Consider the following 121,896-nt stretch of genomic DNA (forward strand, 5'->3'; position numbering starts at 1 on the left):
TTGCCGCCAGACTTATCTTCTTAAACTTCCAATGTTTCCGCACTGCCTACAACAGCGGTTCTCAACCTGTGGGTCGAATGACCCTTTCACAGGGGTCGCCTAAGACCATCGGAAAACACATATATAATTACATATTATTTTTGTGATTCATCACTACGCTTTAAGTATGTTCAATTTGTAACAATGAAATTGGGGGTCACCACAACATGAGGAATTGTATTAAAGAGTCGTGGCATTAGGAAGGTTGAGAACCACTGGCCTACAAGCTAAAGACCCTTCACATCTGGCTTAGTCTTGCCTTTTGAATTGCAGTTCATTTTATGTCTCTAAATCAGGTGTTTTTAACATGTAGGCTTCGGAGGGGAGGGCTGCAATGATCTTGTCTTATACAAACTGCTGAAATGCTTGCCGAGAACAGTGATAACAATAATGACATTCAGGGGAAGAAGGCTGATTAACGAGGACTGGGTGAGAAGCACAAACCGAAGCATCAAGTACATTTTGAAGGTGTGAAATATTACTAAACTCAGAGCTCAGACACCTGGTAAAAACGGAGCACTCAAGGGCCAGTGTAGAGAGCTTTGAGAAAGTTTGCAGACAACGGCCACATTTTCAGAAACAGGAACATTCTAGACAGCATTCAGGAAAAATTCCTCACCAGAAACAACTAAAGGGGTGATGCCCAGGTGTATGGGAAAGAGAAAGTGGTAACGGCACCAGCTTTGGGGCAAGCTACACAGAAGATTCAAATTTCAACTCCATCACACCCAGCTGTTACTGCAAGTACAGTGGGGCCTTGACTTACGAGTTTAATTCGTTCTGAGACCGAGCTCGTTAACTCAATTTACTCTGTCAACTCAATGCAAAAAATCAGCCAAGAGACAGCTGGTATCTCAAAAAACTCATTAGTCGGGACACTTGTAAGTCAAGGCCCCTCTGTGCCTGGGTCTTCTCATTGGTATCTACCTAAGGCAGTGGTTCTCAACCTTGGCTGCACATTAGAATCACCTGGGAATCTTTTTAAAATCCTGATTTCTGGGCCTCATCCTCCGGAAATTCTGTTTCTTTGTTATGGGGTGGGGCCACAACATTAGTAACAAAGAAACAGAATTTCCGGAGGATGAGGCCCAGAAATCAGGATTTTAAAAAGATTCCCAGGTGATTCTAATGGGCAGCCAAGGTTGAGAACCACTGACCTAAGGAGTGGTGTGATGATTAAATAAAATACGTGCAAAACGCTTAGGTCAGTGTCTTATTTTCAAGGGATTCTTTAATTGTTTCTTTTATTTAGTAGGAGGAGAGATTAGGAAAGGACCCTGCACTGAGATGGGTGGTCCTTGGGAGAGATTTTCACGAAAAGAAAAGAAGCCGCCACAAAGAGCAGATTCCCAAAGGGAGTTGGAGGAAAGAACATTTCCAGGGGGGTGTCTGCGGGCCCTCAAAACGGGAGGAAGAGCAAGCCCCGAGAACAGGGTCAGACCAAGGTCACACCCTGCGGCGTTCAGCAGGGCCTCCAATAACGTGGTGCGGCTCAACCTGGTTTGGGTGATGAGATGCCCTCGGGATGTTGCTTGTTTCGATCAGCCTACGATAAATGACTCTCCTGACACTAGTTCTGCCTAAAGTCGCAGAAACTATCCACGATACTGAGGCTTTACCGTAGATACGAGAAGCCAGTGACTATGCGTAAGAAACGCTTACCCGAAAGGGCTCACCTCCCGGGGGAACCCTGAGCGCTGGGCGCGGCCTGATTTGGGGAGGAGAGGCCCACAGTCTGTGACCCAGAGGCCGGCTGGGGAGGGAGTTGGGGGAAAGGTAGAAAGAAAGTGCCCGCGCGGCCTCTGTCCAGCCAGAGCTCCGTCACTTACTGTAAATTGCAGGTAAACGCCCTTCCTGGGCCGGCTCCAGCCCGGCCCGATGGTGCTGAGGAACCAGAGCAGCGAGCGCCCCCGCCACTGCGGAGCCCGACGCCGGACCACGAGGTAATGAGCGGGGTGGGCGGGGCGGGGCCTCCGCGCATGCGCGCAATGCCAGCGGCCGGAAATGTCCCGCCCACGACACAGATAGGGGCGGGGCCCACGTGGCTCTTCCGGCGCAGGGCGCATGGCTTACAGCCCGGCCTAGCCCGGCCTGTGGGCGCGGGCTTGGCTTAATGTCTGGGGTTTGACTCGTTGCTCAGCGTTTCCGCGTACATCGCCCAGAACCTCAGATCGTGGGGCCAAATTTTATAAGTGTCAACAAATGGCAGCATTTTCCCGGGATTTGTTGATTTCATTTCAGGTTCTGTTACAGATTGTGGCCACGGGGCATAGTTTTCCGGGATTTGTTTTTTGGTAGATTAATTTGCCCAGATTTGATACCAGTACAATATTGAGGCCGTCTGGTAATGTGGTTATTGCTCCATGGATTGGAATCTTCCCTTGTTTATTCATGTGAAGTCTTCCAGTTTTCTTGCTGTTCTGCGCATTTTCCTTTAGGTTTTTACCTACCAGCTTTTGTTGCTGTTTTAGTTTACTCTTTGTAATGGACCCTAGGATAATTTGTGTTTTGGTATGTTGATCTCTCTGGTCGTTCGGCTGAACCAATTCTTTTGGATTTTATAGGTAAGAATTCATCTATCTGTAAATACCAATTTTGGCTTTCCCCCTAAATTCAGTACCACTGTATAGTGGCCTCGGGTAGTTCTTTCCAGAAGTTATTTGGATTGCATATTACATGTTGCTCATGTTTTTTGAAGGTTTCTGGTAGATAACCTTTTTTAAAAAAATAGGCAGTAGGTGTAAGTAGTTAGGAATAATTTTAAAAAGTTATCTGGGGGTCATATTGGCAGAACTGGGTGGGTGACTGGATGGAGACAGTGAGGGAGGAATCTAGAACAGTGTCCAAACTTCTCATTTGGATGGTGATGTCATTATCTGGGGTAGAATACACAGAGGATTCAGGTTGGCGGTGGTGGAGAGTGGGAAGATTTCCAGTTCAGTTTTAGTAAAGCTGACTTTAAAGTCCCTGTAGGACTTCTGAGTTTAGATGATCAGTGCGTACTTGGATATAGGAGTCTGCAGCTTAAGCAAAGGCCAGGGTCAGAGATACAGACAGAGGAGGGAGCAGCATGGGGGTAGATAATGATTCAAGAGTCAGCTGTGGGTGCACAGGGAACACTACTGTTCTCAGGGTGGCATTTGGTCCTACGGACATTCCTTTCCCATCTCCCTTGTACTTCCCTTACCTCTGAACATGCCTTCTCCAACCATTTTCTAAAAGAAAAAAGGTAGTCGGCATCGGCAGTGTCAATGGATTGTCTGAGGGACCACACAAAAGGTTGGTATCTCCTGTTTACTTGCATCCAAGGCTGGCCCTATGAGTTGAACTTGGCTGTGACTATTTCTTCTTTCTCTGAACACAGGATATTTGAAAATCTGGGTTTTGAACTCAGATCTGTTAATATGCATTAATATGACCCCACTTCCACACCCTACTTCAATCCTGCACATATATTTCTCAAGGTTAATGCCCCTTTTGTGCCTAGTGTATTGTTTTTTCTTCACCAGAAATTGTTATAAAATAAAAATGTAAATAAAATTGGAATCTTATTGACATAGATTAAAATGATTTCATATTGTAAAAGAGGAAAAAATATTTTACATGGATCTGCCTCTTTAAAACAAAAATTATAACTCTTATTTTGTAGGAAAGGAGGGCTTTTTACTCTAGAATACCTCACTTTGTGATCAGTTTCAATGATGAAGGGATTACGAATTGGTAAGCAAAACATGCCATCACTTATACTTTTTATGTGGAGAAGTTGGATAAAACACAAAACTAGTATTTTAATAAATTCACTTTAAAATGTTTTTCACATCATCTACTCAGTTGCATGAGAACGAATTAGGGCTCAGGCAAACTGGGTATTTTTTTGTTAACCTCAGGTCTATCAAGAGTCAGTAGGACTCAACCTTGACTTGAATATACACCTTCAGACCCATACAGAAAAATGATAAGAACATAATCACTTCTGTTCTTCACAGAATACTTAGGATTGCAACAAGAACAGTCACAAGTTTATATAAATACCCATTTCCATACCAATCTATGAAATAAAAATTTTCTCAAGAAGAATGGGAGAACTGTTTTTAGCAATCAGTTTTGGATGGTAGTGCTTCTGACACCCATGGGAAATTGTAATGATGTCTTCCCTAGGTTTTAAATTCCTCATTCATTTATGACATTTTCTCCATCATATACTAAATTCTGCCCATCCTCACATTAATTTACTGTTATTACCCAAATACTTTTAAGTTATTTGTATACATATACATACACATAGATACATTAAGTTGAACCTTATTAAACTCTTAATATTTGTTTTTGATCTATAAAAACAGTTTTCCATATGGTTGACCCTAACAAAATCTGGACGTTAGTTGGATGTTTATATCTCCTTTTTTATATGCCATGTGGTACTTTCTTCTTTATTTCAGCAGGGAGAATGAAGATGCCTACTCTTGTCACCACTTATGCAGCCTTCAAAAATTGTGTCTGCTGACTACTGGTGACTTTCATGAAAATATGTAGAGGTGTAGTAATTCAGGATCTGACTCAAAAATGTCTGTTCCAACTGGACATACTGTCTTGTAATTACACCATCCATCTACTGATCTGGAACAGTCCACCTTAGAAGACGGCTTTTGTAGGCATATGGTCAAGTCTAGAACCAGCAGACCAAATACCAAGCATTTTCAACTGGGAATTCTACACCTGTGTCCTCACTGACATTTAACATAGAGTGCCTACCCTCACACCCCATGCTAAGCACCAGCAAAAAAGAGATGTCCCAGACCTTGCTTTCAATAAACTTTCAAGAGATTAAAAAAATATAAATAAGAGGATATCCTAAGTACTTTAACTTTCAAACTGGGAAAGAGTTAAATGTAAAAAGAAGACAGCACTTAGAAAGTTTTAAACTGACTTCAAACGCTAAGGGCAAAGGCCAAATACAAATGTGGACTGAGTTGAAATTCAGTCACCGCGCTAAACAAAGATTTCCTCCACGGTCCTGGGCCCAAGAACGCCTCGTATCCCCCCAGAAACAGTGCCTAGAGCTCCTCCAGGTCAGTTAAATCCACTGCCACTTTCAAGAAGACGGTGTCATCTTTAATGTAGGTGTTCTTGGCATTCTCCAAAGTGGAGTGAGCCACGAAGCGCGGACAGCCGGAGGCAATGTTCATCTCCCCGTCGGGGCGTTTAAAGCTGCTGCTATTGGGGTCAGCCTTGAAGGTCTCCATAATGTGGTTCTTTTTGCCACTCTGGTCCAAAAGCATCAGGGTGACCCTCTGCCGGAACGGCCACTGCAACAGGGAGTCAAACTCCCCTCGCATCACCACAAAGTACAGCGACAGGTGCGTCCCCTTCCCAGACCCGTCCCCATTCAGGTAGGCTCTGGCGCAGAGGCGGTAGCCACACCGGCTGGTGTAGAAGGGCTGGCTGAAGATGGACACCGTGTGCCCGTCCAGCGCCTCCCTCTTCTTCATCGCATAGTCAGTCACCTTCCAGATGAGCTTTCCATTGTAGCAGGCGCCTTCCAGCAGTTTGAATCGCTCTTCATTTTTATTCAGCTGTGCTTTGTGAATATTAATGTGGGCGTCGTGCTTGTTCGTCTCCCCTTCCAGAACAACTGCAAAGAAAAACAAACAAACAGATGCTGTAGGCCTGAGTTGTTTTTAGAATTTGCCCAAAGTGGAATTTTTCTATCTGAAAAGAGCCGATAAAATTCTGACATCCTAAAGATGAAGTGAATTCGATGTCCGCCAGTGGACCACTTGTATTACTAATAGCAACTCCGTGAATCTCATGTCTTGGCAAGAGTGGCGCCAAGCAAACTTGCTTGTATCCTCTTGACCTGAAACTCACCCGCGTGTAGAGAAGACACTCAGCATTCAACTAACGTGTGTGAGCCTGTGAGCCCCCCCGTTTTCAAACCGGGATGCTTTTAAACAACCAAACCCTCTTATGTTTCTCTGTACAACGCTGCCTCGAGCAAGTCTATCAGCACGGCACCAATTTCTCAGCAGCATTTGCTCACTTCCTATCTCTGTGTCACATTTTGGGAATTCTGGCAATATATCCAATGTTTTCATTACATTTGTGATGGTGACCTGTGATCAGCGATCTTTGATGTTACTAGGGGAAGAGCCTTCACCCAGCAAAACGATGACGACTCACGGAAGCCTCAGATGACAGCATTTCTTGGTGATAAAGTGTTATTTAATTAAGGCGTGTACGTTATTTTTTTTTTCAGACAACTCTATTGCACACTCAATAGACTACAGTATAGTGTAAATGTAACTTTTATATGTACTGGGAAACCAGAACATCTGTGGCTCACTTCATTGCGATACCTGCTTTATTGCAGTGGTCTGGAATCAAACCCGCAGTATCTCCAAGGTATGCTTCCACTTTAAACAGTGTTCCGACCACATGTTTTTCTTAGCTTTCTCATTACTTTCCACTCTCAATTAAAAGCCATCATTCCCTTGTTCCTGGCATTTCCTGGCCTTTTTCTACCCTTTGCCTCTTTCGGCCCCCATTTTGGCTCTTCATGATTTTTGCCTGAGTAGCCAGAATATCATGCTGCTCTGTTTCGCAAATACCAGATTCAACCAGTTTATCTGGGACAACTGTGACTCTGTTTGGCCAGGTGTTTGCTTGTTTCATGAACACATGCAGACAAGAGAGTCATCAAAAGGGAAGTATAAAATATTAGACATACCTAATCTTTGATCATTGCTTTCTAGCAGGGTAATTTTCTCTTTCACTGTATCAATTGCTTCCACCAAAGGCCTCAGATCGAATTTATTTTGTTGCTGGTTTGCCATCTGTAATAATTGACGCACCTGAGCTTCTAGCCAAGCCGACTTGTCAATGTGACTGGCAAGAACCTTTCAGTACAAAATGGACATTAATATCTTAGTCAATTGATAGCTTAGTAATTCATCAAGATGCAATTTTCAATTCAAACATTTCATATTAATCAATTAATGAAATGAAAACTACATAGTCCAAACAGAAAATTCAATGAGGATGCAGAGAGATTAACCACCTATATCTTCCTCGTCCTCCTCCTCTCTACCCCAGCTCCTGTTCCAAATCTTTAAATTTCTCACCTGATTTTTACTCCTCTCTCAATTTCTCTCCACTTAGTTATCTAACCTCTCTTTAGCTCTCTGGTCTCATGTTGTCTCTTCTCTTACCTATCACTGCCTTCTTAGAAGCTACCCTCTGGATTCACTTCTGTTCTGCGAGAAGGCAGCGAAGGAGCTGGAAGTCAGCCACCTGTTTTGGCCTGAGCACTATAGGTGTGTACACAAGTGCCCTGAGATGAGGCCTGGCCTTCCGATTGCTCTCTTTAAACGGAAGAGGTTAAATACAACTAAAACTATAGTTCCCCTCCCCAATGCTTGAATTCTGACTTCTCACTGTGTTAGAAAAAGAATTTAAATGGTAACATATAATGCATTTCCTTTTCTCTACACACACACACACAGTGTGCTGACAAAGTATGCAAACTATATGGCCTGCATCTTCTTGGATCCAAATTTCAAAACTATTGCCCATACCACATGTCTTTTTCACTATAAATGTTATTATTTTATAATCACAATAAAGACATTATTCATTAGGAATTTGTTTATGGTTATTTCACATTCATGATTTACAAATAATTTTGCTATATCTGAGTGGTATTTAAAGCATTTTCTACCCAAGAGAATTAATAGTTTCACTTTGTTGACTATAAAATGCAGAACTATAGATGTTCTCAATGAACCAAGTGACTAATATTGGCCCAACACTAATTAAAATCCTAAATGCCATAAATGACATAAAAGAATTAATGTTAAATTTACTGATGTTGCTAAATGTACTGGGGTTCTGTAAAAGATCTTTATTCTTACAAAATACATACTAACGTATGAGGGGTAAAATGCCACAATATATGCAGCTTATTCTCAACTGGTTTGAAAAGAACAAAGGGGGAGGCCTGACTGGCATGCACAGTGGTTAGAGAATCGGCCTGCGGACCAAAGGGTCGCAGGTTCGACTTTCGGTCAAGGACACATACCTGGGTTGCAGGTTTGATCTCTGGTCCCAGTCAGGACGTGTGCGGGAGGCAACCAATCGATGTGTCTCTCTCACATCAAAGTTTCTTTCTCTCTCTCTTTCTTTCCCTCCTCCCTCCCTCTCTTCCACTCTCTCTAAAAATCAATGGGAAAAATATCCTTGGGTGAGGATTAACAACAAAAAAACTGATAGAGAAACCCTCACTGCCAATTAATTGAAGTCTAAATCTTGGCTATGAGTAGCAAGGTCATTTCTCACCTGGATGTTTGAGAGGAAGTTTCCATTTTTGCCAAACAGCTGTGTGAACTGCTTGAACTCCTTTTCGAATTTCTTTACAGTTTCTGCTAGCTGCTGGATTTTACTTTCTTTCCGTTCTAGGCTCTTATACAAGTCAGAAATCTAGTAACAGGAATGTGAATGAGGTCATTTAAATGCAGGCATACATATTAAATATACTTCTAGGAAAATATTGCAGGTAAGAAAGTGTTTTGAGGAAAACTATATATATATCTGTGTGTGTGTGTGTGTGTATGTATATATTTCTAGGAAAATATTTACAGGTAGAGTCCTATATAATTCTAGGAAAATATTTGCAGGAGATTTGAAAAAGACCTGATCCACAGATTCCTCATCAGCTTTTTCTATGCCTAACCCGCTATGATGGTTCATCTAGTGATAGTGACATCACCTGGCTGAATTACTGAACTGGTTCTCTTCATTCACTCATTTACAGACGACAAAACAGAGGAACAGAGAGTTTAAGTAATCTGCCCAGCACAGAGCTAGCCAGTGGTAGGCAAAATGCACTACTCTCTCAGAATTCATAATCTATTTGAAAGAAATAACCAAAAATCTAAGAGTGACCTAGACAACTCTTCTCTCACTCTCATATCCATTCATTCAGCAATACTTGCCAACTTAAATTCCTAACACACAACAAAACAAACAAAACATCCATTTCTCATTTCATCTCAACTTGTTTCAGCCTTGATAACTTCCCACAGGACTGTTACAATGGCGGCCTAATTGGTCCTACAATCTCCCTCACACATGCGCCAAAAGGGTGTCTATGGGAGCCGGGACTGGCATGGATCCCATGGCCACTGTAACCCCAGCAACAGGCCTGGCATCAGTAGGTGCCTGATAAATATTTGTTGAATGAGTGAATGAATGCTTCTTGTCTTTAATCTTTTTCTCCAACGCATAGTCCATATGGTGTCCACAATAATATGAAGAGACAGATCCGGTCTTGTCACCCCCACTTACCTATCTCTAGTGGCCTTTTACAGGCCATCCAGGGCCCTACAGTCTTCCCTGGCTGCCTTTTCAGCCTCATGCCCATTCACATTTCACATGCGCCCTGCACAGTGACACTACACAACTTCTATTTCCCATCAAGCCTTGGTCTCTCAGACACTTCCTCCTCTATCTAGAAAGTACTGCTTTCTCAGCCTCCACTTAAGAGCATATCCTCTCAGAACTACATTTCCTTACTAGGACCACCTACCCAGGCCACCTCACAAGTTCCATGACACCCTGACCATAATCTAGTGTATAACTTACCTTCATTACTCTTACTGCTTTTTGTTGTTATTGCTGTTGTTATTTAGGTTTTTTTTTCTTCATTAAATTGTTGGTGCTACATCTCATTTTTTTATCCCCAAAGACTCACAAAGTGCCTGGCACACAGAAGGCATTATGAATGAATGCACAAATACCTTACAACAACCATCTGATCTCTGACCCAGAATCTACTAAGATCCAGAGAGCTGACTTCCACCTATGCACCAGGCTTATCTCCCTGAACAAGAGCAAACTCAGGAGTCTCCCCACCCTCACATCTAACCTGCTCCTGACCACTACCATGTTCCTTGCCTTCTAAGCTTGCAGGATCCCAACCCAATCTCTGAATGTTTCCCAATACCCTCTTCCTATCCCCACTGACACAGCCTTGATCAATCCTTCCCCATCACCTCACCTCTTCCAGCATCTTGTCTCCACCTAACATTGAAATGCTGTGCTAAGAGCTTAAATACATTACCTCTTAACCCTCACCACAACCCCATTTTACAAATGAGGAAATTGGGGAAGAGAGAGGTTAAGTAGCATCCTCAAACTCATGGGACTAGTGGGGAACCAGTCCTGGAACCCAGGCATTCTGGCACAGAGCTCTTGCTCATCAATTTCTGGCTCTACTGCTACACTGTCTAGTTTATTGCAACCCCTTCTGCCTGATCCCGCTGTCCTCATTCTCTTCTCTTCTCTCCCTCTGTCTATCCTCCATGCAACTGCCAGCTGTCTTACTTTTTAAATCCAAACAAACAATTAGCTGGCCAAGTATTACATTTTTCCAATGTAAAAGCCTCCATTAGTTCCCTATTACTGACAAACATAGTTCACATTTTTGGCGCTCAGATCCTTTCTAGTATTAGCAGAATATTAATGAGTGAAAAAATAACTGAATGCATCAGTTCAAACATGTCTTGGCTCACGTGGAAGGCCACTGCAATCTGGATCCAACAGACCAGACTTCCGGCCATTCCCTGTCTCTCACTCGGGTATCCTTCCACCCCAAAAGCACATTTCCTTGAACCATCAGCCTCTCTCATGCCTCCCCGTGTTGGCACAATCTTTCCCTTCTGGGATGTCCTCTTTCCACAACATTTTAACCGACAGACCTTCTCTTCCTTCGAGATGTAACTCTGATGTCCTTTCCCAACGCCCCTGGAGTATACTGAGGCAGCCTCTGAACCCAGACACAGGGCACCCCCACAGCATGTCCTGTGAGGCTCGGCAACTTGCCTGTCTACATTTCTGTGAGTTCTTCCTCAACTCAGTGTTCTTAGCAGCTAACACTGTATCTGACTTGTGGGAGGTGTTTGTTAAATGAATGGATGGATGAATGAGGCAATGATACAGGAAGAACTTGGGAATGGCTATAGGCAGCATGGTTTCTACCAAAGTTACAGTTTGATCAGTCTTTCTAATTTTCTCCGGGATCTGACCCTAGAACTCACACACCTACTTTAATCTGAACTCAGACATCATAAAATAATTGATAAGAGAAAATCCAGCTCCCTGTCTGCAATAGATGGTGTTCTTCCCTATGTGAGCTTGTCAAGTCTGATCCTCTGAGATGTGCTAATAAGATAATTAACTCTTACAACTCTTACAATAATTACTCAATAAAATCATCATCTGCACACATACTTTCACTTGATAATCGCAACTCAGTGAACTAAATATGTACGTGGGCATTTATCAGGTTGCAAAGCTTCTCAAAGGGAGGAGTTAGGACTTACTACAAAATATATAAACCCATAGTGCCTAGAAGAGATTGTCAATTGCTATTTCACAGTAATATAGGCTTCATTTAAAACATCAGACACCTCCTAGGTGCCAGGTATCATTAACTAAAAGGTGTGTGGAGAGGCTGCAGACAGGACTATGGGACATGGGTTTGAGATCGAATCCTGACACAAGTTACAAACACATCAAACTTTGAGTTACTTCCTCTCTTGAATGAGGATCTCAAAGGCATCTTCCACTTCTCATGTTCTACCATCCTATGACTCTGTCTGGCCACTTCATAGAAAAAGACCTACCTCCGGTCGACTTACACTGAACCAGAATATAAGAACACCAAGAATTGCAAATCCCAGCAATTCTGCTGCCCGCCTTTCATAGTTGAACCCTTGAATATTCATTTACCTGTTCTTCTAATTGGAAGTTCTTTTCTAAAATGAGAAGCATGTGGTCCCGTAAGGCCGAGTGCTCATGCTGCTTCAGGTTCCACGGTTTACCCTTCAACATGAAGAGAAAAATAAGGCAGGTTGTGGAAAGTGTCCCCAGACGAGGAGGGACAGAACTTCGACGACGTTGCTTACTTGTCTCAAGGTGGGTTGCAGGGGAAATGGCCCTCCAGTCCCCTTTCCAGCGTTAAGATTCTACAGTACCCATGAGACAATTTTAAACTTACAGGGGCAGAGAATCAGGCCGCTATCAAAACTCTCAATGCTGATTTCCTTCCTTGCCCTGAGAATAAAGGGTGGGGCAAAGTAGGTTTACAGTTGTGAGTACGAGAAACACTGAGTTTATGCTTGTATTATGTAAGATAAAGTTTTAGCGATCACGATTGCTAAAGGCTTCCTATTTATTGTATATCCGCAGGAGTATTAATGGGAGCTGAGGCTGGGAGTTTCCACCCTTAGGGGCATAATTTCTCATGTTAATTTTATTTTGAGATTTGTAGAGTCTAAACAAAATTTCTAGGGATATTGTGTAGGGGGTTGAAGTTTGTGTGCTGCTTGTGGGTCAGCTCCAAGGGGATGTCACTTTCTGAGTCATCTCAAACTCTCTTATCTGTTTCGTTTCTCTCCCCGGCTGCCTAATACAGCCATGAGGACTGAGAGCGCTAGGCGACCAACCTTTACGTGCACATCCCCACATGAGTCAATTATTAACTTTTGTTCTTAATCCTCACTCAGGGATATTCTTCCATTGATTTTTAGAGAGGGTGGAAGGGAGAGGGAGAAACACACAGAGAGAAACATCAATGTGAGAGACATCAATTGGTTGCCTCCTGCACGCCCCTGATTAAGGCCGGGATCAAGCCTGCAACTGAGGTACGTGCCCTTGACTGGAATTGAGCTTGGGGACCCTTCAGTGCCCAGGCTGACGCTCTATCCACTGAGTCAAACTGGCTAGGGCAGGAGTTAGTTATTTAATTACAGTTGAATTGGACTTCCCTATGGGGCTCCTGTACATCGTGAGGGATACCTCTGATACCTCTACAGAGATTCTTAGTTGCCTAAGAATACCCAAGATTAGAGCTGGAGAAGGATGTGCCTCTTATCTTTGGAGCCAAATAAGTTCAGGTTCTCATTTACCCAGCAAAGGTTTTGTTCAGACCTTCAGAAAGCAATTCCAATTGAAAAACCAGCCACCCCGCCCCTCATCATTATACTGACCCTTTTCTTTAGCCTAAGTTCTCTCAACCCTTAACCTTTAGCTCCACCTTGAGGATTTCACAAAACAGCTCAAAGAAAGTCAGCCAGCCTCTAACCTTAAAACAGGGAAGTCTGGATTTCCAAAGAAAACTCACTCAAGTCCACCATTGCAAAGCGAGGAGGCAATGGGGCACAACAGGCCCCTGTTTGTACCTAGAACAGTCCAGGTCTGCAAGGTGGCCCTGGATGGGATCCTCTGGAATCCCGCCGCACTACACCATAATAAGACAATCCGTGTATTGGTAAGGGTATCTGAGTTACGGCACCATCATGTTGGTGGTGAAAATGGCACCAGAATGTTACCAATGACGGGACCTTGGTTCAGCAACTTCAGTCCTTGAATTCTGGCCAAGGAAGAATTCAGAGCCAAGACTCAAACTATAAGGAAGAATTTATTTAGAAAGCCACAGAGGTAGAAGAAATGGGCTCAGGAAACAAGAGACAGAGACAAAAGAAGGGCCCTTTGAGCTTAGTAGAAAGAGAGAGGTCAGGAAAATGTACTTGGGGGAAAGGAGGTGGGGAAGGCGTAAGTGTGCTCCATAGAGAGAGCTGCTATTCTTATATTCTTATTTATTAATTATTGTATTCTTTGCCATACGAACAACTGTAAACCTACTTTTGCCCCACCCTCCATATGACTGTGGGCTAAGTGTAATTATTATCACCTTTCAACTCTTCCCATAGAAAACCTATCTTCTAGTTGAACTAGCTCCCGACCAGTTCTAAGCTAGGTTAGTTCTCCCTCCTGCTAAGCACATTTCCATTCTTCTATCACCATCCTGCTATCTATCACAGGCTGAAGGTATGCAACCTAATTATAATTCCAGCCCAAGCAAATTTATTGCCCTCACAATCATTGCAAAGTGCCTCTATTACCAATGAAAGCAAATCTTAGGGATTCTGGGTGATCCATGAATTCGAAGCAAACATTTGTCATCGATTTCCCTTCTGTTTAGGGTTGGCCCCTTGGCTGGAGAATAAATCCCTTCCCCAGCTTTGGTACTGATGTAAATTCTAGAATACAACCCAATTGGAAGTTTGGGCCTAACTATAAAGACGATTTCTTTCAGAGCTGGAAAGCAATTCTGTATTTCATGTACTGGAAAGGTAAAGGTAAACCCTACCCCTTATAGCAAAGACAAATATATACACACAAATATAAATATATATACAAATATATATTTACATATATAGTATATAAATATATATTATACATATTTAAGTATATATTACATATCTCCTGTTGGTTCTAGGTCTCTGGAGAACCATGACAAATACAATTCCCAGTCTTAAAGTTCTCATAAGTGAATGTCCTTTTGCATCCTGGACGGAACCGAAGAGTACAAGGAACTCACCCAATGAATTACACAGCAGAATGTAGAGGCAGAAACAGAGAGGCGCTCCATACCTTTACAGGACAGCCATAGTGCTTGAAAGGACAGTCTTGTTCCGCTTCAGGACACACAGCCAGGTGTTTATCCACCTACGAAAGGGACAGCCTCACGTTACAGAAATTCACCGGCCATTCTCCAACTGTCTGGTGCAACTGCAGCAAGCAGGGAGCCAAGGGAGACTTGGGAAGAAGGGCGGGAACAGGAGCAGGAAAAGGCGATGCTGAGGCTTGCTTGGTGGAGGGAGCGCTATGGTGAAAACGGAGGAGAATTCTCGGGAAATGGGAGGGGAAGACAGAGACATGGTTATCATGGGTGTCGTTTAAGCCTGGGGCCTTCGCGTAGGCGATTTTGTCAGACACACCCCATCCTGACTGCTAAAACTTTATCTTACATGAAATCTACTGAGAGAATTATTTACAATTACCTCAGCTCTGGGAATCATCTGCACACACTTGTTGGGACAAGGTACTGGGTACTCGGGGCACACGCTTTCTTCATGATTCTGAAACAGAAGAAGAGTGATGAGACAAAGCCACCTTCGCTTTCAAGGGTTCCCTTTTATGCCCTCAGAGTGTTTATACACATGTCTCTTTGGGAATCTATGTATGTGGCTCACCATCAGGAAGGTATGGCCTACTTCCAGAAAGGATTGCTTATAGACGGCCGCTTTCTTGTTATAAAGCAGCGGTTCTCAACCTGTGGGTCGCGACCCCTTTGGCGGTCGAACGAACCTTTCACAGGGGTTGCCTAAGACCATCCTGCATATCAGATATTTACATGATGATTCATAACAGTAGCAACATTACAGTTATGAAGGAGCAACGAAAATAATTTTATGGTTGGGTCACAACATGAGGAACTGTATTTAAAGGGCCAGAAGGTTGAGAACCACTGGTATAAAGGAATTCAGTTCCATTAAATTTCCCAGTTATTCCGAAAGAAAGTCGGAGGGCACAGGACACCAGAGAGCAGGCTGTGGGAGTCATCAGCGCGGCTCCTCTGGCACAGGTGAAAGGTACCCATGATCTTGTTTTATGCCCACAGCCAACCTCCCCGGTCAGACCACAGCATCCTGAGGACAGACAGTACCGCCACCTCCTTGGGACCCATCTCTAGCGTCCCTCCTTGCACACTCATCCTCAGCAGGTGTTCAAACAATATTTTTGCCCATGATAAACGAGTACAGTCCTATCACCAAGAGGGCTTTTGTTTCCTACACAACTTCTCTCACATAAAGTTATTCTTTAGACCTAGTATTTCTGTACAAAAATAAATCCAGAAAGGTGGGCTTCTGGTAGCCCATCTGATTCCCGGTGATCACTCAAGCAGAATTTACCCCCTAAAGGTGAGGAATTTTTTTTTTTTTTACCTGTAGATTGATGACTACCACCTCCTTTTTGCAATAGAGGCATTTTTCCTCTCGAAATTGGCAGTCTGCGCTCAAGTGCTCTTTCAGATCTTTCCGAAGGACTGCCTGCCGACAGCTCTCATTGGAACACTGCACAGCTTGAAATAAGCACTGTTGAAGGTGTTCCTGCGACAAACACATAACAGGGCGGTGGGAAGGGAGGCGCTGAAAGGCCTAGTGGGAGCGCTAGGGGGCGCTGGGGGGAAGGACAGCTGTGCCTGCAGGCTCTGAGTGCTGAACAGAGGGCTGCTTGGGCCCAGGCTCTGAAAGCCAGCCTTGCGAGGTGGGAATTAGGAGGAGGGGCGAAGGTGGGGGAAGAAGGAGCAATAACGAGTTTTAGTTTAGATTACCTAGGAACGTGCTCATATTCTCAGGTTAGTTCTTGAATATTTCCTTAAGGCTTGCCAATGAATTGACCAGACCTCAAGAATAGTTTTTATTTCTTTTGTGCACTTTTTACCCCCACCCCTAGCACCAGGCACTATTTGCAGATGGTAAAAGCCAGGACAGAGGGGGGAAAGGGGAAGAAAAGAAGGGATTAAAGGAAGAAAAGGGAGGGAGAGGAAGCTGGTCCAGAAGTGGTCAAGAAAAGGAGGTAGAGGACATATAGGATCCACAGGCCAAGGAGGAGCTGGGAATGGCCAGTCTTACAAGGTCAGGAAACGTTTTCAACTGGAATATAGGAGACTAATGACATTAACAGTGTTCATTCCAGTTGTCTTCACATTAGAGATTTATGAAAACAGGCATATTTTAATAGGACCTTTGAATGACTGTAAGTTACTGTCATTCTGACAAGTTATCAAAATCCTAAGAAGGTTGTCTGCCTGAAAAATCCTTTAAAACAGGGTCGGAAAGCTACGGGCCTGGGGCCAACCTGGCCTGCCACTTGTGTTTGTAAATAAAGTTTTATTGGAGAATAGCCACATGCCTATCTATTTGTTCTCAGATGATCTATCCTCTAAAATGGGAAAGTTGAGCAGTTGCGACAGAGCCTGCAAAGCCTGAAATATTTACTGTCTGGCTCTCGGCAGAAACAGTGTGCTGACTCCTTCTCTGAAGGAAAAAAGAGCAGAGAGTTTATCTAGGGGAGATCAATAAATACACCTTTTTTCCTCTGCCTCTGCTAGTAAGAAACAAATGGTGATGACAACTGAAATCCACATCTTGTCCAAAATTCACTGACGTTACCCTCAACGTATCAAAACAGTCAGCATTCATCAAGACTCTGCTATCTGTGAGCTCCCCCTCCCCCCTCCCCCGTCACACAAGGTGGGGAGAACAGTGAATGAGGGGAAATACGAAAGAAAGAGGTGAAAAGAAACCAGCCACTGTTCTCTAGAAGCTGATGATCTGGTCGCTAAAGCTGATCCCTGGTCCATTTGAGCCTCGTTTCCCTTTCAGGCTTAGCGACAACCCACAGTTGGAAAGAGGCCCCGCTTGGGGACCTGACTATCTGACTATCGGAACCAGTGGCCAGGGGCTGTCATGGGAAAAACACAACCAAGTTCCGTGAGCCTCCAAAGAACTCCCTGGGCTAACAAGGAAATCATTTGCACATTTATAAGCTCAGTGCCTGCGGGGTCTGGAGGACTGACGGAGAAAAAAAAATCACCTGAAACATATTCCAAAATGTGTGGGCGGGAGTGGAAACTCTCAGCAGCCCCCGAGCATTCCCTGGAAGCTTGGGATGCCTGAGCCTTATTCATTCGTCATGTGATCAAACCTGCTAGGGGCCTGCCATGGCGGAGCCACATTCCCAGCCTGCATTTCACAAGCTTCCCTCCCGCTGGATGGAAGAGCCGGATAGCAGTTTCATTCCATAGGAAGTGTGGCTCTTCCACAAAATACCACGTGCGGGCACGCACGTACAGTGCGATTGAAACTTTGTGGCCCATGCACAGAAGTCGGTATTTTTTATTTTATTTTTTATTAAATATATTTTATTGATTTTTTACAGAAAGGAGGGGAGAGGGATAGAGAGTTAGAAACATCAATGAGAGAGAAACATCCATCAGCTGCCTCCTGCACACCTCCTACTGGGGATGTGCCCACAACCAAGGTACATGCCCTTGACCGGAATCAAACCTGGACCCTTCAGTCCGCAGGCCGACGCTCTATCCACTGAGCCAAACCGGTTAGGGCAGAAGTCGGTATTTTGTGGAAGAGCCGGTATTTTGTGGAAAAGCCACACTCAAGGAGCCAAAGAGCCGCATGTGGCTGGTGAGCCCCGGTTTGCCGAGCCGCAGTTTGCCGGCCACTGCCCTAGACCTTTTGTTTGCATCTCCTAACAATGCTTCACCTTTAAATTCCATCCTATCTCTGTTCTGATCTGTTTTCTGCCTTAGATCATAAATTCTAAGAGGCCAGGGCCCACAGCTGCTGGGAAGCAACCACTCTGGCATCTACAAATGCCTCTGGGCACTCATACCCTGGCTACCACCCTGGGGACACCAAATCCTTCACTGTTCCCCCCAAAGGATATGTCCTTGCTTAAGCGTTCCTTTTGCCCAGCATATCTCACATCTTCACTTTTGGATCAATGCCCCTAACCCACAATGTAAGGCCTAGTTCAGGTAGCACGTCCTCCATGCCTTCCAGGTAGAACAAACCTCTTCACTCACATCTTAGCCCTTTGCATGCTGTGGGGCAGAATTTCTAGGTAGGAATTCTCTGAGGGCAGCCCAAAGCCCACCCCCACCCCCATGCTTAGCCCAGTAACTATCACCAAAAAAAGGTGTTCAATGGACGTCACTGGAAATTGGCGAAGGCAAATGTTGTTTGTAATACCAACCTGGTATCGTCCCAGAATAATCTTGGCATTACACCCAGGAGCATTTTTGCAATATACATATAAATTGAGGACTTCCCTTTTGCAGCAATTGTCTTTAAACACCTAAAAGATAAACATGATAGGTCTCATACCAAAGCTTTAGAGCAGCAAGAATTATTATTAACACGGTCTTCAGGTTCATCTCAGAAGGCGGGTGGAAACTTCCAGACAGTGGTTGGAATGGAAATAGCAGATTCAGCATCATAAAAGGAAAAGCTGTCTCAGATACATACGTCTGACAGGCCGCTGAACATGCAAGGCAGGTAATCAATGTCCAGCGCAGTAGGCTGCAGCTGGGAGAAGCTCCTGGTGCATTTGACCCCATATGCTTGAAGGTCAGGAGGTGGGGCTGTGGCTGAGGGTGATGCTTTCAGCTTCCTGTCCCAGCAGGTGGGTTTGTATTAGTCATCAAGTAGCGTCACTGAAGCGGTGCTGCCTTGCTATTTCAGCACAAACCAGGGGTTGGCAAACTTTCTCCATAAACGGTGAAAGTAAATATTTTCAGCTCGGTGGGCCACGCTTCAATGGTCTCTGTTGCAACTATTCAACTTCACCATATACAATACTTAAATAAAGGGGCATCAGCTGTGTTCTAATAAAACATTATTTATGAACACTGAAATATAATTTTCACATGATGCATAACATTATTCTTTTTTAAAAAATATTTTTATTGATTTCAGAGAGGGAGAGAGAGATAGAAACATCAATGATGAGAGAGAATCACTGGGGATACAGCCCGCAACTCAGGCATGTACCCTTGACTGGAATCGAACCTGGGGCCATTCAGTCCGCAGGCCAATGCTCTATCCGCTGAGCAAAACCGGCTAGGACCATAACATTATTCTTTCTTTTATTAAAAATTTTTATTTTGAAATAGTTTAAGACTCACAATAAGTTGCAAAAATAGTACAGAGTTCCTGCCCTAACCAGTTTGGCTCAGTGGATAGAGCGTCGGCCTGCAGACTGAAGGGTCCCAGGTTCAATTCCGGTCAAGGGCATGTACCTTGGTGGCGGGCACATCCCCAGTAGGAGGTGTGCAGGAGGCAGCTGATGGATGTTTCTCTCCCATCGATGTTTCTAACTCTCTATCCCTCTCCCTTCCTCTCTGTAAAAAATCAATAAAATATATATTTTTAAAAAGTACAGAGTTCCTAGTGCACTTCTGATTTTTTCCAATGATTTAAAAATATAAAAAGTGTTATTAGCTCACAGGCCATACAAAAACAAGTGGCTGGATTTGTCCCAACAAATCCCAAGCTGCCATATGCCACCCCCTGGCCCAGTGTTGAGGCAGGCACAAGGACAGCACTGCCCTATGCTCGGCCTTTCAGAAGGCATCATAAGAGCATAGAGAAGGAACGTGTATCAGACAGGTGTTCAGGTCGGGGAGAAAACTGCCCAGATGGTGTGGTTCAATGGTTGAGCGTTAACCCATGAACAAAGAGGTCACCAGTTCAATTCCAGTCAGGGCACATGCTCAGGTTGTGGGCTTGATCCCCAGTAGGAAGTGTGTTTCTCTCTCATTGATGTTTCTATCTCTCTCACTTCCTCTCTCTCTAAAATCAATAAAAACAAATTAAAAAAAAAATAAAGGAAGAAAACTGAGCATGGCCATGGCTTAGATACAACTAAGAGAACACGCAACCAAACAAACAAAATACAAAGAAGGCTTCGTCAAAATGCAAAACTTGTGCTTCAAAGGAAGCCATCAAGAAAGTGAAAAGTTGACCCACAAAATGGGAGAAAAATATTTGCAAGTGATGTATCTGATCAGAGGCTTGTATCCAGAATATATGAAGAACTCTTAGAACTCAACAATAAGAGACAAATAACCCACTGAGAAAATGAGCAAGGGAACTGAATGGGCATTTTTACAAAGGACATATACAGATGGCAAACCATAGGAAAAGACGTTCAACACCATTAACCATTAGAGAAATGCAAATCAAAACCACAAGATATATCTTCATACCCACAAGGAAGGCCATAATAAAGAAGTCGGACAATAACAAGTCCTGGCAAGGACCAGGAGAAGTTAGAACTCTCAGACATTGCTGGCAGGAATGCAAAATGGTGCAGCTGTTTTGGAAAACACCTCAGAGTGTTAAACATAGTCACCATCTGACCCAGTAATTCCACCCCTAGGTATATACCCAAGAAACATGGACACGTTACAAGAAGATTTTAAGACATGTGAATTCTAGCTCGATAAGGCTGCTGTTAGACGTAATAACCAAAGGAAGTATTCGAGATTAACCAGATGAGATAGTGGATTCCAGGAAACAGGATGTTTCATTTCTCCAAGTGACTCAGGAAAGCTGGAGCCGGGATAGGAAGGAGGGAAGGAAGAAGCAGGAGAAGAAACGTGGGGAGTCAATAAAGACCCAAACAAGCCTCTCAGACAGCGTCAGGAGTGGGGTCCAACCTGAGCCCTCAGCAGAGGAATATGGACCCCAGGGAAGGCCCCCTCCCGCTCTCCTGCTCCAACCTCGATGCCCAACCAGGACACTGGCTTCTCTATCAACTAGAGACTTGCTAACCCAAAGCAGTGGTTTTCTTACCTCATGAGATTTGATGACCTCCTTATCCACAGGGCAGAGCGGCACTGCATTTAATTCTCTGGAGAGAAAAATAAAAATAGAGACAGAATTAAGAGTTGATCTTGACAGCTCTTCAGCACTTCGGCCATGCTCGGCCCCCTGACGTTCCCCGGAGCAGCCCAGGCCTGTTTTGACTCATGCTGTTCCCTCTCCTAGAAGGCCCCCAGCGCCCCAATTCCAGCACCTCTTCAGTCTGAAAAAAAAACTCCCCTTCATTCCCAGGACGCAAATCAAATAGTGAGTCCCCCGGACAGAGCTGAATGCCCTCTCCAGTCCTTTGCTTATCACACTGTACCGCCGCCTGCCTGTCTGCTTCAATGGACTGGAACGTTCTAGAAGGCAGAGACCGGGTCCTGTTCCACACTGGACCTCAGCTCTCCAACTCTGGATACTGGAGCTTAGTTTATCAAGGTGCCTGGAACACACGGGCACTGAATGAACGAGCCCATGAATGAATGGGCGTGTGCTGTAATAACCCCCTTTCTCAGCTGGGCAGGACACAACTTCCTTCTTGCCCCTCGATAAGCCCTAAATGCCCGCTTCTCTGTCTCTCCTGGTCCGCTCCCTCAACAGGGCATGAGCCAGGCTTTACCGCCACCCTGGAGTGAACAGCCCCCATGCCTGAGAGATTCCGTGAAGTCACCACTGCCTTAGGCAAGGAAGGCCAGGGTGTCTGCAGGCCCTGGGAGAAACGCAGACTGGGCTTCTAGGTTTGTCCTCACATGCAAAGCAGGCGTGGTCTGGATTTTAACGAAAAGTGAGAATCAGTCAGCGAGTGGCGAAAAACGAAGATGGCTCCTCAGGGTCTCACAGGAGGGGCCTAGGAGAGCCCCTCCTCAGATTGATGGTTCTGTGGCCAACCACAGCCATCCCAGAACCACAATGACAGCTGAGAGGCCACACTTGGCATCTAGAGCTCACTTACCTCAGGGCTAGGATGCAGTGCTGGCAGAAACGGTGCCCACATCCCGTCTGGTGGGGGTTGTGAAGCACCGAGTGACAGAAGGCACATTTGTATCGCTCTTCTAATTGCTCCACAAACCGGTACTCAGTGTGGGGCTCGAAGTCCAAGGAAACAGAGTTGCCGGAATTCTGGCGGAGGAAACCACAGGGGACACCTCCTTGCTCCTCGGGATAAGCCATTCTGGGGGTCAGGGGGACAGAAGGAAAACTGAGTGTGCATATACCCAAACATCTCCAGCACCAGTTCTACGTACTGAGCATCGCCCACGTGGTCACTCTGCTATGACCTTGTGGCCACAGTGACAACCGCCTGCCACTGGAGGGCTCCTGCAGAGGGTGAGCAGGTGGGAGCCTGGACCAGGTGTCTTCCGGCGAGATTCTAGAAGATTCAGCCCTTTACCCATCCTCCTTTTTACAGGAACGCTAAATTATACTGTCAGTTTGGCCACATGCTTGCACACCATCTAGCCAGGTGTTAACTACATTCTAAGCAAACTCCTGTTATGAATTCTCTTCCATTCAGTTGAGAGAATTGAAACAAACGTTTTGTTGACTTTTTTTTTTTTTTTCAGAATCAAGAACCACACACACCAACACATTGCTTGCAGTGTACAGTTAAGTCCTCACATAACGTCATCGAACGCTTCTCGGAACTGCCACAAAACAACGGATCACAAAACCAACTTTACCATAGAGCAACTGATATAAACAAGAGTTAAGTTCTTACAGCATCTCATCAATATTATAACAAAATGATGCTGTTATTCGAGGACCTGCTATAAGTAGATAAAGCACCACCACCAACCCACATCATTTCTCCCCTGAACCCATTAACTGCTTTCCCCGCCAATCCCTTCTCCATACAAAAGCCAGGGTGATAGTTTCAAAATGCAAGTGTGATTGCTGGTTATCTCCCCTCCACGTTCAGTGGGTTCCAGGGGAAAAACCTTAATGCTGAGCAGTCTACAGGGGTGCATCCTCCCCACCCACCAGCATTCTGGGCTTCTGCCTCCCTCCTTTCTGCATTCTAGCCACAGGTATTCTTTTAGTTCTTCTATTACATCATGCTGTCTCTTGCCACAGGGCCTTTGCACAAGCTAGTGCCTCTGTCTAGAGCAGCCGTGGGCAAACTACGGCACGCGGACCGAATCCGGCCCGTTTGAAATGAATAAAACTAAAAAAAAAAGACCGTACCCTTTTATGTAATGATGTTTACTTTGAATTTATATTAGTTCACACAAACACTCCATCCATGCTTTTGTTCCGGCCCTCCGGTCCAGTTTAAGAACCCATTGTGGCCCTCGAGTCAAAAAGTTTGCCCACCCCTGGTCTAGAGTATTTTCCACATTTCTTTCTAGTCCCCTTCACTTAGTTAACTCACATGCATGCTTCAAATTTCATTTCAAGCTTCATATTCTCAAGTAAGCTTGCTCTTCTCTCCCTGGCCTAACAGCAAGAGGCCACTCACCAGCCTGGAGAACATGCATGGCCCCCAGGGAGTGGCTAGGGGCTAGGGTGGGTGGGTGGTGTCACTGTATAATTCTTTTGAAAATTTTTTAACATGAGTGCATTACCTATTCAAAAATAAACGAACATATAAAAATAAAAATTAAACATCCACTGTTATATCTGTCATAAAACCAGGTTTCTTTCCTTCATAGCAAGACATGATTTGAAATTTGATACGTGTGTGTGTGTGTGTGTGTGTGTGTGTGTGTGTTTGATTTGTATCTGTGTTCCTCAATGGCACACCGATGGCATCTGGCCTTGTTCATTGTTGCATCTCCAGCTCTTAGCACTGAGCCAGGCTTGGAGAACCACAGAGCTATTTTTTTTGAATTGATGTTATTTAATTGATGTTATTTTGAAAACCCTCAACAGAGCGGCTGTAGTGACTGTTGACCTCTAACATAGTGGTTCTTAACCCTTTTTTGAGAAAGAACTTCCCCTTGCCTTTGAACATTCGATAAAAACTCTAGGCCTTCTCCCTGTACCATAGCACACACGCCTGATGTCTGGACCTTTAGGGGCCCTCTGAACCCACCAGTGTCCCCCAGGAATGCTGTTCCTTCGGGCACGGTGCCAGGAGCAGGGTCTGAAGATGTGTCTGGCAAATGGCTAATGAATGGGAAGCCATCTGGGTTGGTCCCTGGGGGCGATGTACTTCCACAGGCTGGGGTACAGGAAGGCTTGGCCTCGGCCTCGCTTCCTTTGGCTTGCTCTTGGGATTCCTCATGATGCTCTTGCAGCTGATGAGGTCAACTGGGTCAGGCAGCAGCTGTGTGGCCTGATCTGAAGGCGGCCCCATTCAACCCTCAGCTCTGCTCAGGCCAGCTGCCGGCCTCTCTCACTGCCGGAGGGGTCTGCGTCTGGGGTGTGGCCCAGGTGCAGGGAGCAGAGGAAGCAACTGGCCTCTCTCAGCAAACAACACTTTCTCTCCGGAGGAGTCCAGCAGGCCTGGGGATATATTTATTTTTGTTCTGGGGTTTGAGACTAAAGCCCCTCCTTTTCTCCTCTGCGTGTGTTTCCTGCAGAACGTAGAGGGTGGTAGGTGATCAGTACAAGAGGGGACTGTTCCCCTTTTTAACATGGTTTACTCTTGAGATTTAACATGTTAGTTATGAAGACCAGCAGGCAGGCATAGCCCTGGAGTTACCTGCGCCACCCTGACAACCAAGACCCGCCTTCCTCTCAGAGAAGTGCAAGACCAGTTCCAAAGGGCCCCTCTGCCCTGTGTTCTCTAGTCGGAGGGAGGTGGACAATCCACGCCCTATACCCGCCCCCCTCAGAGTCTCTCTCTCTCTCCCTCTCCCTCTCTCTCTCTCTTTCACTCTCTCTCTCGGAGTCTCTCCTGAAGCCAGGCTCACGTCTGTGTCACATGGCCTCTAAATTTGGACTCAGAGATGCACCCTAAAGCAGCAGGGTGTTCGGCCCCCAGAACAAGGCAGTTGGATGTACAAAACTCAGTTCGGGTTCCCCTCCGCTACACTCTATCCTCTTTCCTATCATAAGAATTTAATGCACTCGTCTCTGTGTCTGTCCATCTTTCTCTACAACAGCAATTCTCAAACATTTCTCTTAGGACCCCCCCCCCCCCCTTTAGACTCTTAATAATGAAGGAGCCAAAGACCCAGAAAAACCAGCTCAATAATAAAGAAGTAGAACAAAACTGGAGGATTGACACTACCTTAATTCAAGACTTTCTATAAAGCTACAATAATCAAGACAGTGTGTACTGGTAAGAGAACAGACAAGTAAGTCAATGGAGGAGAATAGAGAGCCCAGAAATAGACCCGTGTAAATATAGTCACCTGATGTCTGACAAAGGAGCAAAGGCAACGCAATACGCAAAGACAGTCTTTTCACAAATGGTACTGCAACAACTGTAAGTTCACAGAAAAATGAGTCTAGACACAGACTTCACAGCATTCACAAAAATTCACTCAAAATGGATCACAGACCTAAATGTAAAACGCAAAACTATTAAACGCCTAGAAAACAACAGTGGAAAAAACTTGAGTTTGGCAATGACTTCTTAGATACAACACCAAAGGCACAATCTATATAAAAATTAGTAAGCTGGACTTCATTAACATTAAACATTTCTGCTCTGTGAAAGATACCATCAAGAAAATGAGAAGATATGCCAGAGATTGGGAGAAAATATTTGCAAAAGATACGTAGGGTAAAGAAATGTTATCCAAAATATACCTTACCAAAGAAGATATACAGGTGGCAAATTAGTATATGAAAAGATGCTCCATAATCATATGTCATCATGGAAATGCAAACTAAAACGACAATGCATACCAGTACTCGAATGGCCAAAATCCAGAACACTGGTGAGGACGTGTAGCAACAGGCACTCTTGTACACCGCTGGTAGGAATGTAACACTTTAGAAGACAGGGTGGCAGTTTCTTACAAAACTAAACCTATTCTTACATCTGATCCAGCAATCATACTCCTCGGTATTTGCCCAAGAGGATTGGAAACTTATGTCCATCTAAAACCCTGCACACGAATGTTTATAGGAGCTGTATTTACAATCGCCAAAACTTAGAAGCAATCTAGATGTCCTTTAGTAGGTGAATGAATAAAGTGTGGTACATACATTCAGACAGTGCAATATTATTCTGCACTAAAAAAGAAATGAACTATCAAGCCATGAAAAAACATGGAGGAATCTTCCATGCATGTTACTAAGTGAAAGAAGCCGATCGAAAAGGCTACATACATACTGTAGGACTCTCGCTATATGACACTCTGGAAAAGACAAAACTATGGAGGCAGTAAAAAGACCAATGGTTGCCAGGGGTGAGAATGGAGGGAGGGGGAGATGAAGAGGGGGAGCGCTATGGGTTTTTAGGGTCATGAAACTACTCTGTATGATACTACAATGGTGGACACATGCCACTATACAATTGTCCAATACCATAGAACAGTGATTTTCAATTTTTTTTTATCTCATGCTACACATAAACTAATTACTAAAATTCTGCGGCACACCAAAAAATATATTTATTGTTGATCTGACCAAAAAATAGGTATAATTTTCATTTATTCACATCAGATGGCTATTGTGTTGGCTTTGTCATTTTTTTTTTTATTTGACAAACTCTGGGAAAAGAGGTTAGTGCCCTGACTATGTAGTTAGGTATTGCATGTTTTAAAAATTATTGTGGCACACCAGCATGCCTCTTGCCGCACACCGGTTGAAAATTGGTGCCACATAATGGCAAGCGTGAACCCTAATGTAAACTATGGACTTTGAGTGATAATGATGTGTTGAATGAAGGGTAGTGGAATGTGCCACCCCAAAATAGATCTGTAGAAGTTCAGGACATGCCACCCCAAAATATGCTGCATGGGTATGTTGATCATTTTGAACTGTAGACACTTGAAAAATAATAGCAAATGCAGGAAGCAGCTTTCTCTGAATACCTTATCTGCTTAAAGACAGGCCCTCCAAGAATAGGAACTCAGTTATCACAAATCTCCGTTCTGAGAGTTTCATCAACCAGGGAAGATTGACTCATCACAGAAGAAGAAACTAGAAGTAGACACCCAGACAAACTTTGTTACACACTCTCATCTCCCATGTGTTCTTTTAAGGGCCCATTCATCTTTCCTAAAAATCATTTGCTCTCCCCCAAAAGGTCTACACAGACGTACCCTTTCCTTATTAAAATGGTGTTCAAGCCTGAGTTCTAAGCCACCTTGGAGAGTTCTTCTTCTTTCCCTAGGTATCTCCCATGCATAAGAGGTATATAAAGTTCCATTTGGTTTTCTCTTGTTAATCTGTCGTTCATTACACAGGTCTCAGCTAAGAACTCAGAAGGGTAGAGGGAAAATTATTTTCCTCCCTTACACAATGTAGGTTCATAAACTGTAACAAATGTACCACTCTGGTAGGGATGTTGCCAATGCGGGAGGCTGTGCATATGAGGGGACAGGTAGTGTATGGGAAATCTCTGTACTTTCCACTCAATTTTGCTGTGAACCTAAAACTGCTCTAAAAAAATTTAAGAACACCAAAGAGTGTTTATGTGGGCTATATCTACCAATAGATATATCAAATTTGAGATTAGAATTGAGATATTTTAAAGAATATGTTATTAATTCACTTTAGATAATAATGAGCCAGTTATCCTATATAACAAAAGCCTAATATGCAAATCAACTGAATGGCAGAATGACCTGCAGAACAACCAGTCACTATAATGTGCACTGACCACCAGGGGTCAGACATTCAACACAGGAGCCAGGCCCACAGCTGGCGAGCACAGCAGTGGTGGTGGGAGCCTCTCCTGCCTCCATGGCAGCACTAGGGAGCAGCGAGCCGAGTGGTAAGGAACAGTCAGCAGGCAGGCGGTAAGGCTCAAGGGGTCCCGGACTGCGAGAGGGCACAGGCTGGGCTGAGGAACAACCGCCCCCCCCCCCCCCATGCACAAATTTCGTGCACTGGGCCTCTAGTATGTTAAATAAAATTTTAATGGAAAATGACCATCTTCCAAAACAACAAAAATTAGTGAGAAGAGTGTGGCGTTGTTTTAGATTTCTGCACATCTGTGGGCTGAATAGAAGGTAGCTGGATTTTTGTATCTACTCCTGCATTCAGTCTGTTGCAGTAGCACAGTAGCTTCTGGAAAACACCACCACTGCATGCTCATGAAAGGAGAGTAAAAATGGCAAACAGTAGCTTAGAATTATTATGAAGATAGTTTTACCCATGCAGATCCCCTGAAAGGGCCTCAGGGAGCCCCAGGTAGTGGTGGTAGTAAACATTTAACAATCTGCTTTGTTGGAGGAAAGCTCCAGTTTGCAAAATTTGTCAATTTCCACACCTGAACATACCTGACCTAAGTAAGAGCTCACTAACTAGCTGCCTTCCTGCTCAGAGCTGCTCCAGCACCCCCACAGCCCCTGACACACACTTTGGGAACCACTGCTCTCAGGCTGCTGGTGGGCCTGGGTCTTGTCAGTCTTTGTACTGTCAGGGCCCAGCGCACGTGACACTCACAGACAGACTCCTGCTCCTGGTAAAGGACCAGCTGAGGCCTAAGGACCAACACGCCACCCCTCTCCCCTCTGCCTTCCACTGTGTGCCTTGTCCTGCCCTGGTCAGCATGCCTAAGTCTTCCACTGACCTTGTTCATCCTCTAATCTGTTGCCTTGCTCAGTATTTGCTTCTATGAAACTGAGTTTTTATTTAATCAGACATTTTTTTTAAAGCACTTTTGTTCTGCTATACAATATGGACTTCGGGAGTTTCAGGGTGGTGTTCTTTATATAAACCCAGCCGAGCAGGGTCTATCTCCTTCCTCTGAAGTTCTTCAGGTCCAGGACCCGGCTCCAAAAATGGAACCAATTCACTGTGCGCATTGACGTGAGACAGCCCCGATAATAGCACTGCACAGGCTGACATTTCCCTGCCTAACAAACACATTTCTCTAATTAACTCAACATTGGAAGCTGGCAGACTGTCACTCCCAGGCAGTTATTTAGTGGAAATGAGTAACAGTTCCATTTTATTAAAATAGTTCTCCTTTGGGGATAATAGCTTATGTAACAGGAACAGCAAGAGCTCAGGTTTTGCAAAAAAAAAGAAAACAAAGCCATCATAATTACTAATAGAGCTTGTTATCGCCTTACTGCCTATTCCTGCCGCTGATGGAACGTGCAATGTGGTCCGGCTGAGGACCACAAGAGAAAATCACATGTCATCTGTCAGAAACACCTTTAAGGGCTTCTGTGAGATGCGGGTGTGGGGAGAGAGGGAGGAGCACAGCGTGAGGAGTCCTGAAAGTGTGCCACCGTCGGGAATTCCAAAGTTTCCCACGGCTTTGATCTCTTTAGGGATGATAAACAGAGAGGACCACGCAGGGAGTTTAGGGGAAGAGGCTGCCACACAGAACAGAGGAGAGCGGGGGCCTGACCTAAGGCAGCAGCCAGGAGAGGTCACGTCTGTGAGGCTCCGAGGCAAAATGATGGATTTAGAAATGACTTTGGTGGAAGGGCTGAGGGAGGGGACGTGGAAGATGACCCCTAGGTTCCAGTCCGGAAGGCTGGGCCAGCCATGGCAGCATGGAGAGGATGAGGGAGAGATGCAGAGTCAGGGAAGGATGCTCGTCAGAGACGTATCCAGGCAGGTGCCTTCGGGACAGTCCAGGGGCGTGGGGGTGAGTCAGAGCAGCTGACATCTGATAGCGCTCCCAGAATAAACCACACAATTCCCAGGAATGGCCTCGTTTCCTTTGTGGTATCAATGATTACTTTAAAACCGCCCGGGGCATTACAATGTTTTCCACTTTACAAATCATCTGGTGGTTTTTTAAAGTGGCGTCTGACATAATCGGTTTAGTTCTATATGTCAGGAAAGTAAGAAGAGATAAGGCAACCCAGAGAGAGAGAGAGAGCGATGGAAAATCTCGAAGGCAGGACTGCAGCAGCCGCTGCAGCACGGCCCTGGCCCTGTGTGACTCCCTACTTGGAAATTAACCTGCGGGGTGCTGCTTCCCCAAAGTAATCCCCATTCAGCCTGGTGTGACACACCACTCCCCCACTCACCCCCCACCCCCCCAGAGCCCCAGCCTGAGATCCCTACTGCCAATCACTGGATGAGACAAAAACTCTTAGGGTCCAGGGGCTGCAGGGAAATGCACGCAGCACCTGGGAGGAGCTTGAGGACTATGGCCTCTTTTCAGCTCTGCTCAGGCCCTGCCAGGAACATAAGAAGCCAACTCCCGCCCTAACTGGTTTGGCTCAGTGGATAGAGCCTCGGCCTGCGGACTCAAGGGTCCCAGGTTCGATTCTGGTCAAGGACATGTACCTTGGTTGCAGGCACATCCCCAGTAGGGGGCGTGCAAGAGGCAGCTGATCGATGTTTCTCTCTCATCGATGTTTCTAGCTCTCTATCCCTCTCCCCTCCTCTCTGTAAAAAATCAATAAAATATATTTAAAAAAAAAAAAAAAAGAAGAAGACAACTCCCTGATGCTCACTTGGGATCACGACGGCTGGGTACAAACCCATTATTCCCCAAAGCCACCCGAGACCCACTGAAGGAGCCTGGGCTTAAATGAAAGGAGAGGTGGTGGTTAGTGATGAGGAAGATGCAAGTCCCAAGATGCAGTGACCCAGGGAGACCCTGGCATCCACGCCCTGGGCAGCACCGGATAAGGGCACAGCCCAGCTCGGGTACCAGGCGCTCACCTGCTAGGAAGATGGGCAGTGCCCTCCCTGGGAGCTGCTTCTGGCCCTTGAATTCTCAGATCCTGCTCTTCCAGGGAGAACACTTACGACCAGGAAAGAAGGAGAAGAGGCAGAGCAGGGGTGGCACAAAGGAGAACTGATGGGCTCGAAGTCCTTACAAAGCCTCGTCTGCACGGGCCCCGAAAGATCCGCCCACTGAAGAAGAAACCCCGCAGACAGCAGCTGGGCCTCTGCTCCAACCCCTGCCCTTCTCCTCCTCTCCGCTAACCCCAGAGCTTAACACAACAACCCCGACACCACCACAGGGCGGCCTCTGGGAGAAACAGGTTCTCCTGCGTGAACCTTTAACCATGCGGGTTGGACAAGGAGAAGGGGCCTTGGAGAAATGCAGAGGGAACAAGCCCACTTTCCATCAGGGCTAACGTGACCAGGCGGCCACGCAGGGACTGGGGGACACTCCCACAGCCAGCCAACAAGTGACAGGAGCCCACCAACCCACGGTCCTGTCCACAGAGCAGCTGGCTTTGGTGTCTCCAGAAGCTGGCTGTGTTCTTTTCTTTTCCTTAGACCTTCGCAGAAGAGCGTTTCTTGGACACAGGACAGAGTGGTGTGGCTCTGAGCTTAATTCCTTTGAAGAGAAGTGTGATTTCTCCCCAAGTTGTCAGGAAACCTCTGGTTCCTCTTTTAGCGAGAGTGCAGCAAAGCACAGTGGTGAAGGGGCAGGGCTCAAGGGCTGCCGGGCTTCCCCACCTCCCTCCCGGGCCCTGCACTGCGCCCTAACTCTAACTCCGGTCTCACTCTGAGGGAAGCCTTGAATGGACTCTCCCTCTTGCTCAGACCAGCCAGAGTCTGTCTGGCTCCCAGCAAGGCTGCAGGAGACCCTTCAGATTTGTCTTCAGAATTTAGACCAAGAGAACAAAATACAATGCTGCTGATCTTCCCACACAAGGACTCCTTCCTCTTTAGGAAGCTTTGACTCCACGACTCTCAGCCCCACTTTCAGCCCCAACTCTATCCCAGTCCCCACTGCCTTCCAGGGCCTGCTCCGCGGGCTCCTTGAGGGAGGGGCTGTCCTCATTCCCCCCGCCCAGGTCCTCAGAGCCAGCCTCTGCCTGGCGCAGGACACCCAACCAGTATTTGGTAAATCAGCAGGGAATTCAGAATTAACGTGCGGCCTCGGTGGCAAAGGGCTGCTGGAAGCAGGGCCATGAAAACAACGCAGGACAAATCTGAATTAGGCAGACAGAGGGCAGGGCGGATGATACAAAAAAGCTGTGAATGAAACCTAAGGGCTGGAACAGGACCCGGGCCAGGATTACAGTTACCGAGTCTGTGTCCAGGTTCAGCATCAGCTAATTCTCAGGCATTGGCTCATTTGCGTTCTGACAGCAACCATGTGAGGTTGGACAGGCCCTCTGGCCAGGAAGCAGTGGAGGCCCTCAGGGGACAAGGAGGAACTGGGGATGCTCCCTGCTTCTCCACAGCCTGCCAAGAGCCGTGTGTATGGCAGTCACCCCTGTGACTCTGGAGTGGCCCTGGCTGGGCACCAATCCTGGTTCTATTGCTGAATTAGCCACGTGACCTCAGGCAAGCTACTTACTCTCTATGCTTCTCAGTTTCTTCACCTGCAAATGGTGACAATGGTATCAGTAGTTACCTTACAGAACTTTTGAAGATTAAACAAGTCAATACTATACACCAGGGGTCGGCCAGCCCACTATTTGTTTTTATAAATAAAGTTTTATCAGAATGCAGCCACGCTCATTTGTTTGCAAATGGTCTATGACTGTTTTTGACTATCCTGGGGGAGATGGGCAGTTGCACCTACAGACCATATGGCCCGTAAAGCCTCAACTATTTATTATCTGGTTTTCTACAGAAAAAGACTGCTCACATCCCCCCCTCCCCATACACCCATACACACACACACACACACACACACACACACACACGGGTGCTCGCATGAAGAGCTTATGACGGTGGTAAATTGTAAGTCAGTGATGGCAAACCTATGACACGCGTGGAACTCATTTTTTGGTTGATTTTTCTTTGTTAAATGGCATTTAAATATATAAAATAAATATCAAAAATATAAGTCTTTGTTTTACTATGGTTGCAAATATCAAAAAATTTCTACATGTGACATAGCACCAGAGTTAAGTTAGGGTTTTACAAAATGCTGACACGCCGAGCTCAAAAGGTTCGCCATCACTGTTATAAATGCTTTGGGGCCATTATTATGAATAGCATTTGCCCCAGAGTTCATGGTTATATTGGACTACTTCCCACTAAACATTTATTCCTTCAGTTACTCACTAATTCCTTTGCTGAGAACCTACCCCGTGCAGACACCGGTGGGGAAACAGAAACCCAGCACAGTGGGCTGGGTTCCTCACCATCCTTACCAGCAACATGCCCACCGGCCACTCTCTCCCTCCCCTCCCTTCTCCCCGGCTCCAGAGCTGGGCCTGCAGACCTGTGCCCCTCATCAGATGCCACTGGCTCCTCCCGGCAGCCTTCCCTCCTCTCCCAAGTTCATCTGTACCCTGCCTTTGAACAGGCTGGGGTGCCCGAATCACCTGAGTGTTGGGGTTTGTGTGTGAGGCCCTATGTAGTTTGGAAAATCATATTCTATTAGTTCGGCTACCTTAACTGAAATCATATAATCAGGCTTGTCAACTAGTCTCCCCTCAATTGCTGCCCTCACGCCCTTCATATGGCATTTGGTACTTCCTTCTAGAAACTCCCTGATCCTTTGGCCCTGGGGACACTGAACTTTTTAGTTCTCCTCTCACCCCTGACTATACCCACAAGAGGCTCTCTGTGGGGCTCCTGAGGCTGGGTCAGCCCGCTGCCCTTCATTCTTGCCAAGACACCCACCTCTTCTTCGCATGTGAAAGGCTCCCTCATTCCCGCCCTATTTCTGAATGCAGTGTGTCCCCCTCCATCACCATCATCTCAGACTCACAGTTCCCTCCCCCTCCCTTCCTAACCACCCCCTGCTCTCACACAGACAGGTGGACATCTTGGAAGGTGATGGAGATTCCAGTGGCCCCGCAAGCAGACGGGGTTGGGAGCTCAGATACTCAGCCAACAGACCCCAGTTTGGGTTTAGTTTGAAATTCGGAAGCACTTCTAAGGATGACTAGGCAGGGCCTTTGCCTGCTCCCACTCTCCATGGCCTTAGGGTGCTCTGAGGAAAGGGGAGAGATCTGAGACCACCCACAGAACAGACGTGTCGCGGAGGACTCAGAAACCTTGGCTTGACCTTTCGGTGACTTTAGCTCCCAAAGGCCAGCATCATTCTAGCTGCGCTTCATCCTCCCCCAGATGCTCATGCTACCCTGTGTTAGATTCATGTCTCCAAGCTGACCACAGACATGTGACATGCTGTCCCTGCCAGCTTCCCAGAGCTGGGAGAGTCCGAGGCTGGGGCATGAGTTGGTGTTCCCTGGGAGACCGACGGGTCAATCCCCTCCTCACCCAGGCCTGAGCGGAGAAGCTTCCAGAACTCCGCCACCCCAGGCACACTCCAAAATGCCCTGCCCACGCATGGGCAGCCTTCCTGGAGTCCCGTTGTAGGGTCTCCTGACAATGCCGGATGCTTGGGACTGGCAGGCTGGGTCAGGACAAAGGAAGAGAGAGAGCAGGAGGGGAGCCCAGAGAGGGGACCCGAGAGAAGCAGAAACAGTGGGAAAGGGTGACATTCCCTCACACCCGAGACAGTCAACTGTGGGAAGACTGAAGGGATCAACTAGCCAAGAGTTTCAGTTTGTGGAGAAACCAAGATGGCGGCATAGGTAAACACCGGAAATTGCTGCCTCTCACTACCACTTCAAAAATACAACTAAAAGACAAAACGGACATCATCCAGAACCACAGGAAGGCTGGCTGAGTGGAAATTCTACAACTAGAAGGAAAGAGAAAAGCACACTGAGACTCAGAGGAGGTGCGGAAGTAAAGTGCAGAGGTACGGAGGCGCACGCGGAAAGGGCTGGCAATTGAGGACGCGGTTGTCTTTTTCAATCAGGAGGGAGTCTCAAGCTACTGACTGCTCTGAACTCTAGTTTCAGGCGAGTCTCTGGGGACCCAGACTCATATGGGAAGAAACTGGACTGTCTGGCATCGGTCAGAACTCGAGGGCAGCTTTCTCTCAGAGGTACTTGCAGCGATTACCGGGACACTGGGATGTGGGGCCTCTTAGGGTAGGACTGAGGAGAAGCCATAGCTGCTTTCTCCGCCCTGTTGATCCCCTGAGACCCCGCCCCACCCAAGCTGTGCGCAGAGGCTTTTGCATATGAAAGGCCTGGCCCTTTGCAATCTGAAAATTACCTAATAAACTGCAGCTGGGTCAGAGAGACCCAGAACTTCCAAAAGAAGGCCCAAGGCCCCACAGCAGCTTGCATTGCTTCACAGCTGGGCCTCATCTAGGCACCTCCAAACCCCAAACAAAGAAGAGGAATCTGCAGATCTCTCCATAGCTCCTGCTGGGTAGCCTCAGGCAGAGGCTAAATTAGCACCTCCTTAGAGATTCAAGAGCCAGTGTACCCAGTGGTCAGAGTGGGACCATCCAGATTACAACTCCTCAGATCCATAAGGGACACACTCAGGGGGCAGACTCAGTGAGCACCAAAGCCCCACTGAAGCAAGTCTTGCCCCAGAAGGGTGTCTCCAGCACAGAAGTTCTCCCACTGTAGACACAGCTGATTCTCACAGCCAATTGGCCTGGAGGTCAATTCCTCCCAGTGATACCTACAACAATCAAGGCTTAACTACAACAAGACTGTACACAAAGCCCACAAAGGGGTGCACCAAGAGTGTCCACCTCAGGTAATTGGGGAGGCTGAGCCACTGGGCCCTATAAGACACCTAGCACAGAAAGCCACTCGATCAACACAGGGAAGCATAAAAAATGCGGAGACAAAGAAACAGGTCACAAATGACAGAAATGGAGGAAAGCAAACTACTGGATATAGAGTTCAAAACCACACTTTTAAGGTTTTTCAAGAATTTCTAGAAACCGCCGATAAATTTAGTGAGACCCTCAAGAAATCTAGTGAAACCCTCAAGGTTATAAAAAAGGGCCAAGCAGAAATTAAGCATACACTGACTAAAATAAACAATACTATACAGAGTTCCAACAGCAAACTAGAGGATTGCAAGAATCAAGTCAAAGATTTGAAATACAAAGAAGCAAAAAACACCTAACCGAAAAAACAAAAAGAAAAAAGAATCCAAAAATATGAAGATAGTGTAAGGAGCCTCTGGGACAACTTCAAGCGTACCAACATCTGAATTATGGGGATGCCAGAAGAAGAGAGAGAGCAAGATATTGAAAACCTATTTGAAGAAATAATGACAGAAAACTTCCCCTACCTGATGAAAGAAATAGACTTACAAGTCCAGGAAGTGCAGAGAACCCCAAACAAAAGGAATCCAAAGAGGACCACACCAAGACACATCATAATTAAAATGCCAAGAGCAGCCAAACCGGTTTGGCTCAGTGGATAGAGCATTGGCCTGCGGACTGAAAGGTCCCAGGTTTGATTCCAGTCAAGGTCATGTACTTTGGTTTCGGGCACATCCCCAGTAGGAGGTGTGCAGGAGGCAGGTGGTCAATGTTTCTAACTCTCTATCCCTCTCCCTTCCTCTCTGTAAAAAAATCAATAAAATATATTTAAAATAAATAAATAAAATGCCAAGAGCAAAAGACAAAGAGAGAATCTTAAAGGCAGCAAGAGAAAAACAGTTAGTTACCTACAAGGGAGTACCCATATGACTGTCAGCTGATTTCTCAACAGAAACTATGCAGGCCAGAAGGGAGTGGCAAGAAATATTCAAAGTGATGAATAGCAAGAACCTACAACCAAGATTACTTTACCCAGCAAAGCTATCATTCAGAACTGAAGGTCAGATAAAGAGCTTCACAGATAAGAAAAAGCTAAAGGAGTTCATCACCACCAAACCAGTATTATATGAAATGCTGAAAGGTATCCTTTAAGAAGAGGAAGAAGAAGAAAAAGGTAAAGGTACAAATTATGAACAACAAATACACATCTATCAACAAGTGAATCTAAAAATCAAGTGAATAAATAATCTGATGAACAGAATAAACTGGTGAATAAAATAGAATCAGGGACATGGAAAGGGAGTGGACTGACTATTCTTGGAGGGGAAAGGGGTGTGGGGGGTGCGGGAAGAGACTGGACAAAAATCGTACACCTATGGATGAGGACAGTGGGCCGGGGGGGTGGGGGTAAGGGCAGAGGGTGGGGTGGGAACTGGGTGGAGGGGAGCTATGGGGGAAAAAAAGAGGAACAACTGTAATAAGCTGAACAATAAAGATTTAATTAAAAAAAAATAACCACTGCTTTCGATCTTCAACTCCAAAAAAAAAAAAAGTTTCAGTTTCTTGCAAACAGTGAAACTCATCAAACCAAATCTCACGCAGAAGCATCAGGGGAAAAAGAGGGTATACAGAGGGACTGGCTGACGCAAGGCCTGTTGAGTTTCCTCAGCTCTACCACACCCTGGCGGGGGGGGGGGGGGGGGGGGCGGCTCTCTGGGTCATCACAGGGGCTCCACAGCTTGATCTTCCAAGATGCTGCTGATGCTGGGATGGTGATGATGAGAATAACAGTGATACCACCTTACACGTACTAGTTCTTTGCAGTTGGTGTTTTTTCCATACAATATCATACCCAGTCCTCAAACTAAGCCTGTGGCAATATTTCCATCATCACATTTCCAGTGAGGTAATGAGCCCACTTTCCATCAGGGCTAGCGTGGACAGGCAACCACGCAGGGACTGGGGGACACCACCACAGCCAGCCAACATGTGACAACAGCCCACCAACCCACGGTCCTGTCCACAGAACAGCTGGCTTTGGTGTCTCCAGGGCAGAAGCTGGCTGTGTTCTCTCTTCTTTTCCTTCGACTTTCGCAGAAGAGCGTTTTCTGAGTTGTTAAGTGACTTGCCTCCTATCACATGGCTAGCACATGGCAGGGCAGGAACTTGGATCTAGGCTTTCTGACTCCAAGTCCAGTGCTCTTTGGTCTGTGACATGGCTAGGGAGAAATATGCTACATCCCAACCAGCACCAAAGGGACTCTTCATGAGAGGCAGCACAGCCTAGACACCAGCTCAGGAACCAGACCTCTGGGGTTCAGCCCCTTCTGCCATTTATTTACCTGTGGCATCTTCCCCTCATTTAGAAAATGGGACAATACTAGGACCTGCCCCTAGGCTCAGAGTTAAGATTACATGTGCTAATCCATGCAAATGACTGGCACAGGGTGCCTGACATATAACTAAGCATTGAATGTCCATGCATGTCTATCCTTCAGACCAGCCAGCTTTTATTCAGTGCCCACTGCATTCAGAGGCCTGTGTCTCATCCTATTGTGTGTGTGGGGGGCTGGGAGGGGTTTGAAGTGGGACAGGACCCCAAATTACCAGTCAGTTCCCAGTCCAGGGGGGATCATGCCTATGCCCAAAGGACAGGAACAGTTTCCAGAGTGGTTGGGTCCTAAGAGTGTGCCCTGGAGCATGATAAAAATATTCTTAGGCCCCTTACCCCAGAAAAACATACCTCTGTTTTGGGACCCTATTTGTTACAATAGCTTAGCCTACCCTGGTCAATAGGTTTCAGAGTGAGGATCTCTCAGGAGCAGCTAGGAGGCTGCTTTCTAACACGCTCCTGGGCTAGATTCTGTAGCCCATTGGCATGGGAAAGGCACTGAGCTAGACCATCACGCAAGCTTCCAGGTCACCTTCTCCTCCTCACAGCCACTCCTTATTTCCCCATCTCTCTGAACACCCAGGCTGCTGCTGGACCTCTTTGCTCTTCCATCTACACTCATTCTCCCGGTGAGTTCATCTCAGCTCCTACCTTTAATGTCCCCTAAAGCTGACAATGTCCCAATTTCTACCTGCAATCGGGACCTCTACCCTCAAAGGAAGTCATTCCAATCGCCTAGCCCACACTCCATGTTTGTTTACTAGGCATCTCAAGGTAACACATCCAGGCCCGCCCAACCAGCCCCTCCCACAGCCTTCCTCTCCCTCAGTGAAATGGACCCCAGCCTCTGGAGCCCTACTTGGCTTACCCTCCATCACACAGAACCAACCCCTGTGGGCTCTGTCCAGGCATATCTAAGCACTGCTCACCACCTCCAGCACAACCTCCCTGGTCCGTCATCTCCCCACTGGTTACAGCATTAGTCTCCTGCCTCTGCCTCCGCCCCTTCTAGTCTATTCATAACCCAGCAGCCAGAGTCATTCTTTTAAACAGTGATCCTTCCAGACATGTCACTCCTCGGCTCCTATGGCCCCATCTCATTCAGATTAAATGTCAGTGTCCTTAGAGCCGAAAGCAATCTGGCCTCCATTCTCTCTGTCCTCATTCCCTAGCTGCTAGCATCTTCCTCATTCACACGCTCCAGCCACACCGGCCTTGCTTTTTCTTGACTAGTAGAAGAGCCTTCTGTTTGCTGCCCGGAACAGTCTTCTCCCTGACACGTGGATGGCTTTTTCCTCACTTCAGGTATCTGCTCAAACGTCACCTCACACGCGAGGCCTTTGTTGACCCGCATGGAAACTCAACATCCCTGGCCACCCTGTCGCCGGCTGCATTTTTCTCCAAAGCGCTTAATACCATCTAGCATCTTGTGTGTTTCCTTGGTTACTGCCTGCCTTCCAGGCCACAACCAAGCTCCGTGAGGGCAGGGGTGTTTCTTCTGAGGTCCCAATACGTAGGCCAGCGCACCTGACAGGTGCTCAGTAAGTACTGACGGACAGTCTGAATGGCTGCCTAACGGTGTTCTGCAGAAAGCTGGACAGCCTCTCTCCCTCTGAGCGTGCCTCCAGTGCCCACGCTTTCCATCTCAACGCTTTGAAAGGTCCTGAAATTCCACCAGTTACAGTACAGAAAGCAAAGCCGGGAATGATGGCTGACTTGGGGAGGGCAGTGAGTGGCAGGAGGGGGAGCACCCAGACTCTGGGGCTGGAAAGTAGGGCTTGACCAGTGTCTTTACTCCTGTGAACTAGCTCCTGAGGTGCCATTGTGGGGAGCCAGGTACCTGGGAGGCAGGGGGTACCTGAGGAGGACTCAAAGGTAGACAAGCCAACACCTCAACCCCATAAGCATGTATGGGGTCCTTACCTAGGTGCCCACAGGTACTAGAGATCAAGTCACCTCTACTGGGGTCTTTTTCTGGAGACTTCGTTTCATCAATGGGTAAGAGAGGGCAGGGCCAGGTTTTGCCCTGTCAGCTCACTCTCTTGTTTTTAATATCTACTTCAAATGTTTCTCGTCTCCACAAACCTTGACCACTCCCTCCAGTCTTACCACGAAACTTCACTTCCTACTTAGAAAAAAATAGACGTCTTCAGACCAGAACTACCTCCATTTCCTGCCACCAGACCTCCGTGTCTACCTGCACAGGGCCCCTGCTCTACCCTTCCTCTCCCAGGGCCGGGGAAGAGGTCACCTCTGAATCAGGCTGGACTGTCCACCTCAGGGGTCTTTTGATGTCGATTATCACCCACCCCACCTGCTTCATCGTCTAGCTCTCCCTTTCAGCTGGGTCCTCCCATCAGCCCTCAAATGAGCCCAAGTCTCTCTAAGATTAAAGCAACACAAAATATTCTCCTATTTCTCGAGCATTTCTCCCACTCACAGCCAAATTTCTTGACTTAACCTTATTCTCACACAGTGGGGCGGCTATCTCCATGGGCCCTTCTTCTATCCAATCCTCAGCCCACTCTGGCCTGGCTGACACCCATCAAGGCACCCAAACTGCCCTCACCAAGGTCCCAATGACTCCTGGGTCACTAATGCCATGGTCAATTCTCAGTCTCATCTCCCCTGGCCTCTGTGCAACATCTGACATTGTTGATGCCCCCTTTTCTCCCCCTCTGCCCCTCCCCCGCCCGCCCCGCCTCCCGGAAAACACACTTTAAAATTCTCTCTCCCTCTAGCTCCCTGGAACCACACTGTCCCGGCAGGAAAGACTGTGCATGAACTAACAACTCCCATTGTCTCCCTCCTCTGCATCTAGACACACACACACTATGGCCTACTAGTGTCTGCCTCTGACTCCAAAGCCAGCATATCCAAAACTGAACCCATTTGCCTCTCCTAAGTTGCTGTCTCTCCAGAGCTGGCTCTTGAAGACCAACCCTTTATCTTGCTTTGTCATCAGACAATGAGCATCATTCTTGGTGATGCCTTCTCTCTTCTCCCCCACATCCAATCAGCTACTGAGCTCCCCTGAATGTACCTCATGGACACATCCCACCGAATTCTCCACCCGCCCCCCTTCAATTCAAGCCACATCCCCTCTCACCTGGGCCACGGCAACAGCCTTCTGTAATTGTTCTCTCTTCCTATAGTTGATCCCCCTCTCATCTTCCTGTCCCCTCTTCCTCCCCCAAGGCATTCTCCACACAGCAGCTTGATTTAGCTTTTGAAAATGCCAAGCTACTGTCACTCACACAGTCTCCCATTGCTCTTCCAGTTCCAAATCCCTAACCTGCCCACATCTCCAGCGTCATCTGTGAGCTCTCTCCCTCCCACCCCTAGTTCTCCAGCCTCTCTGGTCTTCCTGCTGTTCCTCATATGAGTGCAGAAACTTCCCTCCTTACAGCCTGCGTCCTAAGGCTGTTCTCCCTTTGCTCTAGCTGTTGTCTCTGCTGCAAACTTCCCTCTCGTCCGTCTTCCCCCTTCTCACTGAGCTAGGCTCACCCAAGCCCAGCTGAAGCTCACATACTCAGCTAAGCCTCACGTGCACCTTAGATCCATTTTCCTCATCATGTGCCCTTTGTCACCTTGAACTTCTTCTTTGTAGCACTTATGATTACAACTCGTTTTTTAAAATATTTTTTAATTGATTTCAGAGAGAGGAAAGGAGAGGGAGGGAGAGATAGAAACATCAATGATGAGAGAGAATCATCAATCGGCTGCCTCCTGCATGCCCCATACTGGGGACTGAGCCTGGAACCCGGGCATGTGCCCTGACCAGGAATCGAACTGTGACCTCCTGGTTCATGGGTTGAGGCCCACACCAGCCGGGCTACAATTCCTTTTTTATGTAATGATCTTTTCAATATTAATCTGCACCAGCAAATAGAAGGGAACTGTGTCTCTCTTTTTCAAGGTGCTGGCACAGAGCAAGCACTCAAGTATCTCAGTGAATTAATCACTGCCTACAATGTGCTAGGAGCTTTACATGGTTGTTTCACTCACTCTGCACAGCAAACCAATGAGGCATGGGTACTAATTTTATCATTCCCATTCACACTTTACGCATCGGGTCCTGAAGCTCAGGGGAATTATATAGTGTGTTTGAGGTAACAGAGCTGGTAAGTGCTGGTAAGGACGCAATCTCAGGCTTGTGTCCCATCAAAGCCACAACATTGCATGTCCCCTCTGCACTCCCCACGGTGCTCACGCACTCACTCACCTTAGACTCAGTGGGTGCTCCACCAAGAGGGTGGACACTATGTCATCTTGCTTGGTCCTCATGGTCACCTTTAAGGTCTACAAACAAGAATTACAATTCTTTCCTAAGTGAGGGAGGAGAATGGAATTTAAGGGGTTCACCTGGCAGTAGGTAACCATGCTGAGCTGGAACCCATGTCTTCTGGCTCCTTCTCTGGGGTGATTCTCTCTACCACACAACTACAGTGAGGCTCTGACAGGTGGGATTATGCAGGAAAGCTGTGCAGTAGAGTTAACACAGCAGGCCCAAGACTGCTAGCCTGAGAGATGTCTGCTCACAAGGATGGCCCCTGGCTGATGTCTGAGGAGGTAGATTTGGGGAAGGTTCCCCTAACCGACATGGGGGTGCTCACTGTACCTAAACCGTCTGCAAACAATGTGGTTTATGCTGAGCGCTAGGTTTTCTTCTGGAAGTCTGGAAACTGGGTATATGTTGGGCAGAGGGTGCCTACACGATCAGTCCTCGATAAACACCTGGGCACTGAGTCTCTAATGAGCTTCCCGGTGGACAACATTGTCACACATGTTGTCACGGTCCAGTGCTGGAGGAGTTCAGCATGTCCTGTGTGATGTCCCTGGGGAGACTCTTGGAAGTTTCTGCCTGGTTGCCTCTAGACCAGCGGTTCGCAACCTTCTGGCCCTTTAAATACAGCTCCTCATGTTGTGACCCAACCATAAAATTATTTTCGTTGCTACTTCATAACTGTAATGTTGCTACTGTTATGAATCGTCATGTAAATATCTGATATGCAGGATGGTCTTAGGCAACCCCTGTGAAAGGGTCATTCGACTGCCAAAGGGGTCGCGACCCACAGGTTGAGAACCGCTGCTCTAGACTTTGCCTCGTGTGCCTTTTCCCTTTGCCTATAGAGCTTTGAATCTTTTCACTGGAATAAATCATCACGGTATGACCAGATGCTGAACCCAGCGAGTCCTCCCGGCAAATCTTCAAACCAGGGCATGGTCGTGGGGACCCCCAACACAGAAACTTTCATGAGTTTCTTCTTTGAAGGGTTATTTTTTTAATTTGTAGATTAAATCAGGAGGCATTCTGGGCAGAAGAAATGATGTGGAGAAAGTTCAGAGCAGACAAGGCAGGTGTAGAGGCCCCACAGCTCTGCAATGTGACCTAAACAGAGTGGATGCTGAGAACATCGAGCGTTACAGCTAAGACCCAGAAGAGATGGGAGCTGCAGAGGTCACACTTGTGAGAAAGATCTAGGGTCCGTGACGTGAAGTCATACACACGGAACTGCTAGTACCAAGGAAGGACTGAAAGAATTCAGTGTCTGGCTGTCCACAGCTAATATCTGGCACTGCACTTCTAAAAAGGTCCGGGGAGTGCCATTTGGAGGTTGAAGTAACATCCCAAATGATTCCTCAACATCAGGAAACTAATCTGCTCCACAATAATCTACTTCCCTTTAATTCAAGGCAATGACTTGACTTTTTCCTTTATCCCTTTGAAATGCCTTTGCCCACAGTCCAATGTCCCCTCCTATCCCTCCTGTCCACCGCTCTTCACGCCTCAGGAATAACCCCAATCACCTGTTTAATCGCTTCTTTTATTCTGCGGCTACTTAGACATAAGCTCCAGTTATTCTCCCTTTAACCTGGGGGAGCCTGGTAAGTTTTCCCAGGTTGCATCAAGGCATCTGCCCAGCCGCTTCCTCAGATTCCCAACATCATAAAGGCAGAAGAGGAACTTTCATGTCCTGCTTAGCTTCACCCCACCCCCTGCCTCCATCCTCGAGCATCAAAGGGCCCTCGGAGCACGGCCTGCTGTTCCAAGCCATCCCCCTTAGTAAAAGGGAACAGAAAGGGCTCTGGCCAGCAGCCTTGCATCAAGTCAGCCTCACTCCTTATCCTGCTCTGACTTCATAGCTGGAAGCCACTAAAGCAGGGGTGGAGAACCTTTGTTTTGCCAATGGCCATCTGGATACCTATAACATCATTTGAGGGCCAAAGTTATCAACTTAAAAATTAGCCTGCTATATTTGGTCAAACAGTTAATTAACTCAACCCTAATGCCTTGGCAGGGCCAGACCAAATGATATAAGCTCACCTACCCTGGCTCCTGAGGTAGGGCTGCTCCAGAGATTGCCAAGTGGCAACAATAGACTAGTTAAATGATGGCCTACCCTGGCAGGGGGGCAGTTCTCTTGCTTGTCTGTTTTTAATTTAAATTCGAATGCCTTTAGGCTAGACATACATTTTCCAGCTCCCCAGAGGCCCCACAATTCCCTATTGCTATCAAACTCAAGGAAGAAGAAAACCAACTTTACCCAATACCCTCCAGACACTAGACTGTGTGTGCGTGTGTGTGTGTGTGTGTGTGCACGCGCGCGCACGCTCCTTTAATCCTTCCAGCAACCCCCAAGTGGGTGACATGACTATCTCTGTTTACCAGTGGGAATACAGAAGTTTGCCAAAGTTGGGCAACTTGCTCAGACCATACAACTACAACCAGCAAGTCACAAATCCAGAACCGAGCCCAGGCCTGCCAGCTTCTGAAGTCCACGCTATTTCCAGGGTGCTACGCGTGAAGGCAGTAGGTCTTGATTAGGCTATGCATGAAGGAGGCCCCTCTGCAGCAGTGGGAGAGAATCTGGAGGGGCAGGAAGGGGAGTGAATGCAGCTCAGGGAAGAAGGGGGGCGAACTTGAACTCAGGTAGCAGCCCCGGGGATAGACAGATCAGGATGGGCTGAGGGAGACAGGCTGGGGTGACTGAGGGCAGCAGCGATCTCTGGTTAGGGAGAACACAGGGGAAGTGGGGGCTTGGGACAAGGATCTAAGGGGCTCCTCAACCATCACAGGGAAGATTTTGTGTTTCACAAATCAGAGTGGCCAAGAAGAGAGCTGGGTGAGAGACCTGCTCCCCCTTTCCTGTCCTTCAGTGGTTCACCTTCGGAGCAGAGGGGAGCTCCGGGGAGAGGAGCCCAGGGAATAGCAAGCCAGCTAAGGACCCAGCCCCACGTGGGCACTTGCAGGGCGGGAGGAGGATGAAAAGCTCGAGGTCACGGAAGGGCATGGCGGTGGGGACAGTGTGGCACCCTCCAGGGAGATGGGCAGCAGCTGCGGAGCAGGCTGGCGACAGAGGATTACCAGGCCCTGGAAGCCAGAGCCCAGCAGCGCAGCAGGTGTACGCACAGGTGCAAGGCTGGCTGCTACTCTAGAAGCGTGTCAGTGAGGGATCGGACCGGGGCTGGGGACACATGGGGCCTTATGCTTAACAGAGGCAGAGCATGTGTGTGTGGGGGACCCGTTTTAAGAGAGCAATGGCAGGAACTGTCTTGTGTCTTGTGTCAGAGGGAGGAGAGTGCTGAATCAGGCATACACGTGGAGAAGGGCTGTCTGTTGGTGGGTGCTCAGAGCAGGAGAGAAAAAAGCTGTGGGGATGCTCTGAGTTGATGAGAGGGGCAGCTGGTGGAGCACATGACAAAAATCGAGGCTGAGGATCTGCAGAAAGCAAGGTGGGTTCCCTCCCCACACACCCCAGGAGGGATGCCCACTAGCTGTCATTTAACCCTGGGCCCGAATGGAGGTGGGAGGAGGTTGAAATGGTAAAGGGGAGATAAATGGTGGTGGGAGGAGACTTGACTTGGGGTGGTGAACACAATACAGTACACTGATGATGTATTCTAGAACTGTACGCCTGGAACCTATGTAATTTTATTAACCAGTCACCCCAATGCGTTCAATAAATAAAACTGTAAAAAGCACTGGGCCCACAGACCCCGCCCCCATCTGCGGGTGTACCTGTTTCTTGCTACAGCGCCGTCCGCGCACCACCACCTACCTGCTCCAGACAACAACATGCAGCGTGTGCTCAGCACTGTCGCTGCAAGTGGACTTGACATTTTCTGTCAGGAGTGAGGAGTATTTTCACTTCTATTTTTCTCCCTGGTCCTCCAGCCACTTCCTCACAAGACAGGGCTTGCGGGGACCGTATGAGTCAAATACTGTCTGACCCTCCAAATAAATCAGTCCTCTGGGCAAAGTGGCAAACTCCCTGGGGTCCAACCCCGGCCTCAGCAGTGGCAGGAGCCCACCAGCCCCGGGGATGGCTTCTGCCCCGTGGCGTGTTCCCCGCCACCCCCGACACACACAGAGACCCACCTACTACACTCCGCCGGGGTGAGAGCTCCTGCCCCAGAGAAACCGCAGAAAAGTCACCACCTGCGCAGGAAAAGCTCCTCCGAGACTGGGCTGGCCGCGGCTCCCCCTTCCCCTGGGCTGTCAGCTCTTAAAGAGCCCACCAGTGACAAAACATCAGGCAGCCTTTTATGAATGCTGCTCTGGTTCCCTCACCCCGCTCCTGCCCTCAATCTCGTCTTCCTTCAGCCCAAGTACAGGAATTGGAATCAGCAGACGAGGGCCAGGGCTCTGGCCGGTCCCTGCATGCCATGACATCTTGCAAGTCACTTCTGAGCGCCAGCTGGCAGCCAGGGAAGAAACAGCATGCGCCGCTCCCTTCTCTCAGGAAGGCAGTGAGCTCAGGTGAGACAGGTTATTTGGAAACTGTGCTATTCTGAGCTCTGGGATCTAAGCCAGTCCTGCTGGCAGCTCAGCTCTCTCCGCAGAGTCCCACCCAGCACATGTTCCCAGCCACTAGTCCCTGGCAGCTCAGAGCCCGTGGGAGACACATCTCAAATGAATGCCACGCAAACGTTTATTTAGGCCTACTCTGTGCCAGGTTCCACAATACCAACAGGAACAGACACAGAGCTGCCCCCGGCATGCCCGGCTGGCAGGGCTAGCAGAGCGGCTGTCTGTCCCTGCGGTGGCCAGGGCATCTGCAGAAGAACCTGCTCCATGGTGAAGAGGCAGGACACACAGGCACTGCCAGAGTCAGGGTCCCCTTGCTGACCCCTGGGACTGGGGAGCGGTGGGCAGATTCAACTCTCTGAGAAACCAGGGTGAGGGGCCTGGAGCAGAGGAACCAGACACCTCTCAGAGCCCGGCCTGGCCCAGCGGTGAAGCCTAACGGCCTATTGCACTCTGTGCTGCTCCGTCACCATCTGGAAGAGGTGGAGAAGAGGCCTGCTTTGGCCTGACTCATAAGGGCATCATGGAGGGCAAAATGAGAACAAGAGGACACGAGCAATGAGAAAATGCTTTAAAAGGGGAAAGGCTTTACAAGCAAGAAATGATCATTTTTTCCTCAGGGTCCTCCCCAGTCAAGCTGAGATCATCACCGAAGGCCTGTGCAAACGCTGCCGAGCCCTGCCCATGGCCAGCCTATCAGGACCGACTGGGAGGCTTCCATCCCGGCGCCACCACTCCGAAAACCGTGGCCACTGGACTAGCCAAGCCGCCACAGTCAGTCCTTCCAGGGGAGGGGGCCCCACCTCCTTGCCATATTCTTCCCACTGCCCTGCCTCCCACAGCCAGGGTACCCCGGTTGAGGCTTGCGGACAGACTGAAACACTGACCATCCTGTCCCCTCGGCCCCAGACCTCGGCCCAGAGGACCTGAGAAAGTCAACTCCTCCATCACCTCGCCTCCAGCAGGACTTGCAGAAGCTGCCTCAGACAGGAGCCTGTCTCCTGCCTATGCCCAGACCCAGAGAAGGGGACTCCAGGATCGGAGACCCAAACCATTCCCCTGAGTTCAAAACAAACAAGAACAAAAACATGTTTAGAGAAGGTAGACATCTTCTATCTCACAGTCATTTCCTGCAGCAACTTCTGTCTCTTGGATTCAAATTAGAGTCGGGAGTGGGAGTGTATCAGTGGTTCTCAACCTTCCTAATGCCGCGACCCTTTAATACAGTTCCTCATGTTGTGGTGACCTCAAACCATAAAATTATTTTCGTTGCTACTTCATAACTGTAATTTTGCTACTGTTATGAATCGTCATGTAAATATCTGATATGCTATATGTGTTTTCCGATGGTCGCGACCCACAGGTTGAGAACCGCTGGTTTAGATGATAAGGTTCTCACCCAAACCGTCAATTGTGCCAACAGTCCAGTCCCTGGCTGTGTGTCTAAGGCAGGGTGGGCGGCTGTACTCTGGATTGGAGAAGGCCCAGCCAGCCTTTCCCTGCCTAAAACTCTTTCACACACACCCAGCACGGATCTGTTCCCAGGAGGACTTCAACCCATTTTTTGGCGTGTGATGTCTTCCTGGGCCCTTTTAAAATGCAAATGTCTCTGAAGGAAGGAAGCATATTTCACTGGCCCAAGCCCAGTTCCCACACAACACCTGTGCCCAAATGTGTACTGAATTAAATCGGTTACTGGATGCCTGTCCTCACAGGCACGGGTCAGAGCCCAAGGGCCGTGGAGGGTAGGGGGTGCAGAGGGGCAGCCTGGACATGGAGTCAGGCCTCATTTCACCAACCTCAGGGGGGCCCAGAGCAGGCCGGCCTGCCGCAGCGAGATAAGTGAGTTCCGATGAAAGTAAATCTGAAATAGCCAAATAAGGAAACTCTGCAGGAGGGTGCAGAACCCGCTGAGAAAGCCTGCAGTGGGGTGAGCAGTCAAGACCGTGCTCCCAGCCCTGGCCGGGTTGGTTAGAGCGTGGGCCTGGGAACCCGAGGGTGGCAGCTTAGATTTCTGGTCAAGGGCACATACCGTGGTTGCAGGTTGGATCCCTGGCCCAGGTCTGGCGCGTGTGGAAGGCAACCTCTCTCCACTCCCCTCCCTTCCACTCTCTCTGAAAAAAGAAAAAAGAAAAAAAATGGGAAAATATCCTCAGGTGAGGATTTTGAAAAAAAGAACTTGGCCCCACTATTCACTGAACATTCTCAGAACTGCCAAAACCCCGCAGAACAGTAACAAGGGGGCGGCAATGTGGTGTGGAAAACCCGGATGGCACCAATTCTCTGCGTGTCCCTGGGAAACCCATGCACCTCTGAGTCTTGGTTTCCCTCCAAGACACCTTCCTCTGAGGGGTGTGTGTGTGTGTGTGTGTGTGTGTGTGTGTGTGTGTGTGTTGCGTGTCTAAATGCGAGGTTTCCATTCATTCCAATATTAAAGTTTCATTTCATTCTGGAATGCTCTGGTTGGAAAGTCTTGCAAAAGTGGAGGGGATGCCTAAGGGTACAGAGAAGGATCCAGGGGGTTGGGGTGCGGATGTGCAAATGCTCCCCAACTCGAACCTGGCCCCTCCAGCCCACAACCGCGCTCTAGCGCAGCTCCCCAGCCCGGGACCCCAGTGTCCGTCCTCGCCACACCCCTGTCTGCTAAGCCAGCCTCTCCGAGCCCCCACCCCGCACCCGCTGGCCTTCCTGCGCCAGGCGGGGACTCGCCCGGGACCCCAGCAGCGCGGGGCGCGGGGCGGGGGGCCTGGGGCTCACGCCGCCGCGGCACTTTCGGTTTCCAAGTTCACGGGACGAGCCGAAAGCGCTCCCGAGTCCCCCCACCCCAGCCCCACAGCCCAGGGAGCTTCGCCCCGGGCCGGGCCGGGCCTGCCGGGACTCACTTGAGGCTGGGCGCGCGGGGCTCCGTCGGCGCGCCCGTCCGCTGGCAGGCGCTCCGGGCAGCAGGCACCGGCGCGGCGGGCGAGGCCGGGCGCTCTCAGCCCCCGAGCCCAGCGCAGGGCCCCGCCCTCGGAGGAGGAGGGCCGGCCGAGACCGGGGGGCGGGGCCCAGGGCGGGGCCCCAGGGAGCAGTTGGAGAGGTGGGTGCAGGATCCAGATCCGCGGATGCACTGGACTGGAAGGTGGTGGGCAGGAGGCCCTGAGTTACCCCGGACAGATAGAACTTTTTAAAAATACATATTTTTAAATTGATTTCAGAGAGGAAGGGAGAGGGGGAGAGAGAGAGAAACATCAATGATGAGAGAGAATCATTGATCGGCTGCCTCCTGCACCCCTGACACTGGGGATTGAGCCTGCAACCCCCTGGCATATGCCCCCTGGGGGAATCCGACCGTGACCTCCTGGTTCATAGGTCAACGCTCAGCCACTGAACCAGGCTGGCTGGGCGGGCAGACAGAACTTTAACCCACCGTCTCTAGAATCATTAATACCTACAAATAAGACGCCTCTGATTTCTCTCAAGTGGGTTTGAACCATACACCAGGGGTAACCTCCTGCCAGGGATAACCAGGCTCGGCCAATCCAATCACATTTGACCCTTTAGCCGAGGTCTGAGGTCTGGCTCAAGCGGTCCTTCCCCACCTTCCTTCGGGGTGAAAATAGCACTACCCACAGTACGACAGACACTACTGTCACAGTTAGTGTTCACTGCCCTCCTCCTTGCTGCTGGCCTGGCAATCCCTCAGAGGTGTAGAGCTCGCCGCGTGCCAAGAGCTTCCCAGCGTCTCTTTCGATCCTCCGAACAGCCTTGTGAAGTAGACCTGGACGTCCCCTTTTGCAGACGAGCTCCCTGAGGCCCAGAGAAGTGACATGAAGTGACGTACTGAGAGCCAGGCGTTCAGCAAGTGCTATAGCCACAACTTGAATGCAGGTCTCCCAACTCCTAAATGTTCTGAATGAGGTGTGAGTCTATATAAATCTCCTCTGTGAAAATGGATGGCACGTGAAGAGCACAGACTTTGGATGGAAATGGACCAAAATTTCAATTCTAGCTTCTTCAGTCTCAGTTTGGCAGCCAAGGGGAAGCTATTTACCTGCCCTGGGCTTCAATTACTGAGCAGTAAAAGGGGAAATAATGATCTAGCCAACTCAGATGTGCATAGGAGCCAGGCAGGGAACACACAGCAGGGAGGTGGGGGTTGTAATCCTGGGGAAGGGGGCCACATTGGTGCATTTAAGAGCACTTATGGGGTCTCAGGGAGCAGCCAGGCTCAGTGCCAGCCTGTCTTTATTTTTCAACAAGAGCCAGAAATTCAGATGCAAACCTTTTGGTTGGTGAGCCAGACTAGCCACTCCATTCCAAAACGGGGCCTGCCGGCATCGCCCTGGGACTCTAGATCCACCTCACTATCTTGTGAGAATTAAATGAGATGATGACATTCCTGTTCTCCGGACACAGCGCAGATGTTCTATGAACTTCAGTATCTCTCTCTGTTCCCCACACAGTATACCTTCCTCTTCCTTTCTCATTACCCATCCCCACCCCAGGACACTCTAAGGCAGTGGTTCTCAACCTTGGCTGCACATTAGAATCACCTGGGAATCTTTTTAAAATCCTGATTTCTGGGCCTCATCCTCCGGAAATTCTGGTTCTTTGTTACTAATGTTGTGGCCCTACCCCATAACAAAGAAACAGAATTTCCAAAGGATGAGGCCCAGAAATCAGGATTTTAAAAAGATTCCCAGGTGATTCTAATGCGCAGCCAAGGTTGAGAACCACTGCTATAAGGTGATGTGTTTTGTAAAGATATATCCCCTTTTACTGGCTAGAAACAGGAAGGTCTAGTATGCATATATGCAGGTATGCTCAGGGCCCTTGGTACCAGCACGGACTGTGATTCATCTGTTTCTCCCTGCCCCTCTTCTCTGTCCACTGAATAAAGCAGTCAATTTGTTTCAAGAATAATATCCAAGCTTTAAATGTGATGGGATCAGATGCTGGAGTAGACAGTGAATCACAGAGGTGGCCAGTACGGGCCACATGACCCCAGGGCTAGGAGTCTAAGTAGCAAGGTAGAGGGATTTGAGATGGCTGTTACTAGGGAGTCAAGAACATCTTCCCAGGTCCCCTTGTAAATCGCAGAATCCTAGGCGGGGTGTCTGGAAGAACCGAAAAAACAAACCCTGGGACCTGGCCTAATCTGATGGAGAAGACGTGATCACTTTTCTGAAGGATCTTGAAGATGGGTGGGAAGAAGAGGAACAGGACATATAATACAAATATTAAATACTTGCAGTTATAGCTATGATTTATTGTCTTATTACGCACCACGTAATTCGCTCAGTGCTTTATCCATATTAACCCATAGAATCATCAGGTCTACGTTATAGATGAGAAAACTCATCTCTGGGACCACTTGCCCCAAATTGCCAATTTTTTAGTTTGGGAGAGGTGGGATTTGAACCTGGGAAGTTTGATTTTGGTGCTCTTAGCCACGATACCACCCTGCCCCTCAAAGAAATGGTTGGTGTGAATTCAAATAAAATAACTCTAAGAAGGAAATAAACTTTAGCAGTTTGAGCGTTTTCAAAATATTTGCAATAAACAGAATCCAGTGTTGAAACGGAATTCATCTACTAAAATAAGGGCAGGATTGGACTACTGTATACACTAAATTTTTACACAGAAGAAAAGGGCTAAATTTTTATAGGTTTGTTCTAAACACCCTAAGATTATCCTGACGTTAGAAAGACATAGCTTTCAGCTGTGTGGCTGGATAGATCAAAGGGGTAAAAGATTGCAGCGCTGGCTGGCAAAGAAGAGATGGTGCAGATGGAGAGAGCAGGGTGCCACCTACTGGAACAGTAGATGGATGCATTCTCTTCCTCAGGCTGCCTGCCCTTCCATGACAAGACTGATCAATGTAGGGGGTTAGTTAAAACAGGGTAAAAGGTCCTATCTTCCATCGTTTAGAGATGAGTGAGGTCAGGCAAGGAGGAAAAATCCTCTCCTTGGGTCTTAGCTTGCACCTCTAACTTCCATTGCAAGTTATAATGGAAAGTCTCTGCATGTAATGGAAAATATGATAGAGCAGGAACCACTGTCAGGCAAAAAGCACAGCCTCCGGGCCCTGAGCACATAGAATGCTCACTGGCTCACTAGCTCGGTCCTGCATTGAGCAATTAATGAATGCATGTCTGTGGATTTTCGGTATTTAACTTCTTGACCCAGGGATACGTGGCACCTTAGCTTTCATCAAATAACCTTTTCCCAGGTGTCAGTGTGCTGATCACACCACAAGAAGAGAGGCAGGGAGTGCTGAGGTGGGGGCAGGGCGAGCTTCTCCCAGGACTGATGTAATTTTTTTTTGAAAAGGCTTCTTTTTCAAAGACTCTTTTTCCAAGGATACATCTATGAACGTACCACAGTTTATTCATCCATTCATCTACTGAAGGACATCTTGGTTGCTTCCACATTTTGCAATTGTAAATAAAGCTGCCATAAACATTTCTGTGCGGGTTTTGGTGTGGACATACATCCCCTATATATGTGCACCCAGCAGCTGCTCTTTTAGCTTAAGAGCTCAAGAAAGACTGTGTGTGTTTTTCTGTTTGTTTGTTTTGTGTGTGTTTTTTTCCTATTTGCGTGTCACTCTATTCTTATCTATTATGTATAGGCTCTGCACCCATTTGAAAAGGCTTATGCTGTACCCGTATTTGTTCCAGGGGATTCCTCCACACAATACATACATTCACCCCTCCCATTCTCCATTCACGGTTTGATTGTCTGATTGTCAGCCTTTTTGTTGGACAAATGAGATTTTTATTGTTTTAAAATTAGACCTGCTGTCTTCATTTGCACCACTTAGCTAGATGAGGAGTCTGTCCATTTTGACAGTTTCTTTATTGCAATTCCCATCAGCGCTTGGAAAACATTTTAACATATTAATTCTGCAGAGTCACTGCCAAGCATTCAAATACAGATTTTAAAGTGATTATTTAGCCTTGGGAGCCATGAAGTAAGATTTGATTGGCACAATTTGGGTTTGTTAGACTTTGTAATAGGTTGAGAACAAGGAAGACCATTTATTGGTATTTCTTCTTTTTGAGAATGGTGCCTACACTATGTGGAGAGATTGTAAACAATCTATATATATAAAAGGCTAAGTGATCAACTGACCATCCGACCAACCGACTGACCAACCGGCACATATGATGTACACTGGCAATTTAAAAATAAATGTTGACTTGTGCATGTGTGATACATATAAAGCTCTCGCTGGTGCCAATTGCACATATGTGTTCCGATCTGTCATTGTCGATCGTGAATTTGGTTGTTTTTGTTGACATTCTGAAGCTGAAAGAAAGCAGCTTTGTCGACAGAATATGTCTGAAGACCAACTACTGGCACAACATACCTCTGAAGATATTAAAATATTTCTTCTAATTAATTTCCTTTCAATGTGCACAAATCCATGCACCGGGCCACTACTGGTCTTATAACGCTGGTTAGCCACAGCTTCCCTTTCACAGCAAACAGGACAGAAGGAAAGGCATAGGCTCAGGAAGGGCTTAGTCTGAGAAAAAAACAAAAAACAAACACCTGCCAAATAAATGTCTTTGACTCCAACACACCCAGTATTCCACAACCTTGCCCCTCTATCCTGGGAATTTCCATGTGAACTTCTATAGGCACAATGAGGGCCTCTCCTGTGATACCTACCCCATATGGAGCTGCTGCATCGGTTGCACATACTTTTGTTTCATGTTTTTCCCCCCTTTTTAAACAACTTTACTGTTTTACTTTCAATACCACAAAATTCACCCAACCAATGACTTATAGTAAATGTACACAGCTGTGCAACCATAACCACAATGAAATGTTAGAACGAACTCATCTCCCCTTGTGTCCTTTCGCAGTCAAACCCCCCACTCCCAACCCTGGACTCCGGCAAGAGAGGATCTGCTTCCTGTCTCTATAGCTTTGTATTTTCTGAAACGTTTATATAAATAAATATGGAGTATTTTGTATCGATTACCATAATGTTTTTGAGGTTCATTGGTTCATTGGTTTTGTTGTATATATCAGTAGTTTCTTCTTTTTTATTGTTGCATAATATGCCACTGTATGGATATACCAGATTTTGTTTATCCACTCCCCAGCAATTAGACATGTAGATTATTTCCAGTTTGGGGCTATTATAAATAATGTGGCTTATGAACATGTCAATACATACCTTTGTGTGGACATACATGTTCATTTCTCTTTAGATTGATTCCTAGGAGTAAAACTACTGGGTCTTATTGTACATGCACATTGAATCTGTTAGAAATAGTCAGTTTTCCAAAGTGGCTGTATCACTGTATCATATTACATTTCTACCGACCTTATGAGAGGGTCACAATTTCTTTAAAACCCTGAAAACAGTTGGTATTGCCAGTCTTTGAAAGTATTAGTCATTCTAGTGGGTGTCATAGGTACTTCATTGTGGTTTTACTTTGCATTTCCCTTATGACTAATGATGTGACATCTTTCCATACATTCAGTCAGCATTTGTAATATCTTCATTGGCAAATGTCTGTTCAAATTTTACGCTTATTTAAATGTTTTTTTGTCCTTTTATTATTGCCTTGTAAGAGTTGTTGAATTCTAAGAGTTTATTATATAGTGTGGATACAAATTGTATCTCAGATATATGTTTTGCAAATATTTTTTCCTGGTCAATGACTTGCCTTTTTATTTTTTTGTGTGCTGCATTTTTCAAAAAAAGATTTTAAAAACTTTTTATGAAATCCAATTTATCAATTTTTTTTTCTATTATGGGTCATGCCTTTGGTGACATATTTTTCCCATATTTTCTTCTAGAAGTTTATAGTTTTAGTTCTTACATCTAGGCCTGTATTCCATTTCAAGTTAATTTTTGTGCCTGGTATGAAGTAAGGATTTTTTAGAAATCTTTTTTTTTTTAACTTATTGGGGTGATACTGGTTCACAAAATTATACAGGTTCTGGGAGCACAATTCTACAACTCATCTTCTGTACACTGTCCATTAGCGTACCCCCCCTCATACCCTCTTCCACCTCCTCCACTCAGTGCCCCAGCCAGCTGTCAGCCTGCTCTCTATCTATGAGTCTGTCTCCATTTTGCTTGTTAGTTCATGTTGTTCACTAGTTTTCACATGTGAGTAAAATCATATGCTATTTGTCTTTCTTTGACTGGCTTATTTCACGTAGCAAAATGCTCTCCAAGTCTACCATGCTGGTCACAAAAGGTAAGATTTCCTCCTTTCTTTTTATGGCCAAGTAGCATGTCATTGTGTAAATGTACCATAGCATTTTTATTTCGATGAATACTTGGGGTGCTTCCAAATCTTGGGAATTGTGAATAATGCTGCAATGAACATAGGGGTGCACATATTCTATAGAATTTGTGTTTCGGGTTTCTTTGGGTAAATTCCCAGAAGTGAAATTGCCAGGTCATAAAACAGTTCTATTTTTAATTTTTTGATGTGACTACATACTACATTTCACAGTGGCTGCACCAATCTGCATTCCCACCAGCAGTACACAAGGGTTCCCTATTCTCCACATCCTTACCAACACTTGTTTGTTGATTTACTGATAATAGCCATTCTAACGTGTGTGAAGTGCTAGCTCATTGTGGTTTTAATTTGCATTTTTCTGACAATTAGTGACATGGAGCATCTTTTCATATGTCTATTAGCCACCTGTATGTCCTCTTTGGAGAAGTGTCTATTCAAGTCCTTTGCCCATTTTTAAATTGGATTGTATGTTTTTTTGGTGTTCAGTTTCATAAGTTCTTTATACATTTTGGATATTAACCCCTTATCGGGTGTATTGGCAAGTATGTTCTCCCACTCAGTGAGTGGGATGTCATTTTATTTTGTTGATGGTTTCCTTTGCTGTGCTAAAAGTTTTTAGTTTGATGTAATCACATTTGTTTATTTTTTTCCTTTGTTTCCCTTGCCCGAGGAGATACATCATAAAAAACATTGAGACTAAAAAATGTCTGAGATTTTATTGCTTGTGTTTTCTTCTAGGATTTTTGTGGTTTCTAGTCTAACATTTAAGTCTTTAATCCATTTTGAGTTAATTCTTGTGTGTGGTGTAAGAAAGTGGTCTAGTTTGATATTTTTTACACATATTTGTCCAATATTCCCCATAGAATTTAATGAATAGACTATCTTTACATCATTTTATGTTTTTGCCTATTTTGTCAGATATTAATTGACTGTAAAGGTGTGAATTTGTGTCTGGGCTCTCTATTCTGTTCCATTGACCTATATGTCTGTGTTTATGCCAGTTCTAGGCTATTTTGATTACTACAGCCTTGTAGTATAGCTTGATATCAGGTAGTATGAGTTCTCCAACTTTGTTTTTTCTCAAGATTGCTGTTATTATTAGGGGTCTTTTGTGGTTCCATATAAATTTTTGGAATATTTGTTATAGTTCTGTGAAATATGCCATTTGTACCTTGTTAGGAATTGCACCGAACCTATAGATTGCTTGGGTAGTATGAACATTTTAATGATGTGAATTCTTCCTATCCATGAACATGATATGTGTTTCCATTTATTTGCGTCTTCTCTAATTTCTTTCTTCAGTATCTTATAATTTTCCAAATACAGGTCTTTTGCATCCTTGGTTAAATTTATTCCTAGGTATTTTATTCTTTTTGGAGTAATTGTGAATGGGATTGCTTTCTTAGTTTCCCTTTCTGGTAATTCATTACTGGTGTATAGAAATGTAACTGATTTCTGGATATTTATTTTGTATTTTGCTTCTTTTTTTTTTTTTTTTTAAATATATTTTATTGATTTTTCACAGAGAGGAAGGGAGAGAGATAGAGAGCCAGAAACATCGATGAGAGAGAAGCATCGATCAGCTGCCCCCCGCACACCCTCCACTGGGGACGTGCCCGCAACCAAGGCACACGCCCCCGACCGGAACCGAACCCGGGACCCCTCAGTCCGCAGGCCGACGCTCCACCCACTGAGCCAAACCGGTCTCGGCTGTATTTTGCTTCTTTATTGAATTCACTTATCAGTTCTAGTAGTTTTTTGGTTCATTATATTCCATAAATGAGTGAGATCATGTGATATTTATCTTTCTCTGACTGGCTTATTTTGCTTAGCATAATGCTCTCCAGTTCCATCCATGCTGTTGCAAATGGTTAAGAACTCCTTCTTTTCTACCACAGCGTAGTATTCCATTGTGTAGATGTACCACAGTTTTCTAATCCACTCATCTGCTGATGGGCACTTAGGCTGTTTCCAAATCTTAGCTATAGTAAATTGTGCTGCTATGAACATAGGGGTGCATATATCCTTTCTAATTGGTGTTTCTAATTTCTTGGGATATACTCCTAGAAGTGGGATCACTGGGTCAAATGGGAGTTCCACTTTTAGTTTTTTGAGGAAACTCCATACTGTTCTCCACAGTGGCTGCACCAGTCTGCATTCCCACCAGCAGTGCACGAGGGTTCCTTTTTCTCCACATCCTCACCAGCACTTGTCATTTGTTGATTTGTTGATGATAGCCATTCTGACAGGTGTGAGATGGTACCTCATTGTTGTTTTGATTTGCATCTCTCGGATGATTAGTGACTTTGAGCATGTTTTCATATGTCTCTTGGCCTTTCTTCTGTCTTCTTTCGAAAAGTATTTAGGTCTGTTGCCCATTTTTTGATTGGGTTGTTTATCTTCCTTTTGTTAAGTTGTATGAGTTCCCTGTAAATGTTGGAGATTAAACCCTTATTGGTGATAACATTTGCAAATATGTTCTCCCATGCAGTGGGCTTTCTTGTTTTGTTGGTTTCTTTCACTGTGCAAAAGCTTTTTATTTTGATGTAGTCCCATTTGTTTATTTTCTCTTTCGTTTCCATTGTCCTAGGAGCAGTATCAGTGAAGAAATTGCTTCGGCATATGTCTGAGATTTTGCTGCCTGTGGATTCCTCTAGTATTTTTATGGTTTCCCATCTTAAGTCCTTTATCCATTTTGAGTTTATTTTTTGTGTATGGTGTAAGTTGGTGGTCTAGTTTCATTTTTTTGCATGTATCTGTCCAATTTCCCCAACACCATTTATTGAAGAGGCTGTCTTGACCAATTACCCCCAAACTTACTCCAAACACTCATTACTTCATAGTGTCTGTGGTGTTAAGAAATCTGACCACAGCTTAGCTGAGTTCTCTGCTTCACAGTCTCTCATAGCCTGCAATTGAGGTGTTGGCTCTCTAGTCATCGTAAGGCCCAAATGGGGAAGAACCCGTTTCTAAGCACGCTGTTGTTGGCAGGATTTAGTTCCTGGCAGGTTGTTATTCGAAGGACGCGAGTTCTTTGCTGGTTATTGGTAGGGGACTGGCCTCCTACCCTTGCTACATGGACCTAACATTGCAGCTTGCTTCATCAGGCATGCAAGCAAAGACAATGGAAAATCTATCCACAAAAGTCATAATCTTTTAACCTAACCACAGACATCCCATCACCTTTGCTGTATTCTATTGGTCAGAATCAAGTCACTAAGTCCAGCCCACACACAAAGGTTGAATACCAGGAAGCAGGAACCCAATTTGTTTTATTCCCAAACTCTGTTGTTACTAAAGTTTATTGCTGTAGAATATTCCTTCACTAAGGCAATTAAAGTTATGATAAAAATTTAAGTTGGGAGGAGTTACATGTGACCTATTTTTCCTAAGAGAAAACTGTTTATGTATTCCCATAAATGCTGTTAGAAAAATGAAAATTTCCTAAAGACATTTTATTATATAGCATGGTTCCTCAAACTTCATTATTAGATTCTTTCTGTATTCACTTATTGATACCTTCTTATGAGTATCTATAACAGATTACTAACTTAAAAAAACTAATACACATGTTTCTCTTTCTCACATTTCCTGTAATCAGAATGTATTCATTACTCATTTTGGGGAAGCACAAAGAGAAAGATCCTGATTTGAACTGTAAGTCATATTATTCTCTTTGAGGAGACCCTGATAAGTGATCAGATAAGACCCATGTTAAGTGATCAGCAGTTATTGACATTTATGGGTAATATATCTTTGGGTAGCAGGAAGAAACATTAAAATACAACATATTTATTAACTAAACTTGGCCCTGTGACCAAAGTATTTGCAACATTAATATTTTTGAAAATCATTACATTTTTTGCTTGTTCCCTACACATATTTCTATTAAGATAGAATTTTATATTCTTTCATCATTTTACTCACTTTATTGTAGGATTAAGAAAAAGTTTTGATCATAACTTACCTTTACCTCTACCCATACTAAACTGGAATTATAGAAAAAAATATTTTTTCATTAATATTGCCAGATGCATCAATAGTGTGATTTATTTTTAGTTGTGTAATGAAAAAAATACTTGGGTGATTTTTCAAAAATGATAACCTTGAAATTAATAACATGGTCATTAAAAGATTTCTAGGTTTTGCTATTTTTATAAAATATTTAGAATTTCACAGTGAAGAGGTCCCAAATTCCTCATACAACATGAAATTATATAAAAATAGAAGACATAGACATCTTTAACTCTTTAATCCTTTGATTAAGCAGCAAGCATATCACTCTTCCAGGCCAAACACTGCTTAAACAAAAAAGAAAAAGAATGACGTGCAAAATATTTACAAAATATGCAAAGCACACAATAAAGACATCGCACTATGTACATGTGTCATATTACTAATGAAGCTAAGATTTTTCCACTGTGTGCTCTAGTGTACATAAATCAAATCACAGCACATCCCTCAGATACAGCACTTTGGCCTGTGGCTGGGATAGAACAGATTTTAAATGAATCACAATATACTTAACAGCTGGACAGATGCTGGTGCTGACCAACTTGACTGACATATGCCACATATTGCATACTGAAGGCCTACTGACAAGACAAGACAATAAAAGCTGTATAGTATGCACATATGCAAGACAATCTAAATACTTTAGGCTTTAGATATCTTTTGTCCCCATGGCTCTTAAAGTAAAAATAAGTATAAATTCTTGAATATTAAATATTTTAAATTAGATTTTATCTGGTTACAGTCCAGGGGAAGAACTATTTAAGATGATCCAATGAGAATGACAGACACATCCTGGAAAAAGTTTTTGATTATGCTAGAACTTAAGGTCCTTAATGGAAAGAAGTGGTCTAAATGTCAAAATTAAAACTAATCAATGGACTTGAATCTAGAGCTCTTTAAGACTTTAGAGCAGTGGTTCTCAACCTGTGGGTCGTGACCCCTTTGGTGGTCGAACGACTCTTTCACAGGGGTGATAAGAGTGATCAGTTTATGTTGTTCATTATATTTCATAAATGAGTGAGATCATGTGATATTTATCTTTCTCTGACCATCCTGCATATCAGATATTTACATTACGATTCATAACAGTAGCAACATTACAGTTATGAAGTAGCAACAAAAATAATTTTATGGTTGGGTCACAACATGAGGAACTGTATTTAAAGGGCCAGAAGGTTGAGAACCACTGCTTTAGAGCCAATGATAGGGACTATCTTCCCAATAATTTGGGAATATACGACCTCTCAAATAATAAATTAGGCCCTTGGATGTTGACCATTTTGTGAAGTAGTTCTAAATATGATGAGAATGTGAATGTGCAAACATTTAGCCTTATGTTCCACTAGTATAGCAATCTGAGCAATCTGTCCTTTTGCACAAGTCATGATTCCAATATGAAATCATCATATCAAAAATATTAGTAACACATTGTTGAAATACTATCACTTTTAAAATATTCTTTGTAAGTGCTTAATGATTATGTGTTGAATTAAGAAGACCTGAAATGTTTTTTTGTTTCTTTATAAAAAGGGGTCTCAGCATTTTAAGTTAACAGCACAATTGGGACAATATACCGATATATCTTAGGTAACACAGAAGAAATCCTTAAATTTATTTTATAAAATAATGTTGATGATTTAATCCTAAACCAAACCCAGTCATACACGTTGGCTGCAAGAAATACACAAATGTATCCAAAAAGTACAATAGAGATTTATCAAGAAACCATCATTTATATTAAATGCAGACCATATTAAGTATTAGGGCAGTTTTAAGTTCAGAACCTAAACACAAAAAGGGTATTGTAATAAATGCTTCCATTACCACTATCTCCACATAACTAACAAAATATAATTTGCTTCTAACATCCCTAGATGTAGGCAACTACTAGTTAAAAGCAGACAGCATTTAGAAACATTAAAAAAAAAAATCAAAATTAACTTCATTTTCAAGGAACTTTAAGACATTGTCCTTTAACAAATTAACTCCTCATTCGTATGTATTATTACTCTGATCTTCTTCTTACTGACAGATGACAGGTCAATGACCTTTAAGCAAGGACTTTGCACTAGGACCCTAAGCTCATTTTAAATGGTTAGTAGGTTCAGTACATTCTTTCTGGTTTCATATAATTGCTTTGCAATTGATTAAATTGCTTTCTTTGAAAGGAACATATTAATATTCCTTTAGAAAAGAAAGCAAGATTTTTTTTTAAAAAAGGGATATGCGGCTATAATTTCTTAAATATGCATTAAATGAACAGATGCCAAAATATGAAATGCAGGCTACTTATTCTTACACTCCTAACATAGGAAAATGTTAAAATTAAATTAAAGAAAAAAAAAGTCAAACATCCTTATCTTGAGAAACTTAAGGAGTTTTCACAATTCCTAAGTCAATATTCTTGTACTAAGAGCCTTGACTATGAAGAGGCAGGAATATAAAGAAATCTCAATAAAATAAATACAGTAAAAACAAAAACCCCTTGGTATATAGAATACTTAATCTTTTTTTTTTTCCTTTTATGAGAGCATGTTGCTGAACATATACTCTAGAAAGGAGCCTAACTGTAGGCTTCTTCTTATACAACATCTCAGTTGTGTGAACTAAAAAATCTCTTAGACATCCACTACGCTAGCCCACTGCCTCAGTTCCAGCCTCAGTATCTAGGAAGGATTAGTCGTTCCTCGTTCTTGCTGGTCAGATGAGCATTGGTATGTGGTGTGGGAAAAGTTACTGCAGCTCTGTCCAACTTAATTTTAGTGCAGTGAGGACTGTGAGTCTGTCTGAATTCCAATAAGTGATGGTGGCTGCTGACCACCAACTGTGGACAACACTGGTCTTGGGTTTAGACGGGGTGGCATAGAGTTAGCAGGGCGAATGAGAGGTGGTGGAGGCTGATTTAGAGTTGGCCGAGGCTGGATGAACCGAGCCTGCTGCTGGAGCGGAGGAGGCTGCCGGTGAAGAGCAGGGGCAGCAGGCAGTGTTGGACGAAGAAGTGGTGGAGGCTGGTTCAGAGTGGCAATGGGGGCTGTTGGTGTTGGAGTGGATGGTGGGGCAGGAGGTGATGGACCCAGAGTCCGAGGAGCCTGTGGGGTCTGTGCCTAGAGGTGAGGAAACAAAAATACATGTATGAGATGATGGTTCCTAAGGAGCTTCACACAATATAGTTTGGGCTGTCACAGGAAAAGCAAAACAAATCAAAACAAAACCAAAACATAACACCAGTATATTTTGGAAGCACAAGCTTCTTTTATTTTAAACAAAACAAAACAAAACAAAACAAAAACCCAAAACTGAAAAAGCAACGAAGCTACCAAACAGGCATCTTTATTAGTAAATAGCTTAACACTGGAAATAAAAATAAGACTATGAAAGAACAATACACTCTCCATTCTTCTAGGATCAGATCTTAGCATGTCATTATGACTTAAGAGTCACGAGAGATGCACCACTGAGTAAGTGTATTGTCAACCTTTCATGCTCATTTAGCTAGTCCTCTGACCAATTAACCTTACAGACCACCACACAACATGGTGATTCCTCGACTCATATTAGCTCAAATTCCATACACAAACACACCTCCTCTTCTTCATCAGTGCTCTTCCCTGATGGCACATTAGAAGCACTTTTTGTCTCCTCCCCTAAAGTAGAAGCATCACCATTAGAAGCCTGGGTTCCTTGTTCTGCTTCCCACTCCTGCAATACCTCCTCTAAGTTAAACCGACGCCTGTAGTTTACAAAGAAGTTCTTCACTTGGCCAACAGTCTTGTTGCCAATTACATCTGCAATAGCTTGAAAATCTTTACCATATTTGCGGACACCTGGAAGGCAAAGTAAATAATACACCTGGTGAAGGATCAATAAGGAGAGCTGTGTGTACTATACATCATGCACACACACAAGATACCAGCAATGAAAATCCTTTCTGACAAACTCTGCTCATTTCTCAGTTCTAAGATAGAGGCTAAGATATCAGGGTCCCAGATGAAAACAATCAATTATGTCATTTCATCGAGCCAGCCACTTGCCTTCAACTGAACAATCAGAAACTTACCATTTTTTACATACTCAGTTATTTTCTCCAATCCTCTCTTGAACTCTCAAATACAGTCCATTTATTGTAAAGCATTGAATTCTTTGTTCCATCCTCAATTCCATATTCATTTATTTCCCTAGTAGCCAGTCACCTAAATTTGAGCAACACCGTTTGTAAACAAGACAGGATGGGAATGAGCCATCTCTTTTATCCCCTCAATGGAATGAGTGAGTAGTCTTAGGGTTCCCCCATTAAGAAAAGCATTATAATTTTGGCCTTAATACCAAATTTAATGATTACTTGCTATCTCACCAGGGTACCAACAAGTAGAAATGAGATAAGAATTAACAAGCAAGAGAATCATCACAATCTGACAAATGAAAAAAAGGGGAAGTATTTTTCAGTTAATTGAATGTCAACTCATGTAATAGTTCTAAAGACTGTCTATGAAGGAGCCTCAGCTATGCCTTCTACACGTAAGGATAAGGTTACAGCAGCAACTGGTTGGAGAGCACTTGTGCTTCTCATCACTACCTCCAATTTAAGGACTGTACATTCAGTCATTTGAGAACCTAACTTTTCATTATGGACATTTTATTAAATTACATTATGAAGGATAATATTTATGAACTTGAGATAGTTAATTATGCTATGGAATAATTTAAAAATGACTTTATATAATCAGATGGCTAATAATTTGCTGTTAAGGAAATTCTAAGAGAGGGTCACTGACTTATTCTTGAAACAGATGCACTTAGCTCAAAATATAAAAGTTGTCAAAATTTTTGATTTTATAATTTGAAAACTGCTTTTTAAAGTACCAGAATACAATAACTCATTAATCACAGAGATGAGAATGGAGAGAAAAAATACTGATGCTTATAATATAGTCTGGAAGCAGCCAAAAATATGGGGATTGAAATAAGGAACATGTATACAATCACAGATGAGAGAATAATATAAGGATATGTTAAGACCCCAGCAGAAATAGTAGATATATTCTTACTGATACCTATTGGCATTACCCAATTACCTTAAAGCACCAATGTGATAGGACATAATTTTTGTTTTTAAATTCTGCCCTTATTTTATACTAAGAACTTGAGAATAAGTATCTCTTGCTACACTCGACCAGTGAGGCTTGATTCTTAGAGCATTTGGGGGGGAAGTCTGACATTATTAAGCTATAACCATATCCCATTTTTAATATAGAATTTGAGGTATGTAAACTATGCTCATTTGTTCCATTCTCAAAGGAATAGGACAGACAACATATGTATGACGACATAGTAGTAATGATACTCAAACACTGTTTACAATATTTTAGCAATGTAAATTAATTTATATTCTCTTAAAACTCATGAGCTAATTTCCAATTGGAACTTCATACTGAGTATAAATTCTAATGGCGACTAGGTTCTACTGAGGGTTTATATGGCAATAAAAATTCAAGGTAATTTCATATTAGGAATTATTGCTATATATTTAAGTACTTCTCTACTACATATACTTTGGAAAACATCAAGTCATTTGAGATCACTGCACTGAAAAATAACTACGAATCAGAAATCCAATGCAGTCTCTTAATTTTCATAAAAGACATTTAACTTAAATTCTAGAAATGCCCGAACCTTATCGAATACAAGAGTTTAGAAACGAAAACCTTAAATAAATCTGGATTAGATCTGTATTCCTAGCAAGAAATCACATGAAGACAAACTTGGACTCCGAGTCTGGAGATATTACAGCCCTCAGAACACCTATTTGCTAAGCAAAATATATTCCAAAACCTACCATTAAGCTATTTCCAGATAGATTCCTTTATATAACTGTCTCTACTTCTTCTGACTCTATTCTTCTTGATCTTCCACTTTATTTTCTCTTGTTCAATGGACTTTACCTTGTCACAATATTGTTGCATTTCCAGAATTATAGACCACCAAACCAAAGCTGCTTCCTATAGGAGCTTTAGTTTTCCCAGACATTTTCAATGTCAAGAACTTTTTCCAAGTCACCTCGGTGTGTCTATTATTAACTCATGTATGACAATCTTATATAAACTATTTTGCAAAATGTTAAGGCTCAGACCACACTGCAGACTGCTGTAGTCTAGCTAAGGACCCCAATCATGTCCTGAGAACAAATGGGCCCAGATATTAAGGCCCTCAGTCTGCAGGATGCCTGCACAGGGTCTGGGCATGAGCTACAGTTCCTTGACAGTCTCCTTTGTTTGCCCCAGTATGCTGTGACAAATTTCCTAATTTTCTGTTTGCCACAATGTCAAAGGTTGGGAAGTACGGACCTCTGGAATACACGCCAGCCCCAGCATCACTACAATGCTGAGTCCACAGGAAGTGCTCAGGAACCTGACTGACTTCTCTTCCCTATGAGGCTTCATTCTACTTTTCTTCCCCAAACCACAAGAGTCACATATAGCTGACTTCTTTGTCACCTTCACAATCCCAATAACCCTGCTCAACAGCCTATTTTGGCTATAAGGAGAAATTCTTAAGCTCTATACAGTGGCTGATGGCTATAAGGTGGAATTCTTAAGTTCTAGAGTGGCTGGTAACTAGCAAACTCTAGTAAAATGCCAATTAAAGACTTAATTGCTCCTTTAGAAAAACCCCCAGCGAGGCTCCTAGATGACCTGGCGGGAGCAGCAGTGACGAGCAACTGACTCGAACAACATATGACATGAGAGCTCCCTTAGTTCCAATTTGTACTTGGGTCAGGGTGGGCCATCCTTTCTTCAGTTCACAATGAACAAGGCCACCTGCCTGCTTTATCAGCAAGGAAATTAAATACAGTGACTAAACCTCTCTCTCCCTGAAGATGTAAAATGCTTAGGTCCATTGGAACCATGGTTTTAAATAAAACTTCTCACCTTTAGGGCAAGAGGCCAGTTTTCAAAGATTAGCGGAATAAGACTTGAGAGACCCCTGGAAGAGGTAAATTATAAATTTCTCAGGGAGAGAAAAAAATTGTTTTCAGTCAAATTTCTAAATTTCATTTGAAAGTTAAAATGAAACAGCTTGGCCTTCTATCTGCAGATGATATCTTACAACCTTTAATATATATACCTTTAAAGTTTTGTTTGGGGAATTAACATAAAAATGAAACTTATTAGGATACTATATTATCATTAAATTCTATGAAAGCCCACATTTTTCAATCAGTATTCTGTATTATCCAAGAAAATACATTCATATTTTTTTGAGCTTTAGCTAGTAAGATAGTAACTTCAGGAACATCTGTGATATGGTGTTTCCCAATTCTGGACATGGAATTATAGACTCTTTTTTTCTTATATAGAAAGGATACCAGGAACCTGTTTTTGGTATACTTAAAAAGTTTAAAAATTTGATTGTGGACTACAAAGAAAAAAAGCAAAAACATTACAGAGGCAAACTGCTTCTAAGGAGTGGAATTTTGGGGGATATTTTTTCCTGCTTCTTATAGCAAAATTTCTTAAAGTGAGCATGTACTTGGTATAATTAGGAAATCTCAATCAAAAACAAATGTTATCTTGAAATAAAAACAAAGTAACACCTAGAAACTCCAAGGGTGTGGTTCTTTCCTATCAGTTAGAGATTTTTAAACTCAAACTATTTGAAAATATACATTACTTTCTACCTCCTAAAAATCCCTTCAAGAATATGTACTAAAGAAAGGTAGAAAAGCTACCAATTGCAACGGGATAGTGACTGATGCATCTAGGCCAGAGCTAAAAGTCAAAATCATACATTCTCTTTTCTAATGTCTAGCCCTTCTCTTCTGAGTTTTACATTCCCATCTTCCATAAAAAAATTAATTTGAATCATTAATTATTTGAAGCAAGCGCAGCAGAGGGCTGACGATACTTTTTGATCTCCATTCTTATACCTGTTATAACAGAACAAACTCTCTAAAGCATATGGCTTGCCTTTTAGTTAGGAAGGTAGGAATCTCCTATTTCCACTTCCTTTTGATTGTTCATGTACTAGGTAGCTCACAACAATCCTTATGTGTTAACCAACTGCCCAATCTTTTTTTCCTTCTTTAGGCATGATTCTAGCTTTTTAAAAAAGTAGGAGATAAGATGAGAAAGAAGACAAGTTCTAGATTTGCAACTTCATTTCTCCTAAAACAAAATGAATGTATGAACTACAGGGAGAGAAGGTAACATTGAACTGTAAGCATAATCCCCGTGAACACAGTCCTGTTATTTCTTGTTCTATATGAGAAGGCTGACAATACAAAAAATTAACTAAAAATTAAAATTGACATCTTGATAAAACTGGAAAAAGTTTTTGTTGTTTATCTTAAAAAGCACAAGTATTTTAGTTGAGGAGCATTTTTTTTTTTTAACACTAATGACTACAAAATAAATACTGCACATTTAAGAGGAGATCTAAAATAAAAATGGAAAATATTGTATACCATGCTTCTGCCTCTATGTACTCTAAAGAGTAAATGTTACTACTCTTTCTAAGTTATTTTTAACAGAGTTAATAATTGTTCAATTTACTTGAAAAAACCCCACACACCTAGAATCTATTTTCTATCCTAATTCTTTTTAAAATTTATCTTTACTTGAAAGTATTATAGATGCTCCCTTTTTTCCCCATTTTCCCCCTCATCCCACACCAGCCTTTCCTAATTCTTGCTAAATAAGAAATGTCCATCATATGAATATCAAAATTGATTTTAGGATAATCTCTAAAAGCATTATAAGTTAGAAAAAATATTTATATGACACGAACTAAAAACATATTTCACCATTAACAAATATGTGAAGACTATAATTGGCTTCACTGTTAACTAATTTGTTATAATAGAAATTTTAGATACTTAAGGCTGAAACAGATTACAGAAGTTGAACAAAGAGCATTCTTGGCAAGTATTTTAAGAGGATTAAATTATCAGCATTTATAAAATCCCACTTGGGGACTCTTGAAGAATGTATTGAAGTTATAACATAGCAAAAACTGAAACTAATGTAATAAAGTGATAGATTACACAAGGATAAACACACATTCCTATTTTGTCTGAGCATGAATTTTTCTTCTAAATAAGGGAGAAAAAAGGGTACAAGATTTATTATTTATTTAAATATTATTAAAATAATATTAATATATTCAAATATTTAATATTTAAATCATTACTATTTAGTTAACAATATAATGGCAAGTAAAGTGGGAAATATATATTTAGTCTCTAGGAAATTATCTTAACATACTGAGTTGGCTTTAAAAGAGTTACAACAAAAGTTTACTTAATAGTAGAGTGACAAATCTCACTAATGACACTAGAGCGAGTCAGTATTTCTCTCTCCAGGCCACTGTAATAGTCAACTAGGAGCAAGGTAAAATAAAGCATTTAGCAAATGAGTGTTAAATCCGAATATCTATGCAAAATGTCTTAAATATAAATGCTATGTAAATTAAAACATGTTACTATCAAAACATAATAAAATTGAAATAGCCACATAATAACATCATATAAAGGTTTATCATACGGATTAAAAAGAAAAATACAAAAAAAACAATTGCCTGCGAAGATAAATAGTTCTTGATAGCAAACTGTCCATGTTAAAATAAAAACTGCAATTATGTACCTCAACCACACTGAGACTCAGGTACAGGTGACATTACTATATAATTATATTGTTTATAAGATACATTATATAAATGTGTGAACACATGAGGCAACATGGCACTTTTTAATTCTCCCTCAAATAACTATCTTGGAAACAAATAGCTTTATATTGTCTTATTTTATGTAACAATAATAACAACAAAACCGACAACAATAACAAAAAATGAAAACAAAAATTCCACACAGAATCAAATAAATAAAAACAAAGACATTAACATATTAATAAAGTACTTTTGAAATCCCAAGAACATGCATATTTCTGTATAAATTGCTGAACTAGTGTAATTTATTTAGGGCTACTTTTTAGATATGCATAATAATATAATACTGAATATATCTCAGTAGAGAGGAAATGTTTGATTATATCTAGAAATGCTCCACTCTTTAATATTTATAAGCTGAGGTAATGACCACACATGTAGTTCACACTATATATGTAAATCTTGGGATTGTCCCTTCCCTGGAATGCAGCTTTGCATAATGTCCACCCCAGCCATAAGATTCAACAGACTCTATCCCTTAGTGCTGTAAGAGCAGTTATAAATCCTGAGGGCAGTATAGAGAAACATTAGCCCAGATTTTCCTTGGTGATTCTCTTCAGAAAATTCTCTCACTGGTATAATTTCTTACACTAGAGAATAGGATTAATATACTAACCTTTAAGCAACTGAATACTGGAAACCAGGGTTAAATTCTATAGGCTACAGACTGCGATGGAGGGAAACACAGGCTTTACGTCAATAAAAGCAATGCCTACTCAAATAACTATGTTAGAGCTATAAGTCATAGTTCTAAATGAATCTGAAGAAGCCATTTGAAGAAGCCATGAAAAATACTAATTTTTAAATCGCTAGTTTGTAATTTTAAACAATTACTGAACATTTAAATCAATTAAACTTTGTTCTGACTCATTCAGAAACATAGTTCTACTATATATATGTGCTCAGTGCATATCCAGTACGTTGCTTCCACAGGGTCAAGCATTTTATTTATGAAATGACTGTGTGGTGCTTTAGAGGCCAAAGAGAAGGCTGCCATTATCCTGTGGGCACTCTCCTGTGACAATTTCAAATCACACTGGCTTGGTAGTTATTCACTCTAATACAAACTGCAGAGCCATCTATTAATCAATCTTTAATTACATTATTCTCACATCTGAATGGTGCTTGCATAGTATTTTTGAGTTAAATATATTCTCTATGTTTGAATATTTGGAAATCTTTTTAAAGGTATACTTATATGTTTCCCTGGGCTCAATTCTCTTACAGTAGTGAACCTAGATAAAATAGCTATAAGTGCTCAACAAAAGAGGGATAAGCTATGAAGGAACAGATTGCAGGCCAAACTTAAAATTACACAATCAGTCCTCCAGATAGTTTATTTTGAAGGGAGAAAAAAAAAAACTACAACATTGAATAAAAATATGCAATTTGCCCTTCTTTAAGTAATTCAAACACGAGAAAATCCAAGTTTATAATGCTTCCAATTTGCCCAACAGTATTTCTCATACAAAAAATGTTCTGCCATAGAATTCAACAAAGCATTCTTATAAATACTGTAGTGCATTAAAAATGCTAAATGTATATTTTTGATAGATCTCTTGTAATATCTATACATTTTTAAAGTCAGGTTTCTAAGCATTCAGTGGCACATCTCTTAAGTAAGTTATAATACACTGAGAATAAAGCACACCATTAATATTTTCAATGCCTGACATTTATCAAATAGATACACTATTATACAGAGAAACCAGAAACACATACTAGTTTATTCAAGCTTTTAACCACGTTATCAATGACTGATATGGTAAGAATGAACCCAACTGAGGAATACCAAAGCAGAGGCAGAGAGACCACATGACTGTGCAAGCTTGTCAGCACCATCACTTTTTTAGTTCTGAGAACGAGTTACACACTGTTCAGGACTCGAAATGCACAGAGGCTCAGTATGTCATGTTCACAAGGACAGAACAGAATCCCTGGTCACCAGGACTTTGTGGTGAACACAAGAGCCCTTTCTCGACCCATTTCTAAAGGCAAGGAAGAACTACGGTGGTCACCTTTCATGACAAGTTCAATAATTATTAACAACAAGAACTGCTTATCTTTAATATACCTTGCACTGCTAGAAGCTGCTCCTCTGTGGTCCAACGGGCATTAATTTTCTGATTTGACTACAAAATTAAAGAAAAGTTTCCTAATGAGGATATGAAGACAGACATTTTTCCAAAGTGCTTACTTACTTTTTTAAAAAACTTTTCACCAAATTACAGACATCAGATTACTACAACTCTGATTTTGGAAGATTTCACTTTTACAAGAATTTATATATATTCTGAGTTACCTTTTACCCACACAAAAAGATAATGAAAGAGAAATGTACCAGTTTGGGAGAATGAACAGCATTCACATTTATACTCTAGCCAGAAAACCTATTTAAAACAGGCCAAAATATTCACTCATTTTCCAACTACAACGTTCCTATCACTCACTGCACATGTTAATTTTAGCCTCATTTTAAACATTTAAGAAACTTTTTTTCCCTTTAGATGAAATCTGTGACTTTTTCTAAAATTTCTTCTCTTCACACTTAGATTATATTACCTATAATCTAGGATTTTTGTTTATGAAATGACTGTGTTGTGCTTTAGAGGCTAAAGAGAAGGCTGCCATTATCCCGTGGGCACTCTGCTGTGACAATTTCAAAAAAATAGTGTTGTATAAATTAACACAGAACTATAGATCAGGCTTCAGCCCTAAAACATTTCTGAAGCAGAAAGTGACCCACTCTAAGAATATCTCCCCCAAGGCCTCCCATATTCCTCTCAATATTTTTGTTTCAAAAAAATCTTATGTTTAGGATTTTTATTATGGATTTTTATTTTGTTTGATATATTCAATGTTAAACAACCGATCGAATTTCACTGGTGTATACCCCTGTTAGTAATCAAGGGCCATTGGCAGTAAATGGAGGAACAGACATAAGTACACCAGCCTCCGGAGGTTTGCAGTAGAAACTGCCCAGGAAAAGTGCCCTCGTGTGATACAGGGGCATGCTGGGCAAAACAGAAAGGCTTCCTTTGAGAAGGGGTGATTAGGTCTTATCTTACTCATGGTCTTAGCAATAGGAGTTTCTACAGAGCACACACGGTCTGAGTAACACCAACTTCCTCACCACGTGTGAAGAGGTATAAGTAAGCACTCAGAAGAAAGAATAAAACAAAAATTCAAAATTTAAAAAAATTATTAGAGAAGAAAAAGTAAAACAGGACTTAGAGAAAGGGAGGGAAAAACCTAAAGAAAACACTGAATTCCAGATGATGAGACTAAAACCGAAAAGCAAGCCAGCCAGGCAGACAGTGGGTAATGCTCGACATTAGGATACTGGCGATGAAGCGAAGAACAACGGTAAAAAGGTAAAGAGAAAAGAGAGGGAATGGGACATACAGAGGCAGTAATAAGGAAAAGGTTAATTAAGGCTAAAGAAGTGAAAAGAAATAAAGAAAAAGATGATAGAGGAGAACCTAGAAAATTTAAACATATGCTCCCCAGGCAATCTAATGTTAGCCTGGCTGTGAAAGGTAGATAAAAGAGGTCTGTGGTACCCAAGGATAATTGATTCTAGAACCTATTTAAAACAGGCCCAAATATTTCAAAGTAAATGGTTAAAATCATAAAAGGTTGATTGCAATTTAATGTGAATATGAAATGAAAACTTATAAAAATTAGTTCATTAAAAATACAATAATGACCTTAACTTATATGTTTCATTTTATTTATTTTTGGCATATCTTCTCTATTTAATGGTAATACCCCCCAGCTTTGAAATTCATAATATGAGCATAGAATGGGTTATCTTTGTTTTGAAGACTTCAACAATTTCTCAAGGGCCTCTTGGTTTTTGGTAATCAAATTATCTTTTTTTGAAATGCTTATCTGTGAGTGACCATCCTTTTTCCTTCAATTGTTAATTTTGTTAGATACCCATCTGTCAATAATGTTGCAAGTGATGAAAGCCATTCCCTTCTATTTTCATAGACTTCATGAAGTTTTGCATCTTTTGCAAGATTTATAACTTCATTTTGTTTTGTTCTGCATTTGCACTGTATGAGCAAGAGAGTAATCAAGCTGTATGCTGATATGATGGGTGGGATAGATAAGAACTGGAATTAACTCAGGAAAGGTCGTGAGAAACACTGATCTGGGAAATAAATGGGGGAGGAAGGCTAAGATGATGAATTTAACGTAAGATAAGTTGACAATGATATCCAGGTGGAGCTCTGGTTCCACTTGAGGCTAACAGAGATTCATCTACTCAAATGCTCATGAGGGAAAATAATGGAGTCAAATCTTACTCAGATGTGAGGTTCTAAAACCAGCCTATACATTTTAAAAACGTTTTGTCAAATTTACTTTTGAAATGTTCTCACAAAGGCAGCCATGGAGATGGGCACACAGGCCCAAAGCGTTAGGTATTCTTCCAGCATTGGGATGGGCCACTCGTTTTTTAGTTAAATCCCAGATGAAGCCTTTGGCGAGAATTTAGGGTAGTATTGAATGAAAAAGATGAACACATATTTAAATACTACAATCTCACTAAGTTCAAGGACATACTCACACAGGAGGCATGTGGAAGTTAACACTGACTAAAGGGACAGCGGGCTCACACTTCCCAGCCTCGTAGCTGCTCACTCAGGGGCATACACTTGGTGAATGGAGTTCAGGCAGAATGGCCAGTTTTACCAAGTTTGCTATGACTAACTATGTTCTTTGTTTTATTTGCAGAATATGTCATTCAATTGTGTCATTTAAATGTACATATCAAGTGATAAGATTGGTATTTTCAATGAGAAGAGAGAGAAATGAATTCTGAAGATAAAAACTTGGAGAATGTCTATATTTACGTATAGAAAGGAAAATACAGTTGAGACATAATAGTTATAAAAGAGAACATAGCCTCTCAAAAGTTAAAGGAAAAAGAGAGGTTGACATCTATGTCCTGGGCTCAGAAAAATGCAAAGGAAACAAGGAGTTAGAGCTGTGGAAACTGCTCATTAGCACCAATGTTAACCTTTAAGAAGAAACCTCAGTAGAAAAATGCAGGGGGTGGGGCAGGGGAGGAAGGGGTTGAAATTGTTAAGGAATTAAACAGTCTAGGTGTGACAAAATGGAAGCAATGGAAGAGGGGTCAGACTGAAGGAGAAAAGGAGTAAAAAAATGTAAATACATAGGATTCTTTTCAGTCACTGATCTTTATATTCTTTTAAACCCAAGAAACTTTGGTAGAGATTAATTTATATATCTAGGAATCTGAAACTGTGTGGTAGTTGTGGTTAGCTGGATACCACTGAGAACATTTTACAGCAACCCCAGTCTGAACTACCATTGTTTTAAAAATAATAAAATGTTAATATAAAACAAAATAATCTAATACAGGGTGGGCAAAAGTAGGTTTACAGTTATGAATACAAATAGTTTAGTCCTATATTCAGTATCTTTACTGCATTATTCCCCTGCTAACTTACTTTGTCTTTATTATCTGTCCCATTTTTGTCAGTAGTGGATTTGTAACACCTCTGAGTGGGAAGAGTTAGAAAAGGTCACCAAGTCAAACCTTCCACGCAAGGCCAAAAATTCCATACAACATCCATATGAAAGAATGTCACCAACCCCGGGCATGGAAACATCCACAGATGGGGGAATTTCTCGCTTCAAAAAGCATTCCTTTCTCAGTTTCTTGCTTCCTGGATTAATTAACCTCCTTACCTCCACCTACCTCCACCCAAAACAAATCAAAGCATAACCAAACATGCCATAACTCCCATCACTCTCATGTACTTTCAAGGAAATACACTCATTTCTACTTGCAATGGTCTTTGGATTTATCACTTGCTGTCCATTTCTACAACTAATACCTGGCCCTACCCGGTGCCCCTTTACCATTTACTTTATCACTCATATGCTTGGTATTTTAGAAGCTGCAAAGTTTTTAAATTATCCTGTATAATACTGACAGGATAGCTTCCCTAAAATTAAAAATTTTCATTACTTCCTTCCTATATTGAAGAAACTAGAAGGTGTTTCCATTTAACTTAATTTAAAAGGTAGACTTCTCTTCCTAGGTCACACAAGGACTTTTATTCTCTGGTCCTTAACCGCTGATCTCTATCATAAAGAAGTCCCTGTTCAGCTCTACTTTGTTAATATCTCTCTCATACCTGGTGGTCATTGGTCCTCTGAATCCAAGTGTGCCTTCCTAAGTAGATAATATATTACTTGAGAAAAGACTGATTTACATGGGTTGGTGAATTCTCAATAGTTACTAGCACAATAAGGAGCACATAATAAGTGTTCAGAGAATACCTGTTGATCAGTTTTTTAAAATGCATTTATTTTCTTCCACTGGATCTATATTTTGAATGTACTGCTCAACACCAAAACACTGTTCATGAGTCCCTGTGCCTGTCCTTTTTGTATGTACAAAAATCCCACTTATCCTTCAAACCTCAGTTGAAACAGCCCCCTCTGGGAAGAATTCCCTGATGATCCCAGATAGAATGAATAATGACCACTTGTTTTCCTTGTTAACACTTCACTTATAAATCTATCATACAACTCCAATCAGTTTCTGCAATTTCAACTCCTTCCTCCCCTGCCCCACTCCCTGAAAGTTCTTTTTTTAAAGGCAGATGGAGAAAAGGAGCAAAAAAAATTAATCTCTTCCTCATTTTTATGGGTCCCCCCTTTTCCCAAACACACACTTCCCACAGTGCCTAACACAGTGCTTTACACGAAATAAGTGATCAATATATATTTATCGAAATATGGACTTTCTTCATCAAAATTTTCCCTAAATAAAAATAAATACAACCAAATGAGTAAGTGAAGCATTTTAGTAACTGTTTACTTCCAGTTGAGTTATATCACTTAGTAGCCTATTGTTCCAAAAGTTAGTGAACTTCTTTAGGTTAGAAATTCTTTAGATTAGGTGATAGATTACATGATTTTTCAAGGTCTTTACTATGACTGTAAACCTAGTATTTTGAAATATGTGTATCTATTCAATTTGCTCTCCCCTGAAAAACAATAGGAATAATATAATAAACATATGTTGATAAAACTTTCTAGATGATAAAAAATATATGCATTTTCTAGTCATATGAGTTCAATAAATCAACCTCAAAGTAATATTCAAACTTTAATGTACAAATGGTAGAGAGTTAAGATTGTAGTTGTTTCATTTTGATTTATTTTTACAATAAACCAAAAGATGTAATAAATGTTCAGTAACTTCTAGCCCAATAAATGGATTTAAATGGGAGAATCTATTATAGGATTTTCCTGTTCCATGAAAACCTCCAAAAGTAAGAGGCAGCATATTAATCTAAGACTCCAAATGGAATCTAAGAATCTGAAATATAGCCAGAGGTTCACTATTTATGACATGTGACCTTGATCAAGCCAGTTAACCTCTCTGACTTGAGAGGCCCAGTTTAAGGAGGCCCAGTTTCCTCATGTAAAATAATAGTATTTGCTTCATCTACTTCTTGGAATTTCTGAGAGCATCAAATGAGGTAGCACATAGGGAAGTTGTAAGTGCTATTACTCTTGTACATCTTACTTTAAATAATGTTAATGAGTGTGATGATCCTGCACTTTTCTGGAAAGCTTGAGATTAGAATGATCATTTCCTTGAAAATTTGGTAGACTTTTTCTGTAAAAGTGTTTGGGCCTGATATTTTCCTCTGAGAAAAAAATGTTATTTTTCTTTCTTTTTATTTAATGCTTATATATTATTCAGGTTTTCTTCCTTTTCTTTTCTTTTTTTAAAATATATTTCATTGATTTTTTACAGAGAGGAAGGGAGAGAGATAGTTAGAAACAACGATGAGAGAGAAACATCGATCAGCCGCCTCCTGCACACTTCCCACTGGGGATGTGCCCGCAACCAAGGTACATGCCCTTGACCGGAATCGAACCTGGGACCTTTCAGTCCGCAGGCCGACGTTCTATCCACTGAGCCAAACTGGGCACGGCAGGTTTTCTTCCTTTTCAAGATAATTTTGATAAGACATATTTTCCTTGGAATTTCTAAGTTTTGTTTAAATTTTCAAACACATTGGCATAAAGTTCTTCATGGTATGCCATCATGTTTTCAACATCTGCTGCAATTTTACATTTAATTATTAAGTTATATTTTTATATTATAGGCATTTTTGCTGCAATAATATAAAAATTATAGTAGTATTTTTGGTATCACACTATCTTTAAATAAATAAATGTCACCAGAATGTTTGTCAGTCTACCTGAGTTTGGAATGATATTAGCCTATGTATATTTCATTCTTTTACATTTCCTAACCTTGAAAGAGATTATTCAAAACAAACAAACACAACTTCCTTCCTGATTCTGTTTTCTGAAAGGCTATACTGAGTAAGAAGGCACAGGGTGCACTGGTTCTGAAGCATTTCTGCTTTGCCCCTCCCCAGCCCTTCACACACTCATTTCAGATATTTCGACCTGCGATTTAGTTGGGGGAGTGGAGAAATGTCCCATTAGGACGAAATAAAATTATTTGGTTAGTACGTAAACAGAAAGGCAAGTCCAGGATATGAAGCGTAACATAGTAATCTTTAAAAAAAATAGAGAGAAAAAAGATTTTATAATAGCTCTGTAAAAAGACTTGATTGAACCTTATGGGAATTTAATGCCTATAATTATCACAAATAGCAAAAACATTAAGTTTCAGTTGAAATACAAGCAAGATTTGAGAAAATGGTCAATCTGTTTATTGTTTTTACATTTCATATTTTCAGGGATATAAGTACAAGAATGTAAGTTTGCATACTAAAATCCTAACTGGACATCTCAGCTAAAAGACAAATACCTTAAATTAAAATTGAAATCTGTTAAAATTAGCTCTATATTTGGTGATCTTTTTCTTGCTGTGTTACCAATTCACACAAGCAGAAATGGGCTGTGAGCAAACACTGCTGCAGACCCAGAAATGGACTGGCTTGCTCATCAATGACCTTCTGGTTTTGCATACACTGGGCCTACCTGTATAGCTATATTTCCTAATTACTTTGCTTGACAGGAAGTGCTAAAGGCAGAAAGGAAAAATTATTTAACTTAAATTATTAGCCAAGTCTCAAAAGACTATCACAAAATAGACTTAATAAATTATCCATATTATAAAACCTTAAACCTTCAAAGTATTAACAATACATGTGACCAAAATAGTAGCTGAACACTGGATAACTCAAAGAACAAGGTTAGTCACAGATATTCATCAATGACGTACCTCAGGAGGTTTGAATTCTTCAATTCCTCCTTCCATTTTCTGTTTAAGTGCACTGTTTACTTGCTTAGCATTCTGAACCTTCAATAAAAATAACCCAAAATATGAATCAGAACACGTACTTAGGTGAGTGCTCACTAAATGAAAAGGATATGTATACCAAACCCTCTTAGATTTTATTTCAGAAGGATAGACACTTATCACACTTAGGGTGCAATATTCCACTCATTCAACTAATATACACATCAACTTATATAATCTATCTAAGAGATTATTAGACATAGTTCACAACTCATAGTATTTGAATGTATTTTAACAATGTCTCTTATAACCAAATATAACTGATATATAGGAATAAAAATCCATCAATATTTTTCAATACCATAATGTATTTTATTTTTATTGATTTCAGAGACGAAAGGAGAGGGAGAGAGATAGAAACATCAATGATGAGAGAGAATCATTGATCAGCTGCCTCCTGCACGCCCCTCGCCTGGGGAATTGAGCCTGCAACCTGGGCATATCCTCTGACAAGGAATCAAACCATGCCCTCTTGGTTCACAGGTTGATGCTCAACCACAGAGGCACAATGGCCGGGCATCATAATGTTTTTATCAATAACAAGGAGTTATCAACAAGATAGTTATTGTCAGGCAAGAAGGGTAAAGGGCACAAGGGCAGCAGAGATGGGATTAAAAATGAGGGATTTGATTGAAAGGGAATTTCAGAGATGAAACTCACATAATTTGGTTACTACTTGGTTTGTGTGTGTTGGGGCAGTGATACTGGCAAGGGATGAATCTAAGATGATTCTGATGTTTCAACAGAGAACATTTGGGGGTTAGATGAAATATCTAGCAGGCAGCTGGAAATACAGCTACAGAGCTTGGGAGAAAGTCACAGCTTGAGAAGTAGATTCAGAAGTCACTGGCATATAGTGTAAGGTTGACTGGTATAGACCAAGAAAGTGCAGTCTTAGAAGAGTAACTAGACCGAAGGGATAAACAACAACAGAAACAAACAAAAAAGGGAAAAGATGACTGAGAAAGGCCAGAGACCAAATAACAGCCATTCACTGAGTACTTACTATGTGCTAAGCACTGTTTTAGGCACTTATGATATATTATCTTGTTTAATTCCTCCCAACCATCACATTATTATCCATGTTTTAAGATGAAGAAACTGAAGTTAAGAGAAGTTGAACAGCTTCCCTAAAGTTACATGGGAAGTAGATAGTGCAACCAGGGTTAGAACCTAGGTTCACTGACTCCAGATGCTGACTCTTAACCACTACCCGATGATGATGATACTTTTATACTGCTACTAGTACTACTACTGGTGATGAGGATGAGGATGAAGAGAGTAGCCACTATTCCTTCAAATGTGCCAAACCCTGCTAAAAATCTACAGGCATCATCTCAAATAATTCCCAACAACCTGTAGGAAAAGTATGATTATTATCCCCAATTTCATAGATATAAAATTGAAAGTGTAGAGAGATTCTACCATTTCCCAAGATCACAAAGCTAACAGGTAGCAATGCTGGGATTCAAACCTAGAATAGACAGAGGCATCTTACAATTTGGAAACAAGGTAAACTTTAAAGAACAAAGCTTATGTAAATGGGTCACGAGAAAAATAGGCAAAATTTTGAGTTTACTTAGGTAAAGTGGATAAGCAAAATGGACAGAATCATTAAAACTATGACTTTTATAAAATACCTGGCGTTTTAAAGAGATCAACTCCATGTCCAGTTGCCTGAGGATAGTGTTGGCTGCATTGGGACTACAGGAAACAGCTACCACATCTTCCTGGGTTAAATACATGCCCTTAGGTGGACGGCACTTAGAACGCTGAGAATGATGGCGGTGTTGTAAACTCTGATACTCTCTCCTTCCCAGTCCAATCTTGCTAGTTTGGACAGGTTGTTCGGTATTACCCTGGAAGAACAAAGATAGAATAACAGGTCGTTTCATTTTGAACATAAGGCGAAAACTGTCTATTACTAGTAGAAATATCTGCTGCAGTAAGTACATCTAGAAAAACAGTTCTAACCAATTAGATTATGTATGAGTCCAAACACACAGACGCACACACAGAGCTCACCAGTTGGGGAAAAATAAGCATGCAACATAATGTATTCTTGATTCATCCACTCAATAAAATGTTTGATTTCTACACCCAGAGGACTTTGAACAAAAGAAAAAATAGTTGAATTCTAAACTATTCCTGTTTGTTCAAGAGGGGACATATTTTCCCTAAGCAATAAAGGGCAAAACAAAAACAATGCTATTAACATTAAGTACAAAGTTTTTATAACAAAGTAAGTAGCCTAGCCGGTGTGGCTCAGTGGTCGAGTGTCAACCTATGAACCAGAAGGTCATGGTTTGATTCTTGGTCAGGGCACATGCTTCAGTTGTGGGCTCAATGCCCAGTGTGGGGCATGCAGGAGGCAGTCAATAAGTGATTCTCTCTCATCATTGATGTTTCTATTTCTTCCTTGCTCTCTGAAATCAATAAAAAAATACATATAAAAAATGAAAGTAAGAAAAGGGATAAATTAGGAATTATGATAAGTGGCAGATTAGACAGCTCATAAAAAAAGGTAACTTTTCATTCTCACTTTAGAGTTGTTGAAAGAGAAGTATGCTGCTAACTAAAGGTTAAGAAGGACACAATTATCTTGATCATGACAACATTTCAAAACTTTAAGTCTATTTATCTGTGAATAAAACAAAATGTGAATTTACATTTTGGAAGACATTAAGAAATTTCTAAGAATGATAACCATGAACTAAGCAGGATTTCATTATTACTTGCAATATTCTTAAAAGTATGATATAGAAATATAATGTTATTTTGTGCTTGTGAGACAGGAATCCATAAGAAACTGTGTCCATTAGGTTGAAAGCTATTCACAGAACAGACTTAATCCAATTCTTTAGAAAAGGAACTCTGAGCAAAAGTTATAAAATAATTGTATAATAAAGCAAAATCCACTTTGTTGCTTAAAATCCAACTCAAAGTTACACATGGCAGACATGATGCTGAGGGAAACTCCTCCCAATTCAGCACTCCTAAAGTTGCTGGATACATTTTTTAAAAAATCTTATAAAATTCATTTCTGAGCTGGTAAGAAGTGAGGAAATGCCTCAGAGACCAGAAATGCTGAGAGAGCAGGAATCCAGAGGGATTAAGTATGCAGGAGGTGGCATTTGCCTAAAGCCTGGGCTTCAGTGGACAGCAGACACAGGGCCCAGGAGATAAAGCCAGAACTCTGGAAGGGACTTCATCACTGTGCAAGCAGAAAAAAGTCCCTGTCCTGCAGAGGGAGAGGATGATTAAAGGGAGTCATGCCTACCTTATCTTTGGCTGAACGGAAAAGAAACCAAAACAAGTCTCCCTGAGAATCCCTAACCATAGGCCTACATTCAAGCAGGTTTGAGGATTAGCTTGAAAAATCCAAATTCCAAAATATTAAGTGTCTCAGATGGTGTGCTTTCAGACACTTAACCGAAGCAAATGCAAACTGTCTCTAGAAAAATGCACTTTAAACCCAGGTCTCAAAATTTTTCTCAAGTATGCTCGAAGGAAAATGAGCTCACAGCTATTAATTGTTATACAAACAATAGAATTATACCTGCAAAGCCTACAGATATTAGCATTACTAAAGGTAACTCAATAAATGTGTTATACGTGTACAAAGAAATAAAAGAATTAGGCCGGGTAGATCAGTTGGTTAGAGCATTGTCCCAATGTGCCAAAGTCCCAGCTTCGATCTCTGGTCAGGGCACATACAAGAAGCAACCGATAAATGTACAAATAAGTGGAACAACAACTTGATATTTCTCTCTCTCTCTCTCTCTCTCTCTCTCTCTCTCTCTCTCTCTCTCTCCCCGTCTCTGAAATCACTAAGAAAAATAAAAGGGCCCTGTCCCATACACCAAAAGGTTCTTCTCTCTCTAAAGATCAATAAGAACATGCCCTTGGGTGAGGATTTATACCAGTGGTTCCCAACCTTCCAAATGCCGAGACCCTTTAATACAGTTCCTCATGTTGTGGTGACCTCCAATTTCATTGTTACAAATTGAACATAATTAAAGCATAGTGATTAATCACAAAAACAATATGTAATTATATATGTGTTTTCCGATAGTCTTAGGCGACCCCTGTGAAAGGGTCGCTCGACCACCAAAGGGGTCGCAACCCACAGGTTGAGAACCACTGATTTAAACAAACAAACAAACAAACAAAAAAAAGAATTGAAAATATGGAATGTTCTTTTAAGGAATGAGTCTATCAAAACTGATGAAGCAAAGGAACTAAATAGAATATCTAGAAATAAAAAACATTAGAAACAAAATTAGAAACTCAATGGATGGGTTACTAAAAAGATTAGACAGAGCTCAAAAAAACTGTTGACTTAGAATGTACATATAAGAAAAACGGCTACAATGCATTATAGAAATATGGAAAGACAAAAGAGTGGAAAATGTGAGTGGTTAAGAGGTAAGTGTAAGTCCATTATATTTCTAAAGGGATTCCCAAAGGAAAGGATAGAGAGAAGGAAGAACAAGCAATATTCAGAGGCAATAAATAAGAATTTTACAGAACTTAAGAAGACATAACATTCAGAAAATTACAATGAATCCAAAGCAAGTTAAAAAAAAGAAATCCATAATCAGATACATCAAAGTGAAACTACAGAACACTAAGACAAAGAAGAGATCGTAAAAGTTGATAGAGAAAAAGACAAATTACCTCCAAAGGGATGATAATTAGCCTGACAGCAGACTTCTCTACAGCAGGGATAGAAATCAGAAGCAGTAAAATAATGTCTATAAATATTAATTGTCAATCTAGGAGTCTAACCCCAACAAAACTAAGATTTCAAGAAGAATGGAGAAACAGACATTCTGGACAAAACTGACTGCATTTATAACTAAGAGGCCTTCAATAAATTTACTTGGAATGGATATACTTCAGTAAAAAGGGAAATTATTATTTTTATTTTTCATATACATTTTTATTGATTTCAGAGAAGAAGGGAGAGAGAGAGCTAGAAACATCAATGATGAGAGGGCATCATTGATCGGCTGCCTTCTGCATGCCCCCTACTGGGGATTGAGCCTGCAACCCAGGCATGTGCCCTGATTAGGAATCGAACTGTGACCTCCAGGTTCATAGGTCAACACTCAACCACTGACCCACACCAGCTGGGCAAAAGGGAAATTATTTTTGAAGAAAAGTCTAAGATTTAAGAAAGAATGGTAGGCAAAATAAATTTTAAACATGTGGGTAAAACTAAATATACAATGACTATATGTTTAATTTATAAATTTAAACCAAGATGTAACTAAAACTGAACAAATATAACATATAAATCTGAAATCAATAAATATATTTTTAAAAAATAAAAATAATTTCCTGGTCAGGACACATGCCCGTGTTTTGGGCTTGGTCCCCAGTGGGGGACGTGCAGGAGGCAGCCGATCCATGGTTCTCTCTCATCATTGATGTTTCTATCTCTCTCTCCCTACCTCTCTAAAATCAATACAAAAACATTTTAAAAAGAACAAATCTTCTATCCATGAAGTTTTGAAAAAAGAAGAAATTTGTGCTAGTTTTGCTGTTACACCTCAAACTGCAAAAGTTATGGCCACGATGGGTGGTAACTACTCAGTTAAGATGCAAAAGGCATTAAATTTGTGGGTGGAAGATAAACAGAAAACTTATGTTCCAACTGACGGTGTGTTGAGCCAAAAGCACTGAACCTTTATTAATACCTCAGCAAAGGATCCCTGAAAGGAGCGACACTAAGCCATTTACTGCAAGTAAAGGATGGTTACACAGATTTAGGAAGAGGTTTGGATTGAAAAATATAAGAATGACTGCAGAGGAAGAGCTGTTGCCACAGTTACAACAGAGTTAAATAAATTAAGGAAAAAGGTATGTATTCATAGGCGAAAACATACCATATACAGGGTACAGTACTAGCCGTGGTTTCAGGCATCTACTGAGGTGTTAGAACGTATCCTCTGTACATAAGGGGGAAACTACTGTATCCTGAAACAGAATAATACTAGAGGGCCGGTGCACAGGAGCCCTCTGGCCTGTGGGGACTGGGTCGAAACCGGCAGTTTGACATCCCCCGAGGGGTCCCGGATTGCCAGAGGACACAGGCCAGGCCGAGGGACCCCACCGGTGCACAAATCCGTGCACTGGGCCTCTAGTAAACACTATAATACAGCAATAAAAAGAATTGCAAAAACATATTGGGCAACAAGAACAAAACACTGCTAGTAATTAGCTGGAATACATACAACATGATTCCATTTAAATAAAGTATGAAATGGACAAAACTAAATGAGAGTTGCTCAGAGATACATGCACATGTGCTAAAACCATTAAAATAAGGGAAGTGAATAACTGATAAATTTCAGGATAGGGTTCTCTTTCCAGGATAGAGGTTCCCTCGGGAGAGAAGAGAGGGCAGAGTGTAATTAAGGAAACACGCACAGGACTTCTGTTTCTTAAGTTCAGCGATGGACACACTGGTGTTTATTTTATTATTATTCTTTACACTGTACACATCTCAGGGAAGTGTAGCTCACAATTTTAAAAGTTAGATCTGTGTTAAGGGCAATAATACAGTATCATTCCCTGCCGGATGTCCCTATCATCTGTGAAAGAGCAGAGAAATGAATGAAGCTGCTGACATGCACTGCAGTATTCTTATTTTTTAACTTACTTTCCCTTCACATTATTTACCAATAGGATGAACTCACAGGCAAACAAAGACAAAATTTGTATGTATCACCTCACATAGATGGACAAAACAATGTTACTTCCACTATTCCATAGCTGCCTATAGCTCATAAGCCTTTATCCATCAACATTAAGTCTATTTTTTACAGTTATACAATTCCTTGCCTTAATAAATGAGCATGTATAAAAATTTAGCCTGTTCTTAATGATTTTAAGTCATCATCATTATCATCACATTGAGGAATATGTGTGCTTTGCTAGTTAGGGATTCTTCCATCTCTTCCACTGAGGCAGCTTTCAATTTTCACTGCTGTCAGTATACCTGATGCTTATTTCTAAGTTGGTATAATATGAAACAAAGAAATGTTTTCAAGAAAAACTGGGTAGGCCCTGGCCGGGTAGCTCAGTTGGCTAGAGCATCATCCTGATAAGCCAAGGTTGCAGGCTGGATCCCTGGTCAGGGCACAGAGAGGGATCAACCATTGATTCCTAAAATCAATAAAATAAAAATTTAAAAAAAGAAAGAAAAAGTACTAAAAACCAGAAAGCTTAATTTTACATGAGATACATGAGGGTATTTTATTTCCTTTCTATGGATTAAAGAGCAGGGATCGTGACAGGGTTTTTGATACTTCTGAATGGACATAACCAAAAATTACTTAAATCATTGGCTAATTGGAGTTGCAGATATTAAAGCTTTTCCAAAAAATTCTAATTAATATTAGAATTTATGACCTCCTAAATCATTATGTAAAAACATTTTTCATAAGATGAAGAAAAAAAGAGTCTTTTTTTTTTTTTTAGTGGAAACTTAGAATAATTTTACAAGCACTCTGATGATCACCATTACCTCTTTTTTGGCTTCTTTTTTGGGATCATAATCACTATCGTTTCCATCCATTGGATGTGTTTCTTCCACATCATCATCACTGGGAAGAGACAGAGATTAGTAAACTTAATTCCTTTCTTTTTATTCTATTCCAGTGCTCTTATCAAATGGTAATATCAAATGCTAATAATTTTACTAAATATTCCCCAACAGAACAAGGGCTGCCCCGAGGAGATAGGCTTTTAAAATTTAGATTTCTGTAGTGTTTAGAAATATTTAAGGCATACAGAATCATTTTAGCTAACATAACTGCTAAATATCTTTCCTAAATAAATAAGGAAGATATTTAGAAAGAAATATTATTTGGGAAAGAGAACACTATTAACTTGATGTAATACTAATTATTTTAGTTCTCCAGTTGGATAATAAAGACAAACAAAAACCAGTCAGCAAAATTATTTTATACTGCCATAAAGATACAGCTACAGTAACATGGACTTCAGAGTCACTCAGGTAACTGTGGAAAGAGCATCTTCTAGAGAATATATTTATTAGATCCTAAATATATGTATTAAATATATTACTACTAAAAAAAGCATTTGTGATTACAGTCAAACACAGCTCAAATATAACTCAGTTGCAATGTTCGCTGGCTATGATTAACAGTTCAGAGTTGAAGAGAGTTCTTACTACTAAGATTTTTGATCACTCAGCCCTTCTTATCAGAGCAGAAACATGAATATAAGAGAAATACTTACAATATGTTGTGATAATTTTTCTGCCTTAGGAAATGTAATCAATCCAATACAGTGTTCCTATCAATGTAACTATATAAAGGCATCCAACCTACCTGTCACCCTGATTATGTCTATTAGCTAGTTTCCGAGCCTGGCGATCCATCAAGCTTGTCCTAGATCGAGTTTTTTTCCAGGAATAGTAATATTTTACAAGACTAGCAATGGTCTTATCTGGAAGCTTAAAAAAAAAATCATGTTAATATCAGCAAGTTTAATTCGTAAACTCCAATGAACAGAATATTTCTGATATTATTCTTTGATACTTAGCAAACAAGGGCATAGATAAAACATTTTCATGAGTACCTCTATAAATTACAAAGATAAAAAGTGTGTTGTGGTCACAGCATTCCACTCACACCTATGACACTGACATTGTTGAATAAACATGCCTTTTTTTTTGTTCTGAGGGAGAAGAGAAAGACGTCACAAACACAGCAAGAATGGCCCCAGAAGTCCTCAACACAGGCAATGTTAGTATTTAATATTTGTTTTCCTTAAATAATTACTCAATTCTTTTTTTCCCTATGTAAATCAGTTTTTATTGATATGTAATTCACATATCATAAAAATCTCCAATTTAAAGAGTACAAGTCAGTGGTTTTTAGTATATGCGCTAGTTATGTGTAACCATCACTAAATTCCCGACATCTTCATAACCTTGAAAAGAAATCCTATACCCATTAGCAGTCATGCTTATTCTCTCCTTAACCTAGTCTCTATGGATTTGCTTATTCTGAACACTTCATATAAATGAAATCATACAATATGTGACCTTTGATATCTTAATATGAAGAAAAAAAGTCTTTTTTTAGTGGATCTGTAGAACAATTTTACAACATGCTTCTTTCAGTTAGCATATGTCCCAGAAAAGCTATTCAATTCTTAACAACGATTTTTTTGAATCATTTTGTTTTAACAGGTTTTAAAATGAGAAATAACGCAAATAGACTTTAGCTACCAAATAAAGTCTTTGGGCAAAAACTGACAAATGATCATGCACTGATTTGTCATCCAGGCAAACAAGAATGCACACTCCCAATCAAAAACGTTCTTTTCAATTATGGAAGACACTCAGATATTTTTGCAAACGTTATCTAGTTTTTATCCATTCAGGTTAAAAGTGTTTAATGCAGCACTTCTCAGGTTTATATTATTTTGACACAATACTAAAAACTTAAGAGCTAGAAAAGCGATTTTCTTGTAAAAAAAAAAAAAAAGCAACAGCACTTGGACAATACTGAATTACAGAATATTTAAAAATTGATGTTCATATCTAAAGGAATATAAATTAGAAAATAAAATCCTTATGTTAAAAAATAAAACATTTAAAAATAAAATTATGATTTTTTTCCCCCTGGAATGACAAACTTTTAAAACAATACCATTACACATATATTTAAGTCATAATAAAAATAAAAATTAATTTATTACAATGAAATAGCAAATAACTGTCATGCCTTAGAATGGTTGTAGACAATAGCACTCTATGCAAATATACCTATTTCAAAATATTTTTAAACATTAACATGATTGGAAAACTTGTTTTCTATTTAAGAATTCGGAAGTTTAATATCAGCATAAAATATCATGCAGGTATGAATCACACTAAGACCAAAATTGCCATACCATTTGTTGAATCCTGTGAAAGCTCTTCCCATGAAAACTAAAGGCTTGTTCAAATAGGACTTTATCTTCCACTGTCCACTCATCCGGAAAGGGAGTGAAATTAGGGAGGTCAGCGAGGGACTTCTCAATGTTATGTTTATGCCAGAACAACATGCCAAGTGCCTTTGAAGAGAAATCAATCCCCTTTGGTTTTAATGGGCTTACGTTCCATCACACTTAAGAGAATTAAATACAAATTATGTGAAAATCTTAAGCCTGTGACTTCAACTAAAGATACACTCACAGTTTGGGGTTTTAATCAGGGTTGCCCAAGTAGCAGACCTCACTTATTATTTCTTTTAACAATGCCTCAGAACAGTGAATGTTCTTGCATACCATGTCTGCTGCAGAATCTAAGAAACACAGTTAGCTGAGGAGAGTGACTATGATTACTAAAGCACGTTTGAAGGCTCATATCAAGACTTTTACCCACATTTATTCATCTGTCAATGTGTAGAGAAAAATACACTAAAAAAAAAAATCCAAAAAATCAGTAACTGAATGAAAACTATGGATTCTAACAAAAAACTGGAAGTGCTCAGTCGAGACTTTGAGAAATACTTGTTTTAACCTTTTAGAAATATATCATGGACTCAACAATTCTAAGGAGAGTACCTCAACTATAAGTATAACAATCTTTTATCATCTATGTTTTTAAAAGTTCTTTATTATCATAATGTACACAAAGAATTAGTATGGGCATGTTAATAACGTCAATGACTTTATTAGCAAATCGTAGGAAAGCCTGAAATGAATGATTTCCAACAGTTCCACAATTTTCTCTTCTACTGTAGGTAAATAATAGGCCTTTGTCTTTATAATAAGGTACTGAATATCATTTAAGGGATAAAGTTTTATTTCTTAAGAGACTTAGCAACTTTTTTAATATTGAGCTTTAAAGTTAATTTTTATACTTTGGTAATACTCCTTTAAAATGAACATGAAAATGAACCTATATGCAGTCCCATTTTAAAGGATTAACTTTCTTAAATATTAAACAGAAAGTCAAGGCTTAAAAACAAAATACATAATCAAAGGCTTCAAAATTCACAAAAAAGATTACTGCATTTGGATAAACATCTCAATTTCATAAAAATGTTTTTTTATTATGTAACCATGTTACTGACCATAAAGTTAGCTCTTAATAATCCAGGTTACAGATAATTAACTTATTTTACTAGTAATTCTGATAAAGGTTGATCTAATACTTAGTTGAAATGAAATTTAAGAATCTCTATTTCATTTTCATTTTTCCATGCTCTTCATCCCCTCATTACTAGGGATAAATAAATCATAAGCTATATATATCTCCTTTTAAATTTATCTAAATTAAAAAAAAACCTTTATGCATTATTTCATTCATAATGGAAAAATCTTAAATATTTCTAAAAGTTTAAGTTCTTTTAGATTCAAAAGTCAAAGAGAATTACCTGTACTCAAAAAATTTTCCCTTTTTCGTAAGCATTTGCCAGAGTAGTCATGAAGGCTTTCAGACACTTTTATAACTCAAATAGAGTAAGAAACAGAGGTATTTAGAGAAAAATGTTCAAGCCCTTGAGACAAATAATGTTTATAAAAGCAAAATCCTTAATGTTGAGAGGTCAGACTTTGTTAGGACTTTTGGTATCTCTAAAGTTGGTTGAACTGCTTCACTTTTAGGACAGAAATTATCACGAGATGTTCTCTGAATTTCATAAATGTTGAGGCAAGCCTTAATATTAAAATGTTTCTTTACATACCTGTTCCACATTGTAGCCATGTTTCTCCTTTGCAATGGCAATATATTCATCCACTGTAATGAAACAATGGTATATAATTAATTATATTCACTTCATTTGCCCAGGTCTACGATTTGTGTGTGTGTGTGTGTGTTTTTAACAAAGCAGAATTTAAGAATGTATATTACAGGAATAAAAAAATAGCCAAAGTTATTTTTCATAAAATGTTACAAAAAAGACTTTTAGTTCTATGAATAGGATCAAAAGTACACTTGGTTTAAAATTTTACTTAGTATGACTTATATGACCAAAAAAATCAACCTGTGGGTAGCCAACAGAGCCTAATTACACTGTAATACATTAGATAATTTCTTGATTTTTCTGCCACAGTCTTTATTTGAAATCACTCAGCTATTTAAGACCCCATTTCATATTTAGAGTAGGCCCAAAGCCTTTACCTTCCTATTTTGTCAGCTATATATAGTTAGCAACATATTTAAATATACTTTAGTATCCCTAAAATTTTCTCCAGCATTTTCTGCTAGCTATACTAAAGGTGTTTGAATATTCCAGTTTCATTTACCCTCCACATGTAGTCAAGCCATTAGAATGTAGATAAGCACAGCTCCAGTGATGATACACTCGCTATTTCAAGGCCTCATTGAAGAGAAGTCTATTTCACATTCAGCAAGACTCAGTTTTATGTGAAGTCTCTACAGTCCTTCTTGATCCATCTATATTAATATTATAGTATTATAATGTGTGTGTGTGTATATACATATATATGCATATATTCTTTAAGCACATTTTTGAGAAGCAGTGGTTAGGAATTCTGATTCTAGAACTGCTAGTCTACCTGAACTTGATTCTCAGCCTTGTTACTAATGTTTTAACTTTAGGCAATTAAACTTGACCTTTTTGTACCTTAGTTTCCTCACTTTAAATAGTGATAAAATAGTACCTTCCTCCTAGGATTAAATGAGCTAATAGGTGTAAAGTGTTTAAAATAGCACATTTTAATTACTTTATAAGAATGTGTTATCATTATTGCTCAGAACAATATAGATTAATTTATGCATATGCTATTATAAAAAAATGCTGTTAGAATAACTATCTTTTATAGATGTTGTTATATCTCCTTAAGACTGTAAACTTTTGGTACAGAAAATCCAAATATTATATTCTGTTTAGAACCTATAGTACTTAAACACATGACAGGTGTAAATATATGCTAATTAAATTTAACAAAAATGTCCTATAGACCTATAAATAGAAGGCTAAAGAATACCAATCAACCTATGGTTCTTAAGGCAGGCTCTACATTAGAATCAGTGGAAGAGCTTTTAAAAAGTAAGTCTGGCCCTGGCTGGTATTGCTAAGTGGTTAGTGTTGGTCCCAGGAACCAAAGGGTCATAGGTTTGATTCCTGGTCAGGGCATATACTCAGGTTGCGGGTTTGATACCCACTGGGGTACATATGATTGATGTTTCTCTCTCACATCAATATTTCTCTCTCTCTACCTCTCCCTCCCTCTCTAAAAATCAATAAAAACATATCCTTGGGTGAAGATTAAAAATAATAATAAATAAATAAAAAGTAAGTCCAGGCTCCACCTCTGAAAATTCTGATTGATGGTTTGAGACAAGAGACCAGACATCAGTAGTGTTTATTTTTTTAAAGTTCCCCCAAGTGATTTCAATGCATAACCCTAGACCTTCAGTTGGATATTCAATATGAACACCATACTATCAGGAAATGTTGGTTTTCTGAATTTTGTTTATCACTTTGCTCAGAAAGGCACCACTGTATAAAAACAGTGCTAGAAAAGCAAAAGCCAATGACACTCTGATACTCAGTTTATGAATGAAAACCTTTGCCTATGAGTGAACCAAAGAAACACAACAGTGCTTAAATAGGAAAAATGATCTGGTATGCAGAATATTTTTCAGTTTTCAACTCTGAGTTCTCTTATTGCATCAATAAGTATACTTAGACTTACTATTATATGATCATTACTTTTCTAAATAAACCATCATGGGACAGCTATAAGATTTAGTAAATATTTTTAAAAGACCAGCTTATTTTATAGCTGCTAAAGGAGCTGTTCAGTGGTTCTTTTGTTTTAGTAAATTCAACGTAACTAAATGGAGGGATGGGGATCTTAGTTTTGTTACCTGCACGTTTCCTATATCTGATGTGCCGCAAAGGATCAGGTCCGCTACATCACATTGAAGTCTAAAGCCACACCATGATGCAAGAAGTGCATGGTCAATGATCCAGAAGGCCTCCGTCCAGAAATGGAGAGCACAGAGATGACCTGATTGATGGCTGCTGGAGTCAGTTCTTTCCCCTTTCCTCTTTAACATGGTACTGACAGTGGGCTCTTTGAAGTTGGAAGGCATTTCTTTACATCTCCATACACTGAGGAAAAACCTGGGCAGATGTCTACATAGGAACTCCCTCCCCTGCTTGAGGATTTAAGCAGCAAAATGCCATCAGATCCTAGGTCCTCTGTCTTCCTGGGCCTGACACAAATTGGAATGATCAACCCACTACCTTTCAAAAGGAAAAACATTCTAATATAACAACCTCCATCAAACAAAACAAAACAAAACAAAACAAAACAAGGACAAACTGTTTTTTCTTATGAGAATCTAAGAGACCCAAAAACAAATAAAAATTGCATTTTGAATTGGTTAGTAGATGCCTATTGACATAAATGTTCAAGTTCAGAAAACTTACATTTGGCATCTGGAATACTGTGATATGGAGACCATACAAGCATTCCTCCATTGTCTTTATCTGTGTACTTTGTAGCACCTGGGGAAAAAATAAATTACTTTGAATACGATGGATTTTTATTTACATTCAAAATGAGTATAACCAAGATTAGTTTATTTCTATATTATTATAGCACCTGCAAAGGAAGGCAAAGAGACAAAGTACAGAAAAATAAAGAGAAGGAAAACAGATTTACATCAAATACATTAAATATCCCATTTCCAAAAATGAAGGAAATTTCATAAACACTGAAGCTTACCCCCTTTAAATTAAAAAGAAAGATTTTAAGTACATTACACATCCCTACTTCTTTATAGATAGTAACTGACTTAACCTTGTATACATTACTTAGGAGTCATTAAAAACTCTTTTAAAACCATAGAGAATACCTCAGGTGGTAAGTTAATTGTTTTGCCCTATATCTAAATGGGCCAAGATTACTGTAATTTTTAAATACTTGTATCTGCTTTTTATAGTTTTTATTTAATCTTATTCCTGGCTAGAAGTCTGCCAGCTATTTCTTTTTAGACTTCATTTATTACATTTTACATTTATAAAAGTATGTGCTCTGTGTAAGAAGAAAACAAAGTAAAACAATGTAAAAGTTAATAATGCTACTTCTTTTTAAAGTAATTTGAGAGTCTACCTCAATCTAGGAATATACTACTGCTTGTTTCTAATTTTACTTCTAACTTGTTATAATCTAAAAAGTCAGAAAAATCAAGCTCTACTGACAAACAGCAGGTAAATTAAGAATAGACGGAATGAACGAATGCCTGGCACAGCTATCCCAGAGCCAAGTACATGCCTATGAGGTCTGGTCTTTTCTTGGCTACTTCCTAATTCATAGGTACATTCAAGGTAATTCAAACTACCAACAAATGAAGCATTGTTGCCACCTATTTTAAGAAGACTTGTTTATAAACATGTCATAATTGATTTTTATAAGGTGTTGATAGCTACCAGCAACTCATGGCCATAATTTCTGTCTATCTCTGACCCTCTTCTACATGTGGGTCTCTGACTCCCTCATGCATGCAAGGTTTCCATACTATGTATTAAGTTTTGTTATTTTCTCTTGCTAAAAAATAAAATACATATTTGATTTTAAACACATAAAATAAAAGCACAAAAACAAAGAGCCAAGTCATTCGATGGAAATAATACAGACATCCTATCTAAATAGGTCAGAAGCCTTTATTACTTAAACTCCATTGCTATTTCAAATGAGTATCCTAAACTTCAATCCTTTAAAATGGCACTGATTCTTTTTCACAATGGATTATAATTTAAATGCGACTTAATTAAGCACAGATTGCAACAAAGGTTTGCATTAAGTCTCAAGTCTTTTTGTTGTTGTTAATCCTACCCGAGGATATTTTTCCATTGATTTTTTTTAGGGAGAGTGAAAGGGAGGGGGAGAGACAGAGAAACACATTGATTGGTTGCCTCTTGCATGCACCCCAACCAGGGTCAGGGAACCTGCAACCAAGGTACATGCCCTTGAGGGAAAGTCTCAAGTCTTAAGAGTATATTATGCTTAATATTTAAACATTTTCTTGCATCTGATTCTTGCATTACAGAAGGCCTGAATTAAAATATCTTCATTAAATATCTCTTAAATGAATATAAACTTAAAAAAAAATTTTCCCCCATGAAGAATAACAGTTAAGTTTTCCCCAAAATTCTTAGCATTGTAAGATCTGACAGAGACTGGCACCCAAGCTGTGGGCACTAACAGCTAGGGGGGCATTTGTAGAATAATCGTGCTGGCACCAGAGAACACCTAATTAGGCATTTCACAATGTTCTTTCCCTAACCCTTGAAATGGTCTCCACTGTTTTCAATCATATATGTCTCAACGAGGCCAAGAGGTGTCTGATGTTCACAAAAAAAATGGGATACTTTTTAGTATAATGATTAAGAGTGTAACCATCAGAGAGCTACACTCCAAGTTTGAAACTCAGCTCTGCTACTTCCTAGCTTTGTCACCTTGAGCAAACTTACTTAATGTATCTGTGCCCCAATGTAACTCATCTTTAAAAATAGGGATGATGAGAGTTCCTACTTCACAGAGTTGTTCAAAAATTAAAAGTTAATATAAAGTAGCCAGCAAATGGTAAGCATTTGGATAATGCTTATATAAGACTTATTATCCCTAGTACATGGTTATTGAAAACAGTTCTTTCTTAAGTTCCTTTCTTTACTCTGGAAGAGCTTCTTCTCATATTATCAATCAAGTAAGAGTATGAATGAATACACCTCATGGGGCTCTAACACAAATGGCTAATACCCCCTCTCATCAACCCTTTGAAAAGGAGATTGAATAGCTGAAAGGACCTTTTAGTTTTTCTGACAAATTAAACCTGATTCCTCTGTAATAACATAATATTAGAAATTAACTTGTATTATTATTTTTTTAAAAAAATATATTTTATTGATTTTTTACAGAGAGGAAGGGAGAGAGATAGAGAGTTAGAAACATCGATCAGCTGCCTCCTGCACATCTCCTACTGGGGATGTGCCTGCAACCCAGGTACATGCCCTTGGCCGGAATCGAACCTGGGACCTTTCAGTCCGCAGGCCAACGCTCTATCCACTGAGCCAAACCGGTTTCGGCTAACTTGTATAATTAAAAACATTTTATCCCCCCGGATACTTTGCATTCAATCAAGTTTCACCATTTCCATTACAAAAGTCGAAATGAACTAAAATATTTAAAGGACACAAACCCAATGTTTAAAATTTTGCTTTTATCTGTAACAATATTGAAGATTATATCTCAAAACTGTCTGATATTCATGAATAGTACTGAGAATCAAACTTGACTCACAAACAAAATAACCAAGCCTTAGAAGCATCCTAACTTTTGAATTGATTAAAAAACCAACCAACCAACCAAAACATAGGTAGCAAGTTACCACAATTTTAAAAAACTGTAGTAGGATCATAGTTCTGAAAATAAAATTATTGAACAAATTTTTAAAAATGTTAAATGAAACCCTTAAAAGTTTAATCCCTTTGAAAAATTTTAGATCTTCTTAACTACAGTTAGTGTATTTGAGACCAATTGGTGAAAACCAACAACTATCAAATAAAAGTACAGTTGGCCCTCTGTATCCATGGGTACTACATTATTCACAGATTCAACCAACCGCGGGATAAAAATATTTGGAAAAGAAATGTATGCTGTTGAGGACATGTACAATGTAGTTAGGCCTACCTACCTGATTACTCCCTAAACAATAATAATAAAAGCATAATATGCTGATTAGACTGGACAGCCAGACGACCTTCTGGACGCCCTTTCGGATGACCTTCCAGACAACCACTCTATGACACCCACTGGTGCCAGACCAGCCTAGGCAGATGTGATGCGATTGGTTGGGGGCCCGGCCATCACCCCATGATTGCCCTGCAGAGAGAGGCCCAGGCCACCGGCCGATGGATCAATTGGGGGCGCTCCATGATCGCCCCAAAGAGGGAGGCCTAGGCTACCAACCAGCCAGCTGTGGCGGGTAGGCGGGGCCTCCCTCTACGGGGGCGCGATCAATTGCCCCAAAGAGGGAGGCCCAGGCTACCCCACGGCAGCGCTGCAGCGGGTGGGCAGGGCCTACCTCTTTGGGGTGATCGATGGAGAAACCCCGCGATCGATCATCCCAAAGAGGGAGGCCCAGGCTACCAGCGGTGGCACTGCAGTGGTGGGCAGGGCCTCCCTCTGCAGGGGCAATCCATCGCAGAGCCCCAGCTGAGTGGGCCGGACCTACCTATTTGGGGTTATCGACAGCAGGGCTCTGGGAATGTGAAAGGATACAGGCTGGGCTGAGGGACACCCCCCCCCCTCCAGTGCACAAATTTCATGCACTGGGCCTTTAGTCTCTATATATAAAAGCCTAAGCAACCGTTACAACAGAATGAACAGAACGACCAGAACGACCGGTCTCTATGATGCACACTGACCACTAAGGGGTAGATGCTCAATGCAGGAGCTGCCCCCTGGTGGTCAGTGTGCTCCCACAGCGGGAGCGCCGCTCAGCCAGAAGCTGGGCTCACGGCTGGTGCATGCAGCGACGGTGGCAGAAGCCTCTCCTGCCTCTGCAGCAGTGCTAAGGAGCGGTGAGAGCAGCGAGAGAGCACTGAGTGCTGAGCCTGGTAGTGCCCGGCCCTGCTTGGGCTCCTCCCCAGCTGCCTGCTGCTTCGAGCACTGCTACAGGATCGGGCCTAAACTGGCGGTCAGACATCCCCCGAGGGGTCCTGGATTGTGAGAGGGTGCAGGCCAGGCTGAGAGGCTCCCCAACCCCCATGCACAAATCCGTGCACCAGGCCACTAGTAGTATAATAACTATTTACATAGCATTTATATTGTATTAGGTGTAAGTAATTTAGAGATGATTTAAACTATACGGGAGGATGTGAGTAGGTTATATACAAATACTAAGCTATTTTATATGGAGGCTTGAACATTCAAGAATATGAGTATTCTCAGGGATCCTGCAACAAATCCTCACTGGATACCAAGGGATGACTGTATAATTTTGATAAGTAAGATTTCCACACTAACAGCAAATTTCAAAATAAGTACAAAAATGAAAATCTATTTCTTTTAAAATTTCCTTTATGACTTTTAATATACAATACCATTGAACAAATATTTTATGTAAAGAATTTAATATTAAAATATTAAGATATTCCAAACATTTTTTTAAAGTTCTACCATATATATATGAGGCTCTGAATCATATACTTAATTCACCAACTTTACACTGGGGTTTAAACCAAGGCTTTCCAAGGGGTACAAAAGCATGAATAAGTTTCATGGAAATCAAAGTCAGACATTCAACTTCCCTAATGTTCTTTCCCAAGACAATCTGCCTGAACTCACTTGCAGTCTAAGCAATCTGCTCATCCTACCTCTGACCTCTTTCTTGATAACTGCCCTTCTTTCACTAAAATAAAAAGGATTTAAAAAAAGCACTGCCTAAAAATTTAAAATTTCTGTAGTGCCAAAGGCTATCGGCAAAGCCCTCCTTTACTCAAGGCACGTGACTAGTAGAATTTTAATCAATTGTGCATCAATTGTAGTAACTCAAACCAAAAGAGTTTTAACACTCAGAACCTTTGTTAACAAGAATACATATTATGGTGGTAGAGAAATTAGGTGATCAATAAAGCACTTTCAAGCACAAAAATACATTATAAAAATCTGTGGGGAAAATGCATGTAAACAATTTCAAAGACAAAAAGGAACAATGTAAACTTTCAGATTGTCAGGAGCCTTTTCATATATTCTATAGAAAAGATACCATCACATTACTGTTTATAATTAATTGGATATTTTTAAAATATGGATATAAATGTTTTATTTCTAAGTGTTAATATTTTTCAATAAACTTAAGATTACATTTCTCAACTATCTATATACCAATATATATAAAAGCCTAATATGCAAAGTGTCCCCTCGGGAGTTCGACCGACTGGGTTTGATGGCTCGCTATGATGTGTGCTGACCACCAGGGGGAGGTGCGGAACGAAGGAAGGCCCTGGCTGGCAGCCGGCAGCCAGGATAGGGAGGCCCCGGCTTCCAGCAGCCGCTAGGGTCCCTACCCATGCACGAATTTCATGCATTGGGCCTCTAGTTTAAAATAAATGACAAATGATAGATGCCAACTTGAAATTATGTGACTCTTTTTTCAAAATTCTCTTATGTGTATGTATGCAGGTAAATTATTTTGAAGAATTCCTCTTCATATATATTAATATTCACTTAATCTTGTGTTATAGTTAACAACCTTTCCCTTTTACAAACGAGAAAACTAAGGCCTGGATACATCAGGTAGCTCGTCCCAGGTCACTATGTCATATTAGCTAAAAGGCATATGGTAAGAGATTAAACTCTTAATCACTACACAAACTGTTCCTTGTGATATAAGCATAGTCAGTAGGCAAAGATCTAGTAAAGAAAAGGAACCTAATAATCAGAAATCCAGTTGGTAAATTTTTATAAAGGCATTCTTCACAATGGTTTATTAATTAATGTAAACTACAGGGTGTCCCCAAAAAATGTATACACATTTTAACAGCTGATAGCTCAGTTTTGAGAATAAAATGTATTTTAATAAACACTATCTTTATAATTATTCAAAGTGTATGTATACATTTTTGGGGGACACCCTATATTCCTAATCTCCTAACTTCAGTAATTCTAACTTAAATTTCAATTTTTCTCATATTTTCTAAAAGTCATTTAATAATTTATTCTTTGTGTTTAATTTCTATCATCATCATCATCATCATCATCTCCTCCCATAAGAGTATCCCGCCCCCCCAAAAGAAAAACCCTTACTTTTCCTATATTCTGATCATAATAATTTTGGCACCTAAGGAATTCTTCTCAATGTCTTAGATGGCTATGGGTGAATAATCTCTATGAAGATGGACTAAGTGGTTTATGAGGCGAAAGATAATGGCATGAAAAAGAAAAAGGGAGAGAGAAGAGCTACCATATCTCAATTTCTATCATTAATAAATCTTTTTTTTCTCTTTTTTAAGGAAATGTTTAAATTCTCACCCAATTATATTAAATTGATGTGAAATAAAACTTCACCCAATAGTATAACACTCAGAATAAAATAAAGCAGTGGTACTATGTTGAATGGCATAGACGGTCAATATCTCCTTTTAAAAACTGTCTAATAATTGATAAGCTACATTTGTTTGAAAAGATTTGCCTATAACATCTATAGACAACTATACACTGGTTGATTAGGGGTCTTGTGATTAAGAGTCAAACGACCTAAGTTTAAATGGTAACTTGTTTTAGTTTTGCCCTCTGGTTAAGTATTTTTTCTACAGTAGATTAAGGATAAAATGAATAAGTGAATTTAAAGAATGTGACATTTATCCTTATCCTAATGAAGAGTATCAATTATAGGCTCAGTAAGTAAATTAAAAACATAACTTTAAAAAGTAATAATATTTCAGTGATTTTCCCCCCTCACAAATATTCATAGGTTCAAAATAAGCAAAATATGATGATAAATTGGATAATCCAAATAGTAGCCATGTAAAATCACCTAAAAAAGTTTTCTGCATTTTAAAATTATTTTTCAAATTTTGAAGTCTGTTCTAGTATTTAGTCTATTATGAAACAAAAGTATGCTTTAAAGCAGTGGTTCTCAACCTTCCTAATGCCGCGACCCTTTAATACAGTTCCTCATGTTGTGGTGACCCCCAATTTCATTGTTACAAATTGAACAGAATTAAAGCATACTGATTAATCACAAAAACAATATGTAATTATATATGTGTTTTCTGATGGTCTTAGGCGACCCCTGTGAAAGGGTCGTTCGACTCCCAAAGGGGTCACGACCCACAGGTTGAGAACCGCTGCTTTAAAGTGATCAGGCCATGATGCACGAATTTGTTCCAGTATGAAATCTGGCTTTTCAACACAAGACCCTTATATAAACCTAACTAGTCAGGTAAAAAGGTAGGTATGTTTGTTAAATGAAATAATTCTGGCGCCTGAATTCTAATTTGGAAATAAGTTTATCTATTTCCAAAAAAGCAGAGTCCCAATAAAAGCCCTAAATAAAAAAAGGTATAAATGTATGGAAATCATTCTTAATTATGAAATTTAATCTTCGGTGAATTATTGCCTAGTCACATAACCCTGGCAAGAATTCCATGAATATTTTTTTACTTTCATTTTATACGTAGGGAAACAGGCTTAGAGAAGACCAGTGACTTGCTCAGAGCATAAAAGTAAGAGCTGGGAACTGAAATCTACCTGAAGCCAAAGCATGGTCTTTCCAACTGTCCAGCTAAAACCTGAGACAAATAGGAACGGGAATGAAAGTGCCGTTCACCGACTAGCTACATCAAAGAAAATTAATTTCACAAAACCTTTACAATCATGTGAAGCCCACCAGCACCCACATGGATAGCTTCTGAGTAAAATGTAGTAAGAGCCATGTCATTTAGAGGACAACCCGGATCTGGTTGAACACTCTCGTATTGTTTTTACCTTTTGAAAAATAGCCTGCACTGAATTCTTTTTAACACCCATTATTTCTCTCTCTCTCTCTCTCTCTCTCTCTCTCTCTCTCTCTTTCGGAACAGGAACAGCTGCTACCTACAACTCTCTCAATGGCTGGTGAAAGTCATTTCGCACAGCCAGCTATACCCTACAATCAAATAAACACGCGATTTCCCCAAGAAAATACAACTGAGCCCTACTAATATCTAACACAGAGGCAAGGTTATTATGAGCGGGCAAAAATAAATAAAATAAAAAAATCCAAACCCAGCCCCTTCAAAGCCTGAACTGAAGAGGGTCTGGGGTGGGGTTGGGAGAAGGAAACGCGCTCCGCCGCGGGAGGCTCCGACCAGGGCGCCTCCATATGCGGAACTCTCGCCCAATCCCCGTCCAGGCAGAAATCCCGTGACCGCCAGAACCTGTTTGTAGAAAAGTAGACAGGGAGCCCGCAAGCCCGGTTGGCAGAGGACGCTGGAACCTGGCTGCTCCGGGAGAAAATGTCTCCTTGGCAGCTGCCGCCACTGTCCTGTGGTCTGACTCCCAGGGCTGGCTCGCGAGCGAGGTGTGTGCCTCTGGCTTCGCCTCCCCCCCTCCCCCATCCCTTTCTCTCCTTGGCTCCAACACTCTGCAGAGCTGTCTGGAGCAAAGCTACACCACCCAGCCAAAAAGAACGAAAAAAAAAAAAAGAAAGAAAGAAAAAAAGAAAAGAAAAAGAAATCCCTGGGGCTTAGGGGTTGGGGAAGGCTCTCGCCCTGGGCTCCGACCCCGTGGCAGCAGCCTGGGCATCCGCCGCCTCGCTCCCGAGGGCCGGCCGACCGGCCAGTGACATTGGCATGATGCTCACACACAGCCCGTGTGCACAGGCTGTCCTCCAGCTCGCGGCCCCGCGGACCCCCGACCCGCCCAGGGCCGTCTCCCTTAGGTCTCCCCGACCTCGCCCTGAGCTCGGGGGAGGGGGTGGGGGTGGGGGCAGAAGGGCGATGCCACCAGCGGGCAAGTAGCCGCCAAAGAAACCATGTTCACCTTGCCATGCACACATCTGCCCACACGCCCTGTGTCCCAGCCCTGCCCAGCCTGACAGCCTGCCTCCCCGCCAGAGATGCCTGCCCATCCCGGCCCTGCATCCCCTCCCAAATGCACACCCGGACCTCTGCCCCACCCGCCCCCCTCGACCCCGTGCACCCCAAACCAACCCCAGCCAAAGGGAGAGAGCATTGTGCCTAAGCAAAAAAAAAAAAAAAAAAAAAAAAAAATCTAAATATCTACCTGGATCAAATTCAGGGATCCGGGCTTGGTATTCAGCTCCGACTCTCATCCCAACATCTGCAAAGCAATGCCGAGAGAGAGAGAGAGAGAGAGAGAGAGAGAGAGAGAGAGAGAGAGAGAGAGAAAATGAGAATAGAAAAGAAGAGAGAAAAAGAGACACTTAATAAAATATAAAAATTGTGGAGGGATCTGGAAAGAAGCGGCGGGTGGCTGGGAAGATATTAAGTCCGGGCACTCGGGGCTCTGGCAGAGGGTGGGGGCGGGGAGCGGGGGGGGCGGGGGCCGGGGCGGGGGCGGGGGTCGCGGGGTGCTGCAGCGCTGCACCGGGAGTTCGAGGCTACCGCAGCGCCCGGGCGCCGAGGGGAGGGAGGGCGGGCGCGCGGCGAAGGGAGGGGGCTGGGGGAGGGGAGGAGGGAGGGGGCGGCGGGCTGGCGGGGAGGAGTTCGGGGCTACCACCGTGCTCGTCGTCGCTGCTGCAGCCGCTCTCGGGCTCCGAGAAGTGCAGCCCGCCGTTGGTGGACGAGGCGCCGCCGCCGCCGCCGCCCGCCGGGCTCTTGGCGCTGCCGTTGGCCGACCGGTTCTTCCCCAGCAACTCGGGCCCTTTCTCCATCATGCCGGGCATGGTAGATGCGGGGAGGGGGCGAGGTGCGGGGGAGAGGGAGGCGTCGGGGTGCAGGGGGGGATCGCTCAGGAGTGCGGGCGGGAGGGAAAGGAGGAGGAGGAGGAGGAGGAGGAGGGTGTTAATATGGAGCCGCCATAACCGCCCCGGTCCGGCAGTAGCGCAGTCGCCTCACCACCACCCGCCCCGGCCCCGCCTCCCTCCTCCTCCCTCCGCCCTCCCCGCGCACCCCGGGCTCCCCGCTCGGCCGCGCCGCGCGCTACCCCCGCCGCCAGTATCACTCCGCCCCGCAGGGAGGTGCCGGCCGCGGGGAGGGTCGCGGGGCGGCGGGGGAAGCCCATCTCGCCGGCGATCGCGGCCCCTCCATGGGGCCGGAGGGAAGCTGCCGCCGCGGCGCGGCCGCCTGCCTGCCTAGGGGGCGCCCTGGAGCCCGGGCGGCGCGCGCGGAGCCGCGGACTCTTTGCCCTCTCCGGGCGGAAGGAACGCGGACCGTGCGCGGAGGGAGGCGCGACCCGAGGCGCCCGAGTCCGGGGAGCGGCCCCCCCCCTTTTCCGAGGGGTTTGCGGGGTCCGGTGGGCCCCGGCTAGAGCCCGGCCCTCGTCAGGGTCTGCGGCGGGCCGGCCGCTCGGTTTCCGGGCCCCTCCGCTGGTGGCGCGCGCTCGGCCCGCCATGGAGTCGGTCAGTGGAGCTGGCGACCTTCGCGTTCCCAGGCCCATCGGGCCGAGCAGACTAGGCCGGAACGCCGCAGTTTTTGTTTCTTTTTCTTTCTTTCTTTTTTTTTTTAAATGCAGTTTTTGTTTCTTAATCCCTGAACGGGGGCCTGATTCCCAGGAAGAGACCGATGGTGCCGAGCTGAGTTGCCAGTGCTGAGCAATGCAGCTCTATTTTGCTAAGAGTTTTATTTTTTTTTTAAGCCTTTACCCCCGTTTTCCTTTTCTGACTTTTTTCTTTCCTTTTTTGCTATTGCATTAGTTTGGGAGTGGGGGCTGTCAGTGGTGACATGAGGACGGGGTTCTTGCCTACTTGGCGCCTGCCCAGTGGGTGCTGCTGCCCCGTGGTCAGGGCTTGGGGCCGAGCTGTGGAGGGCGGAGCCCTGAAGCAGAGGTGAGGCAAGAGCCGCATTCTGGCAGGGCTTGCAGCCTGGCAGGAGATGTGCTCTGTAATGCTTCTCTGAATTGCATGAGGGCAGAAGGAACAGGGAACTGCGTTTTTCCTTCACCAGATTTGAGGGCCTTGGCCACGTGCCAGGCTGCCTGGTGTTGGGGCCTGTTGATGATTTTTTTTCTTTCTTTCTTCCCTCATGAGTAAGTGTGTGAGCTGTGAGCATTCACTAGGCAGAGGTATATGCAAGAGTAGTAGTTGGGGTCAACAGTAAGGTATTTCCCAAACACTTAAAAAGATTGCCCTGGAAGAATTCTCTTTTAGGCCAATGCAGAGTGGATCAAACCAGAAGTACCCCACCCCTCCTCCCGACTGGAGCAAGCCTTCACTCAAAGAAATCAGGCAGTGAGCCAGGAAAAGCCTGGGAAGTAAATATTTGGCAGAAGCCTTGTCTAAAGGGGAAAATCTCCCGGGCAGTACAAAATCTGTCTGGTTCTGTTAATGGAGATGGTTTCATCTCTATCAAAGCCTGATAGAATTCCATTTAATATTTAAATCATACAACTAAACCTTTTTATTCTATTCCTTTTATTAAACAACTACAGTTCTGAATATTATTTTAATTCCCATAGGATTTTTCTATAAGGAGGGAATGCCCTGGCCAAATGAAATGAATAGCCATTTTCCTTGACAGTTATATTTTTCACTGTCAATTAATGCATTGGTACTTCTGTCTTATACACGAGCTTCTGATGAACATGATTCAGCATCTTGGGTCCTGTAACACAAAGGCCAGACTCTGAATTGAGTGAATTACAAAGAAATGTCACTCTGAGGCCTCTCAGCCAGCCAGCTTTCTGACACCCAACTTTGTAACACCCACTTTTCCACAGAAAAGAATTTCTGCATACGGTTATATGCACAACATTAAAGATTGGGGCTAATAATTAAAAGATCATTATTAATAATAAAACCCTTAAAGTAAAAAGATTACACCTTTATTTTCATTTTTTTTTTTTTTTTTTAGTACAGCAAAGAAGGCAGAGCAAGGTAGACTGCATTCCACTCTTAAGAGAAGGACCTCAGGGAGGGAGGTGGGTAGGTTATAGGATTTTTAAAAAGAAAAGAAAGTTTCTATTTTGCCCCTGAAGAAAAGGAACATGGGAACATAGCCTGATTATGAAGAATAATAAAGGGCCTTAAAGTGATTTCCCAATAATTAACAGGACAGTTTAGAAAAAGAAACGACTTAAGGAGAAAATTTGGGGAATGTCTATTGGGTTAAAGGAATAGAAGACTCTGAACAAGGAAGAAGAAAGCTTTAAGAAAGGGTTAATAAACAATAAGGCAGTCACGTTAAGCATTTAAGAAAAGGGCTTTTCATTTGTCAATTAGAAGGGTGTTAGTTATTTTGTTTGGCTGTTTATTTAATTTTTTTTTCTTGTATTTTCATTGTACTTTAAATTTGGAACAGATAATACTGGTACATTCTCATAGTTCCAAAATCAAAATACTGAAGATATACTTCAGTATTGTACTGGACATCTCAGCGATAGCAAACATACAAGGAAAAAATGTATATAAGGATTGGAAAGAAATACATAAATGTGTTATTTGGAGAAATTATGACAGTCTATATGTAAAATTATAACCCATTGACTATCAGTATTAATAAGTGAATTTAGCAAGTTGCTGGATTTAGTCAGCATATAAAGTTCAATTATATTTTTATACTAGAGGCCCAGCGCACGAAATCATGCACGAGTAGTTCGCCGCCGCTTGCCGCCACTTGCCGCCTTGCCCGCTGCTGCTCGTCACTCACCACCCCGCCCACAGCCGCTCGTTGCTCCACTCGCCGCCATTCGTCGCTCACTGTCCCACCCACAGCCGCTCATCGCTCGCCGCCCTGCCCACAGCCGCTTGTCACTCACCACCCTGCCTGCAGCCGTTCGTCGCTCACGGCCCAGCCTGCAGCCACTCGTTGCCCGCCGCCCTGCTCGTCGCTCTGCCCGCAGCAGCTCGTTGCTCACCACCCTGCCTGCAGCTGCTCATCGCTCACGGCCCAGCCCACAGCCACTGATCACTCGTCGCTCCGCCCGCCGCCGCTCATTGCTCCGCCTGCTGCCACTCACTCGTCGCTCACCGTCCTGCCTGCAGCCGCTTGTCGCTCGCCGCCCTGCCCGCAGCCGCTCATCACTTGCCCCCCCACCCACAGCCGCTCGTCGCTTGCCAGCCCACCCTCAGCCGCTGGTCACTCGCGGCCCAGCCCACAGCCACTCGACGCTCACCGCCCCACTTGTCGCTCCGCCTGCCGCCACGTCACTCGGCCCCCAGCCACTCGTCACTCGCCGCACCGCCCGCAGCCGCTCATCGCTCACCGCACCGCCCACCACGGCTCGTCACTCACCACCCCACCCACCGCCACTTGTCACTCCCCCCCGCTGCTGCTCGTCACTCGCCGCCCCGCCCGCCGCTGCTCGTCGCTCGCCAACCCGCCCGCTGCTGCTCAGCGCTCACCGCTCCGCTTGTCACTCCACCGGCCACTGCTCATCGCTCGCCACCCCCGCCCACTGCCGCTCGTGGCTCACCACCCCGCTCCTCACTCCGCCCGCAACCGCTCGTTGCTGGTCACTCTGCCCGCAGCTGCTGGTCGCTCACCACCCCACCCGCCACCGCTCATCGCCCCGCCTGCCGCCGCTCATCGCTCCTCCCACCACCACTCGCCGCCCTGCCCACCACCACTCGCAGGCCAGGGTGGAGGGACTGAGGGGTGGTCAACGCACCTCATGGCGACTGGTCGAGCGGCCCTTCCAGTTGTTACGGTTATGGTCCCTGGCCTTTTATTATATAGGATACAAGCACTGAACAATTAGAAAATGAATTTTTTAAAAGAAATCCTATATAATAAAGAGCTAATATGCAAATGGTCGTCACACCCTCGCGCCCTCGCGTCAGAACTACTCAGAACACTGGGGAGAGAGGAATGGGGACCAGCCAGGCACAAATGAGCTTGTGAGAGAGGAATGGGGACCAGCCAGACACAAATGAGCTCGCGAGAGAGGAATGGGGACCAGCCAGGCTGAGGCCCAGGGGAGGGACAAGCCGCCCACCCCACAGTCCCAGGTGCCTGTGGCTGCAGCCCGGGAAAGGCTGCCTGCCCACGGCCCCTGAGGCTGCAGCTGGCCAGAGGTAGGGAAGCCCGGGTCCTGGGTGCCTGTGACTGGCCAGAGGAGGGAATCCTGGGTCCCGGTTGCAGGGCAAGACAGAGGAGGTTAGGGGCGATTGGGCCAGCAGGGGAGCAGTTAGGGGCGATCAGGCAGTCAGGCAGAGGTGGTTAGGGGTGATCAGGCAGGCAGGCAGGCGAGCAGTTAAAAGCCAGTGGTCCCGGATTGCGAGAGGCAGTCAGACATCCCCTGAGAGGGTCCCAGATTGGAGAGGGTGTAGGCCGGGCTGAGGGACGCCCCCACCCCATGCACAAATTTTGTGCACTAGGCCTCTAGCATAAAAAATATGAAATACGTAGCATACTAGTATCCTATGGCTGCTATAATTACCACAAACTCAGTGGCTTAAAACAAATTTATTCTCTCAAAAGTTTTGGAGACCAGAAGTCCAAAACCAAGAAGGCAGGGTCTTATTCCCTTCAGAGCCTCTGAAGAGAATCTCTTCCTTGCCCTTTCTAGTTTCTGGTGTCTGCTGGCATTCCGTGGCTTGAAGCCACATCACTCTAATCTCTGCCTCCATCTTCACATTACCTTCTCTGTGTGTGTCTTGAATTTCCCTCTTCCTCTACCATACAAAGACCCTAATGGCATTTAGGGCCCACCTGGATAATCCAGGATCATCCCTTGTTTCAAGAACCTATAATGTAATCACATCTGCAAAGACCTTTTTTTCCAGATAAGGTAACATTTCCAGGTTCCAGATATTAGGACCTAATGTCTTTGGGGCAGCATCCAGCCCTTTGCACCTAGGATTAAATTTAAAGAAAGATGTGTTGTCTTCAGAGAAATTAGAGAAGACACAAGTAACTGGATATGTGGCCTGTGGTCATAGATCAAAAGACTCAATAGTGTAAAAATGTCAGTTCTCCCCAAATTGATCTGTAGATTTAGTCTAATCCCTAACAGAATCAAAGCAGGTTTTGTGTGTTTGTGTGTGTGTGTGTGTGTACATGTGTGCATGCGCACATAAATTGATAAGCTGATTCTCAAACTTATATGGACACTTAAGAAGACCAAGAATAGTCCAAGACAATCTGGAAGAACAACAAAGTTGGAGGATTTATACTACCAGATATTAGAAAATAGTCCAATGGAGCCCTGGTGTGGCTCAGTTGTTTGAGTGTGTCATCCATGCACCAAAAGGTCGCCATTCCCAGTCAGGACACATGCCCAGGTTGTGGGCTCGATCCCCTGTCAGTCAGGGTGAATGGGAAAGACAGTGATCCATGTTTCACTTTCACATCCATGTTTTTCCCCTCCTTTCTCTAAAATAAAATAAGTTTAAAAAAACATTTTAAAAAAGAAGGTAAACCAATAGAACTGAATAGGGTTCCCAAACAAATCCTTATGTGAATATTTTATGGAAAAGTGACAGTGTACAAATGTGGAGGGAAAAAAAAGGACGTTTCAATAGATGGTGTTGGGTCAATTGAATATCCATGTGTAAAACAAGAAACCTTGATGCCTACTCATGTTATCTTTATAATTTTGGGCAGTCAAATATTTCTTAGAACATAATATGCTCAAGTTATAGGGGAAAATATTGAGTAAAATATTTGAGAAAAGTGTGAAAAAATATAAAGAACCTTGAATTGTGTCAGGAAACTACAAATAGTTTTGTATTCCTGGGGCATGAAGTCAATTCAGGATGAGACTGGAGAGGTGGGCAAGGGCTGACCTACATAAAGCCCTTTAGAGCAGTCATAGGGTTAAGCAATTTACTCTCCAGGTAATGGAAAAGAACCAGAGGGATCTAAGCAAGAGAGTGATTTGGCTCAAATGATATTTTAGATGGAAATTGAATTTGGCAAAGAAATCAATTAGGCTGTTGAAGTAGTCTAGAAATGATAAGACTTAAATTACGGCAGTGATAGCAAGGATAGAAGCAGGGATAGAGATAAACATTTAGTAGGTGATTACCAAAATTTGGGCATTGGTTGAATATGAACAAGAAAAGTGAAGGGAGTAGTCTAAACTGGTGCCTTCTAGGTGGATGATTGTATCAACAACAGGAGGTAAATACTGAAGACTTACCAATGTGAGGTACACAGAAGATGAATTAGTTTCTAGATATATTCTCCATGGTGAGATAATCCAGCATTCAGTTGGATATATAATTAAGATCAGGACTGGAGAAAGGGATTTGTTACTAATTGATTATAGCGACCTAAGGTCTTGAGACCTAACTAGATTACACAGGAAAAGCATGTAAAATGAGAAATATGAGCTGAGAATGAAAAGCTGAGGGACACCAACATTGAAGGGCCACAAAGAGAAAAAGGAATCCGTAAAAGAAACAGAGAAAAATAAGAAAACTAGGAAAGGTGTAACTAACTTCCTGAAACCAAAGGTGTAGAGAGATCCACAGGCCAGGGAAGCAGGTAAGTCTGGTGAGGTAAGGTGTACGTGTGTGTACAGTGCTTAGGCAAGTATGAGTCATGAATGATGCTGGTAAGAGCAGTTTCCCTGGGATGAAGGACTGAAATAGAGAAGTAGGGAAATTTTGTTCAAATAGTTATTAAGCATTGTCAATGGAAAGGCCGTTGGCATCAATTCAACACCAAAAGGAATTCCCAATTTGGGGTGCAGCGAAGAAGGTAATGTTATTCAGTGCAAACAGTTTGTTTGTGACACCGATTTGCTCACAAAATATTCTGTATCAAAATATTTTTCATCTTTTTTTTAACATTACTATTATGATTAGTTTTTAGTCTTTAATACCAATATACACCCACACAATGAACTATAAGTAACCTTTGAAAAAAGATTGAAGCATATCTACTTATGCCAATATAGAACAATCTTGATATTTTAAGGGGAAAAAAATCGATGTGCCAATAGTTAATACAGTATTCATGTATAATTGTGTGTGTGTGTGTGTGTGTGTGTGTGTGTGTGTGTTAGTTGGTCTGCACAGGCTGCTGTGACAAAGTACCACAGACTAGGTGGCTTATTAGCAGCAGAAATTTACTGTTCACAGTTCTAGAGGCTGGAAGCCCAAGGTCTTGGTTGGCTGAGAGCCCTCTACGGAGTTGCAGACTTTTCCTGTAAGTTCACCTGGTAGAAGGGGCCAGGTATCTCTTGGAGCCTCTTTTATAAGGCACTAATCCTATTCATGAAAGTCCTACCCTCATGATTTAAGCACCTCCCAAAAGCCCACCTGCAAATACCATTACCTTTGAGGGTTAGGGTTTCAATATATGAATTTGGGTGGAACACAAACGTTCAAACCATAGTAGTATGTCGCCATCTCCTTTCTAACACACACATAAAATATATGAATAGCTGCCACACACGCTCAGACCATTTCCAAGAGGGTTCATAGAAGTCCTTTACCTCTGGGATGGAGTATCAGTCTGGGATGGAAGGGAAACTATCTTTTTATGTATACCTTCACACAGTTGGACTCTCGTCATGTGTATATATTATGGTTTTGAGAAAACAAATGTTTAAAGAATTGACTGATAGACAAAACAATGTTAAAAAAGTTAGACGGTGATGTTAAAAATAACATTAAAAAGTGTAAAAGTAAAGTTACAGCTAAAGTTAAAAGCTAATAGAAGTTGGGAAGTAGAATGGAAGAGGAAAGATAGAAGGTGGGGTGTCATCCTCATTTTACAAAAGGAAACAAATTTAAGCAGGGCAGTAATTGTAGACTACACTTTGATTCACCAACTACGCTAGGCACACAGGAAGGACCTCCACAGAATCCTGTTTTACTCGTATTATCCAGGCTCATAGGAGTTTCTTTATGATACCAATTTTTCGCTGTAGAGTTTATTGATTTACTCGTTGGTCCTCCTTCATTATTACTTTAGAAGTGCCTGTCTCAGGAGAAATTTAACTCTGAAACAGAGTCAGGTGATGCTGTGCAGCATGGCCAGGAGACCGCCCAACATTGAGCCACTTGTGTGAGGCTCAGTCTGGTAGGGACAGCCCAAACATACTTATAGAGCCTTCTGTTTTTGTTTTAAAGCCACTGATCTTTAAGGAAAACCATAATCTTAAGAGTTGAAAGGAACTTTAGAAGTCTGGTAACCCCCTTTTTTCTTTACCCTCGAATATTACCATTTGTAATGATTTATTTGGCTAAATTTATTTTAAGTCTAGATAGTGAAAAGTCTAAAGTTTATATTTACCTTTGCCCTTGATACACAGTATTCTTGACTAACTCATTCACTTATTTTCTTTTTTTTTAACAAGGTATTCTTTTTATCACATGTTTCCCTTCATTAGTAAAACTTTGTGGTTTTTTTTGTGTGTGTGATATTTTCTTATTCATATTTTTTATTGTTTTTCTTCTCCTTAAAGAAGTCCCTTTCACATTTCTTGCAATACTGGTTTGGTTGTGATGAAATCCTTCAGCTTTTCTTGTCTGGGGTTTCACTTCTTTCCCCTTAGTTTTACAAATTAGAAAATAGAATTCACGAATTAATTGTTCCTGTTTAAAAGGTGTTTAAAGAACATATTCATTAAAATCAGTCTATAGGGAACTCTAGGTAATCTGAATATTTGAAGATAAGATTAGCTGCGCTGACCTCTGAAATGGAAGCAACCTAACATTACATCGATATGTGAAAATAATCCTAGAAAGCAATATGAAAATGTTTCAGAAACATGCTGCTCATGAGATTAGGGGGCTCCAAAAATATTTTCTTGAAGATTGGAGATAGTGATCTAAATGTAACGTGCAAAATAAAGTATAAATAGTGACAAAAACACAGTCGCTGGCGCATAGTAACTATTCAGATTAAGAAGGCTAAAAGGCTAATCCTTCCTATAACTTTCCCAACATTTAGAGCCTTCCCAGAGAAGTAGAACCAAACTGTATAACTGTACTGTTAACCATAGTAACCTCTATTTTGTAAAACGGCTATTTGAAATTCTCTGCTTTGTAGATAGTCCCTTGTTCTGTGAGTCAACTCTACTATTTTTAGAAGGTCCCTTATTCTGTAAATTAACTTTGCTTTTTCGCTTGCTTGAATAACAGGGAAGGTAAACTTAGCTGTCTGACCTTGTAAGATAGGGACTGATACTCCCATACTCTTATGCCAGATGTATTTTTTTAACTGAATAGAACTATATTGTGCTCAAGGCCACAGACTTCCAGCGAGGTATCTACTAAGCTTTAATAAAAAGAAAACTCCTGCTTATTGCTTTGCTCAGAATTTGAAATCTTTCTCTGAGCCCGCCGGTGTAATAAACAGTGTAACTCCATTTCTCTGGGCGTTGCTTGGTTTTTCTCCAGTCTTCTGTAACAAGATAATAATAATTATTAAATGTATAGATTAGAAATAAAATCAAAGAGCTTCTCCAGACTGACCAAGGAGATGGCAACCTGAATGGTTCTTTATTTAAATAGAAATATTTCTAGAAATAACAATACAAAGAAACAGGTTCCCTGGAGAATCTCAACTTATCCTATATAATAAGAGAGGAATATGCTAATTAGCAGTTATGCCCTGAGGTGTAACAACCAAGTGCATCACGACCAGTTCACGGGTCAGTAGGAGGGTGGGCCAGCAAGGTACAAGCATGCTGCCGGAGAGCTACAGGAGGGGACAGGGCAGCAAGCTATGAGGTGGGAAGAAGGGATGGGGAGGGAGGTGGAGGGAGCTACAGGAGGGCAGCAGCAACCTACTGGGACACGGATTCGTGCACAGGGCTACTAGTTAGGATATAAACAGGATTTTTAAAAAGTAACTGTTACCTACTGTGCTATGTCTAGCTCAGCCATGGGCAAACTACGGCCCACGGGCCGGATCTGGCCCGTTTGAAATGAATAAAACTAAAAAAAAAAAAGACCATACCCTTTTATGTAATGATGTTTACTTTGAATTTATATTAGTTCACACAAACACTCCATCCATGCTTTTGTTCCGGCCCTCCGGTCCAGTTTAAGAACCCATTGTGGCCCTCGAGTCAAAAAGTTTGCCCACCCCTGGTCTAGCCCCTCGTTCCCTTTGGATACGGAGTCTCTTAGCTATCCTGATCTATGTCCATTACTTTCGGTTATCAGAATAATGCCATTTTATTTAGCATAGGCCAAATTTGTGGCTCTCAGGGCTTGCAGGTAAGAAATACCTTAACTGTCCAAACATCCTTTTCTACAAACTTATTTGTAAGTATCCCCTTTTCACTTTTTCCTAGTCTCAGAAGATGTGCTCTACTTCCAGTTCAAGACCAATTAAGCCACCTTGTCCCTACCCTCCTTTATTCTCCAAAGCGTCGCTCTATTGGTTAATCACTGGTCTGTGTTATTCTTTATTATTTAGTAAAGCTGAAAGGAGTAGAGAGGAACTTGCAATAATAGAGAATGAAGATAAACAGAAAACTGAGAGATGTGAAATGAGGTGTGGGGGGCAGGGGAGAGAAACTTAAAGGCAAGAAGCTTCTATTTTCTTTAGCCTGAGGTCCCTGAAATTGACTGTTCCCTGTGGCTTTTTCTTTAATTCTTTGAACTATCCCATTGTCTTCTAATAGTTCCTCTTACTTTCTTAATCTATTTCAAGGTAGATTTCTGTCACTTGCAACTTTAGCAGTAAGTTTTTACTAATATAGTACTATTTATAAATAGTATTAAGCCCTGATTTTCACACTGGCATATATTTGATCTGTTTATAACCCATCTCCTTGCAGTATTTCTAACCTAAATAGTAAATAAAATTAAATTTTGGAAGTAAAGGTAAGCATTGTTCTCCGTGACTTAAACTCAGTACTTTCTTATCCCACCCATTACTGTAATCCTGACCCACGTGAACTGTGATTTAAATGTTATATTAGATAATATACTGCCCCAAAGAAACATTGATTCTCTGGAACAAGTAAATCAGAAGCCATAATAATGAAGGGCATTTTCTGACTACATGGGATTTGAAATGGGCTGCCTTCCACAACACACGCTCCTTGGAGTCAAATCATTTTAAATTGTAGAGTATTTAGTTCCTTTTTATATTTTCTCTTGGGGCCTTTCAGATGTAATAAAGGGCTCTTACATTAGTTAAGCTGAGACCACTAAAATGACAGTTTTAAAGTATTTTCTTTCAAGAAAAAAAGGAGTCCATCCTATTATTATGGTTACAAGAACACCTCTCCCTCCCTTAGTGAGGTCAGTCTGAGAAGTCCACAGGCCATGAAGTATGGCTGACAAGGCTAAGGCTCCACAGCTATGGCACCACAGAATGGGGATTCTGTAGGACCTGATTTCTGAATTGAGGCCTGAAGAACAAGTGGTAGATGTCCAGGATGAGTAAATTTATATTAAAACCTTGATATACTGGGGGCACAGAAGGCAATACATTTTAAATGCAGTCAGAAGAGGATTTTCTGAAGTTTTCCCAACTTTTTTTTTTGGAGAGTAACGTTCTTGGCCAATAACAAGTATGAGGAGGCCCTGGTAATTTGTCTTAACCTAATATTTTATTTTTAAAAATTAGGATCCTTACAAAGAGACATTGCTTTTGAAATACTAACACGCCCTCCTCTTTCTTAGTTCCGATTGCATTTGTTATCATATTATCTCAAGACACGTCAGTAAGAGACTGATACAGAAGGGCTTTGAAGCAGGAAGAAAAGTCTTCCCAACCTTGAACCTAAGGTAATTTGAAGTATCAAATCAGTAGGCATCCAGGGGTTGTTCAAGAACAAATCTTCACCTGTTGCCTGGTCTTATGCATTCTGATGCTCTGTACACTAAGAATAAAGAAAAAAAAGTCCTACCCAATTCTGACTGTTTATTAAAATTCTTTTGCAGAGTTTTCACAAAGACATTTTATAACTCAGGCAGTTAAGTAAGGTATTTGTTGTTGTTGCATTTTAGAAGAATGGCTCTGGCTTTGAGAAGCATTCTTCCAGAAACTTAAAGTTTGCTAACTGCTTCCAGGTTTTGATCTATTTCTCAGGTGAATAGGATATCACAGTAGGGAGCATCAAAAAAGAAGGCAAGTTTTACCTAGAAAATAATTCCATTTTTGCACCGAAAATTGAATTTGCCTTTTTAGACAGAATAAATTTACATTTCAAATAGCAAAGGAAATTCTGTAAAGGAGCCCTACCACATTTAGACACAAATTATCTATAGTCTACCACCTTGAGTGACCTCTTTGCCAATTATCCTGCAGAGAAATTCTTCTTATATGGGTATTTAAGCACCATGAGGAATGCATGGCTAATTTTTAGAGACAAACTGCCTAGAATACAAAAAGCTGTAGATTATATGTCCAAAATCTATTTTTCTGAAGAGCGCAGACTAGGGTCATTGCGATGAACATAGAGTGAGTAGGTAAACAGATACGGGCGTTGCTGGAAGTGACAGGAGCTCACGCTGTGAGCCCAAAGTCTGGGGTGCTATAGAGTGGCCTGGAGATGCCACTCCCAAGGGTGAGCCAGATGCCTGTCATCCTCCACAAGACTGTCAGGATCAAATTCACCCTGCCGTTCATCCCTGTCTTCATTCATCAGTGCTAAACTTTCTTGTCCTTGACCTGACCTTAAACTTTACTTCCCACCTCTCCACACAGCATTTCCCTGCGTCTTCAGGAACTGCTAGTCCACAGAGTAAACAAACTCTCTCATTGTCTCAGCTCTCACTGGGAACTCACTTCCAAGTTTTGCCTTCACTGAAGCCTGGCTCTCCTCTGGGGCTACCCTCCTCTGTGGGCATTTCCAGTGGTGGCTGTTCTTACAACCAGCTGTAGAGGGAGACATTTTATGGGCCCATAAATGGCAGCGCTTGCCTCCCCCAGGTATTCAAAGGTCACCTCTTCCCATCCTGATTCTCATAGATGTGTAGCCTGACTGCTCAGTGCAGTCTTTGAGGCTCTGCCAGCCTGCCAGAGGGTGTGTTTTTTATTTGTCTTGGCGGCTGAGAGGCATGAAGTTCTTAGTGGGTATATTTAATTCATAAAGTTTATAGTAAATTTAAATGGTAAGTCTAATAGTAAGTATTCATGTTTGTTCTCCATATCACCTTTCATTTTGGGCAACATAAAAAAGCTCTTTATGTTAAACGTTCTGCGTATGTAGAAGAAAACAACCAATTACAACATTTTGTATCTTAATCAACTACCTTACGGATTTTGAATATTTTTCATCTGGAGTTGCTTAAATATTTTCTGAAGCCCTATTCAGTGAGGCCAAGTTTTGTTCCCTAAATTGGACTTTTGACAGAGTCCTTAACCTGTGGGATCTGATGCTATCTCCAGGTAGACAGTGTCAGATTTGAGTTAAATTTGTGGGATGTCTGGTCAGTGTCTGCTAAGAATTGGAGAATTGCTTGGGTTTAAAAAAAACAAACAAACAACAACCCAAAAACCAACATTTCGGCTAGTAAGAGAGACTCAGTGGGAGTGGGAATGAAGGTGTTCCAAATCTTTTTATATATCCAGTTCCAATTATAGGGTCCCAGTGTTTCTTGATCAGTGCCCTTTTTTGCATACCAGAATGATATCAAGAAGGTAGGCTTAATGGCCCTATAATTCAGTTAAGGGCAATCAGGCAGGCAGGCAGGCAAAGTGGTTAGGGGTGATCAGGCAGGCAGGCAGGCAGGCGAGTGGTTAGGAGCCAGCGGTCCCGGATTGTGAGAGGGATCGGGCCTAAACCAGCAGTCAGACATCCCCTGAGGGGTCCTGGATTGTGAGAGGGTGCAGGCCAGGCTGAGGGACCTCCATACCCCAGTATATATAAAAGCCTAAGTGACCATTACGACTGGTCGACTGAATGACCAGTCACTATGATGTGCACTGACAACCAGGGGGCAGACACTCAATGCAGGAGCTGCCCCCCTGGTGGTCAGTGTGCTCCCACAGCCAACCTCCCATGGCAGGCCAACCTCCCATGGTCATTCCCCACCCCCACTCCCACCCCCGAAGCTGGCCGGCCCTGATCAGCCTTGATTGGGACTGGGCGAGATGGCCTCAATCGGCCCAGATCACTGGCCAGGCCGAGGGACCCCACCTGTTCAGAATTCGTGCACCGGGCCTCTAGTTTATTCTATATTTGTCTCCTCTGCTTTTGTTTTGTTTTGCTGTTTTCTCACTTCCTAACCTCTTGGGATTATTTTAATATTTTTGAATTATATTTTTATTTATCTATTGGCTTTAAAAAACATAGAAGGCAGAAGGAAAGGAGGAGGACCAAAGAAGAGATAGATTGACTCCAGAAAAGAAGCCATTGGCATGAGTCTAAAAATGCTGAGCAGGGCTGTTGAGGACAGGACATTGTAGATATCACTTATTTATAGGATTGTCAGGAGTGAGAGCTGCCTCAGCAGCATGTAACAATAAAGTGACTTTTTAGCTACACTTTTTTGCATTATTTTCTATGTGTTCATGCCAGAGGTTATAATACACATCATTAACTCTTCACAGTCTATTTGGATTTAATGCATCATGTCACATAAAATGTATAAATCTTCATTTGTGTAGGTCCATTTAACCCTCTATGCTCTAGTTATCTTATGTATTACATCTGTATACATACATTATAAACTCCAAAAATAATGCTACAATTTTTGCTTTAAACAATCATCTTTATTTTACATAAATTAATAGTCATATATATATATATTTAATAGGTATTAGATATTTACAATTCCTAATGGTCCTAATTTATTCCCAAAGATCTGAAGCTTCCCTTTGGTGTCATTTTCTTTCAGTCTGATTAATTTTCTTTAGCATTTCTTGTAGTGCACTTCTGGTGGGTATGAAATCTCCTAGTTTATCTTTTTTAAAAAAATATTTTTTTATTGATTTTAGAGAGCGAGGAAGGGAACAGGAGAGAGAGATTGAGGAACATCTACATGAGAAACATCAATCGATTGCCTCCTGTACCCATCCCAACTGGAGACTGAAATCGAAATCTGGACATGTGCCCTGACTGGGAATCGAACCAGTGACGGTTTCTGTGAATAAAAAATCAGAATGAAGGAGGGAAGGAGGGAGGGAGGAAGGGGGAGAGAGAGAGAGAGAGAAAGAGAGAGAGAGAGAGAGAGAGAGAGAGAAGGGCTCACTACCAAGAGAAAAGTGAGTTTGGTAACCTAATCATAGAAGTACATCCCATAACTTTTGTGTATTCTATTCATCAAAAACAAGTCACAAAATTCAGCCTGAACAGAAGGGGAGGAGATTATACAAGGACATGAACATCAGAAGGTTGGGGTCATTGGAAGCCATGTCACAAACAATTTAACTGTAATATGACTCAATGTGGTTTTCTTTGTATTTATCCTGATTGGGATTTGCTAAGCTTCTTGAATATATACATTATATATTTCATCAAGTATGAAAAGTTTTGTTGCTATCATTTCCTCATATATTTTTTCTGCCCTATTCTCTCTTTTTGGGATTCTAGTTTCCTGTATATCAACCCTTTTGATATTGTCTCTTAGATTCCTAAGGCTCTGTTAGTTTCTTTCTTTTTCTTTTTCAGATTAGACAATATCTAGATTAATTGTCTCCTTCTGCTCTCAACTTGGTTCTGCTACTAGGTCCACCCCATGAATTTTTTATTTCAGATATTGTATCTTTTCAGCTCTAAAATTCCCATTAAAATATGCAAAAATGTTATAACCATTATTGGGTATCTCTTCCAAATTTTTAGTGTAATAGTAGCCTCAAAATATGAAAGTGCTCAGACCTTCACAACCTTTGAAAAGATTGTTACTTAGAAGATATTCAACAAGCATTTGCTAATTTGATTTAATTGTAACCAATCCAGGGAAAGCAACATCAAGCCATAGAAAGTCTAGGAAGGGACCAAGAAAGACCAGGAATCTTTCCTGACTTGTTCTGGGAAGTCAGGCACACTGATTCATCTGATTAGTAGAGTCCTAAGGAAGGAGAAGTATGTGTCTTCACTCAGAGGCCAGGAAGGTTTTAAACTTGTACGACAGACAGATTGTAAGGTGACTGCCATGATCTCTGTCACACCTTCGCATAATCCCCTCCCCTTCAGTATAGACAGGACACGTGACTTGCTTGTAATCGCAGGATGGGATGCCACTCCGTGATTATATTGTGTAACTTAGTCTCGGCTAGCATACCCACTTCCCAGGCTCTCTTGCTGGCTTGATGGAGTAAGTAGCCACATCGAGGAAAACTACACAGCAAGGAACTGCAGGTGACCTCCAGCCTCCAGCCAGCGAGGAGCCGGGGCCTTCAGTCTTCCAATCACAAAGGACTGAATTCTGCCAACACCCCCAAAGGAACTTAGAAGTCGATTTCCCCCCAAGTGAACCTCCAGATGAGAACACAGCCCAGGTAACACCTGATCGCAGCCGTGCAGAGGACCCAGCTAAGCTGTTCCCGGATGTTGACCCCACAGAAATGGTGAAACAATAAACGTGTGTTGCTTTAAGCCGAGAAGTTTGTGGTAGTCCGTTATGCAGCAATAGAAAATGAATACAATCTGCATGGTTACAGAATTTCGTTACCTTTTATTTTGTTGACAGTGATTTTTCTAACTGATTTTCATACTTAATATGCTACTTGAGTTTTAGGAAATGAAATATTTTGATAGCAGCAATTTTATAGTGTAATCGCAGGAACAATAGGACTCTCGGGAATCCACAAGAAAAGCATATTTTTACCATCTGGCTCCCACAATTTCACTCTTGGGAATTTGTCTATGGAAATAAAAGCCCTATTTAGTAAGTGAGGATAAATGTGTGTGTGTGTGTGTGTGTGTGTGTGTGTGTACGTGTGTTTAATTGCATTGTTGTAGTGACAAAAGAACTGGAAACTTTTTTAAAAAAATATGTTTTTATTGATTTTAGAGAGGAAGGGAGAAGGAGAGAGATAGAAACATCAAAGATGAGAGAGAATCATTGATTGGCTGCCTCCTGCATGCCCCCACTGGGGATAGAGCCCACAACCCAGGCATGTACCCTGACTGGGAATTGAACTCTGACCTCCTGATTCATAGGTCGATGTTCAACCACTGAACCACACCAGCTGGGCTGGAAACAAATTTTTAATAACTATTGCTCAATTGGTCTTCAAGAAGGGTGTTAAAACAAATATTTCCACCAGCAATGTGTGAGCACTCTTTTCCCTGTGTCCCTGCAGTGATTGACTTCTATCCAACCATAGTAGTTTGCTAGGGCTACGCAGCAAAGTACCACAGACCGTCTGGCTTAACAATCAAAATTTATTTTCTCACAGTTCTGGAGGTTACAAATCTGAGATCGAGATGTAGACAGGGTTGATTTCTTCTAAGGCCTCTTTCCTTGGCTTGTAGATGGCCACTTTCTCCCTTTGTCTTCCCACGATTGTCCTTCTGGGTGTTAGTGTCCAAACTGCCTCCTCGTATAAGGACACCAGTTATATTGGAGAAGGGGCCATCCCAATGCCCTCATTTTAACTGATTATCTTTTAAAAAAAGATCCTGTCTCCAAATATAGTTACATTCTAAGGTCCTGAGGGTTAAGACCTCCAACATATACATTTTGTGGGGGAAACAGCGCGGTCTATAATACCATCCTTGTGGCTCAGCTTAAATACCACTTCCTCAGGGAAGCATTTTGTCTCCTGCCCCAGAGAGAGGTTTGCATTCCTCTCTATATATCTCCTCACTTGTCTTTCATGACATCTCATAGCCGAAATATTATCCCATTTGTGTAAAACAAACAGTGACGATCACCTTTTATGTATATGTTTGTATATTTGAGTGTCATGATATGCAAATGGAGGAATGTACAGAAAGATACAATCTAGATTAGTAACATTGGTTACCTAGGGCTTGGAGG

General features: G+C 42.3%; 3 protein-coding genes across 8 annotated transcripts; 1 reads left to right on the top strand and 2 right to left on the bottom strand.

Moving 5' to 3' along the window:
• Positions 1 to 3,807: 3,807 nt before the first annotated feature.
• On the bottom strand, positions 3,808 to 50,049 carry TRAF5 (TNF receptor associated factor 5). Of its 4 annotated transcripts, XM_070396632.1 has the most exons (12): positions 49,973 to 50,000; positions 49,123 to 49,204; positions 22,288 to 22,506; positions 21,324 to 21,381; positions 18,721 to 18,822; positions 15,888 to 16,052; positions 14,943 to 15,020; positions 14,533 to 14,607; positions 11,827 to 11,919; positions 8,374 to 8,514; positions 6,767 to 6,935; positions 3,808 to 5,671 (listed from the first exon to the last, which is right to left on the bottom strand). In XM_070396632.1, the coding sequence occupies exons 3-12, from the start codon at positions 22,503 to 22,505 to the stop codon at positions 5,094 to 5,096; spliced, it is 1,677 nt and encodes a 558-aa protein (XP_070252733.1). In that variant the 5' UTR covers position 22,506; positions 49,123 to 49,204; positions 49,973 to 50,000; the 3' UTR covers positions 3,808 to 5,093. The 4 variants fall into 4 exon arrangements, with proteins under 4 accessions (XP_070252733.1, XP_070252734.1, XP_070252735.1 ...); XM_070396633.1 differs by lacking the exon at positions 49,123 to 49,204 and having other exon boundaries at positions 49,973 to 50,049; XM_070396634.1 differs by lacking the exon at positions 18,721 to 18,822 and having other exon boundaries at positions 49,973 to 49,999.
• A 10,539-nt stretch (positions 50,050 to 60,588) lies between these two features.
• On the bottom strand, positions 60,589 to 103,986 carry RCOR3 (REST corepressor 3). 3 transcript variants are annotated; one of them, XM_070396636.1, is made up of 12 exons: positions 103,665 to 103,985; positions 103,209 to 103,265; positions 93,866 to 93,943; positions 91,145 to 91,197; positions 89,367 to 89,528; positions 87,794 to 87,918; positions 86,965 to 87,043; positions 81,068 to 81,286; positions 79,350 to 79,427; positions 72,162 to 72,219; positions 63,950 to 64,191; positions 60,589 to 63,471 (listed from the first exon to the last, which is right to left on the bottom strand). In XM_070396636.1, the coding sequence occupies exons 1-12, from the start codon at positions 103,828 to 103,830 to the stop codon at positions 63,127 to 63,129; spliced, it is 1,662 nt and encodes a 553-aa protein (XP_070252737.1). In that variant the 5' UTR covers positions 103,831 to 103,985; the 3' UTR covers positions 60,589 to 63,126. The 3 variants fall into 3 exon arrangements, with proteins under 3 accessions (XP_070252737.1, XP_070252739.1, XP_070252738.1); XM_070396637.1 differs by lacking the exon at positions 63,950 to 64,191 and having other exon boundaries at positions 63,143 to 63,471; positions 103,665 to 103,986; XM_070396638.1 differs by lacking the exons at positions 93,866 to 93,943; positions 103,209 to 103,265; positions 103,665 to 103,985 and adding an exon at positions 93,298 to 93,474.
• A 510-nt stretch (positions 103,987 to 104,496) lies between these two features.
• Positions 104,497 to 108,363, top strand: LOC138996162 (putative uncharacterized protein ENSP00000383309). The gene is made up of 3 exons (XM_070397114.1): positions 104,497 to 104,505; positions 104,833 to 104,931; positions 106,666 to 108,363. The coding sequence occupies exons 1-3, from the start codon at positions 104,497 to 104,499 to the stop codon at positions 107,791 to 107,793; spliced, it is 1,236 nt and encodes a 411-aa protein (XP_070253215.1). The 3' UTR covers positions 107,794 to 108,363.
• Positions 108,364 to 121,896: the final 13,533 nt, after the last annotated feature.

The sequence above is a fragment of the Myotis yumanensis genome, unplaced genomic scaffold (assembly GCF_028538775.1).
Source record: "Myotis yumanensis isolate MYYU_CA2020_CCGP unplaced genomic scaffold, mMyoYum1.0.hap1 SCAF_17, whole genome shotgun sequence".
NCBI classification, from domain to species: Eukaryota; Metazoa; Chordata; class Mammalia; order Chiroptera; family Vespertilionidae; genus Myotis; species Myotis yumanensis.

Excerpts from the sequence above, each read along its gene's own strand:
- TRAF5 (XM_070396633.1), bottom strand. The coding sequence starts at position 22,505 with ATGGCTTATCCCGAGGAGCAAGGAGGTGTCCCCTGTGGTTTCCTCCGC. Across the intron at positions 15,021-15,887 it reads TGGTAGTCATCAATCTACAG|AATCATGAAGAAAGCGTGTG; the intron begins GTAAAAAAAAAA and ends CTTCTGTTTCAG. Across the intron at positions 14,608-14,942 it reads AGATGATTCCCAGAGCTGAG|GTGGATAAACACCTGGCTGT; the intron begins GTAATTGTAAAT and ends TCCCTTTCGTAG.
- RCOR3 (XM_070396636.1), bottom strand. The coding sequence starts at position 103,830 with ATGCCCGGCATGATGGAGAAAGGGCCCGAGTTGCTGGGGAAGAACCGG. Across the intron at positions 93,944-103,208 it reads GATCCCTGAATTTGATCCAG|GTGCTACAAAGTACACAGAT; the intron begins GTAGATATTTAG and ends TTTTTTCCCCAG. Across the intron at positions 64,192-72,161 it reads GCAGCTTCTAGCAGTGCAAG|GTGTCCGCAAATATGGTAAA; the intron begins GTATATTAAAGA and ends TTTGCCTTCCAG.
- LOC138996162 (XM_070397114.1), top strand. Across the intron at positions 104,932-106,665 it reads GGCGGAGCCCTGAAGCAGAG|AGGCCCAGCGCACGAAATCA; the intron begins GTGAGGCAAGAG and ends TTTTTATACTAG.